Source organism: Carcharodon carcharias, chromosome 7, assembly GCF_017639515.1.
Source record: "Carcharodon carcharias isolate sCarCar2 chromosome 7, sCarCar2.pri, whole genome shotgun sequence".
NCBI classification, from domain to species: Eukaryota; Metazoa; Chordata; class Chondrichthyes; order Lamniformes; family Lamnidae; genus Carcharodon; species Carcharodon carcharias.
In genome coordinates this window covers 165,617,876-165,762,054 of record NC_054473.1, presented here as the reverse complement: position 1 = coordinate 165,762,054, position 144,179 = coordinate 165,617,876, and the positions used below count along the sequence as shown (strand labels likewise).

General features: G+C 44.5%; 1 protein-coding gene across 1 annotated transcript; it reads left to right on the top strand.

The window, feature by feature from the left end:
- Positions 1-52,956: 52,956 nt before the first annotated feature.
- Positions 52,957-96,724, top strand: si:dkey-238o13.4 (uncharacterized protein LOC560780 homolog). Its single transcript, XM_041190803.1, has 6 exons — positions 52,957-53,170; positions 82,504-82,611; positions 83,579-83,718; positions 86,796-86,892; positions 93,098-93,222; positions 94,594-96,724. The coding sequence occupies exons 1-6, from the start codon at positions 53,086-53,088 to the stop codon at positions 94,768-94,770; spliced, it is 732 nt and encodes a 243-aa protein (XP_041046737.1). The 5' UTR covers positions 52,957-53,085; the 3' UTR covers positions 94,771-96,724.
- The last annotated feature ends 47,455 nt before the right edge of the window (positions 96,725-144,179 follow it).

Here is a 144,179-nt window from a genome sequence, read left to right as displayed (position 1 = left end):
AAACTCTCTCAAACTCCTGAGGTGGTGGAAGAGTGTCTGTCTTTGACATCAAGGCAGCATTTGACCAAGTACAGCTTCAAGGAGCCCTAGCAAAACTGGAGTCAATGGGAATCAGGGGGAAAACTCCACTGATTGGGGTCACACCTAGCACAAAGGAAGATGGTTGCGGTTGTTGGAGGTCAATCATCTCAGTTCCAGGGCATCACTGCAGGAGTTCCTCAGGGTAGCATCCTCGGCCCAACCATCTTCAGCTGCTTCATCAATGACCTTCCTTTCGTCATAAGGCCTGAAGTGGGGATGTTCGCTGATGATTGTACAATGTTCTGTACCGTTCGCAACTCCTCAGATACTGAAACTGTCCATGCCCAAACGCAGCAACACCTGGACAATATCCAGGTTTGGGCTGACAAGTGGCAAGTAACATTCACATCACACAAGTGCCAGGCAATGACCACTTCCAACAAGAGAGAATCTAACCATCACTCCTTGACATTCAATGGCATTACTATCACTGAAAACCCCACTATCAACATCCTGGGGGTTAACATTGACCAGAAACTGAGTTGGACTAGCCAAATAAATACTGTGACTATAAGAGCAGGTCAAAAGGTTGGGAATTCTGTGACTAGTAACTCATCTACTGACCCCTGAAAGTCTGTCCAACAACCACAAGGCACAGGTCAAGAGTGCGATGGAATACTTTCAACGTGACTGGATTAGTGCAGCTCCAACAGCACGCATGAAATTCAACATCATCCAGAACAAAGCAGCCAGCTTGACTGGCACCCCACCCACTACCCTCAACATTCACCCCCTCCACCACCGATGAACCATGGCAGTGGTGTGTACCATCTACAAGATGCATAGCAGAAACTCACGAAGGCTTCTTCAAAAGCATCTTCCAAATCCAGGACCTCTACCAGCTAGAAGGACAAGTGCAGCAGATGCATTGGAACACCAACACCACTTGCAAGTTCCCCTTCAAATCACACAAGATCTTGATTTGGAACTTTCTCCCCACTTCCTCATTTTTTCTGGGTCAAAGTCCTGCAACCCTCTCTCTAACAGCACTGTGGGTAAACCTACACCAGTAGACTGCAGCAGTTCAAGAATGTAGCTCAACACTGCCTTCTCAAGGGCAATTAGGGATGGACAATAAATGCTGACCCGGCCAGTGACGCCCACATCCCATGATAACATTTTTTTAAAATGCACATTCCTCTCAAAGTCATACCTCCCAAGTTTGTTGGCACTAATCAAACAGTGGCAGCTTTGTTGGAAATGGGATGGAAGACGGTCGCATAACCAAGGACTTTGTGTATGGTGAGGTAAGTGGAGCCAGGCAACCAGCAGGATGCACAGAGTTCTGTTTCAAGGATGCTTGCGAGCGTAACATGAAGGCCCTAGACATTGATAATTGCACCTGGAAGTCATTACCTGACAACAGAGGAAAATGGCGACACCTCCTATGGGCTGGCGTGCACCACTACGATAACCAGTGGATACAGCAGTTTGGCAACAGATGCTAACACCGAAAACAACAACCCACAATGACACTTGGTATCTTCATGTGCGGCACTTGTAGCAGAAGCTGCCGCTCAAGGATTGGCTTCCTCAACCATCAGGAAAGGTGTGCCATGTGAATATACCCCATCTGAAATGGATTGTATGCTCCATCTCATTTGTAGATAGAAGGATACTGGAACTGAACTGTGGCTATCTGGGATGATAGATTAACATTGACATATCTGTCACTAATGCAATTTGACTTGCTGTCAGATATTGGTTAGCCTGTTATGAGTTGTTGACAATCAAAGGGCCCTGTATTTTCCCTGCACTGTGCACAGCTAGTTTCTTGCACTTGACGTCCCTTTAACATTGCGTCGCCAAACAAGCACGCATTGTAAAAGGACTGCTGTATCTCTTAGCCTGTTTGTTTCTTTCACGGCATATTCGTGATAGTTTTGCACACGTGCAGCTTAGAGGGAGCATTGATTGCAACATACTCAACTTACTACATCTAGATGCAAATCTTAAAACATTGATACAATTGTTATAGTAGTAAATTAGTGCCAGGTTTACACAGTTATTGGTTCTGAATCTAAAATCATGGAACTTTTAAAAATTAATTCATTGGATGTGTGCATTGCTGGCTAGGTCAGCATTTATTGCCCATCCCTAATTGCACTTAAGGAGGTGGTGGAGAGCTGCCTTCTTGAACCTCTGCAGTCCATGTTGTGTAGGTACACACACAGTGCTGTTAGGGAGGGAGTTACAGGATTTTGACCTAATGACAGAGAAGAAATAGCGATATATTTCCAAATCAGGGTGGTGAGTGGCTTGGACAGGAACTTCCAGGTGATGGTGATCCCACGTGTCTGCTGCCCTTGTCCTTCTGGATGGTAGAGGTCGTGGGTTTGGAAGGTGCTGTCTAAGGCTGCTTGGTGAGTTACCACAGTGCATCTTGTAGATGGTACACACTGCTGCCACTGTGCATCGGTGGCGGAGGAAGTGAATGTTTGTGGATGTGGTGCCAGTCAAGCGGGCTGCTTTGTTCTGAATGGTGTCATTCTTCTTGAGTGTTGTTGGAGCTGCACTCATCCAGGCAAGTGGGGAGTATTCCATCACTCCTGACTTTTGCCTTGTAGATTGTGGACAGGCTTAGGGGAGTCAGGAGGTGAGTTACTTGTCACAGAATTCCCAGCCTCTGACCTGCCCTTGTAGCCACAGTATTTATCTGGCTAGCTCAGTTCAGTTTCTGGTCAATGATCCCAAAAGAACAAATTAATATTGAGTAAGTGGATTTGCAGGTTAAATAACCCTAACAAAAAACAACTAACAAGACCAACACTGCAGTGGATTACTGAGGCTGTGCCAAATTGTTGAAGGTACAATTTTTCTTGTGGGATATCAAGCAAAACTGCTGTATACCTTCTCAAGCAAATATGAAAATCCTATGGCATTTTTCAAAGAAAATCAGGAGTGTTCTCTCAGTGTCCTGACCAATGATTATCCACAAATCAAACAAATTACAACAGACTAAACAGGTTACCTGGTTACGTATTGCATTGCTGTTTGTATGACCTTACTGCGTACAGGGTGGCTGCCACATTTCCTACACCACTAATGGTAACTGTACTTCACAAGTACTTTGTTGTCTGTAAAGCACTTTAGGATGTTCTATGATCTAGAAAGCTGTTATATTATTGCAATTCCTTTCCTTTTACAACAATAATAATGTACACTTCTATAATGTTCATGTTAAAAAAAATTGTTAAAATAAAGCTTCAGACAACTTTATAGGCAGCAGATGGAGATGGACCGATGAAGGAATATGGGGCTTGGTGTTGCAAAGTCAAGGAGATAGATTTTTGGGAGAATTTTAGGGGTAGAAATAGAAAGGCAAAGCAATATGCTTTAGAAAGGGAATTTCAAATGACAAGGACAAAATCACTGAAAGAAACTCACTAGAAGGAAAATTATGGATACAGAGCAGGAAATTTAAGAAAACGGGACAGCAGACTCAACAGACGTGTCTAAGATTGGCCACTGCTGATGAACTGTATTCTGGAATTGGAGATAGTGAGAATGTGAGCTGGGCTAGATGACTTGAAATGGTTGCTCAGATAGGATGCAGAGAGGCAGTGGCAGAATTTGAAGAGAAGTATGAAGCTCTCTAGGCCTCAGAGAGCCAGGGGAGGGAGCTTTGTGAGAGTATTGGTGAAAGATACATGAGATTTTGTGTACAGGAGTGGCTTGAAGCTTGTAGAATTTTATGAGGTGAAGTTTGCGAGGGGAGAAGCTGAAGAGGCTGGTGAGGGGAACGTTTGAGAAATCATTCCTGAAAGAGATGAAAGCATGATATCAGCAGTGGTGAGAGAGAAATGGAGACTAACTTAGCAATAAACCCGAAATGGGGTTTAAAACACAGCTCAGGCTCATTCAGAACACTGAAATTGTACATCACAAACTTCAACTTGAGGACAAACTGGGAGGTTGATGGAGTTGGAGCCAGAGGCTGTAAGAACCGAACAAATCATTGTAGTAAAGGAAATTCAGGTTTATTCACAAATTGATTTCAGACTGACAGTGCGTAGAGTGGCTGTTAAGTTGAAGGACCATAGAAATAAAATCGGGTGTTATTAACATGCATATGAAAAAAAACTTGATCTTGAGCATGATATCACCAAAGATTAGCAGGTAGACAATAAGTTAGAGAAGAATAGGAATCTATTGGAGACATGGGGCGGAATTTTCCATGTCCCTGGTGTCAGGCGTGCTTGGTGGTGTGAGTGGACAATGTGGTGAGAAGGCCAAAAAGCGGTTTTACAACATTGTGAAACCAGTTTGCGATCGTCTGTTCAACCCGTTGATGGTGGGCCACATTTCCTGCCATTGGACATCGGGAATCACATTGTAATACATCTGCATATCATCATAAGGTCAGCCTGCCGGAATCATCCCCCCCCCCCCTCCATCCCCCCGTGCTGGATCGTCCGCCCACATTGGCGTGCTTGCACACTGATATGTTTCACAACAACATATATATGGCGTGCACTTGGTGGGCTGCACTTTGAGGGGAATTCGGAGGTGAGTACACAGTAATGTTGCACAGCACTTACCCGGGTTGCCTGTTGGATTTCAAGGTTGAGGGGCATTGGAGGAACAAGGCAAGGGTTGCCCTGCGGTTGAAGGTAGTGCACAAGCATGTGCAGGGTTGAATGTGGGGAAAGCAGCCACACATTAAGGAAACCTTGTAAAAAGTAACCATTCCACTGCAGCAGAGACTGTTCAGATGCAGCCGCTTTGACATGTGTGGAGTTGGGCCTCTGGCTTATCTGCCCACTCAAGCAACGCAGAGGCATGCAAGTGCCACCAAGTGCTCCAGAGCTTTTCACCTCTTGAACACAGAGTGCAAACTAATGAGCATTTTAGTGGACTGCAGAACAGTTAGACGATTGGGCATGTTGTACAACCTCCTTGCTAAAGCTGGCTGTGGAGCAGTCATTGGTGGAGGCACTCACAGCCCCTTGCAATGTCATCATTCTGGTTTGGATCAGTCTCCCAAATGGGTCAAGCTAACAGTGCAGCCTTGCAGAGCAGGTTAGGAGAATGCCTGTGTCTGAGCTGAGAGCACAGCCATGCAGTCCAATGGGCAAGGCTGCTGCCAATCAGTCAGGTGGAGTGGGGCGGATGTGGCTGGGGTTTTGAGCAGCCATGCAGCGCATTAAACCCTGGCCATTCAAATGGGGGCCAGCACTCTCCAAGATGCGTTAAAGGGCCTTCAGACTTAACCAAGAGAGGTTCTTAGTACACCCAAGATAATCCACGTGTCTCACTCTTTCATCCTGCAGGAGGAGTACATCAGGAGCATGGAACCTGGTGAACAGCTTTATGTCTCGTTGCACACAGAGTGTGGAGAAGGGAGCAACAGAGGCACCTGGCTGTGCAGAGGGAGAAGCAGCACCCTCAGGGAGAAGGGGTGGCTGGGGCTCCCACACACGCTGCTGGAGGCTCACAGAGAGCCGTCATTGGTCGGCACCTAGGTAGACCCAGAGGCTCTAGACGCCACGTTTCAACCAGTGTTGTTAAAGACTGCGCATGCCTGGGGAACTGGTTGGTTATATTTACAGGATTTGGGGCCATAGGGACATGGAGGGCATCCACTGCCAGTGGCCGTGAAAGTGACAGCTGTGCTCAATTTTTACACCTGTGGCTCCTTTCAGGGCTCCACAGGTGACCTCTGTGGAATAGCACAAGCCTCCACTCACTCACTAGTACAAATACATCCGTGAAGTCACGGATGCCACCTTTGCAAGGGCACACAACTTTGTTCATTTCACCCTGGACCAGGAAAGCCACGATACAAGAGTGATTGGATTTTCCCAGATCTTGGGCTTCCCACAGGTGCAGGGTGTGTTTGACTGCACTCGTGGTGCCCAGGTCTCTGTCACAACAATTGTAAGAGATTCCATTCGTTGAATGTGCAGCTGGTGTGCGCCCACCACAAATGCATCCTGCAGGTCTGTGCACGGTTTCCTGGTACTGTCCATGACTCCTACATTCTCAGTTAGCCACAGATCCCTGATGTCTTCCAGGGTCCACAGGGGTTGCAGGGGTGGCTCCTCGGGGACAAGGGCTACCCGCAGAGGCCATGGCTGATGACACCCGTGCGACAGCTTCAGACTGCAGCAGAGCGAAGGTATAGTGAGGCTCATGCTGCAGCTCACAACTTGGTGGAGCAGACCATTGGGATGCTGAAGATGAGGTTCCGGTGCCTGGATTGGCCTGGTGGAACCCTGCAATATAATCAATGGCGGGTGCTTTGCATCATCGTCGTCTGCTGTGCCCTTTACAACCTGGTGCTGCAACAAGGAGAGGAGCTGGCTGAGGAGGAGACGCAGGAGCTGGAAGTCTCCTCCAATGTTGACGGTCAGAGGGGTGAAGAGGACCTCGCAGGCAAGGATGATGGCAATAAGTCCCTTGCACTGGCTAGATGAGATAGGCACGCTCGGGAGGCTCTCACAGCTGCTATATTTGTGGAGGATGATGATGACATGCAGTGACGTGACACCATAAGATCCTTGCATGGCATCTACGAATGTTTGCCTCTAGTCTGGCTTACGGCATTGCACATGTAATCTGTGATAATGCTCCTGTCATGCAGATGTGGTGGAGACCCTAATATTTGGAGGATGATGACGTGCAGTGACGACACTCCATAGATCTTCACATAGCCTCTGAGAATGTCTGACTCCTGTGCTTGCTTGCACTCTGTGATCAGGGTCATATCATAGAGACGCAGCCATGAAATTTTAGAAGTATCTGGTCCATTTCCCACCTTCAGCACCTCAGCCCTTCAGGAGCACAGCATCACTAGTCACAGATGCTGAAGAAATGGAGGCCAGCCCCACCTTAAAGGTGCTGAGAGCACACAGAGAGAATGAGAGAACTGTGTGGCACCAGCTCACATCATTCTGGCAGCAATGACAAGCGCCATCGAGGTGCAGGCATCAGTAATATCTCCAGGGAGTGTGAGGCCAGACCATCACTTTGGTCTGAAAACTGCACAAAGCATAGGGTAGAGGCCCTGGACTGAGATACCTGCCTTTATCCTGTGCAGAAAGGTTTCACATCTGAGTGACACAAACACTGCTCATCAGGACAAGGAGCCATTGGCAGGGAGAAATTCTTGGGAGTTTATTTACAAGAGTGAACATTATGTACATGTGATTAACACCCATGCCCAGGCTGTGCAACTACATCTTCTTAACTTTCCTAACCCTGCCGCTACCTCTTAGTGCTCCCCAGACATCAACAGAGGAGGTGGAGGCAGCCTGCTGATTGTGACACCCTGTCTGTGATGACCTTGGCGGACATCCTCTGGAGGGCCGAGATGTGGAGGGCACTAACCTAGTTTCCGGGTCCTGCTGTGTGGCAGCGGCACCCTCCTCGACCTGTGGAGCTAGGGCTGCTGAGGTCACAGGAAGAGGGGATTCGGATGGGCTGGACATTCCCGGAGTCACCTGGGCGGATGGCCCCAGGGTGTGTACCTGCTAATCCTCCTCCCTATGGGTGCCCTAGGGCCCCTGGCTGACTTCTTGAGGAGAATGGGTAGCTGGAGTGAGATCAGGCTTCACCGCACCCCTCTCATGTACACTTTATTGGAGGCCAACTATGATGTCAGTGATGGAGTTGAGCCCGCGCAGCAGTGTAGGAGCGTCATCAGGGACCAAGGTCTCTATGGCAGCTGCCATCCTACCAGTGTTGACCTCAGTGCATTGGCATGCCTTTGCTATCATCTCAGACTGAAGGCAGACAGACTCCTCCATCGTGCCTTGCAATCTGATGAGTGCAGCGGCCATCCCTTCCTGATGTTCCCAAGCTTGCCTTTGCAGCTCCAGCAACTGTGACATGACCGAGTCCAGAGGCTCGTCATCTGATTCAGGCTTAGCAAATTTCTGGCCTTGAGCAGTCCCCCAAATCCTCCAAGTGCACACCTGGGAAGTCCCTGCCACCGCCTGCTGTGCGACGTGCTCACCAGATTGTGATCCCGAGGCTGCTCTAAAGCTAGGTCCTACCGAGGTGTGTGTCTCTGCGCTGGTGGAGGGTGCGGGTGAGCACTGTGACGGGAATTCAGGGAGGATTTCAGTGGATTCCTCTTCTGTGCTTCCCTCAGGGCTTTATTGCGGGCCCTGGGTTGAGGACTCTCCTGGCAGTTTACCAAATATGCCTGCGAAAGCAAGGAGAGATAATTAGCGCATGGCAGTGGCCTGTGAAACAGAACACCTCACTCACAGCATGGCTGTCTGATGGATGTTGCATTGCTGGATCCTCACTTGGTAGAGCAGCGCCGACCTCACCATCAGCAGGGAATGGTCCAGATCCTCACTGGCAAGCTGGACGGCTCTGTTTTTGAAGTCCATGAGGCATTCCTCCACCAGTCTGCAACCTCTCCCTCTTGTTGTCTGCCAGCTTGTCCTGCATGAATAGAGATGGAAAGAGTGTAAGCTAGATGCTTGCCAGGCCAGATGATAAGTATGCCTGTCATGTGCGGGCAATGAGTTGTCCCATGGACGGGATGAGAACAATGAAGGTGTGTGTGAGAGATTGAATGGTGATGTCCCTTGAACTGGCAGTGAGTGAAGGCCCTGTGGATGTGTGATAGGTTTGTGAGTAGTGTGAGTTGAGAGTGAGATTTACGAGGTGGCTGTCCTCTTTTGCAGGGCATTGGCACTGACCACCACTGCCACCACCTCCCAAGCCAGATTAGTGATGTTGCTGCCCATCGTGCAGCCAGAGCGGAGGTAGAGGACATCACAGCTGGCCTCCACTGCATCCAAAAGACACTCAAGGGACATGTCATTGAGCCTGGGGGCTGCAGTCTTTTTGCCTTTTGGGGCCATGTCTTCCATGCAGCAGTTGTGGGCTGGAAGCACTGAGAAGTATGTGCGCAGCTGCACTTTAAATATGGCGTCTGGCGTGATGAAGTGACATGGTGGTGGCGTATGGGCGAATGAGAGCCCGCCCACCATGGAAATGGTGTGTTTCCTGGGAATGCATAATTAATGCGGCAGGTTTGGGACGATACGACATGAGAAGCCGCCATTGCAGCCAGCAGGTAAAATGTCGTTTTACCCGCCCACTACCGCACAGTGCAAATCTGGGACGATTCTGCCCTCCATGTATCTAAACAAAAAATAAAAGCTTGGATCTATCAAGCCGGGTTTTGCCTCTGAGTCCCAACCAACCACTCTCACTGTCCCTTCTACTGCTACCATCGAACCCTCACCCTCCCACCCTCCCGCCTCACTCTGCCCTCGGTCATTCTCACCATTCCCTCATACCATACCCTCCCTCAGTTCGTTCCCCAGGAGGCAGCCATAGACCCATCAGTCCTCATCCTTACAGATTCACCTGGACATCCCCCCCATCTGGACCCCTTGCCCCTGGAACCCCATCCCCTCTCCAGACCCCTTCCACCCAGAATCCCTTCCCCCTTCCAGACTTCTTCCCCCTGAAACCCCTGAAACCCCTTCACCCCTCCGGAACCATTCCCCCCTCTGGACATCTTCCCCTCCGGAGTCTGTTCCCCCCACTGGACTCCATCTCCCCTCTGGATGCCTCCCCCCCACCCACCCCCCCCACCCCCCCACCCCCAACCACACAGAACTCCTCTACCACTCCGAATCCATTCCCCCCAGAATCCCTTCAACCTTCTGGACATCTTCCCCCCTCCTTCACCCCATCACCCCTCTGGACACCTTCCCCCTGGAATTCCTTCCCCCCTCCAGACCCCCTTCCCCCCTGGAACCCCTTGCTCCCAGTTTAGTCCTCCCACCCCTCCCGCTTGGACTCCCCCCCTGCTTAGTCTCTCTCCCTTCATGGCTTCCTCAGATGCCCTTACTTCTTCCTCCACCCTTACTCCTCCCCCCCTCCCGACTCTTTCCTTCAGCCTTACCTCTTCCTCAACCTCACTTTTTCCTCCAGCCTTAGAACTCCTCCTTCCTGACTCCCTCAGACACCCTTGTTTCTTCCTCCAGCTTTACTCTGTCCACTCTCCACACTCGGTCCTTCGCCCAGACTCCCCTCTTGGCACTCCTTCTTCCACCAGACTCCCTCCCCTCTCGGTACTTCTTTCTCCCTCTAGAGTCCTTCCCTTCTCCGCACTCCTACCCCCTCCAAACCCCTTCCCTTACACCTTCCACTCCCCTTACACTTACCTCCCCAGTTGCCATCTTCTCCCATTAGCCCCTCCTCCCCCCGGTACCCCCTCCTCCTCCCAACCTCACCCCCCCAAACACCTTCATTCCTGCCTCCCAACATCACCATCCTGATACTTTCATTCCCCCCTCCCAACCTCATCCCCCAAGATATCTTCCTTTCCACCCAACCCAACCTCACCTACCGACATCTTCATTCCCCCCTCCCAGCCTCATCCTGACACCTTCACACCCCCCTCCCAACCTCACCCACCGACATCTTCATTCCCCCCTCCCAGCCTCACCCCGACACCTTCATTCCACCCTCCCAACCTCACCCGCGCCCCCCCCCCGACACCTTCATTCCCCTTACCAACCTCACCCACCAATACTTTCATCTCCCCCTCCCAAACTCAACCCCCCAGACACCATTTCCCCCTCCCAACCTCAACCCATGACACCCCTTTTCCCTCCTCCCAACCTCACACCCGACACGTTCATCCCCCCATCCTCACCCCCGACTCATTAATTTCCCTCCTCCCAACCTCACCGCCCCCCCCCCAAACACCTTCATCCACCCAACCTCATGCCCCCAACACTTTCATTTCCCCCTCCCAACCTCATCCCGCCGACACCTTCATTTTCCTCCCAACCCCACCTCCTCGGCACCTTCAATTCCCCCCCTGCTAACCTCACCCCATCCTGACACCTTCACTGCCACCCTCCAAACTTCACCCCCCACGCCTCTTCCCCTCCCAGTTGATCCTAGGCCTTCTTCTTCCACCCCCTCGACCATCACCCATTGTGAGCATCAACGGTGATTTTCCACCTTCCGTGAGCTGCTTAGCGGTGCAGCCATGTCCATGAGCATCCACCCAGCATGCCATGGACGTTCTTCCTGTGTGCCCTTGCTGTCGGGCTCCAGTGTCTTCTGCTCCTCGGATGTCCGCGAGGTGAGCGAGGCCCTGGTGGTAAGTCCCGACTTCTGCACGTCACACTTGTTAAGATGTGTTCTGCACCGGCGCTGTTTTCCCGCCATCTTGGGTGGATGATCCGGGGGAGGGGTGGGGATGAGTCCGGCTGGCTGATGGTGGGGATCGTGACCCGCCATCGACGGGCTGAGCGGATGATCGCAAACTGGTTTCCCGTTGTTCTGAAACTGATTTTTGGCCTTCTTGCCATATTGTCAGCTCACGCGACCAAACATGCCCGACATAAGGAAAATCCCAGTCGGAGAGTGGCGACTGAACAGAGTCACAGGAGTCAGCTGATGAACTTTTAACAAAAGAATAAAACATTTATTAAGCAAGAAAAGATGATCTATATTACAATAGTCCTTCACGTACAGCTATATCTTTACAGATATATACAGATTTGTAAGGAATTCACAAGTTGCAAAAACTATCTTATGCTCTAATGTTCACAGTAAGTGCACAGTCCATGTAAACCTCTAGACGACCTGTGGTTCGACACACCATGCTCTGAAACCAACCACAGATGCCACCCCAAACCGATGCTATGGATCCCTCATCAACTCCCCCCAGATGCTTGTCACACCGGGAGAAAACTGGTCTCACTTAACTTCATCTTTCACACGGGGATCCCAATCTCCACTCTCGAAGACCTCAATCCGCAATCTTCTCCCAAACCAACGCTTTCTCTCAGATGCCTTCCACAAGGATCCACCTCTAGGGTTTCAAACTTTCCTTCCAATGTTCCTGTCCCCCGGATCGCTGGGGGCATTCAAGCTTCCTTCCACGCATTCTGTCTTACTGAATCAGCCATGCCAATACCGCTGCTTCATGTGCACATAGTAAAGAGTTACAGACCTTCAGCTGTTTCCTTGGACCTTCCCACTTCTTACATGCCCATATTGCTTTAAATCAGCATCCTGCAGCTTTTGTCTCTTTAAGCTTGAAGCTTGGAGCCTTTCTCTCTGCTCCTTACTTTCACTTCCACAGACCAGAACCTCTCCTGGGTTCCTGCCCTTTAACTAGACTGTCCTCTTGGGACGATTCCTGTTCCAATCCCCTGGATTTGGGGATTTTATTCTTTAGTTTCTGGAACCTGTTTCTGCTGGCAACTGCTTCCAACTGAACTCGAACTGGTTCTTCTTTAGTTTTGTGTGTGTGTGTGTGTGTGGGTGAGGCCTCCCTCTCTGCAGCCCTGTGGCTAGGCAACAGCACAGTTTCTTTACTTTGTGTTTATTGTAAAAATCTTACTAGAATACAGGCACCTTTTTAAGTGAAACTAAAACTCAACTTCTTAACACACAAATACAGAAATACAAATCAAACTTAAACATTTAAGATATATTGTATTTTTAACACACCCAAATACACATATAACTTACTTAAACTATCTCTATTTCCTAACGGTGTATGGGTGCTTGTTTGTGCCTGTGGGCAGAATTTTCCCATTGGTGTGTGGAGGTGGGCCTCGTACATCCGCGCATAAAATATCGCTCAGTGAGGTCGGGCGAGTGTCCCAACATCACCGTGCACCATCGCGGTATTTCGCTGGGCGGGCACGCGATGATGCCCGACACGCGCCAGCCATTAATTAACGGGCCGCTTAAGGCCCTTGACTCACAAATTGACGCCAATTTTTCAGTGCCAGTGCAATCTTCAGGTAGGCACAACAGGCAGTCGAGTAGGACACATTTGTATTAACCTCATCCACGGGCAGGATAAGAGGGGTCACTGGAGTTGCAAGTGCACACAGTCAAGTACTTATTTTTGAAACTTGCCTGTGTGATCTGCAGTACTTCAAAACACACACCAGTTGCTTCTTCTGGACTCTTAACCTTCAGGTCAGCACTCTGCAGTGGGGTATCTTTTCTGGGCCTGCAGGTTTCTGGAAGTCTTCCCTTAGCCTGGGAATGAGACCTGAACTGTCCACTGGAGGCAGCTCCTCTGAGGAGGAAGGGAGGGCTAGAACGGGGAGGAGGCCTGGAGGGCACATTCAGCCTCCAGGGGAGCCACCTTTGGGAGGACAGGCGCAGGCACAATGGGCACAGGGCCAAGAGGTTGTCCAAGGTGGAAGGGGCCGCAGAAGATGCCACTATCCTGCTACCAGGGTATACAGGCAGCAAAACAGCTACCTCAATATGGCTGAGGTGCAGTGCTGAAGGAGGCTCTGTCTCTCAAGGGAGACAGTCAACTATATCTGTCAGATGATTGGGCCTGAGATCTCCCCTAACTGTAAGGGTGAACACCCCATGCCAGTGGCTCTAAAGGTCACAGCTGCCCTCAACTTCTATACCTCTGGCTCCTTCCAGGGGTCAGTGGGTGATCTTTGCGGTGTCTCCCAATCAGCTGTCCACACTTGTGTCAAGCAGGTCACAGACGCTCTGTTCAGGCATGCATTGACATTCATCCACTTCCGTTGGGACCAGGCAAGCCAGACACAGCGAGCCAGAGGCTTTGCATCGATTGCTGGCTTCCCCCGCATCCAGGGTGCAATAGACTGTACACATGTGGCCATCAAGGCACCAGCAGGTGAGCCCAGTGCCATCATCAACAGGAAGGGCTTCCACTTCATGAACGTGCAAATATTGAGTGATCACAGGATACTGATTCTACAAGTCTGTGCAAGGTACCCAGGCTGCTCCCACGACTCCTACATATTCGGACACTCCCAGGTGCTAGTGCTCTTCAGTGTTCCAGCCTGGCTGGATGGATGGCTGCTGGGTGACAAGGGCTATCCCCTCAGAATGTGAAGCTGAGCAGCGGTACAATAGGAGCTAGGGAACCACATGGGCTGTGGTGGAGAGAGCCATCTGTCTTCTCAAGATGTGTTTCCGATGCCTGGACCGCTCAGGGGGCACAGTCCAATACCCCCCAGATCGTGTGTCACTGATATTGGTTGCATGCTGTGCTCTCCGTAATCTTAGGCTGAAAAGGGGGGCGCTGTGGATGATGAAGATGTAAACGCAGTAACTGCGGCTGTACATGATAAGTCCAGCAGTGAGTCTGAGGATGAGCACGCACAGGGAAACGCTGAGGGGATAGACACTGACCCAGGCATACTGCAGGGAGGCAGGGACACCCGGGAGGCTTTAATCCAACAAACCTCCAGCTAGCACACCACAGGTGGACCTCCAGGACAAGCCTGGGCTGTAGACTCAATACTCGACACATAAGTGCAAAATCTTCCAGGTTAGGAACAGTCATTAAGGACCTTGTTAATAAAGCTGAATGTCCAACAAAGCACTCATCAGAGTTTTGGAAACCATGCACATGCAGAAGAAAAGAGGCAGCCTCAGCCATGGTGACAGACCTGAATTTAATATGTCAAGCAAACCAACTTATTCCAAAAAAAAGACAGGAGTGTCACAAATCAAAACAAATCATAAAGACCTCATCTCGGGCCAACACAAAAGCACCAGTGATAAACCCGTGGTGTGCCTAAGGTGCCTTATGTTTCCATTTCCGGGTGCTACATCTTGGTGCTGCCCAATCGCTGGGAGTGGCATCTGAGACAGCCTGTTGACTCTACTGTCCTGTTAGCCTCGATGACCTTGGCGGTCGTCCTCTAGCCCATGGAGCCTGTGCTGGCCCCACCTGGGAGGGAGCTGCCAGTTACATAGCTGGCATCTCCCCAGTCGTCGAGGCCTCACCGGATGCTACGGTCACTGGGAGAGAGGCGGAGGAGCTGCCACTCTCATCCGGAGCGCCCTGAGAGATGCCTGCAGACACGCCAGGCAGCTGCTGTGCCGATGTGAGGTCACTTCAGACCTCCCTGCTCACTGTGGATGGATGGGCACCGAGCTGGGAAACTTGATGTCCAAACCAACTCCCACACTGGCACTGACCAGCTGAGGTCAATGCCGATGTGAGGGCTTGCTGGTTTAAGCGCAGCCCTAGGATTTGTCTCCTGGAGTAGCCTCTCCACGAGAGTGACCACTCTCTCCATGGAAGAAGCAAGGCACTCGGACATGAGGCTAATTGCTTCTGCCATCGTCCTCGTAGACTCCTCCACCACGGAGACCAAGACAAGCATAGCCTCATGTATCTCCCCCAGATGCTCCTGCACACCCGGCCGCATTTCCTGTCCCTGCTGCATCGCGGACGACTCCAGAGGCACATCATCAGGCACCAACTGAGCATGTGCCTGGTCCCCTGCAGTCCTCCGATTGCTGGCGCCATGGGCACTCTCTGTCACTGCCAGCTTATCTAGCAACTGTGAAGTACCCTCACTGCTGTGCCCGGGACATTAGCCGATGTTCGAATTCCCACCGAGGTGCTAGTATTTGCACTGGTGCCTGCCTGGCAGAGATGGTGTGACACTGGTGAGACTTCAGGCCTCTCAGGTATGAGAGGGAGCCTCTGCTGCTCCTCCTCCCAGCCCTGCTCCAATGATGCTGAGAGGAAAAACAAGGATATTGGATCAGTTAACGTGGAAACAATGTCAATGTGCATCCCTGTCCCCCGGATCATTACGTGCTCATCCTTCCATAAGCAATGGCTAAGCCATGTTGCAAAATTAAAGCAATTAACATTCAGCACTGCCATGGCTGTTGGGAGAACAATGCTGACCTCATTGTTAGGCATAAATAAATGGCCGTGGCACCCCAGCCTCACCGACATCAGTAGACCTGGGTGCATGGTGTCTCTCCAGATCCAGAGCCTTCTGCTCGAAGTGGCTAAAAATGGTGATCTGCGCTTGGCTGCCGCCAGTCCTTGCACGCTCTGCCGCGTTATGTGCATTCTTCTCCTGAAAATGAGACGAAAGCATTGATTAGTGCAAATTGTACCTGGACTCTCTTCGCGGACGGCCCACCCCAACCAGAGTGAGACATTGCAGGTCTTCAGTACCTCCTCACCCCGCTGCTGCCAAACACTCACACAAAGATGCCAGGCCTGTTTCCCAACGTCCCCCCCACCTTGGCCACATGCTGTCAACATCACACTAGACACCACATGGTATATCCTTCCATAGCAAGGATGCACAAACATGTGGAGCGCAGAGGGCAGCAGATGGTTTGTTGCCACGCCACCTTGAAGCTCCCCTCCCAGCATCTCATCACCCTGACTAGGATATGTCCTGGAGTTCAAACACAGTGCCTAGTTGCAGCTCCTCCAGGTTGCCCCCAAACCAGTCATATGGGACTTAGTGTAACACACACTGCGGGGGCAAAACACACCTCTTCATCAGGCTGATCTCCGCATGGGCAGTATCTGCTGGCCCACCCAGCAAAGGACAAATGATTCAATGCAGTCACTACACTCAGATTTGTGGTGGGGGCAGCAGGGGGGGTAAGCCGACCTGCTGGGTTAAATGACCAAGACCAACATAATAATTACCCTTCCAGAGTGCAACAAGTCATTGAAGTGCTTGCGACACTGGATCCAGGTGCGCTGCACCACGTTGTGGGAGCTCACCACCTCCACCACCTCCTCCCAGGCACATTTCATCATCTGGAGTGGCCTCCTCCTCCAATCCTTGGGAAGCAGCACCTCCCACCATGCTGCCACCTCCTTGAGGAGGACAGCAAGGCAGTCATCCGAAAAAAGAGGGGCACACTGGCCCCCCGCCCTACCCTCTGGCCTGGCCTGTCCTGCTGCCCTTTCCTCTGGATTGGCCTGCACACCAGAAGCCCTCTGGTGAGCCCTTCCACTTGTCATTGTGAGCAGCGCTTCATATAAACAGGCCGCTGTGTCGCCATTGGACCCAGCGGACAGTGCAATCCCGCCGCCGCCCACCCAGTCCTGCTACCCTTGGGAATGGCGCATTACGCTGGGCGGGACTTAATTGGCCCACCTGCGTAAAATGGTGGCGCAGACCCGATTGCAGGTGGCGATCAGATCCACGCCCACCTGCATCTCGGTCCCGCTCTGCCACCCTCCCGCCAACCAGAAAATTCAGCCCTGTGTGTGCGTAGGTGTGTGTATCTATGTGTGTGTATGTAGGGGTGTGTATGTTTGTGGGAGGGGCATGTGGGTGTTTGAGTGTGTGTGGGTGGGTGGGTGTGGATGTGTGTGTGTGTGGGGGTGTTTGTGTGTGTGTGTGGTTGTATGTGTGTGCACATGTGAGTGTGACTGTCTAGGTTAATGAAATTGCTTCAAGAAACACTAGCCTAAGGTGTAGAAAATATATTTACAGAATAACAAGTAAGGAGTAGAACTTTATACCTGCATTAATGGTTTTTTTGTTGTCTACTCAACAGCCGACTAACAAACTGTCACATTTACTGCCACTAAGTTTAGCCTTCTATCTTAACCTGCGATGGGCAAACTCAGCTAGTGAGTGGGCAGCATGAGTGGCCCTCCTTCATCTCAGTGGGCTGCAAGATTGAATCAGGCATGTGCACTAACCATGACCCCATGATTAGGAATTTGCTGGGCATGCTGACTGGACCATAGCAGTGCTTTGATTGGACACAGAGCGAGAGCATGGCTCTCACAGCAATCAGCACTCACCTCGCTTCACGTGCCCTTGCTTTACATACGTATCCCTTCAGTAATACCAGTAGGAAAAAAGCTATGCGGATGGAAACCTGCAGAATCTGGCAACCTTGCACATGGGCAAGGATCAACAAAATGCCCCGTGTGCTGCACTCAGAAACCTGATGGGCTGCAGCAGGTTTCTGAGTGCAGCAGGATGCCCATCATTGATCGTAACTGATTGGACCTAGTTGATTAAAATCCAATGCAACAAGTGCAAATGCAAGAAGACCTGGACAATATCCAGGCTTGGGCTGTCAAATGGCAAATAACATTTGCACCACAGAATTGACAGACAATGACCATCTACCATCTACAAGGCACAATTCAGGAGTGTGATGGAATTCTCTCCACTTGCCTGGATGAGTGCAGCTCCAGCAACACTCAAGAAGCTTGACACCATTCAGGTCAAAGCATCCCACTTGATTGATACCCCATCCACGAACATCCACTCCCTCCACCACCGACACACAGTGGCATCAGTGTGTACCATCTACAAGATGCGCTGCAGGAACTCACCAAGCCTCCTAAGACAGCACCTTCCAAACCCATGACCAGTACCAGTTAGAAGGACGAGGGCAGCAGCTACATAGGAACTACCATCTGCAAGTTCCCCTCCAAGCCACTCACCATCCAGACTTGCGAATATATTACACTGTCGCTGAGTTAAAATCCTGGCACTCCCTCCCTAACAGCACTGTGGGTGTACCTACACCATATGGACTGCAGCATTTCAAGAAGGCAGCTCACTCCTACATTCTCAAGGGCAATTAGGAACAGGCAATAAATGCTGGCCCAGCCAGTGACACCCACATCCCATGAATGAAGGAAAAAAACATCATTTCCTGCTTTGCAAAATGTTGTATTTGACTCAAAGACATCAAAAGCAATGATCACAAGTGTCCATTTATGTTACAAACCAAAATAAAAATGTTCTAAGTCGTAGTGTCATAGAGTTATACAGCATAGAAACGGGCCCTTCGACCCATCGTGTCCGTGCTGGCCATCAAGCATCTATCTATTCTAATCCCATTTTCCAGCACTTGGCCCATAGCCCTGTATGCTATGGCATTTCAAATGCTCATCTAAATACTTCTTAAGTGTTGTGAGGGTTCCTGCCTATACCACCTCCTCAAGCAGTGTGTTCCAGATTCCAACCACCCCCTGGGTGAAAACGTTTCTCTTCAAATCCCCTCTAAATCTCCTGCCGCTTACCTTAAGTCTCTGCCCCCTGGTTATTGATACCTCCGCTAAGGAGAAAAGTTTCTTCCTATCTACCCTATCTATGCACCTCATAATTTTGTGTACCTCTATCAGATCCCCCGTCAGCCTTCTCTACTCTAAGGAAAACAACCCTAGCCTATCCAGTCTCTCTTCATAGCTGAAACGCTCCAGCCCAGGCAACATCCTGGTGAATCTCCTCTGCACCCTCTCCACTGCAATCACATTCTGCCCATAGTGTGGCGGCCAGAACTGCACACAGTATTCCAGCTGTTGCCTAACCAGCATTTTATACAGTTCCAGCATAACCTCCCTGCTCTTATATTCTATGCCTTGGGTAATAAAGACAAGTATCCCATATGCCTTCTTAACCACCTTATCTACCTGTGCTGCTGCCTTCAGGGATCTATGGACATGTACACCAAGGTCCCTCTGATCCTCTGTACTTCCTAGGGTCCTACCATTCATTGTGTATTCCCTTGCCGTGTTAGTCCTCCCAAAATGCATCACCTCACATCTCTCAGGATTAAATTCCATTTGCCACTGCTCTGCCCATCTTACCAGCCTATCTATATCGTCCTGTAATCTAAGGCTTTCCTCCTCACTATTTGTACATTTCATCCAGAGCACTTCACATAAAAATACAGGAGATGGCACTCTCTGAACATTTTTGAGCAGTCAAATTGTACAGACTTGATACAGCTGATCTCAGCAGCCTACAGAATATCAAATGAGAATTTGACCTAAATAGTAACCGGTGCATAAGGCTTCTAGAAGTTAAAAGCTTCTTATTGGAATACAAAGCACTGATTTCATATTTAAATTCTATTTGCATCAATTTTGTTAAATGATGGTTTTTCTATTCTTGAATTGTGTTTCAATGACAGGCAGACAAAAAGAAGGATGTTACTATACTAAGTAACCAAACTACAACTGTACTTTTTTGTCCCAAAAGAAGAAGTTGCTTACGAACTAATGACATTTTAAAAATTTATTTATTACTTAGTCATAGATGTGCATATTCCAGGCAAGGCAAGCATTTATTGCCCATCCCTAAATACCCTTGAGAAGAGGCGGTGAGCTGCGTTCTTGAACTGCCACTGTCCATGTAGAGTAGATACACACACACGGTGAGGGAGGGATTTCCAAGATTTTGACCCAGTGACAAAGAAGGAACGGCGATATGCAATTTGGGGAGTGGTCCCACGTGTCCACTGCCTTCATCCATCGAGGTGATAGAGGTTGAATATTTGGGAAGCGCCATTGGAGAAATCTTGGTGATCTGCTACAGTGCACCTTCTACATTGTACACACTTCAATAATGTTGCACTGATGGTGGAGGGAGTAAACGTTTAAGATGGCGGTACACTGGTATACAATGGTTTACACCCTATCCAATATTACTCAGCATATCCCTCAATGGAGAGGAAAATTGGACAGTGTTTGAAACAGGAGGAGTACTTGATCACATCTGTTTCCTGGCAGGCAGGTTTATTTATTTTTTTGGCTTCACAAAAAGAGGCAATGCAAATCATGTGCCAGTAATGATCTCACTACAGTTCCAGTAACCTATGTAGATTAATGGACAGCATTCTTGTTTATAATATCTGTTCTGATGCCCTTGCTGCAGAGAAACTCTTTTGCAGACCAATAAGATTTCAGCTTTCATCATTGGTTAACTATTACAAGATCAAAATTTAATTATAGTTGAGGAAAATCATTTGGCCCAGCCTATTTCATCCAACCTGAGAGACCTCCACCTCCCCCCACCATTGTAAAACTCTTTACTCTAGCTAGAAGTTTATTCCATATCTTGTCCATTCTTTCTGTGAAGAATATTGTCCTGACATTAGTCTTCTAATTATCCTTTACTGGATTGAGCATTTGTTTCCTAATTCTATTCTCACAAATTAATTTAAAATAATATTCTGGATTAACTTTTCCTGCACCCTTAATGATTTATACATCTGTATATCACATCAGACACCTTTCCTAGTGGAAAAAGTCCAAATGTACCTAGTTTTTCCTTATAATTCAAAGTCTTGCGGCCATTCCCTGCACTGCTTCCAGAGCTTGTTTCTTGGTATTCAGAATTCACCATCTCAATCTATAGTCTAACCAGGGCCCTTATTTTGAGACGCTAGTCACTTTGAATAACTTAATAGTTATTAAAAGAGCACACAATTCAATGTAAGAAGATATATAATCTACTCTGGTCTACATGCTCAACACTATGTGCCTTGTCTATTCCAACCAATAAATTGTAAAAAAAAAACCTTTCTTTGACAATACGACGTGTGAAAGAAAAACAAATTTGATGTTGCCCTTCATTCACAATGAAGTCTGTTTATTTTCAGTGCACACACTGAGATATAATGGCTTGTTCACACCCATCAATTAATGCAATCAGCAGAATGCCCTTTGGGTGGCTGGGGTTTTCTGCCCAAAGACAATGGATGTTTGGCTGCCTCTCCAGATTTTCCATCCCAATTATCAGTGTGTGTTCTTCTTTAATACTAAAAACATTGTCAAAGTTGGCTGCTTCACGCTGACTTTACTGATTATCTTCCACACATGGAACAGGAAATAAGAAATAAATACAATAACTGTCACCAGAGAAAAAGTACGAGCAAAGCTAATGGGGCTAAAGGCTGATAAGTCCACTGGACCTGATGGGTTGCAGCTTAGGATATTAAAGGAAGTAGCTATACAAATAGTGGACACATCAGTAGTAATCTTCAAAGAATCCTTAGATTCTGGAAAAGTCCCAGAAGATTGGAACACTGCCAATTTAACACCCTTATTCAAAAATGGAGGGAGACAAAAAAACAGGTAACTATTGGCCAGTTAGCTTAACATCTGTCACTGGGAAAATGTTAGAGTCTATTATAAAGGATGTAATAACAGAGCATTTAGAAATGTTAACATAATCAGCAGAGTTAGCATGGCTTCATAAAGGGGGAATCATGCCTGACACATTTATTAGAATTCTTTGAGGGAGTAACAAGCAGGATAGATAAGGGAGGACCAGCACATGAAATATATTTGGATTTCCAAAATGGCATTCGAAAAGATGCTGTACATAAGGCTACTTAATAAGATAAGAGCCCATGGTGTTGGGGGTAGTATCTTAGCATGGATAGAGAGTTGGCTAACTAATAGAAGAGAGAGAGTTGGCATAGGGGGTGCATTTTCAGGATGGCAAACCTGTAACTATAGGAATGCCACAGGGATCAGTGCTAGGGCCACAATTATTTACAATATATATTAATGATGCAGATGAGGGAAGTGAATGTACTATCACCAAGGTTGAGGATGACATAAAAATAGGTGGGAAGGCAAATGGTGAGGATGACACAAGAGTCTACAGAGGTATATAGACAGGTTAAGTGAGTGAGCAAAAACTTGGCAGATGGAACATAATATGGGGAGATGAGAGACTATGCATTTTGGCAGGAAGATTGGAGGACCTGAATATTACTTACATGGAGATAGACTGCAGAAAGCTATAGTGCAGAGGGATTTGTGAGTCCTCGTGCCTGAATCCCAAAAAGCTAACATACAAGTTCAGCAGGTAATGGGGAAGGCAAATGGAATGTTGGCCTTTATTTCAAAGGGAATGGAGTACAAAAATTGGGAAGTCTTGCTAAAACCATACAAGGTACTAGTTAGACCACACCTAGAATACTCTGAACAGTTTTGGTCCCCTTATCTAAGGAAAGATATACTAGCATAGAGGCAGTCCAGAGAATATTCAGTAGGTTGATCCCATGAATGGAGGGATTTTCTTATGAGAAGGGGTTGAGTAGGTTGGGCTTGTACTCCTTGGAGTTTAGAAGAATAAAAGTCGACCTTATTGAATCATATATGATTCTTAGGGGGCTTAACAGGGTAGATGCTAAGAGGTTGTTTCCCTTTGTGGGAGAGTCCAGGACCAGAGGGAATAATCTCAGAGTCAGGGGTCACCCATTTAAGACAGAAATGAGGAGGAATTTCTTCTGTCAGGCGTAGTGAATCTGTGGAATTCTTTGTCACAGAGGGCTGTGGAGGCTGGGTATTTAAGTTTATTCAAGGCTGAGATAGACAGATTTTTAAGGGTTATGGGGAAAAGACAGGAAAGTGGAGTTGAGGATTATCAGCCAGGATCTCATTGAATGGCGGAGCAGACTCTATGGGCTAAATGGCCTACTTCTGCTCCTACATCTTATGGTCTTGTGTCAAAATTTCTTTAATTTCACTGTCAATTTCTATGCAATGAAGACTCTCCCTTAACCAAACGTTTCTGAGATGGGATTTTCAAAATATTCTCCCAGCATTTTTGTCATTAGGTTAGCTTTTTGTATGGTATTACTGTGTTGGAAGTAATAGGATTAGACGTTACAATGTAATAGATGCCCTGCTTTGATTCTTTGTTCACCTATGTCAGCAGGAGAGAAAGATTAGTCTCCTGAGTAAAACCAAAAAGGGAAGGAGAGATCAAAGAAGGAAAAGGTACTATATAAATGACAAGGTACCATCATTATGCTTTCTTGAAGGCGACATTGGAAACAAGTATTCTTTTAGTTTATTTTTAAAATGATAAATTTTTTACTGTAGGCATCAGAATGAGTTATATAAGTGTAGAAAAGCTGACTGTCTTTCTTTGTGTCTATCTTCTGGTTCCGTAATATAAACCACAAGCATCTAATAATGATCCAGTGTTTAAAAAAATGAAATGTTTAAAAATTAATTATGTTTGAAACATAATACTTTCATGGGAAAACTACTTAGCAACTACATGAGGCACAACAAAGGGATTACATAGTACTGTTGCTTTACGAATTCTATCTCTATGCATAGAAGAATCAACTCTCAAGTGACCTGCAGTGCAGAACTGAAGGACCTCAAAGCCTTCTACCACTTGTATTTAGGGTGTACAATTATTTGCAGGGAACTCATTTTAACCAAAACCTTAAGCTGATGATGGTCACTATTTACTATCAGTAGTGTGACTTTCAAATAATGTCCAAAGCTTTCGTCTTTATCAACTGGATGCATTTCATATTCATCAAAAGCATTTTCAAAGTAAGATAGAGCCCCCATGGGTTCAGCTTTAATATATTTCTAAACCTCTTGAAATGGTTTTTTAATACTCACCTGATGTATTTTTATGAAGCATAATAATACTCAGCATCTTGCCATCAAATTAAGCATCTCAAAAGGTCATGTCAGTACATGTGACAGGCCATCATTTTGGACTATGATAGCTAGTGATTGTTCTGTGTTCCATTCATTGGCTGACAGTGACTCAGAGGATACACTAAAATGTGACAGAATGCAACTGTGCCCTTTGGGGGAAGTGTTTCGTTTGATTGCAGAATTTGATATCTTTGTCTTCCCCACCTTATAAGTACAATATATCATTGTATTTATTTAAAAGAACGTCAATTAAAACTTATTCTTTATGCATGCTGAACTCTCATACAGATCCTTAAGCTGGATTCCAGGCCTCTCAAACCTGGGTAGCAAGTATAAAGTAAAAATGAGAAAATGGAAGCCATTATTATGTATAGGAGAAGCTGGGAGTTATCCTTTTGCACTGGCTTTAAGCTCTTATGGAACACATACACATGACTTAAGTTCTCTCCCCATTTTAAATTGCCCAATTTGCAAAACACCTTAGATTCTGGAACCTAATTACTTCAGGGAGTGAAATATTGTTAACTTTGTTGTAGGTTGCATTATGACCTACAGGAAAGATTTCTATCTACCCACCTACTTGCCAGCCTAAATAGATGCTCTAGTTAATTTTAACAAATGGCACAATGGACTCTCAAAAAACAAAAATAGTTTTACTTTCACACAAAACACTCCATAAAAATTTTAAAGTTCATTGCCTCATAGTTCATATTCCCTTGACCTCTCAGGTTTATAATTAAATACCTCTGAAAATATTTGTATCAGTTCATTTACATGCTCACCCTATCGGTTTTGCAAACATTTCATCTGCCTCCTCTTTTCTGATCTCCCTCCTCTATCCCAGTTTCTCCAAGATTGTTGCTGATACGGCCACTTAACTGGCTGTTAGGTGATGCATGAAAGCCACTGAGGTCACCTCCCAATGTGTATCATAATAAAATCTTATTTCAGGAAAGCACTTAGAACAACACTGAGAGTCAGGAAGACTCTCGTGTAATTTTTCTAAATACACAAATATACTCCAGATAAGAGAACAGGAATAAAGTTGGTAGCTGCAGTCATCTTGACTTGTTGAATATTTGCTGGTTGGGACCAGTAAGATAGCACGGTGGTTATGTTACCAATTCAGTAGTCCAGGGGCATGGAATAGTGATCTGGCTACGTAAGTTCAAACCTCCCACAGTTGCTGGGAAATTTAAATTCAGTTTGTTTAAAGAAAAATGTGGCTTAAAAACTTGGTATCAGAAGCATTGATTATGAAACTACCAGATTGTTGTTAAAAACCCCATCTGTTTCACCAATGCTCTTCAGGAAAGGAACTTGCTTTCCTTCACACTTCCTGGTCTATATGTGACTCCAGAGGCACAACAATGTGATTAACTCTTAACTGCCCTCTGTAACAGTGCAGCCAGAATTGACCTAAGCACTGGACTTGGACATAACAAGGGAACGCTTAGCCCAGTTGATCAGGCAAAATCCTCCTCACTAACATCTGCCAAAATTAGGAGAACTGTCCCACAGAGTAGTTGAACAGCAGCCTGACATAGTCACAATCACACCCTTCCACAATGACTCCTCTATCACCATCCCTGTGTACGTCCTGTCCCATGGTGGCATGGTGGTATGTAGTCCGGAGGGAGTGGTCCTCAATATTGACTCTGGACCTCACAAGTCTCATGACATTGTGACAAACATGGGTAAAGAATCCTCCTGCTGATGACCATCTATCACCCTCCCTCAACTGATGATCAGTGCTCCTCCACGATGAATATCACTTCAAAGAGATACTTGAAGGTAACAAAGGCACAGAATTAACTCTGAGTGGGGGACTTCAATGTCCATCACTAAGATTAACTTGGTAGCACCATGACTAATGGAGTTGGAGGAGTCCTGAAGACATAACTGTCTGACTGGGCCTCTGACAGATGGTGAGGGAACCAACAAGAGGGAACAACATAATTGATCTTGTCCTCACCAACCCACCTGTTGCAGATGCATCTGCCCGTGATAGTATTGGTAGGAGTGACCTCCTCCTTCTGGAGACTAAGTCCCATCTTTACACTGAAGATACCCTCCATCATGTTGGTGTGACATTATCGCTGTTTTAAATATAGATTCTTAACTGATCCAGCAGCTCAAAACTGGGCCTCTGTGATGTGTTGTTGGCCATTTTCAACAGCAGAATTGTATTCAAGTACAATCTGAAACCTCATGGCCCAGCACTTTCCTCACTCTACCATCACCATCAAGTCAGGCCATCAACCTTGATTCAAAGAGATGTGTATAACAGCATGTCGGGAGCAGCACTTGGTGCATTTAAAAATGAGGTGCCAACCTGGAGAACACAGGATTATAAACGTAGATTCATAGAATGGTTATAGCATAGAAAGAGGCATTTTGTTTATGATCCATGCCAGTTCTCTGTAAGAGTGCCTCAGCTAGCCCTACTTCCCAGCCTTTTCTCCCCAGCCCTACAATTATTTCTCTTCAGATAATTATCTAATTTCCTTTTAAAAGCCACGATTTGAATCCACCCCCACCACATACTAAAGCAGTGCATTCCAAATCCTAACCATATGCTGTGTAAAAATGTTTTCCTCATGTTGCCATTGCTTATTTTTCCAATCATCTTACATTGGTGTCCTCTGGTTCACTACCTTTCTGCCAACGAGAACAGTTTGTCTCCATCTATTCTGTCTAGGTCCCTCATGCTTTTGAACAACTTTATCAAATCTCTTCTCAACCTTCTCTAAAGAGAACAGCACAAGCTTCTCCAATCTGTCCACGTAATTGAAGTCTCTCATTCCTGGAACCACCCTCATAAACCTTTTTTGGACTCTCCCCAATGCTTTCACATCCTCCCTGAAGTCTGGTGCCCAGAATTGGCCACAATATTCCAATTGAAGCTGAACTAGTGTTTTATAAATGTTCATCATAACTGCCTGACTTTTGTACTCTGTGCTTCTATTTATAAAGCCCAGGATCCCGGATGCCTTCTTAAGCACTTTCTCAGCCTGCCCTGCCACGTTCAATGACTTGTGCACATATACTCCTAGGGGCCCTTTGCTCCTGCAGTCCCTTTAGAATTGTATGCTTTATTTTATATTGCTTTTCCTAGTCTTCCTACATGTTAAACAGTAGAAGCATCATGCTTTAGTCAGAGTTAAGTGATCCCACAAGAAAAAGATCATAACAAAATTCTGGACTTCCGTCACATCCAGTCATGAATGGTATGAGCAATTAAATACCTATTGCGAGGAGGAAGCTCCATGAAGATTCCCATCCTCAATAATGCTGGAGCTCAGCACCTCAGTGTAAAGGACAAGGCTGATGCATTTGCAATCTCTCCAGCTAGAAATGCTGAATGGATAATCCATCTTGATCTCCTCCTGAGGTCCCCAGCATCACAGATGCCAGTCTTCAGCCAAATTTGATTTATTCCATGTGATATATAAAAAATGATTGAATACACTGGATGCAGCAAAGGCTAATAATAATAGTGGTGAAGATTTGTGCTCCAATACTGGATGTGCCTCTAGCCTAGCTACTCCAGTATGTCACAGCATTGGCATCTACCCAACGAAATGGAAGATTGCTCAGGCATGTCCTATCTACAAAAAGCAGGACAAATCCAATCTGGCCAATTACCACCCCATTCATTTACTCTCAACCACCATTAAAATAATGTAAGGTGTGGTCAACGGTGCTATCAAGTGGCACTTACTCACAAATAACCTTCATTTGGGTTCAACCCAGATTACTCAGCTCCAGACCTCGTTGCAGCTTTGGTCTCAAAATGAACAAAAGAGTTGAATGCCAGAAATGAGGCAAGAATGATGCCCTTGACATCAAGGCAGCATTTGACTGTGCATGACATCAAAGAGCTCTAGTAAAATTGAAATCAATAGGAAACAGTGGGGGAAGCTCTCCACTGGTTGGAGTCATAACTCACACACGGGAAGATGGTTGTGGTTGCTGAAGGCAATCACCTCAGTCCCAGGACATCACTGCACCCCAACCATCCTCAGCTGCTTCATCGATGAACTTTCCTCCATCATAAGGCCAGAAATGGGGATGTTGGCTCATGATTGCACATTGTTCAGTTCCACTCACAGCTCCTCAAATATTGAAGTAATCCATTCCCGTATGTAGCAAGACGTCGTCCAGACAATGAAAATATTTCACTGCTTCTTCATCGTTAGGTCAAAATTCTGAAAATCTCTATCAATATGACTCTGAGAATATCTTCACCACAAGGACTGCAATGGTTCAAGAAAGCAGTTCACCAGTACCTTCTCAAAGGCAATTAGGGATGGGCAACAAATATTGGCCTTCCCAACACACCCTGTGAATGAATGAAGAACAATACAGTGAGCCACATAAGGAAATATTAGGTCAGGTGATCAAAAGCTTCACTCGGGGTTGCCCACAATTAGTCTAATTTTGGCAAGGATAAAGATGTGTTATCATCTTTGCTTTCTATTTTATGATGTAATTCTTTTCCTGAAAATCATCTTTCGTGAACGTTATCATTCTTAATCTGTTGCTCATGGTTGTCACAGGCATCAAACTGTAAAATGCTGGTTTCAATTAGCAGATAAAAATGAAAACTGTAATATTTCTATCATGTAAGTTGTCTTGGCTGGCAGTGGGAACTACCATCTATTTTACAGATGGATACATGAAAATGTCGTGATGGTTGCTGTGTTTAATACTGCTGATCTATCAATAAGAATGTTGATTATTATTGTAAGCATAAATCACTACAGTAATTAATGTCAAGTGATTGACTCTCTTTAAGGCTTAGTTGTCAACGCTATTCATTCTTTCCTAAAGCTATCTGGAACTATACCAACATATATTGTAAACCCGAGACAGCTTTGAACTCCAAGTGTCTGGTAAACAGAAGGGTGCAATATCACGAAGCTTTACTTTTAAACTAAGCTAAATCCTAAACATTCCTTCACATTTAACATTCGGAACATTATTATAATATTATGATGTGCAAAAAGAGAGGGAAAATGACACCATGTTTCTATTTTGTCTGTACAACAATTCACAGCCCATTAGAGCAGTGAATTGGTGCTGCTTAGGATATGCTAATTATATGTAATTAATTTATGTTAATCAAGTCAGTGAGAAACCAGAGTTCCCCTAGGTCTCAAAAGTCCTGTCTCTGGAACCATGGAGAGTATAATTGTTATGTCATTATAAATGATTCGTTAACAATTATACTAATTGAACTTGAAATAGATGTGTGCCTTAGGTTAATTGGAAGAGAAGCATTTTCTACAATTCAAAGATGAACCAATTCAAAATATTCTGAACATAATTGAACAAAGGCAAAAGCACATTAATATCCCTATATATTACATGTCTATGGTAAGCCTAATGTTTCCAAGCTCTATGCTGTTCCCTTTTACATTTTTATAAGCCAGTTAAAATTTGAAGATGATATTGCCACAGGTAAGTAAGATCACCATTGACCTAATTATAATGGATAGTATTGTGTGATACAACAGAGGTATTCAGTGATCCTTAAACTCTACTATATCAAACTGAATTGGCAATCAGTCTATTAAATAATGTCAATTAAACCAATGTCTCAGACTCCTCACACTGAGGATATTTGGTTGCATAATATTCCCAAGCCACACTGATTTGTTTTACATGTTAAAGACTCCACAATTAAAGGCTGGCAATGAGCCAGTTTCTGTGTAAAAGGTAATCTGTCCTCATTTCTTTTCTCTTTATATTGTGTATCCTCCATCAGTCAGCACCCAGATGAAAATCTATTGTTGAGAAAATGTAATTATTGGCCGGTGCTACTGTCATCGTCATTGTCAGTCCCTTGAAATGAGGATGACATCTGCCAGGCTTCATTATTTACGTGTCCTCGGGTAACTCAGCCGCACAATTCTGGAGCCAATTCTGAGCAGAGAGGACAAGGATTGCCCTGAGGGAAGGGGGTTCTCAAGCCTGGGTTCTGCTCTCTCTCTCCTTCCTCTTCTGTTGCTTCTCTGCAGCAGAATTTATGCTGTCAGTTTCTGACTATACCGTGGCTTATTGGAAGAGGCACTGCCACGTGGTACGACTTGTGGCAAGTTCCTCCCATCCACTGATGTTAATTTGCCCCCATTTCAATGGGACCTTCGGTGTGTCCTTAAACCATTTTCTCTGCCCTCCTTGAGATCAGGTGCCACCGTTAAGTTTTGAAAAGAGGATCCAGTTGAGAAGCTGATTATTTGGCATGTGAATGCAATGCCCAGACTAGTGGAGTTGATTTCACATGATCATGGTTGCAATGCTGGAGGAATTGGCTTCAGTGAGAATGCTGGAATTTCTAACTTTCCACTTGACTTTGAGCATATAGCAGAAACACCGCTGGTAGAAATTCTCCACTGTCCAGGGTGTCTTTGGTAGGTGACCCAAGTCTCACTGCCATATTGAAGGGTGGTGACAACAATAGCATTGTGGACTAAAGCCTTTTCCCTATTATGGAGATCTCTGCCTTCAAAAACCCTGTTGTGCAATTTTTGGAAGTCTGTGCTGGCACAGTTGATTCTATGATATTCTCTTCGACAGTGACCTTTTGAGAAAAGTAGCTGTTGAAATAAGGGAAGTGCTGAATGACTTCTAAAATCTCCCCACCAATAACAATAGCCGGAGGCATAGGTACTTGTCTGGGGGAGGGCTGGTTGTGGATTTTGGTCTTACTAATATTGAGTAAGGGAGCAACACTTTTTTATGCAGAGTTGAAGAGATTGAGGGTGGGGTCTGAATGTCAAATGCAGTGTGAGCCACAACTGCACCATCATCAATATGCTATAAAACATGGATATGCTGGAGGCTCACCTTAGTCTTGGCCCTTTACCCTGTTGATTTTGAAACATTTCCTATTGAATCAAAACTCAATCATGACCCAGTTGGTCATGAAAGAGCTCCATGACCAGGCTGAGGTAGAGAATGAAGAAAGTTGACACAAGCACAAAACCTTGCTTGTTGCCTATTTGGATACGAAAAGGCTAGGTCTCCAATCCATTGTAAAGGATCGTTGCGATCATACAGTCATGTAGGAGCTGTAGGATGGTAAGAACTTTTGCTGGACATCCAAATCTCAGGAGGACTTGCCAGAAGGCTTTGCAGTTGATGGAATCATAGGCCTTTGACAAATCGATGAAGGCCACGTAGAGCTCCTTGCGTTGTTCCAGATACTTTACTTGGATTTGTCAAGCAACAAGGATCATATCTATGGTTCCATGGAAACCAGATTGGATCTCTGAAAAGATAACTTAACTGACAGTTAGGAGGTGGTTCACTAAGATTCTTCCTCATAGTGGACAGAAAGGATATGCCTCTATAGTTTCCAAAAATTGATTTATCACCCTGCTCGAAAAGGGAAACAATGATAGCATTGCGGAAGTTGGAAAGTAGTACCTCTTCTTCCCAGATCTTTGTAAAAAGACCTTAGAGTTTGAGCGAGAGTTCATGACCACCAGCTTTATAGATCTCTGCAGAAATGTTGTCTGGACCACATGCCTTGTTGTTCTTCATCTGTGGATAGCCTTTTGTATCTCAGCAAGTGTTGGCAGCATTCCCAAATTTGATCTCTCAAGCTGTTGAGGGATTCTTTTGATGGTTTTATCCAATACTGTTGACTCCCAATTGACAATGTTCCGGTAGTGCTTGTTCCAATGGTCTTGGGTAGCTGCATTATCTTTGAGAAGAGTATTGCTGTCTTCAGCTCGGAGAGGGGAGCGCATGTTTGGTTTGAGTCTATAAATGGTCTTGGTGCCCTGGAAGAAGCTGGTCATGTCATGCCAGTCTGCATAGTGTTGTATTTCATTGGCTTTCTCTACCCACACATATCATTGTTGAGAGGTATCATTCACTGAGTTTTGGATTTGAGTAGTAGGTATTCTCACTTCTGTTTTGACGTAGGGTGATTTTGACATGTAATGAAGGTTTGAGTTTCTACTTGAGAATTTTGCATATTTCTTTACTATTATCTTCAAACCAGTCTTGGTGCCTGCAAGGCTCAAACACGATGAACTGGGTGCATGCCTCTTCGATCACAGATTTGATCTTGTCCCAAAGCTCTTGTCAGAGCCTGTGAGACCAAGACAGGAAGAAAATTGTATCTGGAACTGTTCTCTTGTTTTTATATCCTAGAGAATGTGTATGTTAAATCTTTAAGATTTCATTGAGGATCTTGGTTGTTTGGGTGTCAGTTGTACGCTCATGGGGGAGCGTTCAAGTCTGGTCTGTCCAGCAGTGGTTTTCGCCAGGATGGCTCTGGTGATGTGCACATCCTTCCTGTCCTGGGCACTGACAATGACGTAGCCCAGGAGGCACCAACACTTGGATTGGGAATGTTTCAATGTTTTCTTGTATTTATCTTCCAATGACAGAGTGTGTTTGTGATGGTGAACATGCTGAGGAGGAGGAGACTGTTGGCATTTGATTTCCCTGCTCCTTTGCCAATTGTGCCCTTCCATACAGTCTAGTTGCATCCAACACTGGCATTAAAGTGTCCCAGTAGAATAATTTTGTCTTGTTTTGGGACAGGTTCCAAACAAGACACCAAGACACAGAATCCAGATCTGTATAAAAAACCCCATTACTTTTGTCAGTAGAATCAAGCGTGGGAGCATAAGAACTGATGAATGCGGCCATTGGTTGTCACTAAGCTGAAAGTGTAAGGCTTTGGGCTATTCAGTGATGCCAATTGGAAGTTCTGTAAATATATCTGCAATTCTGTTTTTGATGGCCAACACAACTCTGTGATTACAATGATCCTCCTCTGGTTTCCTCCTCCAGGAGAAAGTGTATCCTCTTCCTCTCCTCCTTCCTTTCTAAACTGGCCTTCTGCAGGGAGTCCTGTTTCACTGTGAGCAGAAACATCGATGTTATATATTGCAAGCTCCTGAGAAACTATGGCTGTTTTCCTTTCAGCGCATTCACTGTTGTGATTGTCCACAGGGTGTGCGCATTCAAGGTACAGAAATTCATGCATTTTATTGTTGGTGTGTGTTTTCGACAGCAGGGGTGTTGAAGTTTCCCGGTCAGGACAGTTCGGGACAGCCTATCTTTGAGACATCTTTTCAGGTTCCTTCCTCAAGTGAGGTGAGCAGTGGGGACCCTAAAATGGACTGCTCGGTGTCCTAGGCCCAACTATCTACAGCTGCTTCATTAATGACATTACCTCCATCATAACATCAGAAGTGGGGATGTTCGCTGATGATTGCACATTGTTCAGCACCATTTATGACTCCTCAGATACTGAAGCAGTCCATGTCCAAATGTAGCAAGATCTGGACAATATCCAGGCTTAGGATTACAAGTGCCATGTAACATTCACACCACACAAGTGCTAGGCAATGACCATCTCCAACAAGGGAGAATGTAACCATTGCCTCTTGACATTCAATGGCATTACCATTGCTGAATCCCCCACTATCAACATCCTGGGGGTTACTATTGACCAGAAACTGAACAGGACTAGCCATATAAATACTGTGGCTACAAAAGCAGGGTAGAGGCTAGGAATCCTGCAGTGAGTAACTCACCTCCTGACTCCCCAAAACCTGTCCATCATCTACAAGGCACAAGTCAGGAGTGTGATGGAATACTCCCCACTTGTCTAGATGAATGCACCTCCAAGAACACTCAAGATGCTCTACACCATCCAGGACAAAGCAGCCTGGTTGATTGGCACCCCTTCCACAAACATTCACTCCCTCCACCACCGATGCACAGTGGCAGCAGTGAGTACCATCCACAAGATGCACTGCGGAAATTCAACAGGGCTCTTTAGACAGCACCTTCCAAACTCACGACCACTACCATCTAGAAGGACAAGGGTAGCAGATACACGGGAACACCATACCTGGAAGTTCCCCTCCAAGCCATTCACCTGACTTGGAAATGTTACCTGACTTGGAAATATTTCACCGCTCCCTCACTGTCACTGGGTCAAAATCCTGGTATTCCCTCCCCAACAGCACTATGGGTGTACCTACACCACAGGGACTGCAGTGGTTTAAGAAGGCAGCTCACCACCACCTTCTCAAGGACAATTAGGGATGGAGAATAAATGCTGGCCTAGCCAGTGAAGCCCAAAACCGTTAAATTAATTTTTAAAAAGTCTTTTGCTATTTTTTCCAGTAGTATGAACAGGGTACTCAATAAAATTGACAAGAAATGTGGGAAAGGCATGATTGTATTGTAATTGCCTTGACTATGGTGGCATCATCATTTGTTATTCAAGCTTTTGCTGGAGCCAGCACATTCTCTGCTTACGACCAGACTTCAATTTGGTCATGCTTATTGGTATTTGAATATTGTATTGTAGACCTACAACTTTAAATCATTCATTGCTACACGTTTCTGAAGTTGGCCCACATAAAGCAGTTTTCAGCATAATATGAAGCAGAGTATGCTTGAGGGGCTGAATGGCCTGCTCCTGCTCCTATTTCTTACATTGGAAGTGGATCTTCATCCACAGCTCTTCAACTGGTAGAGTCCCAAAGGTGTTCTGCTGCTGAAAGGAAATAAGATTGTGTTTTATTTTACTTTTATCAAGTATAGAACTATTTACATTGTTATCTAAACTAGTAGATTTTAGGTCTTAATGGAATGTCCTTCAGGATGTTACTGCTGCTTACTTACTTTATCATCATGTCTTGCCTTGGACTAAGCTGTGAACATGTACCACTAGCTTTAATGACCTTGCATTCAATGAAGAGTGCAGAAGGGCATGCCAGGAGTAGCATCAGGCATAACTAAAAATGATATGTCACCTGGTGAAGCTACAAAACAGGACTACTTGCATGCCAAACAACAGAAACAGCATGCAATAGAGAGAGCTGAGCAACACTAGAACCAATGGATCAGATTTAAGCTGTACAGTCCTGCCACATCCAGTCATGAATGGTGATGGACAATTAAATGACTAATTGGAGAATGACAATCCACAAATATCCCCATCCACAATGATGAGGGAGAACATCAGTGCAAAAACCAAGGCTGAAGCATTTGCAGCCACTTTCAGCCAAAAGTGTCAAGTGAATGATCCATCTTGGCCTTCTCCTGAGGTCCCCAGCATCACAGATGCCAGTCTTCAGCCAATTTGATTTGCTCCATGTGATACCAAGAAAAGGCTGAAAACATTAGATATTGCAAAGCCTGTGGGCCCTGACAATATTCTGGCAACAGTTCGGAAAACTTGTTCTCCACAACTAGCTGTGCCCCTCGCCAAGCTGTTCCAGTACATTTACAACACTGGCATCTATTCAACAATGTGGAAAATTTCTCAGTTACGTTCTGTCAATAAAGAACAGGACAAATCCAACCTGGCCAATTACCACCCCATCATCCTATTCTGGATAATCAGCAAAGTGATGGAAGGTATCATCAACAGTGTTATCAAATGGCACTTGCTTAGCAATAACCTGCTCACTGATGCCCAGTTGGGTTCCGCCAGGGTCACTCAGCTCCTGACTATATTACAGCCTTGATCCAAACATGGAAGAAGTGTTGAACTCAAGAGGTGAGGTGAGAGTGACTGGGCTTGACATCAAGGCAGCATTTGACCGAGTGTGGCATCAAGGAGCCCTAGCAAAACTGGAGTCAATGGGAATCAGGAGGAAAACTCTCCACTGGCTTGAATCATACCTAGCACAAAGGAAGATGGTAATGGCTGTTGGTTGTCAATCGTCTCAGTCCCAGGACATCACTTCAGGAGTTCCTCAGGGCAGTGCCCTCAACTCAACCATATTCAGCTGTTTCATCAATGACCTTCTTTCTATCATAAGGTCAGAAGTGGAGATGTTCACTGATTAGTACACAATATTCACATATTTCAACTCTTTCTTGGGCTCGAACTCAAGTTCTGTCGAAGGGTCATGAGGACTCGAAACGTCAACTCTTTTCTTCTCCGCCGATGCTGCCAGACCTGCTGAGTTTTTCCAGGTAATTCTATTTTTGATTAGTACACAATGTTCTATTCGTGACTCCTCAGATGCTGAAGCAGTCACTGTCCATGTGCAGCAAGACCTGGACAATATTCAGATTTGGGCTGATAAGTGGCAAGTAACATTTGCACTACACAACTGCCAGGCAATGATAATCTTCACCAAGAGGGAACTTAACCATCTCCCCTTGACATTCAATGGCATTACCATCTCTGAGTCCCCAACTATCAATATCCTGGGGATTACCATTGGCCACAAACTGAACTGGACTAGCCATGTAAATCCACCCCTGACAGTGCTGATAGGGAGGGAGTTCAAGATTTTGACCCTGCAACACTGAAGGTAGAGTGATATATTTCCAAGTCAGGATGGTGTGTGACTTAGAGGGGAACTTGCAGGTGGTGGTGCTCTCATGCATCTGCTGCCTTTGTCTTTCTAGGGATAGTAGAGGTTGCAAGTTTATTAAAGGAGCCTTGGTGAGTTGCTGCAGTGCATCTTGTAGATGGTACACACGCTGCCACTGTGCGTCAGTGGTGGATCAAATTAATGTTGAAGGTGGTGGCTGGGGTGCCAATCATGCAGCTGCTTTGTCCTGGATGGTGTCAAGCTTCTTGAGTGTTGTGGGAGTTGCACTCATCCAGGCAAGTGGGGACTAGTCCATCACACTCCTGACTTGTGTCTTATAGATGATGGACAGGCTTTGAAAGTCAAGAGGTGAGTTACTTGCCACATGATTCCTAGCTTCTGACCTGCTCTTGTAGCCACAGTATTTATATGGCTAGTCCAGTTTAGTTTCTTGTCAATGGTACCCCCAGGATGTTGGTGGTGGGGGATTCAGTGATGGTAATGGCATTGAATGTCAAGGGGCGATGGTTAGATTCTGTCTTATTGGAAATAGTTATTTCTTGAAGAGCAGTGGCAGTCAATTAAACACAGAGATATAGTCATTGCCTGACGCTTGTGTGGTGTGAATGTTACTTGCAACTTGTCAGCCCAAGCCTGGATATTGTCCAGGTCTTGCTGCATTTGGACATGGACTACTTCAGTATCTGAAGAGTCGTAAATGGTGCTGAACATTGTGCTATCATCAGCGAACATCCCCACTTCTGACCTTAGGATGGAATGTGAATCCACTATCTTGATATCTTATGAATCCATGACTCCTAAAAGTTCAGCAAGTAACTTTAACACATTTCCTATTGAAACAAAGCACACAGGGGATCAAATCATTTTGCATGGTATTTATAGGAAATGGTCATGGTCATTTGTGACACAACTACGATTAAATACTGTTGCGGTGGATTTCAAATTGAATACTACTTTTAAAAGATGTGCAAAAACTAAATTCCCTTGGTTTGCAGCACCGAATCTCTGTACCACGTTCTGGTAAACAGAAAGCAGAACCTACCCCTTCTGCATGCCCTTACTTGTTTTGTATAGGGGTTGGTTAGATCAGCTGGCTAGATAGCTAGACTGTGATACAGAATGATGCCAATAGTGTGGGTTTAATGCCCATAATTCATGGAGGCCCGGCCTTCTCAGCTTCTCCCACACTTGCGGGTTGGCATCCCTCAAGCTGCGATAAGCCAAAATGTCTCTCTCTAATGGAGAGAGATGCCTACGGTCCTTTGGGACTATAACAAGATAGTTGTTTTGCTATCCGATACCAAATCAAATATTCCTTACTGATTCTCAAAATCTAATTGATGTTAATGCCTCCAAAGTATTTCTCAGTTCCATATCCACCAAGAAGTGTCCTCAGTTTTTGAACCAATCTCCATATGCTTTATTTTCGAACTTGCTAACTATCCTAATCACTCTTTTTGAATTATCTTCTAGCTCAGCTTCATCGTTGCTGTAGTGAAGGTTGCTCAGTGCTCTAGGTGTTACTTGACCAACACTCCACATGGCAGCAGGGTAATCTTCAATCTGTGTTCTGTCCAATGATCACAAAACCTAACATCCTATTTGCCTTTTTGTAACATAGTTAATATCCAACAAACGTGCCAATAGATCTGTAACCATGTTATTTGAAAGCAACAATTTAAAGGATTTTACAGAATGCGCAACACCAAACCCTGAGGTATTGATTACGAGCATGATCATACATGAGAGCAAGTTTGATAAAGATCTCATTTGACTATACAGGCTAGAAACACTGATTATTGAATTTCTCCCAATGCATTTAATTAACCTTCACAGAAAAAGGTCAGCTTACATCAACAGACCCACCTCTTGTGAACTTGAGACTTGAAACTTATTGATAAAAGCAAAATACTGCGGATGCTGGCAACCTGAAACAGAAACAGAAAATTCTGGAAAAACTCGGAGCTCTGAAGAAGGGTCAAAAGGACGCAAAACATTAACTCTGTTTCTCTCTCCACAGATGCTGCTAAATCTGCTGAGTTTTTCCAGCATGTTCTGTTTTGGCTTGTAATGTTATACATGGTATGATTAGCTTGGCACAAGATTAAGGGTTACTCCATGCAGGCTTTTTGCACACATGCCTGTCCATCATATTCATTTGTCACTTTGAAAGGCAATAAGCGTCACAGTGTAAGACTGTACCAATAGTGATATTTATTTTCAAATTAGATAAAAATAGAAAAGTCAAATCATGCAAAATGGCCTGCTGTTACAATGCTTGCATCATATAATACTTTTACATATGTTCAAAAGAACAAAACAATTGATTTCAAAGTTTTTTTGTAGTCTTTCCAGAATTAACTGAGTTCTTGATCAAATGTTACATCACCGATAACTCCCTTGGTGCTCATGAACATAACCTTACATAGAAAAAGATGGTCATGTAAGGTAGTAAAACAGCGCAAATAATTTCAAGCTCTTACACGATTTTCCAAGATTCTAACCTGCTTTGGTGCTGCAGTTGCAGTATGGGACTTGTACTTATTTAAATATATTCCAAGGCCCTGGGGGGACTAAGAACACATTGAGCAAAATCTTTTGCTCTCTCTCGTGGCGAGCTTGGAGTGGGAAGGGCATTTAATAAGGCAAGATGGTGGTATACCTGAACCTTATTGTCATCACGTCCCCGCCAGAACTAAGTGACGGGCAGGAAGGCCCATGGTCGATCTTCCTGCCCTGTCACCAATTGAGGCCCTTAATTGGCCAATTGATGACCACTTAAGGGCCTCATCCCACCACCACTGGTATTAACCCAGCTGCAGGTAAGCTTGTCGCCATGCTTGAGGTCAGCTCGTCACCTCCTGAGGGAATGAGTCTTTTGATCAAAGGCACTCAGCGTCTGATGGTGGGTCTCGATAATGGGAAAGGGGGAGGGGGGCACTGAGAGCCACATCCCTTGCTGCTGACCGCCCCCCCCCAACGCCCCACCCCCAGTACCCATCCCCACCCCTCAAAATCCAGCTCACCCCCATCCTCCCACGTTACCCACCAAGACCTGGGTCACTCCATGATCCTGGGACTCCGGTGCCTGTCCTTCTGACAGCAACCATGGTCTCCCTTGTGGCACTGCTAAGCACAAGAGCTGCCAGCATCCAATTATCCGGCATCTCTTGATAGGTGAGGCTTCTGTGCCAGCACCACCCCCCCCCCCCCTACCCCGCAGTCTTGATCCAGGGGAAGGTCCACCAATGGCCTCGCCAATGCCTGATTGGGGCAAGGTTCATTCCCTAAAAAGAGGCAGCTCAGACCTCTCACTGACTCTCCAGCTGGCAGGTAAGACTCCCAATACGTCAACTAGGTTCCACCCATCAGGTTTATTGTAAGCCCCTGCATCTCATAATACAGAAAGTTGGCATCCATTATGCTTCAGCACCATGACAGCCAGTCAGTTTATCGTCAACACTATATCTGAGCCACCCTAAGCTGAAGGCAGCTATAAATTTGAATTTCCTGTGCAAAGTTGGAAAGTATATGTTATAGAAATTTTCCTATTTGACGCATGATGGGGCTCTGTTTCTTTCAGGGATATTAGCAGCTGAATGCTCATCACATTTCTCTGGTATTCTGTCTGGTTTCTTAAGAGGGTTAGTAATCCATTTATTTTAATTAGCTGACTAATGCTGCCTAAAATAATTTCTATCCTTAAATCTGATAATATGGACACATTGGGAAAGATTGATTTAATTTAGTAGGGTACTGTTTCTCAACTTTCTTTGTTAAAGCTGTGCCCAACCATGATGATAGGAACAAGGAGGTTAAAAACCACTAATGTGAACCAGAGAATTGCTAGTGTTAAAACAGTAGGAGGATTCAGACTTTATTGCTTTAATCTAATTTCTTTTGATTGCTTAATTGGTTAATTGATTGAACATAAACATAATTACAGGGCGAGAGAATCTATGCTTATTCTGGCTTCTGATACATTCAGGCAGATAACCTGTGAAGCAATATTGTGGTAGCTATTAGAAAGTGTTACCCACTTTAGACCAACACTTGGAGTAATTACACTGCACTTACAGGTTTAATATCAAGATCATCTTTGTTCGGACAGAAAAGATGTATGAGTGTGTGATTAGGTAGAGAAGAAGGCCATTCAGCCCCTCAAGCCTGTTAAAAAAGAAATGGAGTAAGCCATTCAGCCCCTTGAGTTTGTTCTGCCATTCAGTCAGATTATGGCTGATCTCTTTGTCAACTCCGTTTAGCCATGTGATTTCTTTATTTTTTACCTAATCAGTCTCAAGTCTGGAAAAATTTAAGTGACCCCTCATCTACAGCCTTTTACAGGAGCAAGTTCGAGATTTCTGTTACCATTTGTGTGAAAAAGTCATTGCTGATTCCACTCATAATTTGCCTAACCCTAATTTTAAGATTAGACCCTCTTGCTCTGGATTCCCCCACCAGAGTAAGTAGTTTCACAGTAAGTACCCTATTGAATCCCTTAACCTCAATGAAGTCACTCATCAACGTTTTTAAACTCTAGGGAATATTAGCTAAATTCATGCAACCTGTCCTCATAATTTGACTCATTAAGCCCTGATAGCAAACTGATGAATCTGCATTATAGCTCTTCAATGGTTAATATATCTTTCCTCAGATTTGGTGCACAAAAACTGACTGCAGTACTTCTGTGTAGAGCTTTGTCCATTAGCCTTGAGCTATCAGCTCATTTCTAATATTACTCAAGCTCAAGAGTGGTTGAATGGATCATTTGAGCAATTTAAAAATTTCAGTTTTAAAGCTGAAAAAGTTTATTTTTGCACTATCTGCAGTTATACCAATTCTTGGGGGAAGCTGAAGTCGTGGGGAAATAGCAAGGCACATCTCCAAACTAAAATAGCAGCGGTGTGTTCCATCTACAAAAGGGCTCCTTTTATATTGCTTATTTGTTCAGGGGATGTGTGTGTCACTGACAAAGCCAGCATTTGTTGCCCATCCCTATTTGCCCTTGAGAAGGTGGTGGTGAGCCGCATTCTTGAACTGCTGCAGTCCATGTGGTGTAGGTACACCCACAGTGCTGTTAGGAAGAGAGTTCCAGGATTTTGATCTAATGACAGTGAAGGAGTGGCGATATAGTTCCAAGTCAGGATGATGTGTGGCTTGGAGGGTAATTGGTAGGTGGTAGTGTTCCCACACATCTGCTGCCCTTGACCTTCTTTGGTAGAGATCATGGATTTGGAAAGTGCTTTAAAGGAGCTTTGGTGAGTTCCTGTGCTGCATCTTGTAGATGGAACACAATGCTGCCACTGTGCATTGATGGTGGAGGGAGTGAATGTTTAAGTTGCTGAATGGGGTGCTGATCAAGTGGCTGCCTTGTCCTGGATGGTATCAAGATTCTTGGATGTTGTTGGAACTGCACTCATCCAGGCAAGTGGAGAATACTCCTTCACACTCCTGACTTGTGCCACAAAATTTTGAGCATCATCTGCTCTCATAGCCAAAATATTTATATGGCTGGTCTAATCCAGCTTCTGGTCAATGGCAACACCCAACCCCACCCCACCCCTGCCCCCACCAGCATATTGATGGTGTGGGATTCAATGATGGTAATGTTGTTGAGTGCCAAGGGCAGTTGGTTAGATTTTCTCTTGCAGGAAATGGTCATTGCCTGGCAATTATGTGGCGCAAATATAATTTGACACGTATCAGTACAAGTCTGGATGGTGTTGTCTTGCTGCATATAGACACAGACTGCTTCCGTATCTGAGGAGTTGTAAATGGAACTGAACACTGTGCGATCATCAGCAAACATTCCTACTTCTGATCTTTATGTTGGAGGGCAGATCATTGATGAAGCAGCTGAAGATAGTTGGGCCTAGCACACTACCCTGAGGAATTCCTCCATTGATGTCCTACGGCTGAGATGATCGGCCTCTAACAATCACAACCAAATTCCTTTGTGCTACATAAGACTCCAACTAATGGAGTGTTCTCCTGCTGATTTGCATTGACTTCAATTTTGCTTGGGTTCCTTGATGCCACACTCAGTCAAATACTGCCTTGATGTTAAGGGCAGTCACTCTCGCCTCATCTCTGGAATTCAGTGCTCTTGTCAATGTTTGTACAAAGGCTGTAATGAGGTCTGGAACTGCATGGATCTTGTGGATCCCAAACTGAGCGTCAGGGAGCAGGTTTTTGCTGTGTAATATCCTAGGATATTTTGCATATTACAAAGGGACTACCATCTGAAGCAGGCAAGTGCTTTGGGTGCCCAGCAGTAGGCCTCTTTTCAACATGCCACTGGCTACGAACCCCAATTTGAGGGTGTTACTGTCCCATTAATGCCAGGCAAAACTAAAATTCAAAGATTATATCCAAAGTCAGATGGCAGTTGAAACTTGGATGCTGACTGTCTACCACCAGAGCTATTGGACCACCAAAATACTCAAATATTGTAGAAATTCTGACTGATTACATCGACTGTAGTATATGCAATCCATTCATTTCTTGCAATAAATTTTTCATTGTTTAGTTTATGTTTCCACTATTTTCCTGTACAGTTTAAATTAATAAAACACATGTTTTTCTGTTAGTGACTTAATCAGTAAAGAATTTTTCGGTGTGTTAATAATTATCCTATTCCAGATGGTGAAAAAATATCTCAAAATATGCAACATTCCAAGATTTCCATGGAATCTTTGCCAACAGCAAACAGCATGATATCATGACCCGGTGATGATAGGTTCTAACAATTCTTTGGACACTAATGGTTTTTAATCTTCTTGTTCCCATCTGCAGCATGACAAAATGATCTGGTGATGATATTTAGTGCATGTTATGTGCAACTAGAATGGTCAAATTTGAAGCTTGATTTTCTGCTGTGGATGAAATTATCAAAACGCTCTGGTCTCAAAACCGTATTCTAGAGGAATTTGTCGTTTGTTAAATGTAAGCTGATTCTACAGGTGATTATTACCATTTCCTGACAGGGATTTGATTTTTAAAATGTCAATTACCTTAATTTAAATAGTTTCTCCATGGGTTTTCCTTGTCTTTGCTTTATGAAGGGTGACACTTGGCAATGTTAAAAACTGGTTCCATTTTATGGCCTTCTTTGCAACCTTGCTGAGTATGAAGCCAATATTGAAAATATTTCTGGGCTTTGCCATATGGAGTGGCAGGGAAATGTGGAGTTAGAAACTTAAGAAAGTTCAGTATGCGTCTTCTTGCTGTATCATTTTCGATCTCTTTTTCTCAATTTCTCTTGCCTCATATCTTCTTTCATCAATGATATTTAAGAATTCCTATAGATTTGGTTATGTGTTGTGGAGGCCAAGCAAGGTTTCAGAAATAGAGGTTTACATATTAACCCCAAATTAAGAAAAACATTTGGCAGTTATATTGCAACTTGCAAATTCCAATGTGAAAAGTTATAAAACACCTCCATGCTACTGAATAGGGCTGTTTGCCAAAATGAATAATGTAAAGAGGCGTTAATGCTTCAACACAGTTCTATATAGACAGGTATATTTTTTTTTAGACAGGTTTAGCAATCAGAATCAACCTACTCCAAATCCTGCTAGCAAACAACCAATGTAAGGCAAGTTCACACTAGCAAAAGCTATATGTGCTGATACATCACTATGTTACTGCAATGGCATGTTTGTGCTGCAAGAATGTCTTCTGTCATGCTACTATGTTGATGCAGGGCCAAGTTCACATGGTAACATTAATTTATACACACAACCAAGCCACTGTCTTCAATACCACTAATTTGATAGCATGGCAACCTCATATTAGTAGGAGCTATATTTGGTGTCGATGTCATGGCATGTCCAAGTTGCAACAGTAGCTATATCTGTTGCCTTGCCACCATGTTGATGGCATGACAAAAGCTGCAGGCAATCCTGCTGATGCCAGGGCAGGCTCACAGGGTATCTTTATCTGTTACCCCTTCACCATGTTAAATACATGCAGAGCAAATTTATAGAAATATTGCAATAATTTCTATTAAGGTAAATACTAAATATGAAGCATCAAGTATGATTGACTAACATAATTATAACCATGTGATGACATAATTATAACCATGGACCAATAAGATTATGAATAAGACCAATAGTAATACTTTGTTTTTATTGGTCAGTGACACACTAACGAGGAAATTTATGACAAGCATGAAAAAAGTTAAAGGGAAAGCTTGAGAAAATGGCTGAAATATTCAGGTGCCATTTCATATCCAAAATGTTGTCTTTATTGCATGAGCATACTTCTGGTGTGGGCCCCGCCAGGTGCCATGTTGGGGAGGACAGTAGCGGCAGCACTCAAAGTGCGTGCAGGAAGTAGACAGAGTGTGACATCTGTCAACCTGTAATGCTGATTTGACTGTGGTGGTGCCACTTTCAAGCTCCACTCCAGCTAATGCCATCTCTTAACCATGCACAACGGAACATGCCTTCAGTAGCACGATGTCACCCCTGCCCTGTGCTATTTAAAAGGATCTTCAACCACTTTCCGAATAGTTGCCAACTGCTTTCTACTGCCTGCTGCTGAATTAGTAGAAGTGTTTGCTCATTTGTACTGCTACTTAAAATTGGTGCAGACTACAAGGAGTGGCGTGGCATGTGCTAAAAGTCTCGGTTTTCACTTCAAGCATTCTGCTCAGATCATTTGCTCCCTGTCATGGCAGCTGTAGTTTCTATTCCCTTTGGCCTGCAGCATGACAGAGAGAATGAGCAGAGTGGCACAGAGAAGGACAAGGTGCTCAAAGAGGGAGGAGAAGGAGGAGGAGGGGGAAAAGGCACTCAGTAGGAGGCCTTATTCATCCAGGATATTGAGGGAGCAATTTTCCTTCCTCAGCCTAAGCCAGGAACAGTGTATGCAACATCTCTGTTTCACTAAGGAGGTGATCACTGAAATCTGCTACATGTTGCAGACAGACCTCAAAGCAGGTAGAGGATGGCATTGCCAGTAGATGACTGTGGCCGTGAACTTCTTTGCATTGGGCTCCTTCAAGTTGGAGCAAGGTACATGTTCAACTTCTTAAAGTTTGCCACATAAAGGTGATGCAAAATGCTGAATGCAAAGGGAATATGTTGCATTCTGTCTTTCCATAGTGAAGCAGGTGGAATGTTCACATGGCTTCACCAGGATTAGTGGGTTTCCCCACAGTTCTACTGACTGCACACACATTGCTTTGCAGGCACAGCAAGTAAATTCAGAGATGTACCATAACTGAAATGGTTCGACTCTCTCTATCCTCACAGGTGGTCTGCGACCATGCTCAGTGCATTATGTAGGTCAATGCCTTTTACCCTGGCAGCAGTCATGGTGCTTGTATTCTATGCCAGTCCACTGTACCATCAGCACTCAAACCACTGTGAGAAACCAGAGCATGGGTGACAAGGGTTATCCACTGACCACCTGGTTCGTGATATAATGCCCAGGTCACACACGTGGGCAGAATATGTTCGAGCAGATGATTGGGGTGCTCAAGGAGGGCATGTGCTGCCTGGTCCGCTCTGAAGGAGCTCTTCAGTTCTCTCCAGAGTGCAAGTCATGATTCATTGTGTCTCCTGCAAGGGGAAGAAGATTGGGAGGAGGAAGAGGAGGAAGAAGGGGGAGGTGGTGCTTGAGACAACCAGCCTATCGCCTTTCTGGCTGGGTTATCTGTGATTGGTTCATCTAATTGTGGTACCACTTAACGTAACCCCAATTGTCTGTTGAACAACAGTCCCATACTTGACCACCCATCTCTTACAGAATATCACAGCATTCTTTTGGACACAATGTCAAAATAAATAACAGCAAAAAAACAAACTTCCCAATACCATCTAATATTCCATTCAAAAGTCAACTAACCAACCTTGTACATTCACTTTATGATTGTGTTCTGTGTGCCTTTGTCTATCCTAGTGTTCCCATGCAGTGCTACTCTACATAGGCTGCAGCATGGCTGGTGGAACGCCGATAACTTGCATTGGGGGAGACATCAGATGGCTTTGGAGGATGGCATCAAGCAGTTCTGGGCATAGAAGGCCCGGCTAGTGGCCACACTGCCTCGGTTTGGGCAGCAGCAGTCTGGGCTGGCTGGCTGACACGCAACGGCAGGTACACTGGCAGGGAGGCAGTGGTGAGAGGACAAATACTATCATCTTGTGAGAGGACAGTAGGCTCATGCTCCATTGATTGACTGCCACTTCCCCAGGGTGGCTTCTCAGCAATCTTGGTAATTTGTTGAAGCACAAATTGCTGAACTGCTGTGAGAGACTGAAATCCTCTTTGACCATTAGGATCTGCAGTAATGATGGAGGCAGTCTGAGCCTGCATGGCAACAAGCTGAGTTTGCATCACTTCAGTCTGAGATTCCGTTGAAACACTCAGACCTTGGGCTGGATTTTATGTGCTGCTGCTGGATGTGTTTTTGGCAGGGTGGCCGAGAGCAGGTCCTCCTCCCATTGAGGGGCAGATGTCCCATGCTCAACAAGTTTAACCCATCCCCAGTCTGTTATGGCTGCGGCTTGGGTTTGTTCTGGTTGTGTTGGCTTCAGACCAACTATCTGCAGTGGGTGGAGGAGCTGTGGGTGGGAGATGGTGGGTCAAGAGGCCCCATAAAATGCAGCCCATTATGTGGCTTCTGCTTGTGCTGCATTGAAAGTTGAAACATTGGCCATCAGACACTGCATCATTTTCAGGTCTGCAAGTCTTCTCACAGGTTTGGCCACCAGTTCCACGGTAGAAAAAAATAAAAACAAAAAACTGTGGATGCTGGAAATCCAAAACACCTTAAACCAGCTTATATTTCACCCCTCTCCTATTTTTACTCAATTCTGTTGAAGGGTCATGAGGACTCGAAACGTCAACTTTGTTCTTCTCCGCTGATGCTGCCAGACCAGCTGAGTTTTTCCAGGTAATTCTGTTTTTGCCATGGTAGAAAAAGTTGGGTTCCAAGTTAGTGCTAGAATTTTCTTGACAGTGACCACAGGCTTTCTGGTAGGCCAGCCAATGTAGCAAACATATTTGTGTGAATGATCATCAGTATGTTTCCATGCACCACACTGTCAAAGTCCTCATTCAAGTCCTCTGCAACAGAACTTTTGTGCAACCTCGCACGCCAGAAACTGGCATCTACGCTTTACTTACCTACAAGCTTTTTTGTATTCTTAGATGGGATGTATCATCACTGGCAAGACCAGCATTTGTTGCCCATCCTTGGGCTGAGTGGTTTACTAGGCTATTTCAGAGGGTAGTCCACCACATTGCTGTGTGTCTGGACTCACATCTAGGCCAGACCAGGTAAGGATGGTAGATCTCCTTCCCTAAAGGGCATTGCTGAACCAGATGGATTTTTATGGCTTATGATGATAGTTATCATGGTTACCATCATTGAGACTAACATTGTATTCCAGATTTATTAATGGAATTCAAATTCCACCAGCTGCTGTAGTGGGTTTTGAACATGTGTCCCTGGAGCATTAACCTTGGCTCTTGGATGACTAAACCAGTGACATTACCATTACACTACCATCTTTTTTTTATTCGATCACAGGATGTGGGCATTGCTGGCTAGGCCAGCATTTATTACCCATCCCTAATTGCCCTTGAGAAGATGGTGGTGAGCTGTCTTCTTGAACTGCTGCAGCCCATGTGGTGTAGGTACACCCACAGTGCTGTTAGGGAGGGAGTTCCAGGATTTTGACCCAGTGACAATGTAGGAACTGTGATATACTTCCAATTCAGGATGATGACTGGCTTGCAGAACTTCCAGGTGGTGGTGTTCCCATGTTTCTGCTGCCCTTGTCCTTCTAGATGGTAGTGGTCGTGGGTTTGGAAGGTGCTGTCTAAGGAGCCTTGGTGAATTCCTGCAGTGCATCTTGTAGATGGTACACACTGCTGCTACTGTGTGTTGATGTTGGAGGGATTGAATGTTTGTGGATGGGGTGCCAGCCAAGCAGGCTGTTACTCTTGGCTTCTTGACTGTTGTGGGAGCTACACTCATCCAGGCAAGAGGAGAGCATTCCATCACACTCCTGACTTGTGCCTTGTTGATGGTGGACAGGCTTTGGGGAGTCAGGAGGTGAGTTACTGGCTGCAACATTCTTAGCCTCTGACCTGCTCTTGTAGCCACAGTATTTATATGGCTAGTTCAGTATAGTTTCTGGTCAATGGTAACCCACCGGATGTTCATAGTGGGGGATTCAGTGATGGTAATATCATTGAACATCAAGGGGTGATGGTTAGATTCTTTCTTGTTGGAGATGGTGATTGCCTGATACTCATGAGCTTTGAATGTCACTTGCCCATTGTCAGCCCAAACCTGGATATTGTCCAGTTCTTGTTGCATTTGGACATGGGCTGCTTCAGTATCTGAGGAGTCACGAATGGTGCTGAACACTGTGCAATCATCAGTGAACATCCCCACTTCTGACCTTATGATGGAAGGAAGGCCATTGATGAAGCAGCTGAAGATGTCTGGGCCTAGGACACTACTCTGAGGAATTCCTACAGTGATGTCCTGGAACTGAGATGATTGGCCTCCAACAAGCACAACCACCTTTCTTTGTCCTAGGCATGACTCCAGCCAGCGGAGATTTTTTTCCCTGATTCCATTTGATCCCATTTTTACTGGTGCTCCTTGATGCCACACTCAGACAAATGCTGCCTTGATGTCAAGGGCAGTCATTCTCACCTCACCTCTTGAGTCCAGCTCTTTAATCCATGTTTGAACCAAGGCTGTAATGAAGTCAGTAGCTGAGTCGCGAAACCCTAAATAAGCATCAATGAGCAGGTTAATGCTGAGCAAGCGCTGCTTAATAGCACTGTTGATAATCCCTTTCATCTCTTTACTGATGATGGAGAACAGACTGATGGTGCCATAATTGGCCAGGTTGGATTTGTCCTGCTTTTTCTGTACAGGACATACCTGGGCAATTTTCCACATTGCCGGGTAGATGCCAATGTTGTAGATGTACTGGAATAGCTTGGCTGGAGGCGCAGCAAGTTCTGGAGTGCTAGTATGGCAGGACTGCAGAACTTGGATCTGATCTATTGGTTCTGGAAGCATTTAACTCTGTCTATAACTCTGTGCTAATGCTGTTTGGCACACAAGTAGTCCTGTGTTATAGCTTCACCAGGTTGATACCTCATTTTTAGGTGTGCCTAGTGCTGTTCCTGGCATGTCCTCCTGCACTTTTCATTGAACCAGGGTTGATCCCCTGGCTTGGTGGTAATGATAGAGTCGTGGATATGCCGGGTCACGAGGTTACAGGTTGTGGTCGAATACAATTCTGCTGCTGCTGATGGCCCAAAGCGCCTCATGGATGCCCAGTCTTGACTTGCTAGATCTGTTCAAAATCTATCCCATTTAGCACACTGGTAGTGCCATACAACATGATGGAGGGTATCCTCAATTTGAATACACGACTTTGTGTCCACAAGAACTGTGCAATGGTCACTCCTACCAATATTGTCATTGACAGATGCATCTGCGGCAGACAGATTGGTGAGGATTGGGTCAAGTATGTTTTTCTCTTTTGTTGGTTCCTTCACCACCTGCCACAGACGCAGTCTAGCAGCTATATCCGTTAGGACTCAGCCAGCTCGGTCTGTAGTCGTGCTACTTAGCCTGTCTTGATAATGGACATTGAAGTCCTCCACCCAGAGTACATTCTGCATCCTTTCCACCCTCAGTGCTTCCTCTAAGTGGCATTCAGGGAGAAGTACTGATTCATCAGCTGAGGGGGTGAACTACTTAGCAATCAGCAGGAGGTTCCTTGCCCATGTTTGACCTGATGCCATGAGACTTGATGTGGTCCTGAGTCGATGTTGTGGACTCCCAGGGCAACTCCCTCCCGACTGTTTACCACTGTGCTGCCACCTCTACTGGGTCTATCCTGCCAGTGGGTCAGGACACACCCAGGGATGGTGATGGTGGTGTCTGGGACATAATCTATAAGGTATGATTCCATGAGCGTGCCTATGTCAGGCTCTAGCTTGACTATTCTGTGAGACAGCTCTCCTGATTTTGGCACTAGCCCCCAGATGTTAGGGAGGAGGACTTTTCAGGGTCGACAGGGCTGAGTTTGCTGTTGTTGTTTCCGGTACCTAGGTCGATGCCCGGTGTTCCATCCGATTTCATTTGTTTTAGACTTTGTAGCGGTTTGATACAACTATTGGCTTGCTAGGCCGTTTTAGGGCGGCAGTTAAGAGTGAACCACATTGCTGTAGGTCTGGAGTCACATGAAGGCCAGACCAGGTAAGGAAGACAGATTTCCTTCCCTAAAGGACATTAGTGAACCAGATGGGTTTTTACAACAATCGACAAGGGTTTCATGGTCATCATTAAACTTTTATTCCCAGATTTTTATGGAATTCAAATTTCACCATTTGCTGTGGTGGGATTTGAACCCAGGTCTCCAGAGCATTATCCTGGGTCTCAGGATTACTAATCCAGTAACAATATCTCTCCCTAGCTGCTGTCTAATGTACATGCAATGTTGGTATCTGAGCTGGTGGTTGAGAGTCTCAGAGCAAGTGATATCATTTCTCCACCATCGATCTCTTTTTCCTGTCTGACTTCCTGCTTCTGTACCACTTCCTGGCCAGGTTGTGGTCCTTGGGTACCTGAAAGGAGGAAAGCACAAGCTAGCGGGGTATGGGGGAGGTGGGGGGGGGGGAGGGGGGGGGGGGTGGACGGTGCGGTGGGGGGCAGAGTTGTGATGAGGAAAACGGAGGAAAGCAAGGGGTGCATCCTTAGACCATGTGCAGCTTGTAAACCAGAACACAGTTTGGGTTGAGTGGGCAATGAGATGTGAGAAGTAGAATTAGGTGTGAGCATACTGTCATCTTCAATAGTTTCAGTCCAGCGGCTGGCCACTGCCTCAGAAAAATGATGGGAAGCACCATCTCTTTCATCGGGATGACAACATGCAGCAATACCTGTCCTGTGTCAGGTATCTTCTGCTGCCAATGTTTGTGCACCACCTTGCCCCGCAAGTGAGGGAAGTATGTCACTGAGTGTGGCGCAATCTGTTTGGGTGATGTACCTGATATTTTTGAATAGTTTGCAATGTTTTGCAAGCTGTGAGATGTGAGTGGGAGGCTTGCTGTACTGCTAAATGTGTGAAGGTGAGGTGGAACTATGAATGTGAGACATGAGTCATGGTTTATAGAGATTGTTGGGAGATGAGTGAAAGGTGTGTGTTGAATTGAGCAATGAGTGAGGCTGTTGATTCACTTATAAGGATATAGCATTTGATAATGCATTCACTGACCTTGACCACTCATGTGAGGTCATTAAACTTCTTCCTGAACTGCATCCAGGTCTTTGGATCAACAGTGATGGCTACCTGATCCCAATACCTTCACAAAGTTTGTCTGGGGTGGGGGGTGGTGGGCAGCTCCTTTAGATCATGGGCATTTCACCTGCCCAGCTCATACAGACACTGTACCCTAGCCACTTGCAACACCTGCTCCAGCCAGAACGTACTCACCACACCCCCTCCACAACCCCCACACTTTAAGGGTGCAGGTTGGCTTTAGGTGCTGCAGAAGAACTTTAAGTAGTGTTAGCCTTGCACAAACTGGGGCACCCCGCTGAGGCATGCAGCCATTCAACAACACATTCAGCATTGGGCTTCAGGGAACTATAACAAAAACAGAATTACCTGGAAAAACTCAGCAGGTCTGGCAGCATCGGCGGAGAAGAAAAGAGTTGTCGTTTCAAGTCCTCATTACCCTTTAGCACAACAGGGAACTATTAGAATTAGCAGGCAGTGTCAAGTTCATGTGCTGCCTACAGCAGAAGGAAGGGGTTGTTAATCCCGCATCACCATCCCCATGCCTGTTCTTTTGGGAGCTACTGAAAATTTTGTCCCAGTGTATTTACATAGACATTAGGTAGAGTTTAGCATTCCCTGCACAAACTTGTGTTGAATCAGAGTTGATAAGATATTTTGGGCCTCATTCTGCAGCACAAGGCTTTGCCAGAGTTAACAAGAGTGGGACTGAAGACCAAAATGAACCATGATTAGGAGGCACCAGAGTTTTGTTTTTAAACGACTGCAGACTGTAGAGGGAGGGGAGATTGAAGAATGATGGGAGACATGTTTATCAAACAGGCTTTCTTCACTCAGCATGAAGAAGTCAACCTGTATTTACATGTTAGGACAATCTCTACAATCTTTGCTCTGGTTAAGAATTCTGACCCGCTCCTATACCAGCGCTCAGATTTCTGGCACATTAAATCAGTAATTCTCCAGGTGCCGGTTTTCACATCAGCATTTCCTAATCCTGGATTTAGCCGTTTGTTATCCCAAACATGTTTGGTTTCGGGATGGGCCTGGGAACATCAGTTGCAAAATATTAGCATGTAAGATGTAGTTCTTATTAATATGGGCAGAGTGATGGGTTGATGTGAGAGTTTGTTTAATCTGCTTTGTACGACTCTGTCACGGGAAGGTCATCCGGCTCCCTCCTTTGCCAATGTAAATCTCAGTGGTGCTGTTGACAGGTAGATGAGGGTGTTGTGCTTTATGTTGAGATGTGTCAGTGTGAGGTGGAGGGTGGAGCATTGCGCCCACGGGGCGGAGCGCCCCTTGCAGGCCGGTATAAGACAAGTCGCCGTCCCTTCTTCGCGGCCGTATTAAGTTCAGTCCATTTCACTTCAAGAGGCTACAATCACGACTCGCTCTGACCAGGATGTCTGCAGCCGATCGCACCGTACTTGTGCTTGGGGGAGCCGGCACTGTTGGCTCGGCGATAGTCAAAGTTCTGCTGGAAAAAGGTAGGTGGCGAATATAGGCACCTTTCGCTACATTTTATGTGCTCAAGTTAGGTCGAGAATCCTTCTAACGGCATTTATTCACTATTGACCAGTGTTTAATGGATACTTCAGTTTCAGCTATCATCTCCATCCTGCGATGGTTTTATTTCCCACCCAAATTTACTATTGCTGCTTCATGTTATCTGACGCATATGTTTATTTAATGAGAGAATTATTGATGACAGAACTATGATCAAGAACTGACTCAATTAACTAACTTTTCCACGAAACAATGTAATGTAAAAAAACCCCAAAAGATAATTCATAAAGACACATAAGCAGAGAAGAAGGCCATTCGGCCCATCGTATCTTTGCCAGCTATCTGAAAGAGCTTTCTAATTACTTCCCCAAAGTTTAAAGAGGCCCCATCTGTCTGCGTTGGGTGGATGTAAAATATTCCATGCCACTGTTTTGAAGAAGAGCAGAGGAGTTATGGCCCAGTGTTCTGACCAATATTTATCCCTCAATCAGCATCACAAAAACAGATTATCTGGTCATTGCATGTTTGTGTGAGTTTGCTGGGCTCAAATTGGTTACCCCGTTTCCTACATTACATCAGTGACTACACTTCAAAAGTGCTTCATTGGCTGTAGTCTTCAGTTGTCCAGTGGTAAGCCTCCCCATAGCCCTGTAAATGTTTATTTTTCACGTATAGAAATCCAATTCCCATTGGAAAGTCACTTTTGAATCTGCTCGCAGCACCACTTTCAGGCAGTGCATTCCAGATCACAACTGCCTGTAAAAAAAAAAATTCCCTCAAGATTCTTTCTCCAATTACCTTTCATCTCTGCTCCCTGGTTACCCCTCCTGTCAGTGGAAACCGTTGCTCCAACTTTACTCTATCAATGCGCTTCATAATTTAGGGAACATATTATAAATCCCCTTAACCTTCACCATTCCAAGGACAACAAAGCCAGCTTTGTTCAGTCTCTCATCCTTGGTATCACTGTAGTGAATCTCCTCTGCACTCTCCCCAAGGCTTTGATGTCCCTTTCTAAAATGACATGCCACACATGCCAGTGTAATGCTTCAGCTTGAATCAATGTTTAAAGACATGCAGAAGAAGTACAATTCAACATAGATGGCAAGGAATTCTTTAAAAACCTGGAGTTCAGTCAGGCTGTGAGGCTTACTATCCACTCTCTACACCACTGTTTCAGCACTCTGTTTCCATAAGCTCCATATCCAGGAGTTTACTTTAAGTATGACCATAAGGTCAAATCAACTTCACCCAATTTTAGGAATGTATGAAGAACAACCTCACCTGGAAGAAAACAAGGGGAAAACTAACATGATTATGACATATGGATCTCTTACAAATTACAAGGCTCACCTACTTAGCTGCTCCGCTCCCTAATCGCTTTGTGACAGCTTTTCACGAGCCAAGTTTATTGTTTAAATATTAAAGATGTCTTACTCTGGTCTTCAGTTCAGTTGTCTTCACTACAAAGCTAAGCCCGTGGCAGCTTCTAGAACCAATTACCCAGTTGCTCTTGAATGTGACAAGTGTGCTTCTGGTTTTGTTCGCCTTTCATCCAGCCATGAGCGACCTTTTGCAGCACTGTCAGGCCATGCAATCAAAGTGCAGTGCAACCCGTACAGCAGACACTCAGAAGTAGGCGTTGAGAATGACTGGGAAACGGTCAAGGTGGGAGTTCTCTCTCTGTCTCTCTTTCTCTTGTTTGTTACTTGTGCTTTTGCATGAAATCCCAGCTTTAAAAAAAACATTAGGGGCACTGAATTAGAAATGTACAGGACATCAGTAATTGCAATGATATTACAAGTCGCAGTGAATTTGGACTCCAACAGAGAAAATGCATAAAACAATGTATCAAAACTTAGAAGTGATTACATGTGGATCCCAAAGATAATCTCCTGGAGATGGGTGAGCACATTAAGAGACAACTGACCTCTGCCTATTTGAACTCCTGGCCCTTTTAAATATAGGTGTAGTTGCTTAGGCCTGTGCTGCATTCTGTCCTAATTGGTCCATTATTGTTAATTGTATCCCCTATTATGATTTATTATCTTGTTCCCTTAGAAATCCAGCCTGTTGTAAAATCTAAAACCCTGAAACGAAGGTACAGCACATTGCAGCGAAGAAGCAGCCTCGCCTGGTAACATTCAGACCTGTAATACCTTCGAGCAATGAGTCTCAGCTAAATTGTTTGATACAACACAAAATAAAGAGATGAAAAGGAGGTATATCTTGCCAACCAGCAGAATGCATTCTACCAGTGGGCCATGGAAACCATAGTATTGAGTTGACCTACCTTAGGGGGATTGACTATGAACAATTCAGGGAATTAAAATCAAAATGCCTTTTTATAGTGGGGTTAATCTAAATAGATTAAACAGTTCACTTCAAGTTCCTTAAATATTTTCCTGGTTATTTTTATATTAGTTATCTAATTTGATGATAGTTGCTGGTGGCTTCATTGTGTAAAATAATTGGAAGTTCTAGAGACTGACAATATGGGGAGAGATAAATTAACATCAATTAATCAATAATTCAGCTATGCATGCTGTTCTCCCCCACCCAGACAGGATTATTAACTTAACCAAGTGAATTTTCTGATGAGGCTATTGTAACTGCTTCATTTGTAACTGCTTCATTTTGGTAAGTACCAAGTCAGCTTGCACACACACAGCTCTCAGTTCCTGCCACTGCCACCACTGTCACTGATGACACACAACTCTCAGTGACTCTGGCGTTAGTAAGAGGAACTGAGAGTTGTGTGATCAGTGATTTAGTGAATATTGTTGCATTTATCTTGTAACTAATAGGCCCCATGTTATTGAGTGTCTGCTTGTGGTTTTGTGCCAGAAGTCATCAGCTAAGAAGCTCTAGGAGCTGGAAGACCAGTGGACTGCAAACTTGGGAAGTGTATAGACACAATCCATGAGGGTGAAGCTCTACTTTTCTTCGGGATTGTAAGCTTCAGCTTCATCTCCCATCATGGAGGCTGCCAGACCATCCATCAGGACTGGCAACCCTATGCTCTAAATATATTGAATTCATTTCGAGAATTTGGCACTGCTGTTAGATCTGTTAAGCGCTGCCACTTATTTACAGAGGTAAACTCAGATTTTAATGAGGAAAGCCAATTCCTATTTGTTTACAAACTCCCTCCCACACACTAGCTTTCAGCTCTGTTCATTTGCAGCCTAAATTTCATTTCAAACTTTCCTCACTTTCAGCAGTAATAAACTGTGTTTCTATATGCTGGCATTGGGGCAGTCACGGTTAACAAAAGGTGAAATGAAATGTTGGGTTTATTGAAGCTTCCAAGAGCAATTCTGAAAGTGGCAGTGACTATTGTAGAATGGGGAGTTCTCTACCCAGCATCCATAGTGACAGAGAAACTGCTCTATCCCTGGAATCAAATGTTGTAGATGTGTTCAGGGATCGAGCAGGTCCTCTGCTGCTATGGATGCTGGGAAATTAACTCTCCATTCCAGAAAGGCCACTTCTTTTACAAACCCCCATCGCCATGCACTGGCATCATGAAAGTGACTACCTCAAAAGAATTTGGGAACTACAAGTCTCGGATTAAGTAAAGCGTTGATGATCAAATCTCAGTGGAAGTTCCAGATACAGCAGTGGTAGTCACCAGGTGAACTTTGAACTTTGCTGACATTGCAAAGTTATTCTCCCAGCTCGCTTGGAGCAGTACCTGGGAAATCAATCCTCAATTCTGGAAGATCTCAGACAACACAGGAAGGTTGATAACCCTCCACTGCACAGAGGTGGGGCTGGATTTTACTAACCCATCTGGGGATGGACTGGGAGGTAGCGGGGCCCATATGATTGTAGGGATTGGAAATCTGTCACCTTCCTGCCACCATGCCATTTTACCAGTGTTAGGGAAGGTGGAAAATGCACTCCCCCCACCGCCCCCCACCCCCTCACCTCCCCCCGCCGCCCAACTCCACCGAGAGGCCAGTTAAGGGTCTCTTCTCTCTACTGCTGCCTTTTACCTACCTCGGATGGGCCTCCACTTTATGAGAAGCCCATCAGGTAAACCCTGATGGCCTCTCAAAGAGCTCAGTGGGGGAGGGGTCTTCCTATTTGGGCACTCTTTGGGCCACAGAGGAGCCACCCAGTGGCAGTGGCTGCCCCATGGCAACGGCACCACCTACCCTTAGCAACAAGTCCCCCAACAGCCACCACCCCACCTCCCACCACCACCGACCCTCTCCCCCCCAGCCCCGCCTACCCTCTCTCACCCCTCTCACCAGGGTCTGCCTGACTGGGTCCAGCACTCTCAGAGCCCACTTATTGAGTTACAATGGTGGCATCCTTCTATGGTCTTCTTGCTTCAGGCACAGTCCCAGGAGTAGCCACCACTCCTGGTGATGCCGCTGAAACTGCTGATCTGCTGGTCCTCTGATTGGCTTTAAAAAGACGGCAGCTCCAAAAACAACTAATTAGCAGCTAGAGCTGAGTAAAACGCAGCTGGAGATCCATTGTCAGGGCCCCCACTGTGATGATAAAATTCCGGCTGTGATTTCCAGACCCTCATTCTTATTTTCAAAACGTTCCCTTCCTATCCAGCTATTGTTAGCGGTAAACTCCTTTTTCTTAAAATTAAGCTTCTTTTAGCTATCAGTTAACATTCTTAATTTATAGGAAATGAAAATTACTCAATCTCTATTCTTCATTTACTTTGACATTTAGTTGAAAAACAGTCACATTATGTTCATCAGTTATCATTAAATGAATGAAATTTCATTTGTTTGCTACAGCGCATTGGTAATACTATGCAAAAATCCAATGACATTATTCAGGCACCTGTAGAAAATATGTTATCATTTGGCTAGGACACAGAATTCATTGCACATCTATTTGGAACACTCTGAAATGCTTAACAAGTTGTATGTTCTCAACAGCAGCAGGTCATGTGAGAAACCTTTTAAATTCAACATTTACAGTGTATAAAAAATCTCAGAAATATCTTCACTTTTTAAAAAAAGTTGTGCCTTTGGGCACTTTTTTTAACCTCGTAAATGTGAAATATAGCATTTTACACATTCAGCATGCAATGTCATTCTCCCAGTCAAAATTCAGTAAACTAAATGAAGTGTAAAGCTCACTTGACAACAACAAACATTTCTACTTCTTTCCAATAACAATTTATTTTGATATAGCATCTTTAATGTAATGATCCATCCCAAGGCACTTTACAGGGAGCATTATAAAACAAAGTATGACACTGAGCCACATAAGGTGATATTAGTACCAAAAACTTGGTCAAAGAGGTAGGTTTTAAGAAATGTATTAAAGGAGGAAAATGATGAGGAGAGGTGCAGGGAGGGAATTCCAGAATCTAAGGCCTAGGCAAGTGGAACAAATATAATTGGGAATGCACAGGAGGCCAGAATTAAAGAAGCACAGATATCTTGGAGGGTAATTGGTTTGGAGGAGACTACAGAGATAGGGATGGGCAAAGCCATGGAGGGATTTGAAAGCAAGGATGAGAATTTTAAAATCAAGGTGTTGCTTGACTGGGAGCCAATATAGGTCAGTGAGCACAGGGGTGATAGGGAAACGAGACTTGCTGCGAGTTAGGACACAGGCAGCAGAGTTTTGGATGACCTCAGGTTTATGGAACGTAGAATGTGGGGGCCAGCCAGGAATGCATTGGATTAGTCGAATCCAGAGGTAGTGAAGGCATGGATAAGGGTTTCTGCAGCAGTTGAGCTGAGACAGGGGCAATGTTATAGAAATGGAGATAGCGATGGTGCGAATATGAGGTCGAAAGCTCATCTTGGGATCAGTTGTTACACCAAGGTGTCAGTCTCATTTTCTGCAGTTGCTACCCTTTTGACATCTCTGATTGAAATTCAAAAACTGCTAAAGTTTGTCAATTTGTGCCAATTCTGACTGATCTCAACTAGCAGCCTCAAAGTCTTTATGTTAGTACTTGGAATTATACTGCTTTATAGTCTTATATAGAATTGTCTGAGTTCCACCCAATGGAAGTGGTACTTCTCTTGCCCAAAAAAATGCAGATAGGTTTCATACACAGTTTTAGAATTGTGTGTTCTGTGTCCTGATCTTCTGTTCTCCTAATGCATTACTTTTGTGGAAAAAATATTCCCCATCTTTTCAACATTGCTGAGTTTTGGAGGAATGTCATCAAGCTGGCATATCTCATCTTTAGCAATAAGATAATTTAGCAATCTCAGAATTGTGAGAGTACCTTTACCACAAACACTACAGCAGTTCAAGAAGGAAGCCTTTGAAAAGCTATAGGATTGGGCAACAGATTCCGGGCTGGTCAGTGACATGAATATCTCAGTAATGAATTGCACTAAAATTGTAGCCCATACGTTAACAAATCCAAGTGGTCACTGCCTCTGCCAGGGTGTCTAAAACAATTCCTTGCAAAGTCACTTTGCTTTTCTGTTGCTTTTCTGTCACAGAAGTGGCAGTATAACTGCAGTCTATCATGGTAGGATGAGTGCTTTCAATCTACAGCACTCCTCCCCCACCTTTAAATAGATCAAAATATTGTTAAAAATGTTCTTACCTGTTAGGAAAAATGTAATGTTCATTCTTCTCTTCCATTTGTTGGATAGCTGCCATGTTAGAAAAGAGCAGCTTAGAGGGCATCAATGGTGGGTCTTTCATGAAGTGGCTCTTCTAAAATTAGTTTGGACTTAGTGAATTAGTTTGGACTTAACACTGAGTTCAAGAACTTCAGACCTTGAGCTCTCTCCTCTAACCCCATCCCTTTTTTAATCCCTTTTTTTCTACGTTTATTTTTATTTTCATTTATTTTTATTCATGTATTCACTGTTTTATCCCCATTTTTAATCCCCCCCCCTTATCTCATTTTCTATCCTTTTTTCCCCACCACCACCCCCTCCCCCCACCCTACCCCAACAGGGCCATCTGTTACTTGGTTCTTTCACACAATGCTTACCCTTATTCTGCTATTATCACATTCTGCTTTCTTACCTTAATGCCACTATCAGCACCTTTTTTTAGCCCTAGCCAAAACCAAAACCATTAACACTCCCTTTGTCCTTTTGTTCATGATATCTTTGTCAGTCTCTCCTTTGCCCCCACCTATCGCTGGCCTTCTATCCGGCTTCACCTGTTCCAACTCCCTTAAACAGTATAAACGTCATCACATTTCTACTTCTCTTTAGTTCTGAAGAAGGGTCATAGAGACTTGAAACGTTAACTCTGTTTCTCTCTCCACAGAAGCTGCAAGATCTGCTGATTTTTTCCAGCATTTTCTGTTTTTGTTTTTGATTTCTAGCATCTGCAGTATTTTTTTTATCTTAGTATGGATTAGTCGCCTTCCCAGTTTTAGAGTATGATTTGAGAGGTGTTGTCAATTCTGAAAGTCAATATGCATCAGGATTTTTTGCACTGTTGTTGAAACCTTCTGATCAGCCTCCAGGACTGAGAATAATACTGCTCTGCTAAACCCATGAGAACTACATCACTTACATTAGCTGAGAGGTACTTTCTCAGCTTGAGACACAACAGACAGCTCCCCATATGCTGCCAGCAAGGAGATTAGATGTACAATGCCTGTGGACAATATTCTGAATCAAAAATCAATTTGTCCTTTTGGGGAGTTAAAACATTAAGTGTACTTAGAATACCCATTCATTTCCTCAAACTAAATGCTTTGGCTGTGGGAACCTGTATGGATTCCAGCTATGTCTGCCTTTTTGTGAGATAGATGGAACATTATTTCTTCCAGCCCTACTCAGGCCCTCTCCCTTACCTCTTTTTCCAGTACATTGATGACTGTATTGGTATCACTTCCTGCTCTACCCCTGAACTGGAAAATTCATCAACTTTGCTTCCAATTTCCTCTTGCCTTCACATGGTCCATCTCTGACTCTTCCCTTCCCTTCCTCGACTTCTCTATCTATATTTCTAGAGATAGACTGTTGACCATGAGCCTACTGAATTCCACAGCTATCTTGACTACATTTTCTTCTCCCCTGCTTCCTGCAAAGACACTATACCATGGTCCTAGATTCTCTATCTCCATCACATTGTTTCTGACAATGCCACCTACCAGTGTTTCTGATATATCTTCCTTTCTTCTTAATCGAGGATTCCCCTGCATTGTGGTTGACCATGTTCTTGACTGTATCTGTCCAATTTCTCATACCCCTGCTCTCACTCTTTCCCCTCCCTCCCAGGATCATAATAGGGTTCTCTATGTTTTACCTTCCACCCCACCAGCTTCCACATTCAGTGGATCATTTTCTGCCAGGTCCAGCGTGATGCCACCACCAAACACATCTTCCCCACCTCTTTCCACATTCTGAAGGGACCATTCCCTCTGTGATACCCTGGTCCACTCTTCAGTCACCCCCAAGATATTGTCCTGTTGCACAGCACCTTTCCATGCAAGCGCAGGAGATGCAACACCTGCCCTTTTACAGCCTCCCCTCCCTTAGTCCAGGGCCCTGAACTCTGCTTGTAAATGAAACAATGGTTTATTTGTACTGCTTTTCAGTTTAGTACATTTGCTGATCAAAATGTGAATTCTTCTATATTGGGGAGAGGAAATGCAGATTAGGCCTCACTTTGTTCTGTCCACAAGTGTGACCCTGAGCTTTTAGTCACCTGTCGTTTTAATTCTCTTCCCAGTCCCACTCTGACCTCTCTGTCCTTGACCTCCTACAATAACCTAATGAAGCTCAACACAAGCTCGAGAAACAGTATCTCATTTTTCAATTAGACACCTTCAGCCTTCTGAACTCAACATTGAATTTAACAGTTTTAATCATAAACACTACTCCCATTTGTACCAACGGCTGTTGGTAATGCTGCTGTTATTCCCATTTATGCCTCTTCTTGACCTACCCTTTGTTTCTTTATTTGTCCCATAGCCATCTCCTATTGCTTTGCACATTCATCCCATTTGTCCTTTAATCATTCCTGCCTTTCACTCCTCTCTTTTGTTCTTTCTTCCATTCCTCCCTTGCCTGTCTCTGTACTTGCTTAAAAGTTTTACAACTCTGACTTTTCTTGATCCTGGTGAAAGATCACCAAACTAAAATGTTAACATTGTTTTTTTTCTCTCTGCAGATGCTGCTGAGTATTTCCAGCATTTTCTGTTTTGATACTAAGGCCTGAATTTCCATGCAGATGGAGAGAATCTTCTCCTTTGCAAAAATGGCGCCAGAGGCCCAAATCTAGAAGTCCCGCCCATAAACTCGGCCCCCATCATTTTTGGAGTTGGGGGGGGTGGGGGGGGAGGTGCGGGGGTGAAGGGAATGGGGCCAGGTCGAACTTTGGGCAACCGTGGTTCACGGTGACAGCTGCACATGTTAAAGTGCAACTGCCTTCACTCTGATCTGATTTTAACAAGGAGGGGGTGAAAAATACAATATGTGCACATTAGACCTAGTAGGAGAAGGTCTAAACCTATCAGAGTTCTTTGAAGAGGTAGGATACCCTTTTGGATATGTTCCTGGGACACCTTTAGGAGAGGTAAGGTGCCCTTTGGGAGAGGTCAAGTGCCCTTTGGGATTATAAGCAGACATGAATGTGCATTAAAAAATTGATAACTGCATTGGAACTGTCAAAGGGAGCTGTCAAGCTGTTAAGGCATTTAAATCTCCTGCCTGAACCAGATGCTTTTCTTGGCATGTCATTCCCATGATTTCATTAGCTCAGGAACTATCAAGTGTTACCTCAATCTGTACTCATCATCCCTCAAAGCCATTCCTAAGCAGACATTTATCCAGCTGTTTTTACAGCTGTTTATCAATAGCTGAAGCTAAATTCCACATATTCAGAATGTGTGGATGGGGAGAATATTATTTTCTAGCCTTGCTTGATGCCTATTCATTTTATGGTCACGTCCGCTAGTTCTGACCTACAGATAATTCCACAGTTGGTGGGATGCTGGCAGTTTTTTTTCAATTTACGACAATGCCATTTTAACAGAATCTTTCTTAAATCCGAGAACAGAAATAACCCTGTCCCCTCAGCAGTTACGTCCTTGCTCAGATTATGTAGAATTACATGGATTATACAGCACAAAAACATGCTATTTAGCCAAAAAATTCTACACTGGTGTTTATGTTCCACCTTGAGTCTCCTCCTATCTTTCTTCATCTATCACCATAATTGTTGATTCTTTGCTCCCTCATAAACTTATCCAGCCTCCCCTCAAGTATATATTTGGCCCAGAACTTCTGTTCTCTGGGGGTTCATACCCTGGAAGTACTCCAGAAAATACATTGGGGGACCTCCCAGAAGTCTCCAAGCAAGGACTGCACAGGAATTGCCCGGGATGTTTAAACTTCTGTTGGGCAATTTCCCTGCGCCTGAAATCCTCCAACACACTGGTTTAAATCGGAGACTTCAGATGGTTTTGATTCTCTTAGCAGAATAGTTACCCAGGAAAAGTCAGAAGGATTAAAACTACTTCTAACTCCTGGGTAACAATAGTACTGACACCCCGATCCCCCACTGAACCCCCTGACTAACCCCCACCCTCCCTGACCACCTGACTAACCCCCAAACCCGATGATTGCCCTCCTAACCACCCGCACCCCACCCCCCCAACCCTATCAACTAACTCCCCCAACCATCCGACCCCCGTCACACCTGCACCACCCCACTCACCTCCGCCCCCCGCCCCATGACCCATCCTGGCTACTTAACTTACACATTTACCCTCTCTCCTGTCAAAGTGGCTGGGACCTTTAAACTTACTGGTTTACAGCAGCTAGTGCCGTAAAAAAAGGAAGTGTCTTCACTAAACCCTGACACTGCTGCCCTGTACTGAAAGAGTTCAGGAACCAGGTATGCTGCATGTTTCTCACTAAGCCCGGGTCGGAACTCCGGGCGAGAAATACATAGGAAAGAAAGGAGCAGAGGGGCAATCCGGCAGTAATTACCACTTCACGGAAGATTCAGCTCTATATTATTACCAAAGTTCTACATTCTCACCAATCTCTCAGTAACGGAGTTTCGTCTCGATTCCCTATTTGATTTTTTGGTGATTGTTTTATATCGACGGCCTCTAATTTTGCTCCTCCCCACAAGTGGAAATACTCTCTCTGTGTCTAACATATAATTTAATAAATCTTATCAGGACGCTCCTCAACCTTCTCTTTTCACGATAAAAGGGACCCGTCCTGTTCATGTTTTCCTGTATAACCTCACATTTCAGGTATCATCCTTGTAAATTAGTTTTGTGCCCCCTCCTGTGCATCTGTATCTTTTTTATAATATGATGACCGGAATTTTATGCAGTACTCCAGTTATGCTGCAACTAAGGATTGATAAACGTTTATCATAACTTCTCTACTTTCCAATTATATCTCACTGGAAATAAACCTTAATTTGCCTTTTTTAATGACCTTATTAACCTGTGTTGCTACTGATTTGTGTATTTGTGCTCCCAATCTCTTTGCTTCTCTATCCCCTGGATTTTCTGTTCATGGATTGTGAATGGGACAAATTTTATCCCAACCTTATTCAGATGTGAATTATTAAAAAAGACACCAAGCCATTGCCAGCTATTCCCAGTTATACAAGATTGGGATAATTTCAAGTTTCCAAAAAAAAACTGTCACATATTCTGTATTTTCCACTTAATCCAATAAATTGCATTGCTACCCCCTGAGGAAGATAACACTAACCAATCTTCAAATTATTTTCAACAATTTAGTAGGGTAGGTTAACATGAGAGTTATGATAATTATATCCTCCACCTCCACCCCCAATATAATCAAATATGCTCTTACCAAATGTGTGTTGCAGCATTACTTGCCTCTGAAATGTAACCTTCTTATTTTTCACATACATGACTGTTTTGAATGCAATGAGCTGCAAAACAATAAATATTTTATTTATTGACAAAGCAAAATATTTTAACAAATATTTTAACAAATATTCCAGTGATATCTTCAGTAATTAAGTAATCATTAGTAAATTTAGTTCATAAAGAAGCTTTCTAAATTGTGCACCATCGAGTAATAGGATGCAACCTTTACACATGATTTCTCCACGAGGTGAGTTTCCAATTTCAGCCTTGCCATCGGGAAGAGACAGTAGATAGAGGGTCCCTGACAGTGGGAGAGGAAAAATTGATAGCTAAGTAACCTCGAGTCACTCCTGCATTTGCTGCAGCTTTAGTGTGAAAAAGCCTGTCCACACTCACCCCAGGTGTTAAAAAAACTACAAAATGCACAGTTTAGTCAGTATTTATAAAGTGAAAATGCCCTTTCTGTTTATGACAAAGATATTTTTTAAAAAAACTTTAGTTTCAAGGTAGCACTCCTGAAAGAAAGAAGTTTAAATTATAGGACAAAATCTTTCACATGCTCAGGTTATCCAAAGAGAAATTGCTTTTATTGCAATCATTGATCTTTTGTAGGCAGCTGCAGCAGTAACATGAACAAAGTCCCACAAATAGCAAATTAAATTTAGGACCAGTTAATCTGTTTTTGGCGTTGTTGGTTGAGGGATGAATGTTGGCAAGGATGCTGGAAAAGCTACTTGCTTTTTTTTCCCCAAGTAGTACCACAGGATCTTCTACGTCCATCTGAACAAGCAAACAGGGCTAGAAAAATTAGGAAGCTTTGATTTCACTTCTGGGTCACAGGTATTCAACCATTGTAAATACCAAGCACCTTTGTAAATACATTTGCTGCTCATGAGAATGGTCTTGTCATTTGAAAGCATCGAGCATATACATACTTCTATGTGCCCTCTTATTGTGAGGGTGATCCATGCTCACACTCAGTCTTTCCCTCCCTTTGTGAGCCTCACATTCATGTGATGTGTAGCTGACACATAATACTTATTCTCCCCTTGTGTCATGTCAAGGAAGTGTGAAACTTTTTACTGAAGGGTCTGCAAAATACGCTAGCCGCTATAGTCTTTACAAGACAGGGTGGAGTTAGGCATCCTCACTAGCCTTAGAGGGGTAGTTGTAATTGTCGCTACAAATGATTGGTATTCATTGGTAGTGCCAAAACACAAGACCTGCAGCCATGATGCTCTCTCCAACTATGCACGCATCTCAGTGTCCGCAAAAACCTTCCCATAAAGATGGCGACCACTGCATCAAGGCTTTTGACGCAGCATCTGCGCTATTGTGGTGACTATCATTTCCCAGAGTGCAGCGATGGAGGGTTTGCCGCTAACCTTTCCAATGAACAGGGCTTAGTGAATCTTGAGGGTTGAAGGTGCAAGGCTGAACACTGAGATTGCTCTCGATATCACTGGTTGTAAAGGCCGTTCAGTCCACAGGCATGACAGAAAGGGATGTGTCTCATTGCCTGTACCTTACTCTGTCTCATTGCCTGTACCTTACTCTTCCTGGAATCTTGTGGCTATCAGTGTGCCATGGCCATGTCTTCCATGTTGTGCTTCTTCGAGGGCCTCTTCACGTGGGAGCTGACCCTCATCTCCCTTTTCAGGTTCCTGCTCATCCTGCTCTTCATTGTCCGAGGAGCTCTCAGCCTCCTCCATGTCTCCCTCTGGCAAGGGATCCCCCTTTGAAGAGCCAGGTTGTGAATGGTAGAACACATCACAATGATGCAGGACACCCTCACTGGATAATATTGCAGAGCCCCACCTGAGCGATCCAAACATCAGAAGCATGTCTTCAGGATGCCAATGGTCTGCTCAATGATGGATCGTGTTGCCTTATATGCCTCATTGTATCTCTGCTCCGAGTGACTCAGGATGACGCATGGGTGTCATGAGCCATCGTTTGAGCGGGTACCCCTTATCCCCAAGCAGTCAGCCCTGTATTCGCTGAGGCCCTTTGAATATGTGAGGCACCTGTGAGTGCCTCAGGATGTATGAGCCATGGCAACTCCCAAGGTACCTGGCACAAATGTGCATGTTGTGCTTCTGATGATCGCACACCAGTTGAACATTGATGGAATGGAACCCTTTCCTGTTAATGAACATCAGGGCTGGTTTCATGGAGCTCTCAATGCCACTTGTGTGCAATCAATTGCATCCTTGACTCGAAGGAAGCCTTACATATCTACAAATCCCTGAAATCTAGCAGCCTGGCGAGATTTATCGAGTGTGAAGTTCACATGTTGATGAGCTTTACTGTCGAGGGCATCTGTAACTTCTTTGATACATTTATGTACTGAGGACTGTGAGATGCTACATAGGTTCCCTGTGGATCCCTGGAACGATCCACATGCAAAAAACTGAGTGTGGCGGTAACCTTCAGGGGTACTGGCAGGGGATGTCCTCCCAGTGCACGGGGCATTAGATCCTCCTGCAGAATGTGGCAGATATGATCCACCACATCTCTTGACAAGTGCGGATGGGCATGGCATTGCCTGTCACTCATCTCCAGATAGGAGAGTCTTCTGCAGTAGACCCTTGGTTGTGCTAGTTGTCTCCTCAGGATGGGTCTAATCTCCTCACCCAGACCATGACCTCAGGCCAGGCCTCCTCTTGAAGCTGGGCTAAGTGGTGCCGGGCCCTTCTCCTCCTCCTCAGTCGGGTCATTGCCATTGTTAAGGCAGCATTGACCACCGGCTCCATTATTCAGTATTCCTTCTCCCTGGGGAATGATAGATGCAAGAGCTTAATGAACACAGGGCAGATATAATAGACCTCCCACTCACACACAGAAAGACAACATAATGCCCCAGAGCTGCTACTGCACTAATAACTTCTCTCTGATTCAGCCTTGCAGCTGAGACACACACTTGCACACCCTGGTGCCTATCATGCCGACCCTGACGCTTTACATTTCAATCCCACAGAATTTGTGAGAGCTTTGGAGACATCAGGAAATGTGTGACCTTACCAAAGGAACTCCTGCAATCTATTATCATGTAGGTTAATCAAGCTTAAGTTGCACTTCAGCAATGACTGGATGCCCTTTGGCCTGTGATCCATGCCAATTGGATGAAGCACATTATAGGCTTTCAGTGATGATCTGGCAGCTATGCAGCAGTTGTGCTTCCTAGACACTTGCCCTCATTAACATTCTCATTTACCGTTCTGTTGAAGCTCAAATGGAGCGATTGCATTGTGAGGCTGGTGACTCCTCTCTTTAAAGCTGTAAAAATGGCATTGGCTCCAATGGAATCTTCTCAAGGAGATCTTCTACTTTTCTCTCAGCCCTGACTCCATTTCAATGTTTTGAATACAAGCAGGTTGAAGCTGCCACCTGAAATGGGCCCCCGTGTGCAGTCCTGGGCTCCTCCCACACTGACTCCGACCCCTTCCGTCCAGATTCTTTTCCATTTTCGATTTGTTATTGCGCCATTACTTTGACTTGCCAAGATGTTGATGCTCAGATTTTACTGTGAGACCAGCTTCGACCCTCCCTCCATGAGTGTCACTGTCCCTCCAATGTTCCTGGAACCCCGTGGTGTGCAGGTAGAGCTCCCTTCTGTTATTCTCCAGCTTTGCCCAGTAATGGTGGATCCCATAGTCATTGTGGTTGATATTCCAACCCATAACTGTAGATGTCCCAGTGCCCATTGTGGATCTCACCCCTTCCGAGGCTGTGTGCAAAGTCACGCACTGAGGAGAACCCCCTCCCCCCAGGAAAGTTTCAAATACCCCGCTCTGTATTACATTTTCCCTCTTTACCAGCTACAGATGCCTGCCCTAACCCTGACCATTCCATCTGCAGCTCAGTACCAAGACAGACAAGACAATTGCCAGCGACATTAAGACCCTGAACACGCCCTGCACACTAAGCTGTGTCTCATCCCAATTGAGCACACAGGTCTTGCCCCTCCCTGGAATGGGACTATGACGTGCATGCCATGCATAGCCCTGTAGCATGGCACACAAAGGACTGACTTCACTTTTTCATCCTGACTATGCGGTACACTAAGCCCCAGGACTGACTTCACTCTCGTACCCTGACTACCTGGCCCCAGCCCAGGGACTATGACTGTCTTTCTCCTTTCTCTTAGCTTTCCCATTCCGTCTTAACTGCTGGCAACATAATGTACCACACCCCCCCCCCCCCCCCCCCCCCCCCCCCCCCCGCTTTCATGATTCTCTGTGCAATCCGTCCTTCATCTGCAAGCCTTTCACCTCCCCCACCTCCATGAGTCTTTGTGCAAGCCTTAAGCTCTTGTGCCAAACCAACACATACCCCCCTCATATTCTGGAGTTTGCATACATCCTCTCCAGTTCAAGCAGTTCTGTTCCCATTCCACCCCCTACTATGTCTGTGTTCCAGTCTTTTATGTTGGGCTTCAGTTTCCCCGCTCTCAGTCTGCCCTCTGCCTACTATCATTTCCCACAACTCCCCCAAACCCACAACAAAAACAGAATTACCTGGAAAATCTCAGCAGGTCTGACAGCATCGGCGGAGAAGAAAAGAGTTGACGTTTCGAGTCCTCATGACCCTTCAACAGAACTGATTACCCAAACCCACCTTTTATCCCCCAAACCCACCTTTGCCCATTGTCCCTTTGCGTCTTTCCTTCTTCCGCCCCGCAGCCCCAGCCCACCCCCACACCCGGCTGCAATGCTGGTGTCTTTCTGGTTTGCTGCCCTGCCTGACCCCCCAGATAACACCCTCCCAGACAACGGAGGAAGCCAGTGAAGAGAGCAAGCTTACTCCCCGGCTGGTGTAGCATCTCACGGGCTTTGGTGTGAACCTGGAATGATGCTGTTGCAGGTGGGCTTTGAGTGTGGCACTCACCTTGAAGTCAGGAGTGAGGTGAGGGCTGGTAGCTGCACGCTACTTATATCCAAATGTCTTTCAGACCCACCTCATTTCCCACTGACATGGCGATAGATTGGGAGGGGCTACGTTATTCTAGCGAGCAACATTTTTAAAGAGCATTCGTGGCATGGCAATGCATGGAAATGGCATTCCTGACATGGATCAGCGGGGAAACCCCGCCTGCCATCAGCCCTCAATGAAAGGGGTGAGGGCAAAATCCCAAACTGTTTTCCTGCTGGCGGGTTTCCAATTTTTGGCCTCTGTCCGAATTTCCCGCCCGCCCGCCAGGACACCCGCCACAGTCCAGTGGGGACAATTCGGCCCAGAATTTCCAACCATGCAGCACTCCCTTGTTATTACAATAAAGTATCAGCCTAAACGACCAACAGAAGTCCTGGGGTGGAGCTTCTGATTACTGACCATAGAGCTTCTGCTGAGACAAACAGAAATGCAGCTAGGTAGGATTTACAGAATAGTTTGCCATTTGAAACTGAAAATTGTGCCAGCTACAGCAGAGGATACCAAATATCAATATTGTGCAAGTCCAACAGAAGGGCGTTCCCAATAGCTCAGTGAGTAACTGATATAATAGGTGTGGTGCTGAATCATTTTAATAAGTAATATATCTAATCTGAGAGAGAAGAAATTGATTAGTGTTCCCCACCTGACTGCAATCCACTCGCACCTACTGTATGAAAATTGGGCTACAAGTTCCTAGTACCTGCTGATGTATGGTTGCCATGATCAGGGTGGCGCCCAATTCTGCTGGATCCCTACCTTTTTTGGGGACCTACAGGTCTTGAACAACAACTGATAACAGAGCAATTGGTAGTCAATAGCGGAGTGAAAAATGCCAAACCTCTCATAGTTTGAGAAAACAAATCAGGATCTTCAGCTGACCCAGCCTGTAGCCCTTTTGTGAATTGGCAAGGTGCCATTCTGAAATTCCTCGTCCCTGGCAAGATGGACATCCAGGGAGTGTTGCAAATGGTGTGGAGCCACCATCTTCATGCTAATTGCCCCATCCCTGGGACAGGGTCTGCGCTTAATGTGACTGGTGGTTACAGGGCCTGTCCAATCACACATCTGCCACTGCAGCAGCCCAGTAGGAATTTTCAGGTTATTGAGTCAGCGTAGGGCGCGACTTTGCTCTAATGGTTCAACATCTTGTTGTGATTTAATTTCCAAACACAGCCACTTGCGTGATGTGTTCGGTGCATTTAATCACCCGCAGGACAGACAGAAAAAGGCAGAAAATGGATAGAGAGAAAAAAAAAACTCCACTGAACTTGTCCAATTTCAATCGTTTTGCTGAAGTATTACAAAAGGGTGTGTGGGTGGGTTAATGAATCATCCAACTTATAAATCTGGAGTTTTAAATACAAGGGTTTTGTAACATCCTACACAGATACCCTGGAACACATTAGCAATTAATGACAGTAATAAGTTGGGGATCCCAAGTGGGGAGTCTATGCTTGTAAGTGAGTTTTTAATTAAAAAAAATAAAAATGAGAACAAAGCAACAGAAAGACCAGTGTTCATTCTGGTGAAGGAAAGGTTGATAATTTCAGCATCGTAAAATAATTATCCTTAAACCCCGAAAAGAGTTGTCTGCCTTTTTAATGGCATTGACAAATGGAAGATATGAGCAGTGTAAGTATAATTTTCTATATGATTAGGAGATGGGCCAGTGAACAGTGCTAAACCTAGTTTACTGTGCTGATATTTCTCTTAGTTCCACGGTGATAGACAAGCTGTCCCTTGATGCAGAACTTTTTACACACATAGGCCTGAATTTTTCAAGCAGTGGGCGGGCTTGGCGGGAGCGGGCAGGGACAGTCGCAAAGCCGATCACCGCCCGCGATCAGTTCCATGCTGCCATTTTTACCAGAATGAACACTGGTCTTTCTTTTGCTTTTTTTCCGTTTTTATTTTAAATAAAAGCTCACTTACAAGCATGGACTCCCCTTTTGGGATCCCCAACTTATTATAAGTTGTCATTAATTGCTAATGTGTCTCAGGGTATCTGTGTAGGATGTTACAAAACCCTTGTATTTAAAACTCCAGATTTATAAGCTGGATGATTCATTAACCCACCCACACACCCTTTTGTAATACTTCAGCAAAACAATTGAAATTGGACAAGTTCAGTGGAGTTTTTTTTTTTTCTATCCATTTTCTGCCTTTTTCTGTCTGTCCTGCGGGTGATTACATGCACCGAGCACATCACGCAGATGGCTGTGTTTGGAAATTAAATCACAACAAGATGTTGAACCTTTAGAGCAAAGTCACGCCCTACGCTGACTCAATAACCTGAAAATTCCTACTGGGCTGCTGCAGTGGTAGATGTGTGATTGGACAGGCCATGTAACCACCAGTCAGACTTAGCGCAGACCCTGTCCCAGGGACAGGGCACTTAGCATGAAGATGGTGGCTCCACACCATTTGTAACACTCCCTGGGTGTCCATCTTGCCAAGGACAAGGAATTTCAGAATGGCGCTCAGTGCTACCTGTGCAGGCGGGGTTGGGGGGGTGGGGGGGGGTGAGGAGGGAGAGTCCGGGCCAGCACATGCGCGTGAAAGAGCACTTCAATTTCCCTGAGGGCACAGAGCTGCCTCAGGGAGACTGAAGAGCTTCTGAAATTATTAAAAGGTTTATAAATTTATTTAAACATGTCTCCTCATGTGACTGTGCCACATGAAATGGGACATGTTTTTATATTAATGAAAATAATTTTATTTATTGAATAAAAGCTTTAGGAAACCTCATCCCGCTCGTGGATGAGGTTTCCTAAAGAACGCGAAGGTTGCTTGGCCTTTTTGCCTGCCCGCCAACTGTAAGGTTGGATGGGCAGCGTTAACAAGTACTTCAATTCATTATTTAATGGCCTTAATAGGCCGTTTATGTATCAGTGGGCGCGCAGCTGACTCCGGCGCACGCCTGCCGAACGAAATATTGCAGGACTGCTCTATGACATCGGGACGCACGCCCAACATCATCATGCGCCATTTTATGCGTCAGTGTGTCGGGCCCGTCCCCGCATGCCGACTCAAAAATTTGGCCCGTAGGAAAAGCACCTACCACTTTGGCCAACTCGCAAAACGTGCATGGAGCTGACCCTTGGGGCCAAGCTGATAGTTTATAAGGCCTATGTTCTCAGCACCGTGTCGTATGGCTGTGAAACATGGACGCCTTACAGCTATCAGGAAAAGAAGCTCAACAATTTCCACCCTCACTGTTTCAGCACCTGATGGGTATATCTTGGCAGGACAAAATCACAAATGGGGCAATTCTCTCAAAGACAGAACTCCCAAGTTTGTTAACACTCATCAAACAGAGGGCTCAGGCATGTCCGCAGGGTGGAAGATGGTCGCATACCCAAGGACTTTCTGTATGGCGAGGTAGTTGGGGCCAGGCAACCAGCAGGACTCCCAAAGCTCCGCTTCAAGGATGCTTGCAAGCGTAACCTGAAGGCATTTTAGACCTCGATTATCTCACCTGAGAGTCACGAGCTGATGACAGAGGAAAATGGCGACACCTGTTGTGGGCTGGCGTGCATGACCACGATGGAACAGTGGTTACAGCAGCTTGGCAACAGTCGCCAATGTCGAAAAAACAACCCACAATGACACTTCATAGCTTCATGTGCAGTCTGGACAGAACTTGCCTCTCAAGATTGGCCTCTTCAGCCATCAGCAAAGGTGTGCCATGTGATGACACCCCACCTGAAATGGATTTGTTTGCTATGTGCCCGTCATCTTTCGTAGATAGAAAGATGCCAAGGATCAGTCCCGCATGATCTTAAAAGGACTCCTTTGTTAACAAGATCAGATGAGGTAATGCCACTGACTCATCATGCCTGATTCCTAAATTATTTCACTTGAACTCATTACCACCGTACAAGCATAGTAAAAAAAGTAACAGTGGATGGAAACTTCCCAGATTTGTATTAAATGTGTTGTTTTACCCACTGGCTGCGATGGTGGGTTTTCACGTCATGCCATACCAAACCCACCGCGTTAATTATGCATTCCCGGGATACACACCGTTTCGATGGTGGGCAGGTTCCTTGCCTCTTCATCATGCCAGGCACCATATTTAAAGTACATCCACGCTCAGTGCTTCCAGCCCAGGACTGCATCAAAGAGGACATGACCCCGAAAGGCAAGAAGACTGCAGCCCTCAAGTGCCTTTTGAACAATGCGGAAGCCCGCTGTGATGCTCTCTACCCCCGCTTTGGCTGTAGGAGGGGCAGCTACATTACCGCTCCGGCTTGGTTGGCGACGGCAGTGGTGATCAGTGCCACTGCTGCACAGGAGTGGTTGGCCATCCAATGGAGATAGAGGATGAATGATCTCATCCGTGCAGCCAGGGTATGGCAACCATTTCATCATTCTAAACTTACACACCCATGCCCATCACACTTTCACTGGCATCTCACTCACTGCCAGCTCTAGGGACTTCACTACCCATTCTCACACCCATACCCTCACATATCCATCTGGCCTCATCTCCTCTGGAGACTGCCTCCTCAGCCCTTGCCATCTTGGGGCCACTTGCACAGATCAACATGTAGCCCCACACACACCCTAGATAATCCTCCTTCCTCAGTATAGCTCTCATCCTGCAGCCTCTTCCCTTGCCTGAGGCCACTTCTTCCCCTTCCCCAAGCAAGCCCTAGCCCTGCAGCCTTTGAAAAACCACCCACATATGGCTGATCTGGTAGGTAGAAACCTGCTCGTGTGCTTCCCTAAAAGTGACGTGGTGCTGCCTGCGAAGCCTGGCGCTGATGACTGCGAGTGCTGACCGAAGCAAGGTAGGCAAACAAACCTTCAATCCAAATGAAGTGCAGTCTGCCAAGTACATGCTTATATATACTTATATATATATATATATGCCCACCTTATATATGCTGTTGTGAAACATGTCGGCGTGTTTTCCTGCTGACCTGGGTGGACGATCCAGCAGGGGTGGGATGATTTCGGTGGGCTGGTCTTATAATGATATGCTAATGTATTCCAGTGAAGTTCCCGCCGTCTGATGGCAGAGAAGGTGGCCTGTCATCAGCGGGCGGAGTGAATGATCGCAAACTGGTTTCACAACACCGTGAAACTGATTTTTGGCCTTCCAGCCATATTGTCCACTCACGCCACTAAACACACCCGACACTGGTGGGCATGGAAAATCCCGGCCAATATTATGGTACAATGTTTGAGCTGTTACCTTGATATGAGCCTGTGCCATGAAATGAATGATGTAGAAGGTTAGTATGTATATTTGAGATAGGATTGCAAATATAGGGAAGTCTTTATGATGTGCAGAAATGTTTGCACCTTCACTCTGTTAACGGTGAAGTGTTTCATTGTTTTCAGTGACTCCTTTCCCAGAAGTCTCACATACATTATTATACATTCAGACCAATGTTGCTTAGTAATTGGTCAGATTGACAACAGCCTCAAGCGGCTTAAGCTCTGGCTTTTATGCAGTCTTTCTGTTTAAGGCTGGGCTTAGGACTCTCCACTTCTGTGCTAACCAATGCTTGGGTGTAATTATCGACTATTTCACTGAAAACATCCAGTCTGTCTGAGGCTATTATCAACCGGGTCAATCAAGGAATGGAATGTTTCTCAAGAGACTTTGATTACAGGTCATTGTTGCGCAGTTTTGAACTTCCATTCTTCTAAAGAACATTGATTTGTTAGAAGGTTGGAAAAAGAATGGCAAAGTTGATTTCATGACATAAATTCTAAGGCTGTGGCTTAATAGGCATGAGCCCTCTATTTGCTTGAGATTCTCTCCATTATTTTAGCAGTGGCTTTAATGCATTTAAAATAACTTGATTACACCTTTGTTAAGGAACCAAATAAAGGAATTTAAGACAGACAAATTCATGGTTTATATGTATTAACCCACAGTGTTATTTCAGGCCACTGCCCTCCACCCCGGTAATTGTTTATCATGGGGGAGATGGTGTTATAGTGGTAAAGTCATTGGAGTAGTAAACCAGGCACCAAGGCTAATGTACTGAGAGCTTAGCTTCAAATCCCACCGCAGCAGCTGATGGAATTTAAATTCAATTAACAAAAAAAAACCTGCAATGTAAAGCTAGTCTTAGTAATGGTGACCATGAAACGAATGCTGATTGTCCCATCACTAATATCCTTTAGGGAAGGAAATCTGTCATCCTCACCTGCTCTGTGACTTTACATGTAACTCCAGGCCCACAGCAATGTGGTTGACTCTTAACTGCCCTCTGAAATGGCCTAGCAAGCCACTGAGTTCAAGGGCAATTAAGGATGGACAACAAATGCTGGCGATGCCTGCATCCCATGAAAGAATATTTTTTTAAAAATATGCCCAAGTACAATGAGAAAAAAGTCTGCTCCCTGTCTTTTGGATCAGATGCTAAACTAAAGGCCTATCTGCGCTTTCAGGCAGATAGAGGAGTTCCCCTGGCACTATTTGAAGATCAGTGAGTTCTTCTGGCAGCCTAATCGATATTTCTTCCTCAACCAACTCAACTCAAAAAAAGATGGATCACATGTCTTTCATCTCATCTATATACCATGGATATAGGGCACAAAAACAGGCCACTTGGCCCACCAGTCTATGCTGGCAATTATGCTCCACTTGAGTATTTTTCTATTTTTCCTCATCTAAACCTATCAACGTAACCCTCTATTCCCTTCTCTCTCATATACTTGTCTAGTTTTCCCTTAAATGCATCTATACTATTTGCTTCAATCGTTCCCTGTGGTTAAAAGTTCCACATTTCAGCACTCTTTGGGTAAAGAAGTCACTTTGAGAATTTAATAAGGAGTTCAGCTGATGACCTCCAGTTATGCTCTTCTCCACAGGAGGAAGCATTCTCTTCATCTGCACTCTATCAAAACCTTTCACAATTTTAAAGGCCTCTGTTAGGTCACCCCTCAGCCTTCTTTTGTCTCAAATGAAGACACCCAGCCTGTTTATCCTTTCCTGAAATGTATTCCCACTCATTTCTGGTATCATTCCTTGTCAATCTTCTAGGCACCCTGTCCAGTGCTTTTTTATCTTTTTTATAATAAGGTGACCAGAACTGTGTGGTTTATCCAAGGTCGATAGAGGTATAGCGTAACCTCCCTGCTTTTCACTTCTATCCCTTTAGAAATAGAGCCGAGTGCTTGGGTTGCTTTTTTAAAGTTCCCTTGCTAACTGTGGCATGTGGTTGGTGTAATTGTACTCTGAGATCCCTTTGTTCGATTGCCTCACACAGACTTGCAGCTTCCAAGGAATAAGTAACCTCCCTATTCCCCTTACTAAAATGTACGCCCTCACATTTATCTGTGTTGAACTTTGTCCATTCTGCAAGTTTATTAATGTCCTCCTGCAATTTGTTGCACTCATCCTCAGTGTTGACTGTACCATCCTCCCCCTACCACCCTCCCCCCACACCAATTTGGTGTCATCTGCAAATTTAGAAATTTGTAATTCTGAAGTCCAAATTGTTAAATGTGAATTGTGAACAGCAATGGTCCCATCAGTGATCCTTATGGAACACCATTTCCCACTTCAGCCATTCTGAATAACTACCCTTTACTCCCACTCTCTTCTTTATATCTTGCAGCCAGCTAGCAATTCAATCTGCTACTTGCCCCTTGACTCCACATTCTCTGACCTTATTTGTTTGACTATTATGTGGCATCATAACAAAGGCCATTTGAAAATCCAGATAAATTACATCTACTGCATTACCAATGTCTAGTCTCCCTGTTACCTCCTTAAAAAAGCGAGGTTTACCTGTTTGAAATCCATGCTGACTATTCATCATTATATTTTTCTTATCAGATGTTCTTCTATTCTCTTCCTTAGTAAGGATTCCATTATTTTTCCTACTGCCAATGTTAAGCTGACTTGCCAATAATTCCCTGAACGCGTTCTGTCACTCTTCTTAAATATAGGAATTATGTTAGCTATGCACTGGTCTGCTGGTATTACATCTTGTTTTAATGAGTTATTAGTTACTTGTAGTAATGTCTCTGCTATCTCTTCCCAAGATTCTTTTAAGATGTGAAGAGTCAATTCATTCAGACCAGGGGCAGAATTTTATGACAGCGGGATTTTACATTCCCGCTGTTGTCATTGGCATTTATAACGGCCCCGTCCCTGCCGAAACAGAGCTGTAAAATTCTGCCCCGGGGTTTTATCCTTTTTGAGTTTGTTTAGTTTATTCAATATATCCTTTATCTAAGTTTAAATGTACTTACCTTATTACTCATCTCATTATTCAATGTCATTCCCCCTGGTCTAACCCCATGGTAACTAACAAATGAAATGGTTATTTAATATTTCTGCCATCTCTCTGTTGTTACCTCTGGTATTATTCTGCCTCTACCTTAATGGCCCTATTCCTAACCCAGGCTTCCTTTTTTTTACTGAAGTGCCTATAAAATATTTTATTTTGTTTTATGTTCCTCGATCATTCAATTTCATAGTTCATTTTGCCTTCCTAATTGTTCATTTGACTTCTCTCCTAATCTCTTTGCATTGTCTTATCATGCACGCCTCTGTTGTCTGTGTTCTTCATGTATGCCTCTTTCCTAGCCATCAATTGTTTCTTTATGTCTTTAGCCATTCATGAGGTCTCAGCAGTGTTTGATTTGTTCTTTCATTTAGCGGAACATATATTTCCTGCACTCTGTTGAATACTGTTTTAAATGTTTCCGAGTGATGGTCTACATCATTGTTTGCCAGTATTATTGCCCATTTTATCTTCTCAAGGTCTATTTTCATTTGCTTTTTCTGGGGCTTTCAATTTGCAAATTGGCTGCTATTTGGCTGCATAACATCAGTGCTGTGATGTACTTTGAAGATCTCGAGGATTTGAAATATCTTGAGGATGTAATAAAGTGCTTTTTGAATACAAGTTTTTCTTTTGTGTCTCCTGAAGACTATAGAATCACAGAATCACACAGTGCAGAAGAGGCCCTTCGACCCATCGAGTCTGCACCAACACATAAGAAACACCTGACCTACCTACCTAATCCCATTTACCAGCACTTGGCCCATAGCCTTGAATGTTATGACGTGCCAAGTGCTCATCCAGGTACTTTTTAAAGTATGTGAGGCAATTCGCCTCCACCACCCTCCCAGACCGTCACCACCCTCTGGGTAAAAACATTTTTCCTCACATCCCCACTAAAGCTCCTGCCCTTCACCTTGAACTTGTGTCCCTTTGTGACTGACCCTTCAGTCACGAGGGGATGGATTAGCAATTTTTTATATGCCATGGCCAGCTGTGTGATGTAATAAAAAAAACCTTTGCATGTAATTCTCAGAACAGCTTGGTCATGATTTCTTATCCCAAGATTAATCAGGGTAAGCATTCATATTCACCACATGGGATACAATCTGATACAGCAGATCACTTGCCCTTTGTGGGACCCATTTTTTTTATATTCATTCATGGGATGTAGGCATCACTGGCTAGGCCAGCATTTATTGCCCTTGTTGGAGAGCATTTAAGAGTCAACCATGTTGTTGTGGGTCTGGAGTCACATATTGACCAGACCAGGTAAGGACATCAAATTTCCTTCCCTGAAGGACATTAGTGAACCAGATGGGTTTTTACATCAATGACTTCATGATTACCATCAGACTTTTAATTCCAGATTTTTTATTGGTGGGATTTGAACCTGGGCCCCCAGAGCATCACACTGGATCTTGAGAATACTAGTCCAGTTACAATACCACTATGCTACTGCCTCCCCTTTTAAGAATGAAAACTGAATGGGCTCTGTAACACCATGGCCCAGCTGGCCACCCAAGCTGTGAGATAGAAATTTATTCTGTTTATTTATATCCTGGGTTCTTAACAGTTCTGGCTATGTTTTATGTGAGTTGAAATTGTACTCTATGACAATAACAGGCAATCAGTATGTTCAGATAAAACTTATTTATCTGCTAAACTAAAATGCTGAAACAGTTTTGTTAAAATAGCTAAGCAACTTCCAGGATGTGACGAGTGGTGTGCCACAGGGATCAGTGCTGGGGCCTCAACTTCTTACAATTTATATAAATGACTTGGATGAAGGAACCAATAGATTGGTTGCTAAATTTGCTGACAACACAAAGATAGGTAGGAAAGTAAATTGTGAAGAGGACATAATGAAGCTACAAAGTGACATAGACAGGTTAAGTGAGTGGGCAAAGATCTGGCAAATGGAGTATAATGTGGGAAAATGTGAAGTCGTTCATTTTGGCAGGAAGAATAAAAAAGAAGCATATTACCTAAATGGTGACAGATTATAGAGCTCTGAGATTCGGAGGGATCTGGGTGTCCTAGTGCATGAATCACAAAAGTTTAGTATGCAGGTACAGCAATTAATTAGGAAGGCTAATAGAATGTTATCATTTATTGTGAGGGGAATTGAATACAAAAGTCGGGAGGCTATGCTTCAGTTGGACAGGGCATTGGTGAGACCACATCTAGAGTATTGTGTACAGTACGGGTCTCCTTACTTAAAAAAAGATGCAAATGCATTAGAAACAGTTCAGAGAAGGTTTACTAGACTAATACCAGGAATGGGCAGGTTGTCTTATGAGGAAAGGCTGGACAGGTTAGGCTTGTATCCACTGGAGTTTAGAAGAGTAGGAGACAACTTAATTGAAACCTTTAAGATCCTGATGGGTCTTGACAGGGTGGATGTGGAGAGGATGTTTTCTCTTTTGGGAGAACCTAGAACTAGGGGTCACTGTTTAAAAATAAGGGGTCGCTCATTTAAGACAGAGATGAGGACAAGCTGTTTCCCTCAGAGGCTTGTGAGTCTTTGGAACTCTTCCTCAAAAGGCAGTGGAAGCAGAGTCTTTGAATATTTTTAAGGCAGAGCTAGATAGATTCTTGATTAACAAGGGGGTGAAAGGTTATCGGGGGTAGGCAGGAATGTGGGGTTGAGGTTACATTCAGATCAGCCATGATCTTATTGAATGGCAGAGCAGGCTTGAGGGGCCGAGTGGCCTACTCCTGCTCCTAAGTTGTATGTTTGTATATGAATGCTTTAACTCATTTATTACCAATGTTACACAGATCAATTTCCCTGCTTTGGTTCAATGCTCATATATTTGTTTATTATCACACTATAACACTATAATTTTCTCAATCAATTTAGTCTGTCTACCTCCAGTGTGCATTTAATATTCTTTGTGCAGGAAAGAAAGATATTTATACACCTTTCACATGCTCTGCATGTCCCAAAGTGTTTTATTTATATAGATTACTTTCCAAGTGCAGTCGTGTTTATAATGTAGATAAATGCAACAGCAAATTTCTTCCTGGCAAGGTCCGATAAAACAGTAAATGAGGCTAATGACAGCTAATCAATTTTGGAATGAATGTTATCCAGGACAGCACCATACTTTTATGTTTTATAAAGGTTAATTATGTAAATTAATCATATTTCTCATTTCAATTTCTTTCATATGATCTTTAATCCTTATGAAGGTAAAAGAAGCCAGAAACAAGAACAGAATATTTTTGCACTGATAAACATCCTAATACCAGAAATGGTATTTCAGAAAGGCTGTAAAGTAAAACACCTTTTACTCTGGCCCAACAATTTCTGGGTCAAGACCCAGACCTCCTTATTGCTTGCTGTTTCAACACTCCAACCTGCTCTCATGTCCACATGTCTGTCCTTGGCCTGCTGCATTGTTCCAGTGAAGCTCAACGCAAACTGGAGGAACAGCACCTCATCTTCCGACTAGGCACTTTACAGCATATTGAGTTCAACAATTTTAGATCATGAACTCTCTCCTCCATCCCCACCCCCTTTCCAATCCCCCTTTTTTCCAATAATTTATATAGATTTTTCTTTTCCCACCTATTTCCAATATTTTTAAATATATTTCCATCCTTTGTTTTATCTCTACCTTTTAGCCTATTTCAATCCCTTCCCCCCACCCCACCCCCCACTAGGGCTTTCTGTACCTTGCTCATCCTGCTTTCTACCCTTAATGTCACCTATTATCACATTCCTTAGATAATATCACCACCTTCAACACCTCTTTGTCCTTTTGTCTATGACATCTTTTGGTTATCTCCACTTATCACTGGCTCTCTATCCAGCTCTACCTGTCCCAACCCCCCACCTTAAACCAGCTTATATTTCACCTCTTTTCTATTTTTCCTTAGTTCTGTTGAAGAGTCATACAGAATCGAAATGTTAACTGTGTTCTTCTCCACAGATGCTGCCAGACCTGCTGAGTTTTTCCAGGTATTTTTGCTTTTGTTTTTGTTTTCCAGCATCCGCAGTTTTTTGCTTTTATTTTAATTTCTGGGTTAACTCTGGTTCTATGACTAGAATTTCCCCGCCCACATTTTTTTATACCAGCCTTTCTCGTGCTCCATTTCGGTAAGAATGCCAGTTTAGTGTCAAATGTTCCGAATGGCAACAGTTAGGAATTTGTGTTGAGACAGACCCAAACTCCTTCAAGTATGGATAAGTTTTCCATCCTCACAGTCTGAGCTAGGTTCATTACCTGTCCCTCCCCCAGCTGAAAGATAAGTCTTTCTGCATTGAGAGGGCTATGTTTGTGTAGCTGTTGTTGAATCCTCCTTTTTTTGTGTCTTCTAGGCTTCCGGGTGGCAGTTATATCCCGAGATGCAGCCCGGCTGGAAAAACTGAAAAACTTTGTCCCAGCTGCTACCAGATCTAGGCTTTTTACATTGGTTGGAGATGTCGGTAAGGTATCTTCTTCAAACAGTAACTCAAAAAGGAACAGAAAGATGCTTTCCCTCAACACTTGGTGGGAAAAAGAGGGAAGAGAAAAAAGATCAGCATTGAAACTCAAAGAACTCTATGCAAGCCTTACAAAAATAATTCCAGTTCAGTTTGAATCTCAGTTGATATGTTGATGGAGTTAGATGAGAACAAGTGTGAAAGGAGGCTCATGTGGAGCATAAACACTGGCTGGACCTGTTGGGCTAAATGGCCTTTTTCTGTGCTGTGCAATATTGTGTAATCTCAGTGCAGAAAAATGCTGACCCACTCCCTCTACATTATTTTTCTTTATTCTTCTATGGGATGTGGGTGTCACTGGCAAGGCCAGCATTTGTTGCCTATCCCTAATTGCACTTGAACTGAGTGGCTTGTTAGGCCATTTCAGAGGGCAGTTAAGAGTCAACCACATTGCTGTCAGTCTGGAGTCACATGTAGGTCAGACCAGGTAAGGATGGCAGATTTCTTTCCCTAAAGTACATTAGTGAACAAGATGGATTTTCACAACAATCAATGAAAGCTTCATGCTGTTCTGTGTTACTGAGACTAGCTTTATATTCCAGATTTATTAATTGACCTTAAATTTCACTGCTGCTGTGGTTGGATTTGAACCTGTGCACCCAGAGTAATAGTCTGGGCCTCTGGATTACTAGGCCAGTGACATTATCACTACATCATCATCTCCCTACGTAGAGAGCATAACATTGCTATCGGTATAAACAAGCCAACACTGTCCTTTCATCCTTTTGGATTTTTAGTATAAGCATAGAGAGGTCTAGTTTAAATTGAAACATTAGTAAAGATACTGGAGGTGTAATAAGCCCTTTGTTATTTTTCAGTAAAATCTGCAGAAAAGACAAAGTTGAGGAATGTTAGTTCATGCTCCACTGTGCTTTGTTAGCACTTGTTTAACTGTCTGAAATGTCTCCAGGTTCTGAAGATGGTGCAGAAGCAGCTAAAAATGCACTACTTCAAGCTGTTGGAAAAGTGACAGATATTGTGTCATCCCTGGGATTCAGCTGGTGGCAGGGTGGTCCTCCTCACACTCAAACACTCGAGGAACTGACTAGGGTAAGTGTCAGGCTTAAAACCTCAAACCCAAGGCTTTTGAACAACATTACACTTAGCAGTTATGAACTATTTCTTAGCCTAGTGACAATGTCCCTACCTCTGGGCTAGGAGCTCCGAGGTTCAATTCCCATTTTAGGACTTGATGGTCACAGAAGATATGTTTGTAAAATGGCCAAACAGGTTGATTACCAATGTCTACATCCTTCCAATATGCCTGAAGGCAGATGGTAAGAGTGGGAGAGTTTCCTGGTTGGCCATAGTGCAGAAGACAATGGCAAACCACTGCAGTACTTTATCAAGCATAATCACGGACCAATCCAATGGAAGTCTGTGGTCGCCAATGCTCTCTTAGGGCATGGTATGTGAAGGAGGATTTATTAATCTTGTAAATCTTTCTGCCAAGAAACCCAACCAGCACCATGAAAAACATAGAAAGACAAATGTTACAGATATTTTTTACAGTATTGTGCAGAACAGTTAAAATAGTCTCTTCTATCTTCATGAACCCGTACAATTCTGGCAACACCTTGTTGTCAGCAGTACCCTTATTTATTAATGAGACTTTTGAACTCACATGTTGAGTAGATGCCAGTTACAAAACATGCATTCTTCTGACTGTTGTTATGTAAGATATCAGTGCTGCTTGGTTGCACTTGGTTGTTAATCCACATTTCTGTTAACTGGAATATCAATTTTTCCTATAAATTGGATGGAATTTGTACCAGCACTGCTAAAAAGAGTAGCTTCAATACACCAAACATTCTAACTTTCTCTTCAGTGGCCTGGAATTTGTGGTTGCAATGACGGGAAAACTGTTGATGTTTAGTGTCATTATGGTATAAAACTGACAGCAACTTCTGGCTACACAAGTTCAGTAAAATTTGGAAATCCAGGAGTCGCTCTCAGTGATTTCCTGCTCTTCCACAGTGTACGCTGTTACAGTCTTCACAAATTCAAATAACAAAGATTCAGTGAATTGATATGAATTTCTACATTTTGTGCATTGTTCTCACTGTGTAAGCCATTGAAAATTTAAACCTTGTTGAATGAGCTGTAACTGAGTTTTTCATAGAACGTAAGTCATAATTATTGATGCCTAACCTCTCTGGCCCTGAAAAAATAATTTTATAAGTGTGGAGTCTCATTTCTTCAGAAGAACATTTAAATATTCTACAATTTTTTAAATGATAAAAAATTATGTTTGCCCCCAATCTTCATTTTGCTTTCAGTGAAATAATTAAGAGGTAAAGGATAATTCATGCTTTTTATTTCCTGCTTTGCTGTCTGTGAAAATTCTACAATCTGTTTGGCTGATTAACTTGCCTGCTGCCTGCACTGTTGCTCAATGTCACAGATTGTGGCAAATTCAAAGTCATGTCAGAACAGAAGAAATTGATGCTCAGAGCCCACAAAATGTTTGGGCACTTTTTTTTCAAGGTCAGTGATGAGCGCCTTCCCTTTGGTGTTGACCACAATATTTGGGCCTACATATTTTATGTGCCTCTCCCTGGAACATGTGTGTTAGCTATGGTCTGCGTTTAAGAACCTAGCTTCAACAGGAATGTTTACATGAAAATCTATTTCATATAGGAATCTTCTATGACTCTCAGAGCTAGTTCATCTTTCAATTAAATGCTAATTTAAGTAACATAAAATACTGAGAGCAAGTATACACTTAACTGAGTGTCAATGCACCACCAAACTAAGTTGGAGTCAAAGCTGGAATTTGACAAAACCTAGCAATTATCTTTTCAAAACTGATGTTTGCCTGAACTAAATGTTGTACAATCAAAGACCATGATTTGGACACATTCGTTTTAAACGTTGAACGATTCCTCTGCCCACAACCCCTGCCCCACTTCAGTTTTGTACATACTTCTTATTGTCTAACAATGGGTTCTATTGAATCTTTGGGCGTGATTTTAACTCCTGGATGGGAACTTGGTGAAGTAAACTGTCTGCCTTCCAAGAGAACCTGTCAGATCTCCTTCTTTGGATCTTTTTAAGGCACAATATAAAAATCTGTAAATCTACAACTCCAAAATTTAATCCAGGATCGGACAATATTAACTGACTTTTTTACCAACTTTTTGACCAAAATGGCTGGGAAGTTGATGGGAAGTGGCTGTCCAGCCATTAAAACTGGGCATCAAGTAGCTGCTACTGGGGCACAGGGTTACAGCCCCAGTGCAAGGCAATTGCTTTGTGAGGAGAAACCTAGTGGAGGGAGGAAGCTGGGGCAAGGGAAGGTCAAGGTTTAGTTACGGGAAACAGTGGAGCACTCTTACTCCTTTTGGCCCACAAGAAAAGTTTTTAGAATGAAAACATTTATCTTGCAGGTTTTCTCTGGCCCGGGCTGCTATTCTTTGCATGTTTGGCCTGGCGGGGATACCACCACCACTTCCCCACTCAGACTTTGAGGGGAGAATTGAAGGGTTAAGTTCTGGGCTGATAAAGCAGATCAGGCTATGTTAACATAATTAGAGCATGATCTGTATATTTGCAGAGAACCCCACTGGCTGAGGGGGCGTGTCCATGCTCCTTGGAATTTAGAATTGCAGTCCCTAATCCATTTTAACTGCCCTCAACACCCTTCACCCCCCAGGTCCCTTGCTCAGTTTCCAAATGATGTGAAGGTTAAAATATTTCCCCATGAATTCATTTCATAATTTGAAATAGTAATGCAATAATCATTAAATAATCCCCTCACAACCAAGGCAGATGCTTTTGTTAGATCTCCCATCAGAGTGTGATGTTCCCAAAGGGTGTGCTAATATGTAGTGACTTGCAAGGTGACAAAGCTTAGAGAAATCAAACCATCAGATCCTAATAGGGCCACTGCTTCATGAGGGTTTGTAAATGCTTCCCCATGGATGATTTGAGTGTGAGAGTTAAAGACGGGAACCTCCAGTGACTCCAATGTAACTTTCATGATAGACAGCTGCATTGTCAAACACAAGAAGGAATAGATCTTGCACGTGATAACGGAAAAGCTTCAGAACAATGAAAACTGTGCAGCAACCTGTAGAGCTAATGATTTACCATGTTGCTAAATATATGTATATTATATACTGCAGGTTCTGAACACTCTGGTGCTAAGCACATTCACATCCTGGAAGGCGTTCTTCCCTTTGGTTAAAAATGACCACAATGGATCATATACATTTATAACTGGTGAGTAGATTACTCTTGTCTCCGCAGCATGGCAACTTTTAAAGTAATCAATATTATTTTGAATTCTTCGGAATTTCTACTTAAAATCTTAAGTTTTCATTTTATGTGCTGAACTTCTAAATTTACATCCCACTTACAAAATAGGATAGTTTCTAAATGGTAGAACAATCATGTCCTCCATAGTTTCCTCTGGACTGCAGAGCCACTGTTCCTTTGTGTTTAAAATGTGTGTTTGCATAAATAGTTGGTTATCGTTTTTAGAGAATTAAAGAATGTTGTGCCCATCAAGGTGAGAGGGGATAATGCTGATAAATGGAACACTTTACATTTTGGGCACCTAATCAGCATCAAGCAGCATGATATGATAATCTGGTGGATTCAAATTGGAGTTGTAAGTTACTTTACATATTTCTATGTTGTACCTTAAAAAGGTCCAAAGAAGGAGGTCTGATACATAGATTTTTTGGGGGAAATTTAGACTTTATGAGCTAGTTTATGTGCCTCTTAATTAAGGGGTGAAAATGCAAAATTAAGCACCTGTTTTTATGCCTATACTTTCACTTTCACCCCATTCAGGACCAGTGGCAGGGTATTAGTAGCATGCCTAAGGAAAGGGTATAAGCCAATTAGCACTGTGGTTAGTTTGATGCTTTGAGCACCAAGTCCTCTAAGCTTCCCAGTTCAAGAACAAAAGTAAGAAATCGGTCATTAGAAAGCAACCCAATTAACCAATTTATAAGTTAACTATCTTACAACCATACAGGACTGTTCTCCTGAGTGACAGTGTGGCAATTTGACTTACCAAAATAACAACTCCTGGAATAAAAACAGGAAATGTAAATATTCAGCAGGTCTGGCAGCAGCTGTGGAGAGACAAGTCTATGACCTTTCATCAGAAAAGTCACAGATCTGAGATGTCTCTCTCTCTCTCTCTCAGATGCTGCCAGATCTACATTTCTGTTTTATTTCAGATTTCTAGCAACTGTCGTACTTTGCTTTTTGTTGTAGCAGCCTCTGAACATATTCCTCACAGGTTGGAGCTAGCTGTTTCTGTAACACGGCAAACATAGTACGTCAATTTTCTTCTTTGCCTTAAAGAATGGGGAAAGTTACATTTTGCACTGGGTTGCAATTTTCATCCCAAGTTATACCAGTTGTTGTGACAGAGTTGGGAAGAGTAGGAGAGCAGATCTATTGGGCTGAATTTCCCTGGCCCCATAAAGACAGGCTCGAGGGTGGAAGTGGCCAGGAAAAGGAGTGTGGGGGAGGGGCATGTTGGCAACACATTCTCGCCTCTGTAGGACTTTCCAGGGGCATGCTGGGAACTGGACTGGCTGCCCCCTCCACAATAGTGGGCAGCCAGTTGGTGCAATTAATCTCGCACTTAGGGGCCAGTTTGTGGCAGCGCTGGTATTTTACCAATGTCAGAGTGGACCCCGCCGTGTCTGTGGAGGCCACCAGCTCATTTGAATTTGCCTCCTGGCGGCAGAGCAGAGGGCTCCATGCCCAAAGTTGGGGCTGTGAGAAATGAAAGGCCAGAGCCCCGCCTGTCATTCGTCTTTCCCTCCACCCCAATGCCCCTATCAGCTTTGAGCCTCTTGAATGTATCACTCTTATGCAGGTAGATGAGGGCATCCCCATCTTGAGGTTACCTTTGCTGTGCCCCACCGGGGCTGCCAGCCTGACAACACTGTGGGTCCTCTAATTGGTCCCGCAGTATTGGGACGACTGGTAGCACGGAGGTGGGCAGTTAGGAAGCTGCCCCTGGGCAGGTTGCGATGGTGGGCATGTTGCCAACATGGGTGGGCTCAGGACTCCATATGGGCCCAACCCTGGGGTCCCAGTGACCACTGGATAAATCTAGCCCATTGATTCATTGAATGACTACTCTTAAATAAATATTCTCCAACTTAACCGGCATTCAAATGGAACTAAATTTTCTAATGTAGTGCAGGTGACCTCAATAAAGATATCCTGCTATAGAAATTTCTTAACTTCTACAAACCAACAAGATATGTTCCCATAATTAATGTGAGACATATCGTTGACTCCGTTTTGAGTGTGGCACATCATCTAGTTGGCTGGCCAAACCTTCATTTTTTATAATTATACTACCTGCTGAATTTTGTAAAGCATTGAACAGCAGAACCATATAGTGACTGCATCAAAGTGAAATCATCTAGTAGTACCATGACTTCAAGCTTAGGCCAGGGAGCACTGAGTTACAAGGGGTTGACAGTGCACAGTGCAATATAACGTAACATAATACTGACTTTTTTCCCAATCTTTAAGAAGACTTTTCACACACAAGTACTTGAATATCTGCTTTGCGTAAATAACTGTTGCTAAAATCGGAATATGTTGTTAGCTGCACAATAACTGGCAAGTGTTTACATTTGCCCTTCTCATTTTATTCATGCAGACACCAATCACATTTTCAACAGCCATAGTTAGGTTTAATCTGGGGTCGCTAAATTTCATTGAATTAGAAATCTAATTGCCATTAATTACAATAGAATTAATCTGTGGAGATTAAGCCAGGGCTGTTGAGATGGCAGTGTACAGAGCTTTTCCAGCACATTGTGCCACATGGTGATGGGCTGTATTGTGCTTGTAGTTCCATGCATGGCTTCTGAAATTCCATAGGAATTCTCATGGTCTCCCAACTTATCTCTGAAGGGAGACTGGCGGAAATCCCAGGGAATGGTGTTAATGAATTTGCACCGTTTCCTAGGATGTTCAATCAGTTCTCACCACCCCACAGCAGGGTTACAGCAGAAGATCATGAGAACCCCAGTGAAATTTCAAAGCTGTGGGGTATTGTTGATCTCAGCCTCCCATTTTAGCGGCTAGATGAAGTATTTGCACACAAAGAGGATTATAAACTGGATAGTCAGTCCAGGCGACCCTAGAAAAGAGAGGACCTGATGAAGTCTTTAATACTAAGAAGGGATTTGAAAAAGTAGATTTGGGTTTCTCCACTTGTTTACACACGAAGTCGAGGAAGAAAAGGGGCTTAAATATAAGACAGTGACTGAAATAAAGTAGAGAATTTAGGAGAAAATGCAAAGAGTGGTGAGATTGAGAATGTGGAACTCGCTGCCACGTGGAATGGTAGAAACAAATAGGTTTGATTCAGTTAAGATGAGAATTAATATATGAGGGAGAAGAGAATAGGAGGATATAGGGGCAGGATGGGAAGAAGAAATTACACATGGGGGAGGATCTTCTGGTCGGCAAGCGGGGGCGGGGCCTACTCCCTGATGCGTAAAATGACACGGGATGATGTTGGGCGGAACTCCCGACGTCACCCCGTGTCATTTCCATTTTCAGGTTGGCAGAGGCGCAGTTGAGTCAGCTGTGCGCCTGCAGCCTGTCAACGGCCTATTGAGGCCATTAGTAAACCAATTTAGGTAATTGACAGGGCTGCTGGTCCAACCTTAGGGTTGGCGGGCAGGCAGGGAGCCCTGGTGGGCTTAAGAAAAAGCATGAAACCTCAACCATGGGCGGAATGAGGTTTCATGAGGGCTTTTAAATATTTAATAAAGGTTTCAGCAAAAGTGATGGATATGTCCCAACTCATGTGACAGTGTCACATGAGAGGACATGTCAGGGAAATGTTGTTATCATTTGCTTACCATTTTTAAATTTGGAGCTGATCTCCCTGAGGCAGCACTTAGCCTCAGGGAGGTCTGTGCGCTCTTTCATGCACATGTGTGAAAGAGCACGCTCCCGGCTGAGGGAACCCACCCCCCAAGCCCGCATAGAGAGTGCTTGGCGCTTCCTGGCGGACATCACGCTGCAGGGGGGCTGAATTGGTCTTCCCACATAAAATGGCAGTGTCCGATCAGAGGTGTGCCTGCCCATGCCCGCTCCTGCATTTCCCCCTCAATGGGGGGAAAATGTTCCCCATGGAGCATAAACAATAGCATGGACCATTTAGGCTGAATGGTTTGTTTCTGTGCTGTAAATTCTATGAATAATTGTATTACAGTATGTCCAAAAAGGAGATGTGCTTGCAAACAAGGCAACTTTTGTATAAAGTGACTGACCTATAAGGGAAAGCACATATAAGATGATGCCACCTCACCAAAGATTCCACTGAAAAGAAATTTCCCCAACGATCCAAGACTCTCAGAGGATAAAGTTCGCTAGGTTCCTAACGTTCAAAATTTTCACCTTCATGTTGGCTATCCACAAAGTGTTTCTCATTCTAGTCTCAGTAAGTGCCTCCATTAACTTGTTGACCCATTCTTCTGGCGCTGTGCTATTTAAATGATAACCCTCTTATCAGTCCTGATTTTAAATCTCCTTTCTCAGTATTTATACTGCTAGGCCATCTTCAATTTTAAATCAGCAGTGGGAGTTTGAACTTATTTTGGGAGTTGGAGGGAAGGATGAGGAGTGGAATGGAGAAATAAAGGACAGCAATTGGTGATAGGAAACCATTGGTGCCACTATGGAGTCCACTATCTTTGGTGAAATTCATTTGCTAGCACCAGTCTTTAATAAAAACCTGACAGTGAATGTCATCCATGCAAAGAATGAATGTCAACCATCCCTACTCCTAGCCCCCAAAGAATAACTTCAATTTCCAGTCTTTTGTATGTGCATATATACAGTGATCTGATACTTTTTTCATATTTTTGATTTTTTTGGACGTATGCGTAATGAGCTATTTTTCATTCCATTTATTTTGGTAACCAATCTTTTCATTACCTTTTTCCCCAATTTTCAGTTCATGCAAAGTATAGCTTTTTTTTTGCATTTCCTACATTGCGTGATGTCCGTGACATTAATATCCCTGGATTGTGGCCACAGATGTAATCTTGGTTGGCAGTCACTCATATCTCAGGAAATCATCTAAAACATTTATGATAAAGGAAAAGATTATTCAGACATAAATGACCAAGATCTGACTTTTTTGCCTACACTTTAAATATCCTTTTTTCCTAAAACCTAAATTCCAGTTATAGAATTGAGGAAAGGCAACATTTTAAATGATTTTTTAAAATTTAATACATGATTCATTACTGACCTCAGTCTATGCTCTGGTTATGACAAAAATCAGAAAGATATTTTGTCAAGATTTACAGTGCAATCTATGCCTTGTATAATTTGTGGTTTGTTTAACTTCTGCTGCTTGAGGCTGCATGTGAGAGGTTTGCTAAGCTTATGTTTAAAATTGAAATTATGATCTTAGCCCAGAGTTTAAGATCTCTATAGAATGCTTTGATTTTCACTCTTCCACTTGATATCATCCATCTTTGGAAACAGCAAAACTTCACACTAGAAACATGAGCTTGGAAAACAAACTACATTTAAGGAAAAATAAAAATACCTGGAAAAACTCAGCAGGTCTGGCAGCATCTGCAGAGGGGAACACAGTTAACGTTTCGAGTCCACATGAATCATGCGGACTCGAAATGTTAACTGTGTTCCCCTCCGCAGATGCTGCCAGACCTGCTGAGTTTTTCCAGGTATTTTTATTTTTGTTTTAGATTTCCAGCATCTGCAGTTTTTTTGCTTTTATATTTAAGGAAATCTCAGTTTGTTTTCTATCTCATTCTATTCCTGAGATATTTCCCAAAAGAGTCTTATATGAACCTAAGAGGATTGAGCAAAATTTCTTTGAAATTTTGCAGATCTTTTTGGAATATATCAGCCATGATTTTCATTAATAGGTTTTCAGCTGATTGTTCAGACTAGATGCACCGTGTGCTGTGCAAGTAAACTCTATGGTTTCCCAAGGCTTCAGGTTTGATCCCTTGCCTATACTGAATTAGCTTAATGTTGCGCAATAGTTACACCATCTGCTGCTGGGCTAGAGAATAGAGAAATCTGCTGTAGTTCATGTTCCATCCTTGTCACCGCCTAGTGACCTCTGCTGAGCGTGCCCATGCATCCATGTTGGTTGAAGATAGCATTGGACTTAGCTAAGGTAGAGGAAGTGTAATAGTGTTGCACCTAAAATAATAGCATCATATTTTGGCTGTCATTAGGTCTTGATCTTACCATTGAATGGCACTTAATCTGTCCACCCATGAGTGGAACGCATTTCTATATCCGATAGCTAGATTAATGGGTGATATACCTCAAGGTTCCAGTTTTGTAGATGAAAAGCCCTAATGAACCCACGCCAAAAATTCAAGATGTAATGTCAAATGGTTCATTTTACTCCTAATACTTTTCCTCTCCTTTGTAGGTGGTGCAGGGGAGCGTCTGCTGATGCCTGGGACTGGTTTCTTGACTCTGGGAGCTGCAGGAGCCCTGGCATTCTGTCAGGTTGTCAGAGAGGAGTACCCTGATGTCCCATGCAAACTGAATGAGGTAAAGATTTTAATAAGAACTTGCCATATGCTAAGTGAGGGAAATGGAGGAAATTACTTTCTAAGTGTTACATTCCAACGAGATAAAGTGAAAGCTACATTGGATTGTAACTGCTTTCTGTACAGGTTTAAAATTCAGTATTTTGAAAAAGTTTCTTTAGATTTTCTTTAACGTGGCAATTCCTTAGATTGTGAGTGAGATAGGCATCTGTGTTTCTTACATTTTGTAGCTTCGAATTTGAGCTTTGTCTCTTCTCTTGTGTCCGAAATAACAGTAAAATAGTTTTCACACTTTTCAATTACCTCTGATTGATTTTTAAGCTTTTCATTGTTAATGTTAGGATTCTAACACCTGGAGTTGTGTTTTCACACGAAATGGCTTTCACTGGAAGAGGTGAAACTGAGTCTGCATAGAGCACTCCATCTAACTAGTTGGGTTAAAACTAGAAAACCTTTTCCCAACCTCCATGTGAATATTTAAATGTCAGGGTTGTGGATCTGCTTTTAAAGAAAGACATTTTGTCCTAGTAAATATTTAGAAATTTTATGTCTGGATTTTGAGCTGGTAATAACTATCAGTGTTCACCATTAGTACTTCTTCAAAACTGACAGTTTCTCCTGGATTCAATACACCTGCAATTAAATAGAAAAATCCAGAAATTTACATCAGTGAACCTGCGCTTTTCCATAGCATGCGCTGTTGAAATCCTCACAGATTGCAATCAAGTAGAAATCACTGAACTGACAAGTACTTGCCTTTTTGCACTATTGACTTCTCCCAAAAAAATCCTTGAAAAGGTCACGTCTTGTTGAATGAGGTGTAACTGGGTTTTTAATGAAACAATAAGTTCAGAATTACTAATGAATAACCTCACTGTACCTGAAAAACTAACTATATTTGTAGGATGTCAAATTTCTCCATTAAGATAAAAAAATCATATTTTAATCTTTTTTAAAGTTTTCGTATAATATTTCCGCTTCTACCTTAATCCCATTATATGTTCCAATCATTTATTCTGCTCTCCATAAGATTTTAATTGAAAGTGAAAAGAATCAGTGCATTTTACTCCCAGGTTTACTGTCTGTGAGAATACTTCAGTGTGATTGAATGCTTGCCCTGATTGAAGATATCACCATTACGGGATGCCTGGACTTGACGCCAGATTCAAACTGGTGTCAGGAAAGGGGAAATCCATGTCCCAGAGATTGCTATATCACCGTGGGCAGCTTTCTTTCAGGTCAGCTGTGAATGTTGTTGCTTTGTTGCTGATCACAAAATAGGGACTGTGATGTTATATTTTAGAAGTACAGAAACTCTGGTAATATGTGATCTCAGTGTGTTAATGTCTTTGTTTACTGTTCTATCTAACAGGTGAAACTTAACATGGGTGTTGCAACCCCAGACCGGATTGCTCCTGGTTTTGTGAATCATTTGGATGTGGGTGAAGCAATAGCCACTGTTTTGGAGAAGAATTCTGTTTCACATCATGTGTTCTGTGTGAATACCCCAGCTGACCTCAAAACCCTGATTGTGGAAGGGAAAGTCTGAAAGTGAAGATGCTCCAAGTTGGCATGTCAAACCACCAATCCATTTGCATGTATGGTTTATTTTAAAGTCCTATAACACTACAGTAGTGTGCACTTTACTATAGAACCAGTGATGTGTCTATCAGTGTGTGTGCCTGATCTTAGCACCGAGAGCTAAAGCAAGTTAAGGTTCATGTTTATATAGATGATTTGTTTCTTGTCACTATAAGACATTGAGAAAGCCAATAAAAGCTTAACTTAGAGCACAAAACCATCTGTTGTGTTTGACTAAATAGCTTGTTGGACTATAGCTCCACATTTGCCATCTGAGTATTCAGGTCCCAAACTGGTATAGGGTAGAAGGCTAAAGTCACATTTCACAATTTGTTTAGCTTTTCACTGTTATTGTTACTACCAATGCCTACCAAAGTTTCAGCAATTTTATTTACACATCAAATAAGTTCACTGAAGGAGGTAAAGCTGAGTCTGAATTCTGCAATGGCTGAACAACCTCTTTTGTTTTGTGTTCAAATATAGCAGGCAGTCAAGATTAACATGTATTTTTGGCCTCAAGAATCGGTAGTCGAATGAATGAATGATGAAGATTATTTTTCCCTCTTGTAAATGAGCAGATGGAGTATTCACAATTTGGATCTATGTTTCAAATCCTGCCTTTCCAAAGTGGTCCAGGCTTGAATCGTTCTGAGCCACACTTGAATGAATTAACTTTCACTGGAGTATAGGAATACAGTGTTCCTAGTGTTGCATCGTATGCACTTGCTGTCGGCAAACACCCAATCCACAGTTAAACTGTGTTTCATTTGTCCAGCACTTTTAATGCTAACCAGAAAGAGATTTGGACAAGTCAGTTTTGTTCAATGTGTAAATGATAGCTGCCAATTACCAAAGTAGCAGTTTGCGACAATGTGCCAATTGGCTCATGTGATAAGTTGAAAAGAGATATTGTGATGCCATTGATTCAGATGTGCATCCTCTAACCTTGGATCTTATTCAGTACTTAAATGTTTGTTGCACTTACCAGAAAACATTGCCTAAAGATAGAGGTCTATGGGCAGCTTCCATAACTAATATTGCCCTTGAATATTAATTAATAGTCTGGCCAGAATGCTTGGGGATCATCTGAACTGCTTTTGAATTAATTGCCTTTTTCATGATACTCAGGAAAATAAAAAAAAATTATGAACCATTGAATGATCTAAACAAAAATGGTTTCATTTCTGCTATTAAAAGATTAAAAAATGGGACTTGGCAAAAAAAGTTTGACCAATCATGTAGATGTTGCATAAATGGAGTTTAAAATATGGTTCAAATAGCTTCTTTTAGCCAAACTAAGTTTACAACAAACTAAAGGAATCTTTGTGGATGGTCCAATATTTAGCATTGTTTTGTAAGCCTTAGTACCTGAAAATTTTAAGCAAAATCAAGGAATCTAATATTGATGTCAGTACATATAAATGTCGGCCGATTCTAAGGCTATATCTTATCTGAAAATGTTAGATCTGATCAACACTCTTTCAAATGCAGTTTCAACCCAAAACATAAAAATAATAATGAACATGCTTGTCAACAAATCAGTTAATAGTTACTTTGGGTCAGGAGTAAGAAAGAGAAATCTAATTTCATTGTCGCAAAGATGTAGTTTGGATTAATTTAACAAGGTTCATCCTTGAAAGGCACATCTTCCTTTTCAGCATGTCGTAGTCTCAGTAGCAAAGTAAGTTGCTCGCTACTTTAGTTAACCTATAGGACTTTGGCCATTTGCCATTCTTAATGTGAGTTGTGTTTAACCAACATTACATATTCATTGCAGCAGATGAATAATTAGTCTAACTGTTGTCTGGTAACTTTTTAAAATAATGTTTCTCTGTAAAATGTAGCTAATGTTCATCATTATTTGATGTAAATTGCTATTTGTCAATTCTGTTGCATGTTTTAATAAATATAATTTATAAAGATAAATGTGTTTGTTTTAAAAGTTAGTAAGATTAGATTGATGCTTATTATTAGATTACAATAAATAATGAGTCCTCTCCCAGAGTAAATGTGATAACTTTGATACATATCTAATTTCCCATTACCATGAAATTCGTCTTTTTTGCTAATGCCTTACACGTTACACCAAATAACTGTGATTCATCCTCAGATCAAAAATATATCACAGTCAGCAGTCTGTTTTGATGATTACATATTTCATCACCGGTATCTTGCTTACAAAAACTGCATTGGAATCCTAACCTAAATCAAGCTGGTGTCTCCCAAGGCCTCATATTTAAAATTTGCATCCTTCTGTTTAGCTTCTTCATGCTGTTGATCAGCTGTATCTCTGTTCTCCACCCCTACAACTCTTTTCCCCTTCCCATACTCTCTGTTCCTCTGCTTCTGGCCTCTTGTGCAATCCACACTACTTTTACCCTATCATTGGTGGCTACGTTTTTAGCTATCTAGGTCCCTTTCTTTGGAATTTCATTCTTACTACCCTCGGCCATACCTCACAAACACACACAAACACCTCTTCTTCTTTATGACCTTCCTTAAATCCCACTGCTTTGCTCTGGCTTTTGTCACTCCACATTTATATTCTGCTTTTGTTCAACTTTTATTCACTGCCGTCTTTGGTTCTGAGAAGTTACTGTCACTATTTTACAATAGTGAGAACATACGTACAATACACAATGACTTCCTGTTATTATGTCCATAAAATTATATTATTGTCTAGCACCATAACACATCATGTAGTAACCCATGAGTGCTGGCATAATATAGTGAAATATTCCATATGTTTTGTGCACAACTTCATTGCAAAATTTGGTTTCATAATGCCTATGTCTTCAGTGCTACATGTGCCATTTTGGAGTCCATGAAACACTTGCACACTTTCGGGTCCATGGGCGTGCTGGATGTCATTTCGGCTGGATCATTAGCGTGGGCACTGGGACTGTGCCCCGAACTACATAGAGTAGATAGATCTCTAGTGAGGAACAGTGCATGTGATGTACCCGCTTCACTAAGGAGGTGCTCACGGAAATCTTCTACATGTTACAGGCAGAACTGCAGCCTCACAAAAGGGTGAGGACAACACTGCCAGTGACTAGAAAGGTGGTGGTGCCCATGAGATTTTTTGTTGGACTCCTTCCAAGCTGAAGCTGGTAATATTTCCATCAGCTCGCAGTTTGTCATACTCTTGTATAAGGGAAGTCACAGAGGCTCTGTACACAAAGATAGCTGAATGCATTTCATTTTCTCTTGCCAGAGAGATCCTGGCAAAGTGGGCAGTAGGCTTCACTGGGATAGCGGCTTTCTCGTGGTGTAGGGTGCCATTTATAGCACACACATGACTTTGCAGGCATGCAAATTCTGAGATGTATTGCAACTGAAAGAGATACCACATTCTCAATGTTCATCTAGTGTGTGACCATACTCAGCACACCTTGCAGGTCAAGGCCAATATCCTTGCGGCAGTCATGATACAAGAACATCAGAAATAGGAGCAGGAGTAGACCCTATGGCTCGTCGAGCCACCTCCATCATTCAATATGATCATGGCTGATCTTGGGCTTCAACTCCATTTCCCTGCCCATTCTCCATATCCCTTAATTCCCCGTGAGACCAAAAATCTATCTATCCCTGCCTTAAATGTATTCAGTGATGGAGCATCCACAACCCTCTGGGATAGGCAACTCCAAAGATTCACAACTCTTTGAGTGAAGTAATTTCCCCTCTTCTCAGTTCTAAATGATCGGTTCCTTATCCTGAGACTGTGCCTCTGTGTCCTACATTCCCCAAACAGCAGAAACAATTTCTCAGCATCTACCCTGTCAAGCCCCTTCAGAATCTTGATCAATGAGATCACCTGTAATTCTTCTAAACTCCAGGGAAAAAAGACCCAATTTGCTCAGTCTCTAATCATAGGACAACCCCTCATCCCAGGGACCAACCTAGTGAACCTTTGTTGTACCACCTCCAATGCAGCTACATATTTTCTTAATTGTGGAGACCAAAACTGCACACAGTATTCCAGATGTGGTTTCACCAAAAGCCTGTAAAATTAGCAATACTTTTTTTTATTCCTGTACTCTAATCCCCATGCAATAAAGACCAACATGTCATTTGTCTTCCTAATTGCTTGCTGTACCTGTATCTTAACTTTTTGTGTTCCTTGTATGAGCTCATCCAAGTCTCTTCGTACATCAACACTTACAAGTTTCTCACCTTTTAAAAAATATTCAGCTCTTCTATTCTTTTGACTAAAGTGAATAATTTCACATTCACTACATTATAATCCATCTTGTAGCCCACTCACTTAATCTGTCTGTATCTCTTTGTAGCCCCTCTGTGTCCTTCCCACAGCTTATCTTTCCACCTATCTTTGTATCATCAGCAAACTTACACGACTCCCTGATCATGATGCTGTCATTCTGCAGCAACCTGCTGTACCATCATTATTTGAGCCAACCCAGACAAACCAGAGAGTGGCTACTGGGGAACAAGGGCTATCTGCTGACCACCAGGCTTGTGTCTCCAATGCACAATCCATGCACAGAACTATGCTGCCACACGATATATTATCGAGCAGACCATTAGGGTGCTTAGCCCAGCCCTCAGCTTCCCTCTAAGGTACATGCAATGTCAGTATATCAGCTGGTATCTGCAAATTACAATGTTTCTTCATTATTAATCTCTTCTTCCTCAGCCCCTCGCTCCTATACTATTGCCTGCTCCTGTTACAGTTCTTGGGTATCCGAAAGGAACAAGGTAGAAGTGTTCAGTTGTGGTGAGGGCAGGAGGGAAATTAAGAGGTGAATCCTTAAACCATGTGAACCTTGCAAATCAGATGACGTTGTGGGATGAGGGGAAGTTGAATGTGAGAGGAAGATTAGGCTGAGTATCCCGTCATCCATGATGGTTTCCGCTCCCCCACTCGCCATGGCCTCAGTCAATCATCTCCAATGATGGTGAGCATCATTACCTCCAGTGAGGTGAGGACATGCTGCCATGCTGTTTGGAGAGCCTACTGATGGCCTGTGAACAGAAGGCCTTCCTTGTGCCCATTTTTTGCACCAAGGCCCCCGCTGGAGAATCTTGTAGCACACCCTCTTCCAAGTCATGCCATTCTTGTGCCTTTCACAGGTCAAAGTAAATCCACGAATGACTTTCAACACTTGCTCCCATTAAGATACATCTTCCCTTTAAGAGGTACAAGTTGACTTTAAATAGTGTAGGCAAGCATGAACATGTAATATCCTCTCACGATTTTGTGATCTGTACTCAGGCATGCAGCCACTCAGCACTGCGTTTGGTGTTCACTGTATACTGCAATCATGTAAATGACTAGTGTTATGGATAGGGGAGAGAGGCAAACTGAACTCCTTTATTTTTTTTTACCATCTGTCCATAAGCAGAGCTGTTCTAATTTTTGAACTAGGCTGTGGTGTGTTTCCCCAAACCTTGTTTGTGAAGGCAATTTTAAAGCACCTTGCAGCAAACTCTCTTTAGGGCTAAATCAGAAGTATTGTTTATTCACATATTCAAACCTGGGGTGGCCATCACCATTATGTACACAGCCACAAGCACACAAGAAGGAGATAGGAAAAAAAGAGTTTTACAATAGGAAAAACTTAATACAAAAAATCCCCAAAGGTATGGATGTTAATTCACATGAATGTCAGAGATCAGAATGTCATACTCCAGGGAGGGTTCGTTCACACTGAGTTACAGTTCAGGCGGATTCAGCTAGCTGAAAGCCAGAGTTGCTGAATTCCTTCAAAGTTGGTGATGATGCAGCAAGATGAGGTTGATATACAGAGTCCACTCCACAGACAATGACAGGAATCTTCCAGAGAACCAGGCAGTGAGGAGGTTTAGACTTGCAGGTTTTGTTGTCAGCCTGGAGCCCAGCTTAGGTGTTGACAGGCTGGATGTTAACAGTAGACTGCCCTGGGAATCCAGAAATGTAACATTAAAACTTTCCAAAGGCCAATGGAGCTTAGGTCATGTGGTGTTGCCAATTGATGAGCCAGTTTTAGGTTAACAGTCGGTTTCTATGTCTCTGGTCAAAATCCATTGTTCACCTTAGGAGATAGATGGTGGCTATTAACACCTCTGCAGATTTAACAATTTTTTTGAAGGCTCTCTCATTGTTATAAGCCCAAATTGGGGAGACAGACCATCTGTTGTTCCCTTGTATCATTGATTGCAATGGGTCCACTCAGTGATAGGTGTGAGATTCCACAAGGATGAGGGTTGAGCTTTATCCTGTAATTACTGTTGGAAGCTTCCAGAACTGTAGCCAATTTTCAAATCATGTGACCCATAGTCCATTTTTAAATAACAGGAAGTAAGGTTTGTTTTACACAGTTTATGATCTCTTTCATGTCTTATGGACATGACACTAGGCAGCATGAAGTTTGTATGCTGCCTGCTCTAGAAGCAACAAGCACGTATTAATCACACATTACAATCCCCGTGCCTTTTGCGGGCTTTACCTAATTTAGCCACCAGTATTTTTTAAAATCAATGTAGAATTGCTACGTACATTACAAAGTGATGTGTGAACTCTAAGCAAATCTGCTCTGTTTCTGACTCAGTAGTGCCTATTGTCTGGTAGGCCACAAATGCCCCTAGGGTTCCAAAATGTTGTCCGACACACAGACACACATGCACACACAGACACACAGACACACACGCACACACACAGGCAGACACACAGACACACACGCACACACACACACACAGACACACACGCACACACACAGGCAGACACACAGACACACATGCACACACAGACACACAGACACACACGCACACACACAGGCAGACACACGGACACACACGCACACACACACACACACAGACACACACGCACACACACAGGCAGACACACAGACACACACGCACACACAGACACACAGACACACACGCACACACACAGGCAGACACACGGACACACACGCACACACACACACACAGACACACACGCACACACACAGGCAGACACACAGACACACATGCACACACAGACACACAGACACACACGCACACACACAGGCAGACACACGGACACACACGCACACACACACACACACAGACACACACGCACACACACAGGCAGACACACAGACACACACGCACACACACACACACAGTCACACACGCACACACACAGGCAGACACACGGACACACAGACACACACACACACACACACACACCTGATGCAAAGCATGCTGGCGCCACCTTGGTAAAAGGGTTAATGCTCATGCACTTAACGCTCACTTGATTCGAAATCGGTGCTGCAATTTTGGAGCTCATCTTGCCCTTGCTTAACCTCATACAACTGAGCATACATTAAGCAGCAAGAAGGACCTCACAACAGCACTAGTTAAAGAAATAATCAACACACTCTGTGTTACTTGCTGGTTGATTTCTTCTGGTTGTTGCTTTGATTCTCCACATTTTTGGTGCTTTCTATGGTTGTTTCAAGTTTCTAAAGTGTGCAAGGAATGGCAGGTACTGAATATTTTTATTTGGTTTCAAAGCTTCAGCCTCACACCTAATAGGTCTTCCTCTTGGAATCAAGCATGACTGGGCAAATGAACAGAGGCCATCTAGAGCAGGGCAAGCAGCTAGGAGAGGGAGGAGGAAGAGGGTGAGAAAAGCTCTCATTCAGAGGCCACACCCACCCAGCGTGCTCAGGGAGCAATTCCCCTACCTGAACTTCAGTGAAGACTATTGTTTGAATTAAAACAGAATTACCTGGAAAAACGCAGCAGGTCTGGCAGCATCGGCGGAGAAGAAAAGAGTTGACGTTTCGAGTCCTCATGACCCTTCAACCTTTTGTTTTGGATTTCCAGCATCCGCAGTTTTTTGTTTTTATATTATTGCTTGAATTGTCTTCCCTGCAGTAAGGAGCTCACCACTGGAATCTGCCGCCTACTGCAGCCACAACAGCAGGTCAAAGACCACTTGCCAATAACTGTGAAGATGACCTTAGCTATGAATATTTATCTGGCTATCCCAGGATAGTGCTGGAGATACTAGCAATGTTTTGCCGTTTGGATTCCACTGTTGCATAAGGGAGTCACTGAGGCTCTTTTTTCAAAGCAACATAACTCCATTTAACTTCCTCTCACCAGAGAAAAGCAGGCAGAGCAATTATGAGAGTTTGCAAGGTTTGCAGTCTTGCCCATGGTGCCAGTGATTGAGGAGGAGGAGGAGGAGGAGGAGGATGAGGAAAGGAGGAGGTAATCTAGGCACCGCTTTCTGCCTGGACTGACCATGAAGAACTCAGCTGAGTGTGATGCCACTGATGACAACCCTAAATCATTACAGTTTCATACCTTACCTTCCCTCTGTCATTGACAATCAAAACATCTGCTGGGCTACAATTTAATAATAAACATTACAAACCAAATTTGTAAATGAAATCCCTCCATACAGCATACAAAAGTCAACTAATCTTCCTCATACATTCCCTTAGTGCTGTTTTCCATGTGCCTTTGCTTGTCCCAGTGCTCCTAGGCAGTGCTGCCTCAGTGGCTGTTCAGCACAGGAGACCGCGCATAGCCTTGAAAGACGACCCCAAGCACCTCTGGGGCCCTGTTTCAGGTTGCATCATTTCGGCATGGAGGTAGCAGCTTGGGTTGGCTGGTTGACCAGCAGCAGCAAAGGCATAGAGCAGTCACAAGTGGCAGAAGTGGGATCACAGAGGCTGACACCCTGGGAGACGATGTAAAAGATCCCATCGCACTTTTCAAAGACCTGCAGGTTGACTTTCCTGGGCCTCACAGAAAAATATTATCTGGATATTTATCTCACTGTTGCTTTGCGAGGCCATTTTGACTGCTGCATTTCCTATATCACAACAGTCGCTACACGTTAAAAAATATCCCATTAGCTGTAAAGTGCTTTGGAACGTCCTTCCAGCTGTGAAAGGTGCTATATCAATGCAATTCTTTCTATTAAAACAATCAACAAATTTAGAAATGATTAAACTGTAAGAACAATTACCCTGCAGTAAGTCAGATATTAAAATTGTTGGCTAAGCGATGTAACATAAAAAATGAGATTTAGCTATAAAAGTGTCCAACTAGAATGTGTAAGGTTTTTAAGTGGTATTAAAATGGACATTTGTTTCAATCCTCCATACAATTTAATGTTTTTACTTGGAATATTTAACTAGAATATTTGATCTTTTTAATATTATTAATATATCACAAGATGCAGGATAACTATGGATAGCTAAGGCCTTTTGAATGATCTTAGATCAATTCATACAGAAATATACCACATACGCTCCCATTGCAGTGACTCATTATTTCTTTCACCTCAACTACACTATCCTGAAGTCTCTTCAACGTGCTTCTTAGTTATACGTTATACTAGTTGAATCTGTGGGCTGAATAATATGCGGCAACAATGGGCCTGTCCTGCACCAATACATTATGAGGGGCAATGACACTGAGTCACATTCAGTAACTCTTTCGAGTACAAACACGTTTCCATCTATTCCTATTCAGATGAAGTTATATTGTTTCATAGTTTGCCATTGTGAGATTTGAACTCTTGATAATCTTTTAAATGAAAACCAAATCAACAAAATTGGGATAAATCAGGCACAGCCCCTAATTCAGGTCAGTTGTAAAACCAAGAACAAAGTTTAAAGGAAACTTACAAACTTTAAATCAAAATGTGATTAAAGGGGTCAACAAAACACCCCAGTCCCCGCGGTGCCCACTGAGCACGGAAGGCCTCGAGAGTGCCAGCAGACACCGTGTGCTCCTTCTCCAGGGACATCCGGCAGCGAACGTAGCCACGGAAGAGGGACAAACAATCGGGCGGGACTCCCCCGTCGAACGCCCGCTGCCTGGACCTGTTAATGGCCAACTTGGCCAGGCCCAGGAGCAGGTTCACAAGGAGGTCCTCCTCCTTCCCGACCCCCTTCCGCACCGGGTGCCCATAGATCAGGAGCGTGGGGCTGAAGTGCAAACAAAACATCAATAAAAGGTTTTTCAAATAACTAAAAAGGGAGTGCAGTCTACAACACCCTATGTATACATGGTCCACGGACTCCACAAGACCGCAAAAAGGGCACGTGTCCTGAGAGTCCGTGAACCTATGCATCCTCTTATTATAAGGGACTGCTGCATGCAACACCCTCCAACCCAGGTCCCCGATAGAAAGGGGGAGGACACCTCCGTAGAGGGCCTCCCATCGGGGGCCTCCGCCGCCGGACGGCAACAAGGCACGCCAGGGCGTGTCCGGTCGACGGACAAGGGCAAGAAAATGGAAGGTGTGCAGCAGCAGTCCGTACAAAAAGCCCCTCTTTGCCGTGCCAAAAGGCACAGAGGGCATGTCCCCAAGGCGGCTCATATTGCGGGGCACCAGCACCCGAGGGAGGGTTCGGGGCTTGGGGCCAATGTGGAATTCTGTCCGAACAGGGGAACGCTCAGACGGAAGACCACCGCGCACCTGGGCCACCTCAAGACCCAAAATAACGTCGGGTCCGAGCACGACTGTTCTCAGGTCTTGGATGGCATCAGCTGCGACCTGGACACTCACAGATGCGCGTCGCGCCAACTCCTGCGGGAGCATCCAGCCCAGTCCTCCACCATCCAGCACGTCCCCGATCCTGGTCACCCCTGCGGCCACAGCCCTCCTCTCCGCCAACCACTGAAAAGGACGGAGGGGCGGATTCCTGAGCAGCGGCTCTCTGACGATATCCGCTACTCCTGACGGGGGAGAGCTGCGTCGCGAGGCGACCACTTTCCAGACTTTGATCAGGTCCTGGTAAAAGACGGGCAACGCCTGCAAGGAGCCACCGAGGCCCAGCTGTTCTATAAACAGGAGCTGCACGTCATAATTCAGGCCGTGCACCTGACGGAAGAAATACGTCATCAGGGCACACCATCTAGGAGGAGATGTAACTCTTCCGAGTACAAACCCGTTTCCATCTGTTTCAGATGAAGTTACATTGTTTCATAGTTTGCCATTGTGAGATTTGAACTCTTGATCTTGGGTTACAAGCTCAGTACCATAAGCACTTGGCTATTTAGGCCAAGCAGAGTCACATTTAGTAGGCGAGTGGGCCTAGAAATTGGCAGCCTGCTCACCTCATTTAAATTCAATTTAATTGCTTTGTTAAACTTGTTAATCTGGCAATTGACTGGAATAATACATGCTGGGAGCAATAAAATGCTTCTGGAGTGTCAATGACACCAGGTGAGAATCTTGTTTTTTTTTCACTGCAAGATTGTAAGGGCGGGTTAAAAGAAGCCAGCTGGGTCCTTAGTTTGACCTCAGCAGTTCAGGCTGCTGCAAGCATTTGCTATTGGAAGCTGTGTTTCCAGGCACCATTTTGCCTGCAGAAAGGTGTAGTTAGACCTTCAACTGTACCTCAGCCTGTTTGGTTGTCAAAACACAGGGATAGTGGTCTCTATTAGAGGAGAGGATTGAGCAGGACCAGAAGAAGGCCAGGATGCATTGGTGGTTCCTGAGGGTAGCAGACCATTGCCAGAACAAGTAGCTGAGGGAGGCCAGGACACTGCAACACCAGAGGCACAGAGCTAAGACTTATGCTGCCAATCGAGCATATAGGCAAAGAGTTACTTTCAAATGTCAGAGGCACAGTGTGGGAGGAGACTCAAGCTCTCTGGAGCCAGGTTGACCTCTGTGAGATGTTGGCAGGGGAGATAGCTTCCAACTGCGTGGATGGTCACCCAATGTCAGTGGCCATAAAGGTGACTTTAAAAAAATTTGTTCATGGGATGTGAGCATCGCTGACTACAGCCCATCCCTAATTGCCCTTGTTCAGATAGTATTTTAAGAGCCAATTACATTGCTGTGGGCCTGGAGTCACATGTAGATAGCAGATTTCCTTCCCTAAAGGGCATTAGTAGGCGAGCCAGATAGGTTTTTACGACAATGGTTTCATGGCCATTATCGATGGGATTCAAACTCAGGTCCCCAGAGCATTACCCTGGGTCTCTGGAATACCAGTCCAGTGACAATACTACTGCGCCACACCTCCCACAATTTTGTAGTAAATTTCTTTGCCATTGGATCCTTTCATGCACCTGTGGAGACCTCAGTGGCATTACACAGTCTGCTGCACACCACTGCATTAAGGTCTTTACAGGTGCAATGTTCCAAAGGGCAGGTCAGTATACTGCATCTTCAATGAACTGCCAATGTCAAATTGAATGAGCCAGAGGCTTTTCAGTGATTGCCAATTTCCCCAGGGTTCAGGGAGCAATAGACTTCAGTCAAGCTGCCATAAAGGCTCAGGCCAGCCCTGTACATTCATTAACAGGAAGGCCTATCACTCATTAAATGTCCAGTTGGTCTGTGACCAAAATCGAAGAATAATGCAAGTATGGGCAAAATACCCAGGCAGAAACCATGACTCATATATTCTCCAGAACTCCCAGGTGCCAGACATGTTCAATACACCTAATGCCCTGGGTGGTTGGCTTCTGGGTGACAAGAGATGGCCCATGACGTCTGTGAGGGTTCCTAGAACTGACGCAAAGGAGAGCAATAATGACAATCATGGAAGACATCAAAGCCATTATCGAGCAAACAGTTGGGCTGTTAAAGATGAGGTTCTGTTGCTTGGATAGATCAGGAGTAGCATTGCTGTATGCACCATCCAGAGTTTCACTGATGGTCATCGTGTGCTGCGCTATGCATAACCTTGCCATTCAGAGATGGGATGCCCTGAAGGAGGAGGAGATGCAAGATAGCGGGCATTGCTCTGATGATGAGGAAGTGAGGAAACATCCTGACAGAGAAGTGTGAGCATATGGATGGCCTTGATAACACAGAGGTCCCAGTAGGTCAGATATTCTTGGTCTCAGATGCATGTACTGCCCATGTCTCAACGCCCTTCCATCTACACTGCGAGCTCGCTGAGAAAGTCCTGTCAGCATACTCACTGTCTCGATACCTTAGGCATTGTTGCATCTTGACAAGCATTCACTATTGACAATTCAGGAATCTTTATTCCATGCCTTTCATAAAGTGTTTACAGATAAACTGAATCTCTGCATGAGGGATAATACATTGAAGCTTTATTAACATATTGGCAATGGCCCATCTGATGATAACATCTACAAAACACATGCATGTGACCCACTTAGTGACTAGTGTTAAGTTTTAAAATTCTTTTCTGTGTGCTCTGACACAGTGTTCCCCCCTCACTTGCTTCTGAGCTGGAGAGAGGCTGCTAATCTGCTTGTCCCCTTGCCCTGGATGAGTCTGGCAGGTGTCCACTGTGTGGCTGAGGCCTTGAGGGCCCTGTCACATTAAAAGTTTTCTGTTGAGTTGCAGGAGGAGCTTCTGTCACCATAGCAATTGAGGAGGACTGCGCCAATGGTGGAGGGGCAGAGGAGAGGATGACCCCATCAGAAATTCCATGAGAGGTGCTTGCAGATAGCAGCAGCTGCTGCTCATCCTCTACCACAAGGACAGACTGATCCTCCCTGCCTTTCCAAGAAGTCCCAGGAGCTGGATCAGTGTCCAGACTCCAAGTCCCCCAGTCACCCTGGCTCTAGGCCCCTGAGCTCAGAGACAGGGTGACGGTGTGGGTGTCAGAGCTCATCCCCACATATGTGTTTTCAATAGGGTGGGTTTTCCCTCCAAGTCTGTCGCTAGTCTATCCATGGAGGAAGCCTGTTGTTCTGAAGAGTGGGTGATTGCAGTGCATATGGCCTGGATTGACACCTCCGCAGTCTGGACCAGAGCACACAACCCCTCTGGTATATCCACCAAATCTCCATGCATCTTGTGCTAGATATCCAGCATCTGCCACCTCATGGATGATTCCAGAGGCTCATCATCTGACGCAGATGCAGTCTCTGGGTTACCTCGGAAACTCCTCCAAGTGCCCAATGCCTGTTCCACCACACTCTCCGGCAGCTGCATGTGCAAAGGTGAAATGCCCTCATTAGGTTGTGCTTGCCCTTGTCCCGCCATGCTAATCCCTGCTGAGACACCAGTATCTGCACCAGTGCTTGGTGCAGGGAGAGGATGGCAGTACCCTCCGAGGCTTCTTCTTCCTCCTTGTGTCTAGTGTCAGTCCCCCAGGGCTGGTGGGGTCAGCAGAAGAAGGTACACCTGCACAAAAGACACAGAAGAAAGTGTGCTAATTGGCCTTTCACGGTCTTCATGGGATGTGCAAGGTCACAATATTCAACACCATTAGCTACACATGGATTAGGAGATATGACACCCAGCAAACATCAAACCACGCTTATAGCAAACTCAAGGTTTCTACCAGGAAGCTCAGTCTTTGACCACATAAAACACACATGTACTTTTTATGTAAGCATGCCATGTCTCGGTCACCCTCCCACTAGCCCTCTCCCCTCTGTATTCCAGATCTTGTTAAAGCTCCTTGTAATCTCACCAGCCCAGGCCTCCCTCCAATTTTGCCTCTGCCAGTAGGAGTAGCTCCTCCTCCAGTGGCATGAGGTTTGCCAGCTCGGGCACGCCACCTCCAGTCCTGTTTGTCTCCTGGGCATTGTGGGCTCGCTTTTCCTGAAATGAGGTGTCACATTGCAATGATGATTATTCTCAGGTACCTTACTTTCAGTACGTGTCCAAGCTCAGGGAGGAATGCATAGTCTGCACAATGGTTGGCACCCATTATGCTGTGTACCCTCCTGAAGTCTAAGGCCATCCCACACATCGCCACACCCTGGAACCACCACACCTCGACAGAGGCATTGGGGCCACCAACAATGACAATGGAGCATAATGCTGCCCTGTACCTCAGAAGTACCCTCAAGGCTTGAGCATTTTCGTATCTTCCCTGTACCTTCCTTGTACACCCTTGTGGATCTCAAAAGATCATTTAGCCTCTTCCTGCATTACCTTCACTTTCGAGGAATGACTTCAACGTTGCTGACTTCCACGACCACCTCTGTCCCTACAGATGGGTTACTGAGTGAGGTCTCCTCTTCCCGTCAGATGGCATCAGGACATCACGACTAGTGGATACAGCCTGGTAGAGGGCGCAGAGGGGGTCATCATCAAAATGTGGGGGTGTTCTTGACCATCTTCCCTGCCTCGCCCCTCACTCCCTTGCCTCAGTCACCTATGAGGAAAACATGCTTCAGCTAGGCAGCTGCTTAATTTTCAGATCTTAGCATCATGTGGGTGATCAGATTTCAAGCCATCTGTGGTCACTTGCGAAAACACTTAACTCAAAGCCTCTGCAGGATTTGACACATTTTTCATAATAATAATAATACTTACCTCAAACAATGCCTTATAATATTGCAGAAGGCAAACATTCCTCCCAGCTTTGCCCCTTAGGAAATCGTTGGATCACCTGATACTCTCCCATGCCAGGTGCCCCTTTAAATGTGTGGCTGTGACCTCCTTCTGGGTCACGACCAATGATTACGGCCATCGGACATCCCACCCTACAGCTCGGATTGGGCGGGGGAATGACAATTCAGCGATGTCACGGGCTTAAGACCCACTTTGCTGCCATTAGTTGGTTACTGCCGTTTTATATGGCGTGCTGCAACGGCGGGAGTCGGCAATCCACCCACGTCCGAGTGGAGGTCCCGCCCACAGAAATGTGCCGTATTATTAAGCCCTGTGTCTCCTGTTGCTACCATCATTTAATTTAGAATAACATTCTAGATTTACATTTTGCATTAACCCTGAGCTATCATGGAGATGTCTGTTAGATCACCTTTCAAACACCTCCTGTCCATGTTGAGAAGTCCAAGATAAAAGCAAAATACTGCAGATGCTGGAAATCTGAAACAAAAACAGGAAATGCTGGAAAAACCCAGCAGGTCTGGCAGTCATCTGTGGGGAGAAAAACAGAGTTAACATTTCGAGTCCGTATGACTCTTCTTCAGAGAAGACTTGTTGAGAAATCCAAGTTTCTCCAGTCTTTCCTCATAACACAGACCTTTACCATTTGTGAACCAGCCTAGTAACTCCTCAGGCCTGCCGGTCTGGCGAGACCTCCAGACTTACGTCCGGTCCTGACCCCAGTGCAGCACACATTCCTGCAGGCCCTCCTGCAGTACCAGCTCCCAGTGACAGTGCTGATACTAGGGAGCTGTCAGCCTCTGATTAGTCAGTAACTCTCCAAGGCAGGACCTCCGGCTGTTGCGGAATGGAAGCCTCTCGCTAAAGAATGGCCAGTTGGCCATTAGATGGCTGCAGGGCAAGTCTGCTAATCGGAAGCACACTCAACCCCAGATCTGATTCCACCGCACCCAAGGTAAAACCGAGACCTATGTTCCTAAGTTAGAGGCAACGAACCTTAAATTTAACTTTAAAGTCTTGTCAAAAATTAGTATTTACAGAAATAATGACAATTTATTTGGAATTATTTATATGTTTTGAATATTAGGACAAATGTGAGATAAATGAAAAATTTCATTGATTTCTATTTTAGGCCAGCAGACCTTGAGAATTCTGTGAAATAATCAAATTTGAATATGACATAAAAGCAAAAAACTGCGGATGCTGGAAATCCAAAACAAAAACAAAAATACCTGCAAAAACCCAGCAGGTCTGGCAGCACCTGCGGAGAGGAACACAGTTAATGTTTTGAGTCCAAATTACTCTTCATCAGAACTAAGTAAAGATAGAAGAGAGGTGAAATATAAGCTGGTTTAAGGCCGGGGTGGGGGGGGGGACAAGTAGAGCTGGATAGAGGGCCAGTGATAGGTGGAGATAACCAAAAGATGTCACAGACAAAAGGACAAAGAGGTGTTGAAGGTGGTGATATTATCTAAAGGAATGTGCTAAGTAAGGGTAGAAAGCAGGACAAGCAAGGTACAGATAGCCCTACTGGGGGTAGGGTGGGGTGAAGGAATTGAAAAAGGTTAAAAGGTAGAGATAAAACAATGGCTAGAAATACATTTAAAAATAATGGAAATAGGTGGGAAAAGAAAAATCTATATAACTTATTGGGAAACAAAGGGGGGATTGGAAAAGGGGTGGGGATGGAGGAGAGAGCTCATGATCTAAAATTGTTGAACTCAATATTCAGTCCGGAAGGCTGTAAAGTGCCTAGTCGGCAGATGAGGTGCTGTTCCTCCAGTTTGTGTTGAGCTTCACTGGAACAATGCAGCAGGCCAAGGATGGACATGTGGGCATGAGAGCAGGGTGGAGTGTTGAAATGGCAAGCGACAGGGAGGTCTGGGTAATGCTTGCGGACAGACCAAAGGTGTTCTGCAAAGCGGTCGCAAAGTCTGCGTTTGGTCTCTCCAATGTAGAGGAAACCGCATTGGGAGCAACGAATGCAGTAAACTAAATTGAGGGAAGTGCAAATGAAATGCTGCTTCACTTGAAAGGAGTGTTTGGGCCCTTGGACGGCGAGGAGAGGGGAAGTAAAGGGGCAGGTGTAGCACCTTCTGTGGTTGCATGAGAAGGTGCCGTGGGAGGGGTTTGAGGTGTAAGATGGAGGAGTGGACCAGGGTGTCCCGGAGGGAACGATCCCTGCGGAATGCCACCGGGGGGGTGAAGGGAAGATGTGTTTGGTGGTGGCATCATGCTGGAGTTGGTGGAAATGGTGGAGGATGATCCTTTGAATGCAGAGGTTGGTGGGGTGATAAGTGAGGACAAAGGGGACCCTATCATGTTTCTGGGAGGGTGAGGAAGGTGTGAGGGCGGATGCGTAGGAGATGGGCCGGACACGGTTGAGGGCCCTGTCAACCACCGTGGGTGGAAAACCTCGGTTAAGGAAGAAGGAAGACATGTCAGAGGAACTGTTTTTGAAAGTGGCATCATCAGAACAGATGCGACGGAGGCGAAGGAACTGAAAGAATGGGATGGAGTCCTTACAGGAAGCGGGGTGTGAGGAGCTGTAGTCTGGGTAGCTGTGGGAGTTGGTAGGCTTGTAATGGATATTGGTGGACAGTCTGTCACCAGAAATTGAGACAGAGAGATCAAGGAAGGGAAGTATCAGAGATGGACCATGTGAAAATGATGGAGGGGTGGAAATTGGAAGCAAAATTAATAAATTTTTCCAGGTCCAGACGAGAGCACGAAGCAGCACCGAAGTAATCATCGATGTACCGGAGAAAGAGTTATGGGAGGGGGATATTTTCTTGTTCTGTGATCACTCCCTTAAATTTTGCTGTACCACTGGGAACAAAGGCATCAACCACTTTCAGGATAAAAGACAGTAAGTCCACATTTAATCACTCTTATACGGCATACCTTTATCAAGTGAATACTCTTCCATCTGAATCATCCGCTATTTGTTAGGAACATCACAGTATAGTTCAATAAAACATATTTACTTCAGCTACTCGGCTGTTAAGAATAAATTTTAATCAATGGATTATGTGTTTGCAAATGTACTTATTCAGTTGCAAGAAATTGGGATATCAATTACATTGCATGGAAGGCTTCTATTAGTTTCAGTCTAATATCATTTGAGAAAAAATTAGTATAACTTTTCAACTAGTAAAAATGCTGGGCTATTCTCTGTATAACAATATAATTTAACATCAAAGGCTGTAACGATAGCAACACAATTCTGTACATGAATTTATTGCAGGCTGTCATATTGCAAATAAATATGGTTAACATCGTCCTCTCCCAAAATCTCTGACCTGTGATTTTAGATGAAGCAATACAGGAACATAGGAAGATAGAAGCAGGAATTGGCCATTCAGCCCATTGAGCCTGCTCTGCCATTCAATACAACCATGGCTGATCATCCATTTCAATGCCTTTTTCCCACATTACCCCATATCCCTTTACATCGTTAGTATTTAGAAATCTGTCAATCTCTATTTTAAACATACTCAATGACTGATCTTCGATGGCCCTCTGGGTTAGAGAATTACAAAGATTCACAATCCTCTGAATAAAAAAATTTCTCTTCATCTCAGTCCTAAGTGGCTTCCCTCTTATTTTGAAATTGTGTCCCCTGGTTCTAGACTCCCCAGCCAGGGGAACCATTTTACTTGCATTTACCCTGTCGATCCCTTTAAGTATTTTGTAGGTTTCAATGAGGTCATCTCTGGTCCCTTTGGCAATAATATCTTTCCTAAGGTAAGGGGACCAAAACTGAACACAGTACTCCAGGTGTAGTCTAACCAAGGTTCTATACAATTGAAGCAAGACTTCACTACTGCTGTACTCAGTCCCTCTTGTGATAAAGGCTAACATTCCATTAGCCTTCCTAATTGCCTGGTGCACCTGCATTTTAGCCTTCAGTGACTTTTTGACAAGGACACCCAGGTCCTTTTGTATATCTACCCATTCTAATCTCTTGCCATTTAAGAAATACGCTGCACATCTGTTCCTATTACTTCTTATTCTGCAAATATTATTTGCATGTGTCTGTATTTTCCCACTAGAGGAAGGGTAAAAGCAGAAACTAATATTTAAAATAGAATGTGTATAGATAATTAAATATTTTTTGAAATATTTAGATTTGTCCCAAATTGTGGCAGGTTATCTAAATTTTTATGAGAGAGATGACCAGTGTATTTTTGGTGCAGCATTATCTTGCTACTCTATTTGTATATCTAGCAGTTCATGAATAAGTCATAGCTGTAATTAATCTTTATAGATTACAATTAAATGCATATCTAGCTCCAATGAAAGATTGAACACCCAAAATTTCATAACCTGTTTTTGGTCTTTACAGATACTGAATGAACTACTGTGAATATTGATTGTACTACAACAGCTTATACTTTTATAGCATCCTTCTCATTCAACGGGATGCTCCTGAGCATTTTACAGGATGGTGGACAACAAGTGCACCTGAAACATGTGGGAGAAAAGGATGAAGCATTCAAAGAGAAGCTTTTGAGGACTGGAGGTTAGCAGCTGAGGACGTTCCAGAAGGTGGGTAAATTATGGCCGAAAAGTGTTTACCATTGAAAGAAGAGAGGCGGTGGGGAATTAAGAAGTAAATCAGTTTGTCAGAGGCGTGGAGAGCAATACTGCTGTGGGAGACTGCTAAGAAAGTGAGGGCTGGAGGCTGAGGATGAAGATGGAGTTGATTCCCAGGGACAGTTTACTGTCCACAATTTGCAAAGGAATATCATTTTTGAGCTATTGACCAGCATATGTTCTTATTAATATAATTTTCATATGGAAGTTGGGCATTTATGAAGATGTGGATGTATATAGGATCAGGGAAAGAATGAAAATAATCGCTTAGATCTGAACCAACAGTCCTAACTTTTTTTTTGTCTGTGTTTATAACAACATCAACTTGCATTTATGTAACATTAACATTGTAAAGCATAAGATCATAAGCAATAAGAGCAGCAGGAGGCCTTGTGGCCCCTTGAACCTGCTTCATTTTTTGATAAGATCATGGCTGAGTTGACTGTGGCTTTTACTCTACTTTCCTGCCTGTCTCCCATAACTCTTGACTCCCCTGTAGCTCAAAAATCTGTCTAACTCAGTCTTGAATATATTCAATGACCCAGCCTCCACTATGGTCTGTGGAAGAAAAGTCCAAAGATTAACAATCCTCAGAGAAGAAATTCCTCCTCATCCCCATCTTTGGAGACCCCTCATTTTTAAACTGCTCCCAGTTCTAGATCCTCTAGACCTTTCATATACTATAACAACCAGAACTGTGTGCACTGCTCTAAGTGTAGAAAATCAATGTTCCTTACAGGTTTAGCATAACTTTGCAACTTATCAATTTTATGGAGGATCCAAGAAAGGTAGTGAAGTGGTAGTATTTATGACTAGGGTGGAAATTACCAAAAAAAGCCATTCTTTAAAGATTTATTATCCTTTTATATCAAAACATTGCCTTTTATGTATCTTTGCTTTTCAATGATTTTCAGTAACCACCAGACAGAAGAAGGAGACCAGGCAGGTAGTGAGGGATCTCCTGAGTGCATCTCGCTCACAAACCGTTTTTGGCCTTGGAAAATGGTGAGAGTGATGGTTCCTCTGTGGGAGCCAACCAGAGCAAAGGCTATGGCATTGTGGGTGGTCCAGGTGCTCATGGTGGGAGGAAGAAGTGTGGAAGGGCAATAGTGGTAGGAGGTTCGTTAATGAGGGGAGGACAGGCACTTCTGCGGCCATAGATGTGACTCCAGGATGGTATGTTGCCTCCCAAGTGCCAGGGCCAAGGATGTTATGGAACAGCTGCAGGACATTCTGAAGGGGTGAAGGTGAACAGCCAGAGGTCATGGTCCATTTTGGGACCAATTACATAGGAAGAAAGAGAAATGAGGTCTTGCGAGCAGACTTTAGAGAGTTAGGTGGGAAATTGAAAAGCAAATCTTCAAAGGTAGTAATCTCTGGATTACTCCCAGTGCCACACAGTAGTAATTATAGGAACAGAAGGATAAAGCAGATGAACGCATGCTGGAGAGATGGTGCAGGAAGGAGGGCTTTAGATTCCTGTGACGTTGGGACCGTTCCTGGGGGAGGTGGAACCAGTACAAGTTGGATGGGTTACATCTAACAGGAACGGGAGCAACATCCTCCTGGGCAGGTTTGCTAATGCTGTTGAGGTGGATTTAAACTAGTTTGACAGGAGTATGGGATCCTGAAAAATAGTTCAGAGGGGGGAGAAGCTGAGATGGAACTAGAAGTTAAAACGCTAGTAAGTGAGTCTGGAAGGCAGAGGAAGCATAGGCTAGATAAGAAAGAAGTGAGTTTAGCAAAACTAAATGGAATATATTTTAATGCAAAGAACCTGAGGAATAAGACAGATGAGCTGGGGGCACAGATAGGCACATGGGAGTATAATATCGTGGCTATGACCGAGACTTAGCTAAAAAAAAGGGCAGGATTGGTGGCTCAGCATTCCTGGTTATAGGGTATTCAAACGAGATAGAGATTGAGATAGAAGAAGAGGGGAGATTGCAATGTTGATCAAGGAATCAATTATAGCAGTGAGGAGGGATGATATGTTGGAAGGATCATCAAATGAAGCCATATGGGTAGAAGTAAAAAACACAAAAAGGACAAACACACTGTTGGGTGTATACTAAAGGCCTCCAAACAGTCATGGAGAGATAGGGGATCAAATAGGGGATCAAATATGGAATCGAATTTCAAAGAAGTGTAAGAATAATAGGGCAGTGATAGTAAGGGATTTTAACTACCCAAATATAAAAACAAAAAAACTGAGAATGCTGGAAATCCAAAACAAAAACAGAATTACCTGGAAAAACTCAGCAGGTCTGGCAGCATCGGTGGAGAAGAAAAGAGTTGACATTTCGAGTCCTCATGACCCTTCGACTGAACTGAGTGAATCCAAGAAAGGGGTGAAAGGACCCCCTCCGATGGCACCACCCCATGCCCACGCAAAAGATGTAACACCTGCCCCTTCACTTCCTCTCGCCTCACCGTCCAAGCGCCCAAACATTCCTTTCAAGTGAAGCAGCATTTTACTTGCATTTCCCCCAACTTAGTCTACTGCATTCGTTGCTACCAATGTGGTCTCCTCTACATTGGAGAGACCAAACGTAAACTGGGCGACCGCTTTGCAGAACACCGCAAGAATGACCCAAACCTCCCTGTCGCTTGCCATTTTAACACTCCACCCTGCTCTCTTGCCCACATGTCTGTCCTTGGCTTGCTGCATTGTTCCAGTGAAGCCCAACGCAAACTGGAGGAACAACACCTCATCTTCCGACTAGGCACTTTACAGCCTTCCAGACTGAATATTGAATTTAACAACTTTAGGTCTTGAGCTCCCTCCTCCATCCCCAACCCCTTTCTGTTTCTTCCCCCTTCCTTTTGTTTTTTCCAATAAATTATATAGATTTTTCTTTTCCCACCTATTTCCATTATTTTAAAATATTTTTAAATCTTTTATGCTCCCCCCACCCCCACTAGAGCTATACCTTGAGTGCCCTACCATCCATTCTTAATTAGCACATTCGTTTAGATAATATCACCAACTTTAACACCTATGTGCTCTTTTGTTCTGTTGTCTGTGACATCTTTTGATGATCTGCTCCTATCACTGCTTGTTTGTCCCTACAACCACACCCAACCCCCTCCACTTCTCTCCCCCCTACCCAACCGCCCCCCCACCACCCCCCCCCCCCCCCCCCCCGCCCACGCCCACACACAAACACACACACACACACAACTTAAACCAGCTTATATTTCACCCCTTTCTTGGATTCACTCAGTTCAGTCGAAGGACTCGAAACATCAACTCTTTTCTTCATTTTAACTACCCAAATGTTTTAGTGTGCAAGGTAGGAAGGGAGCAAAATACTTCAGTTGCAGCGAGGAGAACTTTTTTAGCCAGTACGTAGAAAGCCCAACAAGGGAGGGGGGAATTCTGGACCTAATATTCGGAAATGAGCCTGGGCAGGTGGAAGGTGTATCAGTGGGGGACCATTTTGGAGATAGTGACCATAACTCAGTTAGATTTAGGATAGTTACGGAAAAGGATAAGTTTGGGCCAGGAATAAAAGTTCTAAACTGGGGAAAGGCTAATTTTAGTAAGATGAGATGTGATTGGCCCAAGTGGACTGGGAGCAGCTACTTGCAGATAAAACTTTGTCAGAGCAGTGGGAGGCATTCAAAGAGGAAATAGTGAGAGTACAGGGCAAATATGTTCCCATAAAGACAAAGGGGAGGACCAAGTCCAGAGAACCCTGGATATCAAGGGACATAAAGGTTAGGATTAAGAAAAAAGGAGAAGCTTATGACAGATACCAAGGGTTCAATATGGCAGAGTCCTCAGAGGGGTATAAAACGCGCAGAGGGGAACTTAAAAAGGAAATTAGGAAAGCTAAGGGAGTGCTTGAGAAAGCATTGCTGGGTAGAATAAAGGAAAACCCAAACGGGTTTTTCAATATATAAAGAGCAAAAGAATAACTAGGGAAAGAATAGGGCCAGTTAGGGACCATAGAGGTAATGTGTGTGTGGACCCAGAAGATATGGCTGCAGTCCTCAATGAATACTTTGCTTCGGTCTTCACAATGGAAAACGTAGATGTAGGCTGGGATTTTCCGGCCCTTTTGCGGGTGGGACCTGCCACGGGTGAGGCAGTGCCCCAGCCAGAAGTCCATTGACTTGCAGCGGGACTGGAAGATCGCAGTGGCGGACAGCTGCGGAAATTCCTGCCCGTAGACATCATGGCTGGAGGACTGTGAAATATTAGAGGAAGTTAACATAGAGAAAGAGAAGGTACTAGCGGGTTTAATGGTCTTCTAAGTGGACAAATCCGCAGGCCCGGATGAGATGTATCCCAGGCTGTTGAGGGAGGCAAGGGGAGAGGTATTAGGGGCCCTGGCAATAATTTTCAAATTCTCTCTGGCCACAGGTGAGGTGCCAGAGGACTGAAAGACTGCTAACATTCTTCCATTATTAAAAAAAGGGATGAAGGGATAGACCAGGAAGTTACAGGCCAGTCAGTCTAACCTCAGTGGTGGGGAAGTTACTAGAAAGAATCCTGAAGGACAGAATATATCTGGGGGAGAGTTTTCTCCTCGTTGGGTGGGCCGGTCGGGAGCGAGTGTGGGTGGGAGCAGAGCCGATCGCCACCCGCGACCAGCTGCGCACTGCCATTTTACGTGGGTGGGCCAATTAAGGACCGCCCAGTGTGACGTGCGCCCAGTAGCGGTCAGTGCTACCTGTGTGGGCCAGGGGGAGGAGTGAGGGGCGGGGCCTGCACTCTTTCTTAAGTTCAGATTTAAAGTTTAAAATAACGAAAGTTGAAAATCATTTACACATGTCCCCTCATGTGACAGCATCACATGAGCTGGGACATATTTGTGAAATATTTAAAATTTTTTAATAATGTAATAAACCCTTCATGAAACCTCATCCCGCCCGTGAATGAGGTTTCATAAAAAATGCGAAGGCCGCCTGGGCTCCTCATCTGCCCATCAACATTAAGGTTGGATGAGCAGCTCTGTCAGATTGGTTAATTACTTTAATAATGACCTTAGCAGGCCTTTGACAGTTCGGAAAGTGCACAGCCGACTCTGGTGTGCGCCCGCTAAGTGAAAGATCGGAATGGCGCACGGTGACATCAGGACTCATGCCCGACGTCACCGTGCATCATTTTATGCATCGACGAGCGGGGCCCACCCTGCACGCTGAACAGAAAATTCTGCCCCTGCACTTGGAGAGACACGGATTAATCAAGGATAGTCAGCATGGTTTTGTTTGACAAATTTGACTGAATTTTTTGGGGAGGTAACCAGGAGTGTTGATGAGGGTAATGCATTTGATGTGGTCTACATGGACTTTAGCAAGGCTTTTGATAAGGCCCCTCATGGCAGACTGGTAGAGCCCATGGGATCCAAGGCAAAATGGCACTTTGGATCCAAAATTGGCTGGAGGCAGGAAGCACAAAGTGATGATAGAGGGATGTTTCAGCGACTGGAAGTCTGCTTCCAGTGGGGTTCTGCAGCGCTTGGTGCTGGGGCCCTTGCTGTTTGTGGTGTACATAAATGATTTGGACTTAAATGTGGGGGGTATGATCAAGAAGTTCGCAGATCACAGGAAAATTGGTAAGGTGGTAAATAGTAAGGAAGATAGCCGTAAACTACAGGAGGATATCAATGGACTGGTCAGGTGGGAAGAGCAGTGGCAAATGGAATTCAATCCAGAAAAGTGTGAGGTAATGCACATGGGGAGGGCTAACAAGGCAAGGGATTACACTATGAATGGTAGGACCCTGGAAAGTACCGAAGATCAGAGGGATCTTGGTGTGCTTATCAACAGATCCCTGATGGTACCAGGGCAGGTAGATAGAGTAGTTAAGAAGCTATATGGGATACTTGCCTTTATTAGCCAAGGCATAGAATACAAGAGCAGGGTGGTTATGCTGGGACTATATAAAACACTGGTTAGGCCACAACTGGAGTACTGCATGCAGTTCTGGTCACCACATTATAGGAAGGATGTGATTGCACTGGAGAGAGTGCAGAGGACATTTACCAGGATGTTGCCTGGGCTGGAGTGTCTGAGCTATGAGGAAAGATTGGATAGGCTGGGGTTGTTTACCTTGGAGCAGCAAAGGTTGAGAGGGGACCTGATAAAGGTGTATAAGATTATGAGGGGCATCGATAGGGTGGACAGGAAGGCACTTTTTCCATTAGTAGAGGGGCCAATAACCAGGGGGCATAGATTTAAGGTAAAAGGTAAAAGGTTAAGAGGGGAGTTGAGAAATCTTTTCACCCAGAGGCTGGTGGGAGTCTGGAACTCACTGCCTGAAAGGGTGGATGAGTCAGAAAATCTCGTAACGTTTAAGAAGCATTTAGATATTCACTTGCATTGCCATAACCTCCTGGGCTACGGGCCAAACACTGGAAAATGGGATTAGTGTAATCAGACCTTTGTTGACCAGTGCGGACATGATGGGCCGAATGGCTTCCTTCTGTGCTGTAGATATTTATGAGTGAATCATTCCTCTCCAATTCAATTGATCAATCTGAGTGATACCTATTAGGAGAGTTTATCTCTTTTTGATATCAATCAATTCAAACAACTGTGTTGTTATTCTAACTGATGATCCCAGGTTAATGATGTATTCGTGCACAAAATTACCAGGAGGTGAATTCAGTCTCTGAGCTTTTCAGCTTCTTTTTAACAAAGAGGCTTACGCTCTTTCAGATGAGGGTCAAGATGTTTACATCTCCTAATAAGTTACCTCTCGGCCTGTGGGCTTGGTGACTTATGCTTCCCCAGTTTCTGTAAGAATGTTTTGCCTTGTGTGAGGGCTATAACTTTGGTTAGCATTAACCCTTTTGGGAGGAGATTTTTAGGCCACCCATGGGGCACAAATGTCACCTCGAACATGATAGGATGTGGTCCAATGCCCCCTTCCAGCTAACATTGTGGCCACAACCTTCCCAAGGACCTACCACTGGGCTACCTGAGCCAGCATTTTCTGTTTTATGTTTTCTCCAAGCAGTTGGACCACTTGTCCCTCGTGGAAAAATTCATGCAGGGAAACACCTTTGACCACAAGTCCATCAGGCAGTGGTCGGCACGTAACGTCTTAGAGGCCCTGCGGGAAAAGAAGAGGGTGGATCCTGTGGGATGGTTCTCCAAGCAGACTGTCAGTCATTTGGCAGAATGCCTCATCGCCAGAACTTTCCAACTAGCACCAAGACATAGCTTGGCTGGTGGTGAGAAAGGCCCTTCCCATCAAATCCTTCCAACACGCCAGGAGTCTCACCCCCTCTGCACGTTGCCCTTGAGGAGGCTGTGGTGGGGTTGAAATCGTTGTTCACCTCCTTGTGGATTGTGCCTTTGCAAAGAAGGTCTGGAGAGAGATGCAGTGGCTTCTGTCGAGGTTCATCCTGAGCAGTTCTGTGACACAGGACTCTGTGCTCTACGGGCTGTTCCCAGGAACACACACTGAGACAAACATCAACTGCAGCTGGAGGATCATCAACTTGGTGAAAGACGCTCTTTGGTCTGCTCGAAACTTGTTGGTCTTCCAGTGCCAAGAGTTGTCCCCGACCGAGTGTTGCAGACTAGCACATTCCAAGGTCCAGGGCTACGTGCTGAGGGACGCACTAAAGCTTGGGGCAGCCACCACAAAGGCACAATGGGGAAAGGTCGCTGTCTAAGACCTTTCTGCCACAGTGCACCGAGGGGCTGGAACTGATTGGTAAGGGGATCAAAGGTTACGGGGAGAAGGCAGGAGAATGGGGTTGAGAAACTTATCAGCCATGATTGAATGGCAGAGCAGACTCGATGGGCCGAATGGCCTAATTTCTGCTCCTATGTCTTATGGTCTTATGGTTTAGAGCTTTTCGGGCTGTATGGCTCACAATGAAGGTATGCATTGAATACTAATTGTATTATAATTGTATTGAAGCACCTCAGAGTGCTCAGAGTGCAACATGATGTATGTTGATAACTCCAATACCATTGTCTGATTGTCTACATTGACCATATTGAAATGATTGTAATATTCATTGATTGTATTGATGCACCTCCTTGTCCATGTGTGAAAGTTGAATCTGATTGTACTTTTTGTGATGGTGATTTTGAAATGTTTTGTAATATTCTTCCAGATATTTTATGAATAAAGTATATTTTTCAAAAAAATAAATCTGTTTTATTTTCAGATTTCCAGCATCCGCAGTATTTCACCTTTGTATTAGGGGTTGTATGACTCAGGCTGTAGTTCCTTTTAATTTGAGGATTGAGGTCCTGTGACATCCATAGGATCCTGATTGCCACTTTGGGACAGTACTGGTCAGAGCGTGGGCCATGAACACTTCTCTCAATTGCAGCAAGTCATTACACCAGGAGAAGAGTCCAGAAGGTATATTTTAATGTAGTTCTGACCACTGACTCCTCTTTGAGGACACATTTAAGGTTATTCTTTGGGTGTTTCTCCTACTCCAGGCTGTAGAGGCTAAACTCTAGCATGTACTAAGCCGTCCTCATCTCACTCACTGACCTTAGTGGCTTTGTGACATACTACTGGAACATTTTTCCTCCTACAATTGGTTAAACAATGCCATAATATTCCACCCCTGGGCATATCTAGGTTTTCAGGAACATGGATTTTGTAACTACAACAGCTTAACGACAGCAAAACTTAAAAAAAGTATTTATCAGAGCTTAAGTTTAAAATGTAATATTTCCCATACACCCTTCTCATTTGCATTACATCATTTGCAGTATCTTCACATGGGCTGGGGGACTTCTGTCTTATATAAGTTATCAATGCAACATGTATAGTCAAAATCAAAAGTATAATCCTGTGTGCCTGAAATGCTGGTGATTTGTTGTTTTGTAAATAGATATCTGTTTCCTAGTGTCAAGCATCTTAAATACACAATGGTGGAGAAATTCAACTTGTACCCAAAACGGCAACAAGTTGGTGGACCAGCGCTCTGGTCCATGTCAGCATGATGCCCAAGCCAAAACTAACATGAAATCTTATTTCAATGGAAGCTGTGAGCTGCAGATGTCCAATACTCATCCTGGTCAATGCTGGATAAGTTCTGACTGGCTGCTATGTTGAGATCCTGGGGCAGATGGGGGTGAGGGTGACAGCCAAGCCAAAGTGTTGGGTGCAAGCCTGAAACAGCAGTGGACTGTAGTATTTTTTGGAATTGGAGAAGTATCTTCTTAGCTGCACAGATACATAACTCTAAAAAAAATGCTGCGGCATTTTCTTTATTAGCCCCAATGGTTCCTTTAAGGACCATGAATTAGGTTGCTCAAGACTTGATAATTCTACCTGAATGTTGCATCAGAGTCCTACATCCAATGTAGGGCCCTGATTGACATAGTAAATTAACTTTATACTTTTGAGCTGCTTGCCCATTTACATGCCTCCCTGAATGTGACATCTGGCAGGTCTTGAGTGTTAATGGGATGGCTGAGTTGCCCACAGCCCTTCTGTTTTGAATTGCTAGCTGCCCATTTCCCATGTGCAAAATGGATGGCCGTGAGTGGATTCTTCCCTCAATGAACTGTAGAAATATCATTCCCCCATTGCAACAATTGTCATGTTGCACAGGACCTGGTTGGTGTATTCTATATTAATGAGAAATCCCCACTGTTTTATCATTCTCTGACATGAGCCTTGTTTCGACGAGTTTATTACTAAAATGTTTCAGAACAAAAAAAGTGAGAATAGGGAAGCTCTTACGCAAATTTTGCTCATACTTAGGTTAGTTCAAAAATTTGCTATGACATAATGGTTAAGATTTGTTCTCTGGATGGCTGCCCATTCAAGCTAACCTGAGGACATTTGCAACACTGGCCCTTTGGCTTGTAAACTATCATTCTTCATTGGATTAATGAATGCTGAATTTCACTGGTTTGTGACATAGAAACAATACAGTCTTAATATAAATGGAAGCTTCAGAGATACTTTCAACAAAATTAGAGATTTCTGAATGCAGTATATTAAGTGCCTTTCTATTTAAGGAATCTAAGGGCGGGATTTTTTGGCCCCACCCACAGCCAGGATTGTCAATGGACTTCTGACTAGGCTGCCGAATCTCCCACAGCATGTCCTGCCACAACAGGGCTGGAAAATCCCAGCCTTTGTATCCTATCGGTATCATGGTTGGATGACATAATAGTAGAAAACTATCAATTTTAAACGGATAATATGGCTGAGATATGACTACTTCAGAATGTAAATTGCCAGTAATCTAGTGTACAACTAAATTAACTTGAGTTACAGTCAAGGCATCAATTTAGCTAATAGAGGATTGGAGTATATGTGGAATCTGACACTGTGTTTTTGGATTATATTGCTGAAGGGCAGCATGTAGCTGAAAAATAGAAGGGCAGGGGCACACGTGAATAGATGCTTGGAGTCTCCAGAGACAATGGTGTGGGAGTGGGAAGAAAATTTATTACAGCTGATTCTCTGGTTATGACAGGATAGATAAGAATGGAACCAGGTGGAGATAGGCATATCCAGCTGAACAATGGGGAACAGCCATTGGAAGAGGTTAGTGTGATTAACCATTTTAAAGTCGGTAAAAAGGTTGAGTACAATGAGGAGGTGTAGTTTATCTCTGTCAGAGTCACATAAGATGTAATTTGTGCCTATGATATTGGCCGTTCAGAAACCTGATTGGAGGTGGGTATATATGAAGCTGGGAAAGGTGGGCATGGATTTGGGAGGAGATAAAATGTTCAAGGACTTCCTGGCTCCTCATATAATTCTATATATTGGGAGCAGTTTTAGAAAGGGTTGAGAGAAGCACAGAAGTATGACATTGGTTATTATAAAGCCATAAATTTGTGCATCTCTCAATGTCTTCAAAATCCCTGTATTCAAAATTATATCAGGAACCAGGATTTTATTTAAATGTGTTTTTTGCACAAATTTCCTTATTTTGTGCAGTTTACATTTATGGTTTTTGTTCAACGTACCGGGTGTGAACTTAGCATTGCACTGGAAAATGATTTTCCATTATTATGTGGTTAAGTAAAAAAAAATGTTTATAACTTCTCATTGAATGGGAATACTCCTTTACGAGGCTTATTTATGTGGTGAAACCTTGAAAACCCTTGTGGATAAAGCCTTCTGTTAATAATTATCATTGTGCTGGAAATAAACTAGTTACCAGTTCTCTATCTTCTAAAACAGCCTTATTTTTAAAAAATTGCAGTGATGCTGTTAAAAGTCAGTTCATAAAAAGATATTATTTTTGTTTTTACAGATGTTTCTTCCACATCCTCCTAGTTGCTCCAGGAACTTGGCACAATCTTGAAGATGATGAGAATAAACATGAGACATCTGGTGAGAGGCACCAACAGCACCTGAACCAGACTGACCTGTGATCCAAACTCTACACTGTGTTGCCACAATACAGGAAGGCTTCAAGCTTGTAGCAGTACCCTCTGCAGGACTATCTCTGGATTGTGGCAGACAAGCTAGTGAGAGTATGAGACAATGGAATAGGGATAAGTTAACTATGATAAACTGGTGCTGGTTTTGGAACCCACTCACACCTCACTTGGAGCACACAGAAAGAGGTCAGTAATCAGAGACATCAGGTCTTCCTCAATGTTTTAAAAATAAAAAAGTGCAGCCTGGTATCACTCAGATCAACAAAGGCATGATAGGGCATGATATTACCTTGTAAATTAAATATTCAAAATCCATAAACACAATACAGCCCAACTTGTTGGGGACAGATGAAAAAGCAGGTTGCTACATCAATTAACCTTCTCAATGCACTCGCCAAAAGCTGACTGCCCACTTTCCTTCCATGATGTTGTCATGCAACGCTCACTTGAAAGGGAGATCATGGTGGATGCAAGGTCTCGTTCCTGTGGAGAATGCAAAACCATATCTAGAGGATCCCTGCAGTAATATGCCCGTCTGAAACTTGACAGCCAATTTATTAATAGAAAATAAATGCACAATTTTATAAACACTTATTACATACTTCAATTATCATTCCTGTATTTAAAATTTTCCTGACTTTGCATCTTACAGAGTGCTAACTATTACTACAGTACCAAGTTTTAAAGTTTGGCATTTATTTGGTTTGAATGTTTAAATTTACAAGATAGTGTATTTAAGTTCAGTAAGTTTGATTATGTTGATCCCCTGGCATTGAGTTTGGAAAGTGCACACGAACTGCCTCACTCAGGAGTACCCGCACCCAACCCCATGATGCAACATTGCTCCTTGCATGTGCTAAAAAATCCATGGAGCATGTTCTGATTATGTGATTAACCCAACACAGAATCTACTGGGATCAGGTGCCAAGCAACCAATCAAGAAGCTAACTCTTTCACTTATTAGGTTTTGAGATCTATTTATCTGTGGAATGATATTTGGTTGGATGACTATTGATTTATTTTTTTCGCTTCTTTATCTGATTTCTATTTTAGCTCATATTAGTTTTCTGCTCTTATGGGAATTGCAATTTAAAGCTTGAACAGTTTCTTTTTAGTTCCCTTTTAGTTCTCTGGGCCATGCTCCAATTAATATTATGTCAGAAGAGAGTGTGGCCACCTCCAGGGATGCTGGGCCTTCATAACAATGTTCACAGATGTTACAGGTATATTGGAAGCTCAAACAGCTGCCATGCAGATTCTGGGTTCAAAACTTGGTGAGGTAGATGCCCATGTTGGAGAGACGGACATCCAATTTGGACAAATTGATGGAGGAAATTGGGAAAAGCTTTCAAGGAATCCCTCGTTGTATGCAGAGTAGCGCGAGCACATTGGCAAAGCAGAAGCAGCATATGTTGCTCTCTCAAGATTTTAGTAACTCTGCTTTCCTGCCATTCCCTCAAACTAGTTTCCTGCATTCAGGCTTTGTTGTTACCATGCCTAACCACCAAAGAACATTGGCACAAAATTAGCTGGGCCAGTACCTCAACAACGGCTGAAGTGCTGCATTCTACACCCAGGCCCTCAGAGGCTTGAGCTTGAGAAGAACTGATCGTAAGCAAGTGGAGTATTTAAGCCTAAAAAAGAGAGGTGAAATCTCTGTTGATGGATAAGAGGAGACAACAACATGCCTGAAGACGACTGTCTCCAGAAGAAGGGGAAATCTTGGTCTACATGGACAGAGTTGAATATGAGCAGGAGTCCATGTTATATGATGAAACTAAATGGAAGCAAAGTTAACTATCAAATAATCATGTAATTGAGTGAACTTTGAGATGAAGCAAACTCAGTGATTTGCTCTGTTCTTGCGTTTGAGTTATTACTGATTGGTTCAACGCATCCCCATGGAATTGTTGGGCTATGGGCTCTTTTAGGTAGTTCATGGATTGAATACAATTTGAGCAAATAAATTATCTTTGGTATGTCAGTTGCTTGCCTAAAGTCAGCACGGGTTTCCTCTACATCAGAGGTACAGTAATTAACTTACAAAGGTGCATTATTTAATTTATAACAGCAGACACCCTGATCCCCATAAATGGCACTGAACTGCTGAAACATTATGCTAACTTGGGTCAGAGTATTGAAAGAAGTGTTCAAACCTTTAGTGTCTACAGGGCAATATTTTCCTGGCAGTAATTAGTTGGTGAAATTATCAAGTCAGAATTGCTACCCAAAATTCTTTTAAAAATAAAAACAAACAGGTAACATGGTACTTGCACAAAATCTTCCAATGCAATGTTGAAGCTTTAGTAAGGTTGCCAATACATATCTTTGCTAGGCCACAAACAATGCCTTGCCATAACATGTCCAAAGTTTATAAATATTTAGTTTGTGCTAAATTTATTTTTGGTTTCCTGCATTCAGACTTTGTTGTTACCATTTCTAACCACGGACTGGCATAGACTCTGCTCATTGACTATTAGCCACAGCATTTGTGTTTCTATTTGTCATGACGTTCAGGAAAAAACTGCAGCTACAATCAGCCCAAAGGCTCATCAGATGAATTCATCACATCGTATATCTCTGGTAGTGAGTGTAGAAAGTAGAATTAAGGCTATAATATTGTAGTCCCCACTCAGATTTATATCTAGTGGAAATCCATACAAATGTTGGAGGGTCCCTCAGATCTATGTTTTTCACTTTAAACAGCTAGTTCCCAGCTCAATAAATTGCATCATTAATTTCCATCAGAGCTGAAAGGTTTCTTAATAAAATAGTTGGAATATTTCATTCAAAAGCCCTATTGCTTATGAGGTGCATTGTATACTGAATCCATTTCTAAGTATTGTGCTCATTCTTTTTCTTGCTAAATTATTTGATTTTCTGTGTAATATTTAAACTGCCAATGAACATGGCCAAACAATTTTTACTTGTATATATTAGTCTGCTGGCATGTTATTTTCCAGCTTTTGGAAGAGTCAGATGAATGAGATAGACAAACGCTTAGTGAGCCAAACGCTGCAATTAAAGTTTTCTTTAAAGCATCTGGGCACACTAACACGTATGCAGCATTTAAAAGGATGCAAGTTTCAGTTCCGAGGAGATTTGATCTGCTAATGGAGATTTCTTTCCAATTGTGAACACAAGCCTAGGAGTTAGAAAATATGCTGAATGGTAACTGCTTTAAAGCTAGCTGATGAGCCGTGAATACTGCAGCTCCTTGGACACTTGTTTATTTCCCCATGCAATGGAAATGAATCTTACACCTTTGATTGTCTGTTAGCAATTCCAAGAGTTTAGGGACTTGAATGGTCATGCTGTCACTCACAGCCTTTCCCCTTAGCTCTATGAATAAGTATGTAATTTTTAAAATTCCTTCGTGGTATGTGGGTGTGGCTGGCTAGGTCAGCATTTATTGCCCATCCTGAATTGCCCTTGAGAAGGTGGTGGTGAGCTGCCTCCTTGAGCTGCTGCAATTCGTATTCTATAGGTACATCTCGTATGCTGTAGGTACACCCGCAGTGGTATTAGGTAGGGAATTCCAGGATTTTGACTCAGCAACAGTGAAGGGATGGCAACATATTTCTAAGTTCAAGTGCCTTGGAAGGGAACTTCCAGGCGGAGGTGTTCTCATGTGTCTGCCACCCTTGTCCTTCTAGATGGCAGCGGTCATGGGTTTGGAAAGTGCTACCTAAGAAGCATTGGTGATTTCCTGCATGTTATGGCACAGTGGATGGTAAATGCTAAGCTGCTCAAATCGCAGAGGAAAACTTGAAACAACTGCCACAACTGTTTTGCAATTTGTATTTTGATTTGGTGATGCATGCCTTGAATTCAGTAGTAATAAGTCCACTGAGTCTTAGAGGTATTTTTTTACAAAACAAAATTAAACATTTATTAATAAAAGAAATAATTTTAAGCACATACGTAGGTCTGGAAATTACTACTATGATAGCTCCTTGCTCCCCTAATCAGTCTGACTCCCAGTTACACCCCCATTAAGGCACCAGTAAAAACAAAATAGATTTTAACAGACCCAAGCAAAGCACACACCATACCCTTGGACAGGGATATTCACAGTGAATTGCTTTAGCTTCGGTTCCTATAGGCAGCAACTTGGTACATAGAGGCTGGAGGCTTTTCACACTTGTTTGATCGTAGAGTGCCTTCCTCTTACACATAGCCTTCTCTCCTTTATACATGCTTTCCCCTTTGAATGCAAATTTCATTGTTTCAATGGGTGGTATTTTTGGAGCCCGCTGGCAGCAGGTGCAATAGGTGGCGTGCATGCAAAATATGGCGCGACCTGCTTCACAAAGGCGTGAAGGCATGTCGTGAAGGCACGTCTGCTCAGCCCACTGATGGCAGGCTGCGTTTCCCGCCATTGGTAGGTGGGGAGCTAATTGCAGTACATTAGCATATAATTAAAAGGCCATCCCGCCAGGCTCCTGGTACCCCACTGTATGGTCCACCCACGTTAGCGGGAAAACACGCTGCCGTGTTTCACAACAACGCACAGGTGACGTACACTTGGAGACCTTCATTTTGGGGGAACTGAGGTGGGTGTGCCACAGTGTTCTCCACTGCTCGCCTGTTGTTTACAGGCCTCAGGGGAGTCCGGGGTGGTTGCAACTGATGCCTGGTCCCAGAAGCAACTGCTGAGGGGGGGGAGGGGGTGGTGTCTGGGGGCATGTGCTGGCCAACCTTGGAGGTGACTGTTGTCTGTGGTGGTAGCAGTGGGGAGGGAGTGGGAGGGTGGGTGGTGTTGGGGGGGGGGGGGGGGTGGGGTGGTGGTGAGGGGTTGGGGGGGGTGGGTGAGGGGTTGGGGGGGTGGGGGGGGGGCAAGTCCTGGCTCTGCATCCTGCACTCAGGCAATTGAGGTGGGGGGGCAGGAGGGGCAAGGGAAGTGACCACCCATGAGGGACACCTGTATAAACTGACCATGCCTCTGCAATTGAGAAAGATCAGGCGCAGCCACAGTGATATGATTGGGATCAGGCTCCTAGCCTGCCCACCCATGCAAGCAACACGGAGGCACCAAAGGGCCACCAAGCGCTCCATACCTTACCCCCATCCTTGCCTCCCCCCCCCACCCCCCACTCTCTGGCACAGACTTTGAGTCCGCCACCACTTTATTGAACCGCGCAGCAACTGGACAGCACACATTGTACAATCTCCTCGCCAATGCTGGCCATGTAACATCCTGGAGGTGCTCACAGCCTCTTGCAATCTCAGCATCCTGGTTTGGACCTGTGTTCCCCATATCACAGGCTGACAGGACAGCCAAGCAGCACGCTCATCTCTGGCCATCCGAGGGGTGGCCAGCACTCTCCAGGAAGCGTTAAGGGGCAGTCACACAGGCCAGGAAGGGTGCTAAGTACAGCCATGATAACCACCTCTCTCTCCCTCTTTTTCATGCTGCAGGAGGGCCACGTCAGGATCATGGATTCTGGTGACCTAGCTGTATGCCTGGTGGCCTACAGACCGTAGAAGACAGAGGAGAGAGTGACTGAGGCTCCTGGCTGCATAAAGGCAGGAGCAGCAACCTCATGAAGAAGGGGCAGCAGGGGCTCCCACACACGCTGCCCAGGAGTGACAGCGAGTTATGGCTAATAGACACTGTCTTCCATTCCAGCAGATGACTGAGAACCAGTGTCACTGACAACTGCGCATGTCTAGAGACCTGGTCGCTCACATTTGCCACTTACTGCAAGACTTGGCACCACGGGGACATGGAGGGCATCCACTGCCAGTGGCTGTGAAAGTGACTGTGACACTCAATTTCTATGCCAGTGGCTCCTTTCAGAGTTCCATAGGTGACCTCTGTGGATTTCACAATCCTCCACCCACAAATGCATCCATGAGGTCAAGGATGCCATCCTCTTCATGGCACACAACTTTGTGCATTTCACCTGGGATCGGAACAGCCAGGAGGCAAGAGCAATTGGATTCACCCAGATCTTGGGATTCCCACAGGTGCAGAGTGTGATTGACTGCACTCATGTGGCGCTCAGGTCTCCATCACTACACTCAATGGACTTCATCAACCACAAGAGATTCCACTCACTGAACGTGCAGCTGGTACACGACCACCAGAAACGCATCCTGCAGGTGTGTGCACGGTTTCCAGGGATTGTGCACGCGCCTACATCCTGAGTTGCTCGCAGATCCCTGTAGTCTTCCAGGGTCCACAGAGGCTGCAGGGTTGGCTCCTTGGGGACAAGGGCTACCCGCAGAGGCTGTGATTGATGACATCCATGTGGCGGCCTCAGGCTGCAACAGAGCGATGGTATAATGAGGCTCATGCAGCAGCTCACAACTTGCTGGAGCAGACCATCAGGATGCTGAAGATGCAGTTCTGGTGCCTGATCCAGTCTGGTGGAGCCCTGCAATACAGTCCACAGAGTATGTCACGCATCACCATCATTTGCTGCGCCCTTTACAACCTGGCGCTGTAAAGGGGAGACGAGCTGCCTGAGGAGGAGATGGAGGAGCTGCATGTCTCCTCCGATGAGGAGGATGCCGACGGGGATGAGGGTGAGGGGCTCCTCAGTGGTGATGATGACAGGTATGAGGCTCTCGCACTGGTTAGATGAGGCAGTCGCACTGGCCAGATGAGGCAGGCACACTCGGCAGGCCCTCATAACTGCCAGATTTGTGGAGGGTGATGACGACATGCAGTGAGGTGACCCCGTAGATCCTCACCTTGCAGTTGTGAACGTTTGACTCAAGTCTGGCTTATGGCAGTGCCAATAAAGTCTGTGAGAATGCTCCTGTAATGGAGATGCAGTGGAGGCCCTAATAGTAGCTCAATCACAGGAGGATGATGACAACATGCAGTGATGACATTCCACTGGTCTTCACATAGCCTCTGAGAATATCTGATTCCTGTCTGGCCAAGGGTAGCTCGCTTGCGCTCCATAATTAGGGCCATCTCAGAGACACAGACGTGAAACTTTAGATGCATCTGATGCTGTGTCTGCCTTCAGCCCCTCAGTCCTTTAGGAGCTGGTGCACAGCATCACTGGTCACAGGTACAGGTGTGATGGAGGCCAGCCCCACCTTAAAGGTGCTGAGAGCACACAGAGAGTATGAGAGAACTCTGTGGTGCCTGTCCACTACATTCTGGCGACAATGACCAGCACAACCAAGGTGTAGGCATCAGTAATGTTTCCAGGAAGTCTGAGGCTTGACCATCACTGTGGTCTGAAGGCTTCACAGAGCACAGGGAAGAGGCCCTGGACTGAGACACCTGCCTTTTATTTTGTGCAGAAAGGTTTCACATCTGAGTGACAATAAAACTGTCCATCAGAACAAGGGGCCATAGGCAGGGTGACATTCTTAGCCATTTATTGACAATAATGAACAGTACATACAAGTGATCAACACCCATGGCCAAGCTATGCAACTACTTTTACCTAACTTTCTTAACCCTGCCACTATGTCTTGGTGATCCTCGGACATCCACAGCAGAGGTGGATGCAGCCTGCTGACTGTGACGCACTGTCGGTGATGACTTTGGCGGGCGTCGTCTGGAGAGCCGAGTTTTGGAGGGCCCCGGCCTGCTTTTGGGGTCCTGCTGTGTGTCAGTGGCACCCTCCTTGGCCTGTGTGGCTGGAACTGCAGAGGTCACATGAGGAGGGTATTCAGATGAGACGGTCACTCCCAGAGTTGCCTGGGTGGTTGGCCCTGGAAGTGTGCACCTGCTGGTCCTCCTTCCTATGGGTGTCCGAGGGCCACTGGCTGACTCCGTGAGCGGAAGGGGTAGCTGGAGTGAGATAGAGCTGCCCAGCACCCCTCGCGTGTACACACTATTGGAGGCCAGCTATGGCATCAGCGATGGAGTTCAACCCTCACAGCAGTGCAGGAGTGACATCCTGGACCAAGATCTCCACGGCAGCCAGAATCCTGCCAGTGTTGACCTCAGTGCACTGCAATGCCTGCGGTATCACCTCAGCCTGAAGACGGACAGACTCCTCCATCATGCCTTGCAATTTGAGGAGTGCAGTGGACATCCCTTCCTGATGTTCCCAAACTTGTCTTTGCAGCTCCAGCAACTGTGACATGATCGAGTCCAGAGGCTCATCATCTGACTTGGACTCAGCAACGTGCTGTCCTCCAGTAGTCTTCTGAGTGCCAGCGACCTAGAAAGTCACTGCCTCTGCCTGCTGTGGATCAGAAAGTGCAATGTGCTCACCAGATAATGATCCCGAGGCTACTCTAAAGCTAGGTCCCACCGAAATGTGTGTCTCTGTGCTGGTGGAGGGTGTGGGTAAGTGCTGTGATGGGACTTCAGGGAGGGTGCCTCCAGATTCCTCTTCAGAGGCTTCTTTGGGACTTGATTGGGTCATGGACACTGTCGGCTGTTTGGCAAATGTGCCTGTGAATGCAAGGGGAGATAATGAGTGCATGACAGTGGCCTGTAAAACAGGACACATCACACACGGCATGGTTGTCTGATGGACATTACACTGCTGGATCCTCACTTGGTAGAGCAGCGCCGGCCTCACCGTCAGCACAGGACCGGTCCCGGTCATCGCCGGCTAACTGGATGGCTCTGTTTTCAAATTCTGGGAGAACTTTGATCTGCGGCACCCCTCCACCTGCCTGTGATCTTTCTTTCCTGTTGCGTGCCAGTCTGTCCTGCATGGATAGAGACAGGATGCCTGCTGGGCCAGATGATAAGTATGCCTAGCCTGTGTGTGTGGTGAGTGGTCCCACAGACGGGATGAGGATAATGACTGTGTGTGTGAAATAGTTAATGATGAAGTCCCTTTGCACTGACAGTGAGTGAGGGCCCTGTGGCTGTGTGATGGGTTTGTGAGTACGTGAGTTGGGAGTGATGAAAAGAGTGACTGGCAGAATAGAAGAGATTATTCATCCTTTTGCGGCACTGGGTGGCTGTCCTCCTCTGCAGGACATTGGTGCTGACCACTGCTGGCACCACCTCCCAAGCTGGGTTGGTGCCTTTGCTGTCCATCCTGCGGCCAGAGCGAGGGTATAGCACATCCCGCCAGGCATCCAGCTGTTGCTCAAGGGACCCATTGTTGAAGCGGGGGGCCGCAGTCATTTTTCCTTTGCTGGCCATGTCTCCCAGGCAGCGGTGGTGAGCTGGTGGTGATGAGCACGGTGCTGAATATTTGTGGATGGGGTGCTAATCCAGTGGGCTGCTTTGTCCTGGATGTTATCAAGCTTCTTGATTGTTGTTGGAGCTGCACTCAGCCAGGCAAGTGGAGAGTATTCCATCAAACCCCTGATTTGTACCTTGTAGATGGTGGACAGGCTTTGGGGAGATAGGAGGTGAGTTACTTGCCACAGGATTCCTAGCCTCTGACCTGCTCTTGTAGCCACAATATTTATATGGCTTGTCCAGTTCAGTTTCTGGTCAATGGTAATACCCGGGTGGTTGATAGTGGGGCATTCAGCAATGGTAATGTCATTGAAAGTCAAAGGACAATAGTTAGAATCTCTCTTGTTTGAAATGGTCATTGCCTGGCACTTGTGCGGTGCAAATGTTATTTGCCACTTGTCAGCCCAAGCCTGGATATTGTCCAGGTCTTGCTGCATTTGGACACGGACTACTTCAGTATCTGTGGAGTCACAAATGGTGCTGAACATTGTGCAATATCAGTACACTTTCTTGATACAGTAAGTATCATATAATGATCTTTGTGGGGTTGATCCTTTGGGTAATAATGTTTCCTTTTATTCCTAACATGCAGAATATAGACAAGTTGATATATTTAGAACTGCATCTGAAATAAGCAAATGACCTCAATCATGCACAATGGAATGCAGTCCCCATAAGAAAATTAAAATTAATTGAAATAATGATGAAAATGACCTGAAGAAAATGCAGACTTGAAGGAAATTTACCACATGGACTGCAGCGGTTCAAGAAGACAGCTCACCATCACCTTCTCAAGGGCAGTTAGGAACGGGCAATAAGTGCTGGTCTAGCTAGTGATGCTCAGAGCTCATGAAAGAATAAATAAAAGCCACCAGCCTCTCTGTAGCTTACATAATCGCCAAGATATTGACTTTAGCTTTTAGCTTGAACAATGCCTTGATCTTTTAAAGCTGAGCATAATAAGTTTGTATCCTAGGACATATTTATTTTTAAAATGTTTTTCTTTTGTAATCATTCTTCATTTCCTCGCCATGTTCTGACATTCTGTGAGCAAATTGTATTAATGGCAGGGTCCAACAATTGTTTAATTTCCATCAATGTCAGTCCTACAATCTAGATTAACTCAAAGGGTAAATCGCAAATGAACACGCCTGTCTTTTGGGGGAAAATAGACTGAGACAGGACAACAAAACAACAGCAGGAGATGAGGATTTTTGATCTTTGTAGCTTCTAAATTGATCTGCTGATTTGGGTGGGAAACAGCACTAATGGGCTTGTGGTGATGCTCTGAGCTACAGAGTGATTTCAGAAACTGTCTGACTGTATGCACTCAACCCATTGACATTTCACCCCTGGATTAGCATTTAAACACCCTGCTGTTTAACATGGCCAGATTGCCAGCTCCACATTAGACAGAGAATGCTGTCTAATTAAAAGACAAAAGGATACACGGCAAAGCACTCCTTATATAATTAGTGTGGTTCTAACCCCTAAAATCTTTTCTTTATCAGGTTCCTTCCATCTATGAAAGATGATGGACGTGCTGCAAACAAATCTAAGATCCTCTCCAAGCCAGACACCATCCTAACTTGAAACTACACTAGTGTTCCCTCACTGTCACTGGGTCAAAATCCTGAAACTCTCTTCCTAATAGCACAATGCGTGGATGTACACCTGATGGACTGCAGCGGTTCAAGAAAGTAGCTCCCCATCACTTTCAGATGGGCAACAAATGCTGGCCTGGCCAATAACGCTCACAGGAAAGAATAAAGAACATTGCTCCAATTCTATGAATCTTAATCTTAGGTAACAGCCTAGTGAGCTTGATGGGTAAAAGGGCCTATGCTTTCTTTTATAAAAAGTGAAAGGTACAAGTACAAGCTCTTATCAATGTCATAAAGAAGTGAATATTTAGCGAACTAGCATTATTTGGCAAGTTTAGCTGAAACATGTCATTGTGCCAAAACAGGATTGCGGGTGGAATTGTCCCAGGTTTGCATTAAGTGCGGTAGTGGGCATGAATAAAGATGTTTTACCCAACAGCCAGAATGGTGGATTTTTGCGCCCTATTGTCCCGATCCCAGCGCGTCCCACCTCATTAATAATGCATTAATGGGAAACACGCTGGCTCGGATTTGCTTGCCACGCTGTTACCTCAGCACTTCCTCACTCTGGGCGCCATATTTAAAGCGCACCAGAGCGCAGTCTACGTCATGTCTACAAGCCAGGACTGTTCCAGGCAACAGATGGCCCCAAAAACCAGGGAGGCGGCAGTCCTCAAATTTAGTGACATCTCTCTGGGACACCTGCCGGAAGCAGTGGAAGGCTGCCACGATGTCCCCTACCTCCACTAGTGTCACCAAACCAGCCTGGGAGGCATTGGCAGCGGCGGTTAGCGTCACTGGAGCACAGAGGAGGTCAGCCATCCAGTGTAGGAAGAGGATGAATGCTCTCATATGTTCTGCCAGGGTAAGTCAACCAGCTCATTCCTCTCAACTTACACACTCACAAACCCATCACATATCCAAAGGGAATTCACACCTTAAGAGGCAGCATGACTAACTCTCACGCATACCCTCACATCTCCATCAGGCTCATACCCTCTGAAGCTCATGGTCTCCATGGCTCGGTTCGCCACACAAACATTCCACACATTGCCATGCATCCTACTCACACTCTCTCCATCTGTTTACATGCAGGAGATGCTGGTTCCCAACAGAGGGAGAGGTCCCAAACTGGGGGTGGAGTGGCCCACATTAGACCTCTCACTCACTTTGAGGAGCGTGCCATTGTGTTGACTGATGAGGATGTGGAATGTACCTGTGGTGATGGTGAGGTTGGCGGAGAATACCCATGTGAGGATCCTGCATGACATCATCCCTCTCTCAACACAATAGTGGGTGCTCTGTCTCCTGTTTTGACTTTGCTGCCATAGACTAATTACCTCTACTTTGGTTCACAGGGAGATCTGCCAAGCAACCGACACCCTCAGCCAGCCAGCCTCTCAGCTCCATCCATGTCCTTACCTCCAGCCAAGAGAATACCTCCTCCATTGGAGAGCTGGAAATAAGCAAGCTGGGAGACCAGTCACAGCGCTTACTCGAACCCTGCACCAGCACAGAGACACACATCTCAGAAAGAACTAGATCTAGAGCAGGCTTACTTTCACAATCTGGTGGTCACTGCATGAACACGTGTCCACAGCAGGAAAAGGCAGGTTCAGCCGAGCTCCCCAGCAGTCCTCTGACTGCTGGGGAAGAGACATCTTTGAGGTCCGAGTCAGGTGGTGATCCTCTGGATTTGGCCTTCCAACTCATCATGGAGAGTCAGCAAAAGGCTTGAGAAAATCTCGCAGAGCTGTAGGAAGCCCTCAACAGAGTGGCATGCGGGTTGGAGGAGTGTGTCCACCTACACTCTGATGAAGAGGTGCCCACATGTGTGCTTATCAAGATCCCTATGGGAAGGATGGTGGATGCCATGGACACCCTGGTCGAGCTGAATGCGGAAATGCATGCAGACCTGCACTCTATTGCGTTAGCCATGGGTGAGTTCCTGCAGAGGCAACATGAGGGGGACTTGATGTCCCTCCAGGTGCTCCTTCCACGCAAGGAGTCAGACCAGGGCCCTTGGGCACCCTAAGGGAGGAGAAACGACAGCTGGACACCCCTGGGTCATCCACCCAGGAATCTCAGAGGCTGTCCTCTCTCTCTGAGTCCACTTTGTCTGTGACCCCACTCAAACTCATCCTCCTTCACTGCAGAGGGAGCAACTGGCCCACAGAAGTACAGCCAAAGCAAGCTGGGGCCCTCAAGGCCTCAGTTCCCCAGAGGACGCACGCCAAAGTCATCAAAGGCAACAGGGCCAACAATTACACAGGCTGTCTCCACCCCTGCTGTGGATGTCAGGCCAGCACCTAGAAGAAGTGGTAGGCCTAGAAAAATTAAGAAATTCTGATCACAAGTGGTCGCATGGGTGAACACATTTTGCCACTTTATAATCTGAAAATGTATTCACTTTCACCGAATAATATGTAATAGTGTCTTTCATTCAGCTTCATTTACAGGCTTCACGAGTTCTCCCCCCTGCAACCCCACACCACCACCCCCACCTCCTCAGCACCACTCCCTCAGCAGCTGGACCATGAGTGATTCCAGAGGGAGATGTGTGTGTGTGCCTTTCAGAGCCTCATGCAGACAATCTCCCATCCACACCGATCCTTCATTCATTACACTCACCTCGCTATCCCAAGCATTTTCAATGCTGCCTGCTGTGGTTCTCTTTCAGTGTCCATCTGAGCTGATCTGCATCTCCATCCACCCACTGACCACACTCCCATGCAGCACTTGTTCCCGTCCAACATGAGGTTCTGCTAACTTTTGATTTGAAAACCATGGTTGTCAAAGTTTTTGATTATCTCTCATGTCCTTTCCCATCCCACAGTCACCCATGTCCTTTCACAGAATCACAGAATCACACAGTGCAGAAGAGGCCCTTTGGACCATCGCGTCTGCACCGACACGTGAGAAACACCTGATCTACCCACCTAACCCCATTTACCAGCACTTGGCCTATAGCCTTGAATGTTATGACATGCCAAGTGTTCATCCAGGTACTTTCCCCATCACTGTGGACCCCCCGGCATCATCTTCCACCTCCCCAACGTCCAACCCGAACACTTGTCATTCCAGGATGTCCAGGTAAACATGCACGTTCCCTACTGCTGGGAGAACCCAACCTCCTCCTTCCCACATCTAGGGTCTGTGTCTGCCTCCATGTCCCCATCAACCAACCTTGCAGCCCCTTCTACAATTAACAACACACCCTCATCCTCCCACCCTTTCGGATCCCTCTGCCCCTTTTCACACTCACCGTTCCCTCCTACCAAGCCCACCCTCAGTTCACTCCCCAGGAGGCAATCATTGACTCCACAGACCCACCCCTTGCATGTTTGTGTGGACATTCCCCCATTACTCCCTTCTCCACCCTTACTCCCTCCTCCCCTCGGACACCTTCCACCCTCTGAACTCCCCACTCCCTCCAGACACCTTCCCCTCTCTGAATCCTATCCTCCCCCAGGATACCTTCCTTCCCCCTCCCAACCTTAACCCCCTGACACCTTCGTTCTCCCCTCCCAATTTGACTCCCCCCCCGCCAACACTTTTGTTTCCCCCCCCACCACCCAGCCTCACCCCCCCGGTTCACCTTCCTCTCCCTCTCCCACACCCACCGGACCTTCATTTGCACCTGCTTTGTTAATCATCCATAATAGCTCATGGCCAAGACCATGATGTCCCAAAGCAGGCCCAAAACATCAACGGAGACCTCCCACCTTCCGAGAACTGCTTCGTGGCAGAGCCTTGTGCATGAGGATCCACCCAGCATGTGATGCATGTGTTCCCCCAGGAGTCGGTAGCTGTAGGACCCCAGCATCTTCTTCTCCTCGGATGTCAGCTTTCTGAGCAAGGCCCTAAAGGTATGTCCTGACTTCTGCATGTCATGCTTGTCCAGGTGTTTCTGGGCTGGTGTGTTTTCCTGCTGGCGTAATGGTAAATTGGGCATGGGGTGGAAACGATTCCCATTAGCAGGACGCAAATCATGTTCACACCAGCCTCCAGTGGGATTCGCATTCTGCCATGGCGGGCACCATCAGATGATCCCGCTGTAATTTCACGCCAGTGTAAAACCAAGTTCTGCCCCTCACACCGAATTTGACACCCCCTCCCCCCCGCCTGATGTGATGTTTCCACCAATGGGACCAGATGATTCTGCACAGTGTTTTTGATCCAAATTAACCAAAGACTTTGCATTAAGTCACTGCAAAACTGTAAAATTAAGTTTTGATCTTTAACAAAGTGCAGCATTTTCAGACACGGAAAACTTTTTGCCATTGGGACCATTTTCCTTGCTGCAAATTAAGAACCCACATTCAGGTCGGTTGGGTGACCTGAGGAAGCAGGAGGTTGCTTCAGCATGGTGCATAATGACAACAACTATCAACCTTCACTGTGTCTGCAGCGAGAATGCTGTTGAGTGGAACGTAGCAGGAGTGGGAGGGATGTAATGGCGGCATGATTAGTCTGATGTGAATGGCTGCCACTACATCACTCCCAGCGGCTTGGCCTAAATAGCCAAGTGGTTATGGTACTGGGTTTGTAACCCCAAGATCAAAAGTTCAAATCTCACGTTGGCAAACTATGAAACAATGTAACTGCATCTGAAACAGATGGAAATGGGTTTGTGCTCGAAAGTGTTACATCACTCCCAGCTCTGTCAGCAACATTAGTCTTCAGGGGTTCCTCACGCAATGACAAGCCTCTGTTAGGGAAAGTGCCAGCCTTGCCATCTTTTGGTGTTAAAGGCTAGAAAGCATTGAACTTTCATGTTTTTCCAACTGCTGTGCCGCTGCCCCCCCTTCTCAGAGATGCTGCAGTGCCGGCTCATGTGTGAGGCCTGTGTAACACTGGGGAAACTGCAATGGCAGTGGAAATTGCAGTTAATTGCTTAATTATCCACCTCAATTGTTTTCCTGTCACTGCTGGCAGTGTTACTGACTTGTGACTCAGCCTGCCTCTGTGAAAAGCGGCCAGAAGCAGGAACACATTGGCAAATTGGCCTGAAACATTTTTCTCCAATTCTACTCCCCATCCTGCTGTTAATGGTATATTAATTATATTGTTAAGAAACACAGGTGAGGGGCATTGATTAAGTAAGTACCTAAATCATTTATAAAGAGAGTCTGCTGGGTCATGGGGGGTGGGAGATAGTAGGTAGAGAGCAGATGTATGTAACGTTGCATTCTGTAAATAAAACTGTTATCAAGGAAAAGGATGGACATCTAGTTTCACTCTTCACCATTTGGCTTGGGATCCAACTAAAACCCACCTCCAAAGCTGCCTCCAAGCCCCTGGCATAATTAATCTTATTTAGGTTCTCCATAAAGCTCAGGAACAAAAATGTCCAGGAGTTAAAGAGTATGCGCTCCATATGAAAAAGCTATCAGATGCATCAGTTTTTCTGGAACTCAAATAATGTAATTCCCTAGTTTGAAGCAGCCTTCCTGAACAAATTTTTAGACTTGCTAATCCACCAATTTGTGTGGGCCAATTATAATTTCTACCACCTGTTAACATGGGAAAATTACTGTCTTTTCTTTTTAGGTTAGCAATGATTTAATGACATTAACGGACTATTTAATACACATACTATTGTTGATTATCTTAATTCCTTTATCAATTACTTAACCTAAGTCCCCAGGTAATGGATTTTGGCAAAGAGACAAGCTTAATTCCCCTGCTACTAATTTCACAGTTTAAACCTGGATCTTGCACAAGGGCCAAGAGAAGCCTTTCTGTAGTATACCTAGTAATTGTGCATGATAATGGAAAAGTATTTGACCAAACATCTTACAGGCATACAATGTGTGCAGGGATTTCACATGAGAACTTGGGTTAAGCTACTGGTAAATTGCATATCCACCACTGAATTTGGACATCTAGGCGGTAGGCACATTACTAACTCTTTCCATCATACCGAAGGCAGATGTATTTGTATAGGTGATGAGAAACTTTGACATTTGAAATAACAGCGAGTGGAAGGCAATTATCTGGAAGCCAAATATGAGAATATATGCTCAAATATCAAAGGTCTGATGCCTAATATGATTAAGTTGCAAAAAAGCAAACCATGGATGTTGAAGATCTGCATGTCCAATTGATAAAACCATGGTTCAGTGGAGGATGTGTGTTCATGTTATGCTTAAGAAGATGGTAACTATGCACCCACAGATAATGTATTGCTCAGCTTGCCTCTTATGAGGATTTGCTGGCACCTTGACTCTTCTAAGTGAGGTTTCAATGCCAAGCTTGTCAGTTAGCTAATGACTGCATGGTGACTATCCTTCTGGAGTGGTGGCATTGCCCAGGGTAGAATTGCAAAATATCTTGCCTGGCAATACATAGCAGACTTGGTAATTCAAGATCAGAGTTGGACAGGTCCATAGTACTCCAGGGTGCTGTTGGTGACTCAGTTAAGGGAACTAGAAAGGTAAATCTGTCACTGTGATCTAAGATTCTTCTCACTTAACTAGAGATATCGCTATTTGATAATTTTCTATTAGATGAGGAAGTCCTAGCTTAGTCATCTACAACCTACCCAGTTTTCATCTACATATCTATAACCATTATTTCAATTTTTAAAATGCTTGTTTCCAACAGCTTACCAATTAAGGTGGAATACTATCCCCAAATACTAATATAAATCTGCCAGTGTGTCAGCTCCTCTGCTGCTGAAGACTTTATTTGTGCTGTTGTTAACATCCAGATTAACTATTCCAATATTTGCACCTCTCTCACCCTCCATAAACTTGAGATCACCCAAACATCTGCTGACTGCATTCTAACACACCATTTACCCATCACTGTGTGCTCATTTTTCTATATTACCTGCTTTTCCACTTCTGCCTCAAGGATGAATTCTCAATTTAAACCAGAAAATGTTGCAGATACTCAGCAAGTCATGCAATGTCTGTGGAGAGAAAATCAGAGTTAACATTTCAGGCCTGTGGCCTTTCAACAGCAACATTTCATAAGATTCTCATCCTGTCTCTGTAACTTCCCCCATCTCCCTTTAACCTCATCCATCCAGTGTTGTGACCGGGTGGTGAGGAATGAGCTGGCTCCCCTTCTATTGAACCCCCTTGATCGGTTGCACAAAGGTTTTAAAATTTCATTTCTCTATAAATGCCTTTTCTAATCCAAATGTATTTATTTGTTAACAAGGAATCAATCAAACCAGGTTTTCTTGAGACAAGGAAAGACTACATTTATTGCTTACTAAATCCAGAAAAAAAATAAAGGCACAACGACACACAGATGCATACAGTTATCAGAAGTAAGAAAGTTAGAGTCCAATAAAAAGTTTAAAAAATGTACAATTGAGTCCTTTGCTTGTCTTTGAGGCATAGATTATTGAATGTTGCAGTTGTTTGAAGTTAGTTGGTTTCCTGTAGGATTCTAGAGCTGACATTTGTTACAAAACTATCATATTTTTC

Bases quoted from the DNA above. Each gene is read 5' to 3' on its own strand.
- si:dkey-238o13.4 (XM_041190803.1), top strand. From the start codon at position 53,086: ATGTCTGCAGCCGATCGCACCGTACTTGTGCTTGGGGGAGCCGGCACT. The intron at 53,171-82,503 runs GTAGGTGGCGAA...TGTGTCTTCTAG, and splicing joins CAAAGTTCTGCTGGAAAAAG to GCTTCCGGGTGGCAGTTATA. The intron at 86,893-93,097 runs GTGAGTAGATTA...TCTCCTTTGTAG, and splicing joins ATCATATACATTTATAACTG to GTGGTGCAGGGGAGCGTCTG.